The sequence below is a fragment of the Sarcophilus harrisii genome, chromosome 3, assembly GCF_902635505.1.
Source record: "Sarcophilus harrisii chromosome 3, mSarHar1.11, whole genome shotgun sequence".
Taxonomy (NCBI): domain Eukaryota; kingdom Metazoa; phylum Chordata; class Mammalia; order Dasyuromorphia; family Dasyuridae; genus Sarcophilus; species Sarcophilus harrisii.
In genome coordinates this window covers 228174738-228313309 of record NC_045428.1, presented here as the reverse complement: position 1 = coordinate 228313309, position 138572 = coordinate 228174738, and the positions used below count along the sequence as shown (strand labels likewise).

The 138572-nt window shown below is 35.0% G+C and overlaps 1 protein-coding gene across 4 annotated transcripts; it reads left to right on the top strand.

Annotated features, from left to right (window-relative positions):
* Positions 1-57855: 57855 nt before the first annotated feature.
* Positions 57856-138056, top strand: LONRF2 (LON peptidase N-terminal domain and ring finger 2). Of its 4 annotated transcripts, XM_031959140.1 has the most exons (12): positions 57856-58736; positions 105497-105615; positions 112674-112796; positions 114695-114856; positions 115642-115858; positions 117407-117506; positions 118042-118156; positions 120368-120489; positions 121753-121911; positions 129480-129642; positions 131607-131756; positions 135356-138056. In XM_031959140.1, the coding sequence occupies exons 1-12, from the start codon at positions 57953-57955 to the stop codon at positions 135512-135514; spliced, it is 2373 nt and encodes a 790-aa protein (XP_031815000.1). In that variant the 5' UTR covers positions 57856-57952; the 3' UTR covers positions 135515-138056. The 4 variants fall into 4 exon arrangements, with proteins under 4 accessions (XP_031815000.1, XP_031815001.1, XP_031815002.1 ...); XM_031959141.1 differs by lacking the exon at positions 112674-112796; XM_031959142.1 differs by lacking the exon at positions 114695-114856.
* The last annotated feature ends 516 nt before the right edge of the window (positions 138057-138572 follow it).

Here is a 138572-nt window from a genome sequence, read left to right as displayed (position 1 = left end):
GATGTTTTATGCATGAATGATTGGCAAGATGGTGGTGCAATCAACAGAAATAGACAAAATAGGAATTAGGGCATATTTGAGGAGAGAGGAATTTGGTTTTGGACTTTTTTGAAATAAAGATCTTGGCAGGATACCCAACAGTTAATTGAACATACAGGGCTGAACAATTTGGGATAGAAATCTAAACTTTAAGTAAAGAAAAATCAACAAGGGAAAGAGAATAAAAGAGAAATTTGATGAGGAGAGAAGACAGAACCTTGGGAGTGACCCTATATTTAAGTAGCAGGAGAGAAGTAGACAGGAGATCGGGAAAGATGATTGCCACAGAAATTAAGAAGGGGAAATCTCAGTAAGAAGGAAATGGTAGGCAGATCTGATCTTGCAGAAAAGGGGATGGGGGAAAGACATCTAATTTTGGAATTAAGAAATTTTCAATGACCTTGGACAGAGTAATCTTAATATAGTGACAGAGTTGGAAGCCAGATTGTGTGGGGTTGTATAGATTATCGATGAAAAGTAACTATTTGTTCTAGATGATTAACAATGAAGGTAAGAATGGATCTACACTTACTGAATTCTTGAAGACTAAATTTCAAGGAGTTTACTACAATTGATAAACAGAAAGGATTAACAGATTTAAACGCTAAAATACTAGAAGAAAAGTCCAAACAACATTAAAGAAGCAGGAAAAATAATACTAGATCTTTTGAAGACCCAATAAAATCCCGGTCCCTTGACTGCCAAAGTATGACATACCTCCCCATTGCTTAATATCTTTTTTTTGATTGACTAGCTTAATATACCTATTCTACCAGCAAACCAGGATGATCAAACAGATCTCTTGGGCTTGCCCTGGATAGGATGGTAAAGCTGTCAAGATTTGTTCTTGGGGCCCTGTACCCTTTTCTGCATCCCAATTTCTCCTTCCATGCTGCTCCTTCAATCCTTAGAATAACACACTATGGGACACTACCTGAACTTGACCTTCCCCAAGGTACCTATGTTAGCTACCTTTCCCTCTTTGCTGATTTCCATAGTTACCTTTCATCTATCCTATTCATCAGAACTTTGATTTTCCATTGAGATTTATTTGATATATTTATTCAAGCCAAGGTATAATTGCTGATAAATATCAGCTTTCTACATAATAATTGTGTTTTAGGAAGAATTTTCAGTACCTTAACTCAAAGAATTGAGTAAAATAATGTGGAATTTATGACATTACAGCAGCATCCATTCATCCATCCATTCATTCATTCAACAGACCAAACAATGGATAGAAAACTGGACCTCGAGTCAGACTCCTCTTCCTGAGTCCAAATCTGGTCTCAGACACTCAGATAGGTGTGTGACAATGGGCAAGTCACTTCCCCATTTGCTTCAGTTTCCTCATTTCTAAAATGAGCTGGAAAAAGAAATAGCAAACCACCCAATTATCTTTGCAAGAAAACCCTAAATGGGGTTACAAAGAGTTGGACACAACTGAAATGAATGGACACCATCTACTTTGCAAAAACAAAAACAAAAACAAAAAAACACGTAGATCAAATTTTGCAGCTGCAAACTCAAGAGAACTGCATTGGCTTCCTCTCACTTCTATATTGTTTCTTCTTTCCTTTTTTTAAATAGAATGAAGAGAGCTTAACATAGTAAGGAGGGAGAGCTAAAGGTGAGGAGAGCTGGATCTTTCTACACAGTTTTTACTTTTAACAACCTTTCCTCACACTAATTCTAGGGATGATGTGATGGACTTGGTTCTTTTTAACACCGAAATGATTCAGGCCAATTCCAATCAATGTGTGATGGAGAGAGCTGTCTACAACCAGAGAAAGGACTATGGGTGGCTGGATGTGGAGCACAACATAGTATTTTCAACTTTTTTTGTTGTTGTTTGCTGGGGTGTTTTTTCCTTTCATTTTTCCCCCTTTTTGATTTGATTTTTCTTGTGTGGCATGTTAAATGTGGTAATATATTTAGAAGAATTGCACATACTTAATGTACATTGAATTACTTGCTGTCTAAGAGAAAGTGGGGGAAGGAAGGAGAAAAATATGGAATACAAGATTTTGCAAAGGTGAATATTGAAAACTATCTTTGCATGTATTTTGAAAAATAAAAAGCTGTTATTAAAAAACAATTCTAGGCGGCAGCTAGTTGGTATAGTGGACAGAGCACCAGTCCTAAAGTCAGGAGGATCTGAGTTCAAATCTGGCCTCAGATAGTTAACACTTCCTGGTTGTGTGCCCTGGGCAAGTCACTCAATTCCAGTTGCCTCATAGGGGAAAAAAAAGCAACTCTAGGATTGAGATTGGTTGTTCTAATTATAAACTCACAAGGTTTGACCACTACATGTACAATAATAGAAGAAAAAGACAGCGCTCCAGGACTTAGGACAGAGTTCTGGGATATAGATTTAACATTTAATAATTTTTTTATTTGATTAGTTGTTTTGTTTTTTTTGAAAATTTTTCTCCTAACCCTTAGTTTGCCCCTATCTAACCCATAGAGTCAATAAAAATTATCTGCCACAGTTGGGGACTAGACTTCTTTTTATTTAACCTAGAGCAGTACAACAAACCTAACCAGAAAATAAAACCATTTACCCAAATTCTCTAAGTTCAAGCCCATAATATACATAAGTGAACATTCTCACAATGGAACCCACTCATCCTGTATGGTCTTATGCTAAACTAAATCTCTGTAACAGATTTTATCCATACTACTAAGTGAATACAAACCCTCTTCTTAGGGAAGTCAGGTGACCAATCTCAAAGTGGTTAGAGAATGGTATCATCAGGAGACCAAAAGATCAGGTAGTGGAAAATAGCTAATCCCCAATCTCTCCAGCTTATTAAAGTAAAAGTACAGATCACTGACAATGGCTTAAAGCAGAGTTTTTACCTGTTTGTGTATGTGATGCAGATTTCTTTTACAATCTAGTGAAGCCTATGAAATGCTACTCAGATAATTATTTTTAATGAATAAAATACACAGGATTACAAAGTAAATCAATTATGTTGAAATACCATCATAATTTTTTAAATCAAGTTCATAGACTATAGATTTTTTTTTTATTTAATAGCCTTTTATTTACAGGATTTATACATGGGTAACTTTACAACATTAACAATTGCCAAACCTCTTGTTCCAATTTTTCACCTCTTACCCCCCACCCCTCCCTAGATGGCAGGATGACCAGTAGATGTTAAATATATTAAAATATAACTTAGATACACAATAAGTATACATGACCAAAACATTATTTTGCTGTACAAAAAGAATCAGACTCTGAATTATTGTACAATTAGCTTGTGAAGGAAATCAAAAATGCATGTGTGCATAAATATAGGGATTGGGGATTTAATGTAATGGTTTTTAGTCATCTCCCAGAGTTATTTTTCTGGGCATAGCTAGCTCAGTTCATTACTGCTCCATTAGAAATGATTTGGTTGATCTCGTTGCTGAGGATGGCCTGATCCATCAGAACTGGTCATCATCTAGTATTGTTGTTGAAGTATATAATGATCCCCTGGTCCTGCTCATTTCACTCAGCATCAGTTCGTGTAAGTCTCATAGACTATAGATTAAGAAATGCTTGCTTGTAGAACTATCTTAACAGATAGCAACTTTGTTTTTGCTGATAATAGATTCTATGAGCTAAGTCTAGAGACTCAAAGAATTAACTGAAACAATTTAGTTGCAAGATAAAATAAACTCATATAAATCATTAAATAACCCCCTCTCAAAAAATACATAGTGGGAAGAAAAAGATAAATTTTATTCAAAATCACTGCTAAATGTATGACACATATGGAAATTATATATATATATATACATTATTTTATATATATATATTATATATAATTATATATTATTATAATTATATATATAATTATTATAATTAATATTATAATGTCAAATATTATATATATAATTATATATATATATATATATATATATAATTACAAAATACTCTTTACGGAAATAAAGACAGAGATTACTGAGGGACTTATGGGGCAAAGCCAAGATGGCAGAGAGGACATATGTTTCTTCCTGACCTTCTCCTACAACCCTCAGACTAATTAACAAATCCAGCCTCTGAATTAGCTCTGTACTGGCAGAATCCACAAATATTGGGAGTGCAACAAATTACCAGCAGAAGGTAATTTCGAAGATCACCAGAAAAGGTTTGTTTCAATTGTAAATGGAGGGAGGCAGCCAAGCACAAGCAGGCTGAGCACAAACGCCAGTGCAGACAGCACAAAGTCCCAGAGTGGTGTGGACTCCATGGGGCAGTGCAAACTCTGTGGGGCAGTACAGATTCCATGGGGTGGTGCAGACTCCACATGGCAGAGAATCTACAGGGAGAAATCTACAGCAATGTTGGCCACTCTACCTTGGTTGCAAGCTAGTAGATCAGCAGAGAAGTTAGAAAACATTAAACAGAAACCAAAAGGTAAATAGTGAACCGCATATAGGCAGAATCTCACAGGACCTGGCCAAGCCCACCCAGCACCGAGAGTGAGTCAGCACTGACCCAATGCACAGCCACAGCCACTTATAGAGGAAACCACTGCTTATAAGGGAAGCTTGGAAAACCTCCCCTGCCCTAAAAGTAGATCTTAATTTTTTTTTTAATGAGTAAAAAGGTACTGACAATAGACAACTTATGGTGAAAGAGAAGAACAGACTTCAAACCCTGAGGAGACTAAAGGCAGACTGTCTCCAGATGAAAACCCAAAAGGTGATATAATCTGATCCCCATCACACAAGGCTCTCCTAGAAGAAATTAAAAAGGATCTTAAAAGAGAGCTAGAGGAAAAATGGGGAAAGGAAATGAAAACTTTGCAAGAGGGTTTGAGACATATAACTCATTAAATGATAGATTTGATAAAATGGAAAGAATAAACAACTCCCAGAAAAACAGAATTTGTGAAAGAAAAAAAGAAAATAATGCCTTAAAAAACAGAATTTGTGAAATGGAAAAAGAAAATAACTTCTTACAAAACAGAATTTGTGAAATGGAAAAAAAATCCATAGAACAAAACAACTCATTTAAAAATTCAATTGGACAAATTCAAAAAGAAGTAAAAAAAAGTAAATAAAGAAAATTCACTAAAATTCAGAAATGAACAAATAGAAATGAAAGACTCGATGAGACAACAAGAATTAGTGAAGCAAAACCAAAAAAATAAAAAAATAGAAAAAAATGTAAAAAACTTAATCAGGAAAACAACTGTAAATTGTAAAACAACTGTAAAATGTAAAATACCTAATCAGGAAAACAACTGACCTGGAAAATAGATCTAGGAGAGACAATCTAAGGATTATTTGACTCCCTGAAATCCATGGTGGAAAAAAGAGCCTAGACACTGTTTTAAAGGAAATCATCAGAGAGAACTGCCGTGGTGTCATAGAATCAGAAGGTAAAATGACCATTGAAACAATTCACTGAACACCTCCTAAAAGAGACCCCCAAAATTAAAACTTCAAGGAATATCATGGCTAAATTTCAGAACTATTGGACCAAGGAAAAAAATATTATAAGAAGCCAGAAAGAGACCATTTAATTACTGAAGAGCCACAATAAAGATTACTGAAGACCTAGCAGCTTCCACTTTAAAGGATTGAAAGGCCTGGGATCTGATATTCCAAAAGACAAAGGAACTTGGAATGCAGCCAAGAATAAATTATCCTGCTAAACTGAGCATCTTCTTTCAGGGAAGAAGATGGACATTCAATAAAACTGGCAAATTCCATTTGTTTTTGATGAAAAGACCAGAACTAAACAAAAAATTTGACCTCCAAATATAGAACTTCTGAGAAGCATAAAAAGGTAAAAAGAAAAAAACCTCTTGAGATCTATATTTCTGTTATGTGTCCTCTCTGCCATCTTGGCTTTGCCCTCAGAAGTCCTTCAGTAATCTGTCTTTATTGCTGTAAAGAGTATTTTGTAATTATATATATACAATTTCTATATGTGCCATACATTTAGCAGTGATTTTGAATAAATGTATTTTTATTCATTTGAATAAATATGTTATATATACATAACCATATACTGTTATGTATATAGAGAGAGTACATGTATAATCTGATTTTACTGTTATAAAAAAAGAAACTAGTGGTGGAAAGATGATTGTAGCAGAAAAAAAATGGAAAGCAGAGGGAAAATGAGGGAAATTACATCTCAGGAAGGGGCAAAGAACACCTATTATATTTGAGGGAAAGAAGGGAGGGTGATCAATATTGTGTGAATCTTACTCTCATCAGATTTGGCTCAAAGAAAGAATATTAGATATATTTGGTTTCACCGAGAAACTTCTCTTACTTTATAGAAAAGTTGGAGAGGAAAGGGGGAAAGAAAAAGGGTAGGCTAAATAAAAAGGAAAACAGAAATGGTAAGGGAAAGGTATAAGAAAGGGGAAGGGTCTCGAAGGAGAACGTTTAAAGTAGTGCCTAAAAAATATGAGGAGGAAGGAAAGGGGTAAAGGAAAGAAAAAAGAGAATTTGTTAATAAGATGGCAGGAAATACAAATTAGTAGTTTTAATTAAATGGGAATGGGGTGAACCTCCCAAAAGCATAAGCAAAAGTGATAGATTAAAAGTCAAATTCTACAACATGGTTTAAAAGGGGTTTTATTTAAACAATGATAATACAGAGAAAGAAAAAGATTGGAGCGAATCAATATTTGGTGAAGAAAAAAAAAAGGGAGATCCATCCTGATCCGACGGCAAAAAAAAAATTGATTAATTAAAAAAAAGATAAGGAAGGAAAATATTTCAAAGGGTACCTAAAAATGAAGCAATATCAATATTAAACATATATGCACCAAGTGAGTAGCATCTAAATGAGGAGAAGTTAAGAGAATTAAGAAGAAATAGACAGCAAAACTATAATAGTGGGAGATCTCAACTTTGCTCTCAGAACTAGATAAACAAACCACAAAAAAAAAGAAAGAAGTTAAAGAAGTAAAAGAATACGAAAAGCAGATATGATAGATCTTTGAGAAATTGTGGACAGAAAAGGAGAACTTTCTTTCCCTCAGATTTTGAACCTATACAAAAATTGACCATAAAAATTGGGTCATAAAGAGCTGAAAATCAAATGCAGAAAGGTAGAATTAATCAATGCATTTTTCAGATGATGATGCAATAAAAATTACATTTAATAAAAGGTCAGGGGAAAATAAACCAAAAAGTAACTGGAAAATAATCTCATCCTAAAGAATGAATGGGTAAAACAGCAAATCATAGGCACAATCAATAATTTCATCCAAGAGAATCACAATTGGACAAAACATATCAAAAATTTAGGGATGCAGCCAAAGGGTAATATAAATTTTATATCTAAAACTTTGAAAAAAGAGAAAGAGAAGATTAATGAATTGGACTTGCAACTAAAAAATCTAGAAAAAATTAAAACCCCCCCAAACAAATACCAAGCTCAAAATTCTAAAAATAAAAGGAGAGATGAATAAAACTGAAAGTAAAAAGAAAAAAAACTAGTGAATTAATAAATAAAACTAAGAGTTGGTTTTATGAAAAAAAATACAACAAAATAGATAAACCTTTAGTTAATTTGATTAGAAAAAGGAAAGAGGAAAATCAAATTGTTAGTCTCAAAAATGAAAAGGGAGAACTATCCACCAATGAAGAGAAAATTAGAGCAATAATTAGGATTACGCCAACTTTACCAAAAATTTTGGACATCTAAAAATGGAGGGAATATTCAAAAAAAATATGGTTGCCCAATTAACAGAAGAGGAAAATAAATTTTAAATAACCCATTTTAGAAAAGAAATAGAACAAACTATTAATCAACTCCCAAGAAAAAAACCCCAGGACCAGATGGATTTAATGTAATTCTACCAGACATTTAAGAAAAATTAACTCAATACTATATAAACTATTTGAAAAAATAGGAATGGTCCTACCAAAATTCCATGACACAGACAGGCACTGATACCTAAACCAGGTAGGATGAAAACAGAGAAAGAAAATTATAGACAATCTCTCTAATGAATATTGATGTAAAAAACTTAAAACACTAGCAAAGAGATTACAAAAAAATCATCCCCAGCATAATACACTATGACCAAGTAAGATTTATATCAGGAATGCAGAGCTGGTTCAATATTAGGAAAACTATTGGCATAATTGACTATATCAATAATGAAATTAACAAAAACCATATGATTATCTCAATAGATGCAGAAAAAGTATTTGATAAAATCCAACACTCATTTCTATTAAAAACACGAGAGAGTATAGGAATAAATGAACTTTTCCTTAAAACAGTCAGTAGCATCTATTTAAAATCATCACTACAATTTATAAGAATTCAAGCCATTCTCCAATTGATAAATGGTTCTTTAAAGGATAAGAGCAGGCAATTTTCAGATGAAGAAATTGAAACCATTTCTAGTCATATGAAAACGTGCTCCAAATCACTATTGATTAGAGAAATGCACATTAAGACAATTCTGAGATACCACTACACACCTCTCAGGTTGGCTAAGATGACAGGAAAAGATAATGACAAATGTTGGAGGGGATGTGGGAAAACTGGAACACTAATACATTGTTGGTGGAACTGTGAATGGATCCAGCCATTCTGGAGAGCAATTTGGAACTATGCTCAAAAAATTATCAAATTGTGTTTTGACCCAGCAGTGTTACAACTGGGCTTATATCCCAAAGAGACCTTAAAGGAAGGAAAGGGACCCACATGTGCAAAAAATGTTTGTGGCAGCCTTGTTTATAGTGGCAAGAAACTGGAAACTAAGTGGATGCCCATCAGTTGGGGAATGACTGAATGAGTTATGGTATATAAATGTTATGGAATATTAATGTTTTTTAAGAAATGACTAGCAGGATGATTTCAGTGAGGCCTCGAGAGATTTCCATGAAGTGATGCTAAGTGAAATGAGCAGAACCAGGAGATCATTATAGATAGCAACAACAAAACTATACAATGATTAAATCTGATGGATGTGGCTCTCTTCAACAATGAAAAGATGAAAACCAGTTCCAATTGTTCAGTGATGAAGAGAGCCATCTACACCCAGAGAGAGGACTGTGGGAACAGAGTGTGGACCACAACATAGCATTTTCATTCTTTTCTGTTGTTTACTTGCATTTTGTTTTCTTTCTCTTTTTATTTTTCCTTCTTGATCTGATTTTTCTTGTGCAGCAAGATAACTGTATAACTATGTGTACATATATTGGATTTAACATATATTTTAACATATTTAACACGTATTAGACTACCTGCCATCTAAGGGAAGGATGGGAGGAAGGAGGGGAACATTTGGAACAAAAAGTTTTGCAAAGGTTAATATTGAAAAAATTACCCATGCATATGTTTTGTAAATAAAAAGTTTTATTAAAAAAAGACAGACTAAATAGTTGTAGACACATGAATTGTTCTAATTGTTCATGTATAACCTCTATTACATCACTATCTCAGGGAGAGGAAGAATTTGGAGCTCAAAAATTATTTAAATGAATGTTAAAAATTGTTTTTACATGTAATTGGGGAAAAATAAATATTGTTCCCAAAGCTATCCAAAAAAAGAGATGCCAATTGCTTGTGATTGGGCCATAGCAATCTAATAGATTATAATGTTATTTAAGTTAATTTATGATTCAGTATCACAACAATCAAAATAATAAAACATTACTTTATGGAGTCAGAAAAAAATAACATTCATCTGGAGGGGAAAAGGCCAGGATTCTCAAAGGATATAATGAGAATAAAGAAGAAGGAAAGGATCTGTCTAGTAGTATCAGATTTCAAGCATAATACAAAATAATAATTTTCCAAATATTTGGTACTGGTTAAAAAATAAGAAAGTCAGTGGAACAAATTAGATATAGAACACATAGAAGCAACAACAACAAAAAAAAATGTATTACCCTAGTGTTCAATAAACCCAAAGACTGAAGTACCACTTCACACTTCTCAGATTGGCTAAAATGACAGGAAAAAATAATGATAAATACTGAAGGGAATGTGGGAAGACTGGGACATTAATATATTGTTGGTGGAGCTGTGAACTGATCCAGCCATTCTGGAAAGCAGTTTAGAACTATTCGCAAAGCACTATCAAATTGTCTCTACTGAGTCTATATCCAAGAGAAATCATAAAAAAGGGAAAAGGACCCACATGCACAAAAAATTTGTAGCACCCTTTTTTACATGGCAAGGAATTGTAAACTGGGTGGATGCCCATCATTTGGGAAATGGCTGAATAAGTTGTGGTATGTGAATGTAATGGAATATTATTGTTCGATAAGAAACAATCAGCAGGAGGATTTCAGAAAGGCCTGGAGTGACTTATATGAACTGATGCTGAGTGAAATGAATAGAACCAAGAGATCATTTTACACAGCAACAAGATTATGTGATGATCAACGCTGATGGACTTGACTCTTTTCAACAATGAGGTGATTCAAGTCAGTTCCAAAAAACTTGTGATGGAGAGAGAGGACTATGGGGACAGAATGTGGATTACAACATAGTATTTTCACTTTTTGTGTTGTCGTTTGCTTGCTTTTTTTCTTTCTCATTTTTTTTTCCTTTCTGATTTGATTTTTCTTGTGTAGCATGATAAATGTGACAATATGTTTAGAAGAATTGTACATATTTAAACCTATATTGGATTACTTAATGTCTAGGGAAGGGAGGAGGGGAAACGGAGGGAGAAAAATTTGGAACACAAGGTTTTGCTAGAGTAAATGTTGAAAACTATCTTTGCATGCATGTATTTTGAAAAAGTAAAAGGCTATTCTAATTTTTTAAAATAACATTTAAAATAAAACAAAAAATAAATCCAAGGACCCCAGATACTGAATCAATTATATGTGCTAATTGATGGATTTCTGATAGATTTTTTTTGAAAAGTGGTTGCTTTCTTTTAGTTATACTTTGGACATTTCTCTCTTTTTAAAAATAGTATTTTATTTTTTCAAGTACATGCAAATAGTTTTCAACATTCACTTTTATAAAATCGTGAGTTCCAAATTTTTTCTCTCTCTCCTTTCCTCCCCCATCCCCAAGAAAGCAAGCAATCCAATATAGGTAAACATGTGCAATTCTTCTGATAAATTTTTATAACTGATCCATTAAAAACAGTATAATTTTCTGGAACTAAAATTGTTCCCTGGGGAAAGTTGTACATACTTTTTGGAAACTTTGTCTCCTTCACAAGGCTATGGAACATAGCAAGTTAACAGCACAAATACACTGTAGACTGAAGTTGCTTGTGAAAGCCTTTAATCCATACCTGGTGAGAGGCTGGACATGAGCTTTTTTAAGAGAGATGGGTTTTAGAAGATTCAACAAGGGCATGGGAAAAGAAGACAACAGTGGACATGGAACCAGGAAGCTGCTCCACCATGGTGTTCAACATTTGTCACTACTTAGCACTCTTCCATACTGAGAAGCAACAGCTGTAAATGTCCTCCCCATTCAGCTTTCACCCAGAGAAGCTATTTTTTTCAGAACTTCAATGATTCACACATCCAGTGCTGATATTTAATGACTGCCAGACCTTGAAGCTCTTGGGCTTAATTGCTGAGCAAGTTGCTAACTAACATCCCTTGAACTTCCCCATGTTACTATGGTGTGGTAATATACCATTTGTGAGGAATACAAAGAAAGATTAGCAAATCTTTTATCCCCTGTTCAAGTGGCTTACAATGCTAAGAATTTGAAAGGTTGTAGTTTGGGAAATGGTAGTAAAAGGGCTAAATTGAAATTCCTTGTTCTATACCTTACATCATATATTTGGAATATATCCTTTGAAGTATTGTGATGTCACATGACTAACATGATAGAGAAAGGTGAGGTTCAGGTTAAGAGGGAAAAAAGTGGCTGAATAGATGGCAAACAAACCTTCGTAGGTTCACTAGATAAGAACCTGCAGCTATGAGTTGCCAGAGGAAAGAATTTACTCACCAATCATTGGGAGTAGACTTTTTTAAAATCTCTAACAATATTTTCAGTGCAATTTCACTGTTTTGAGGTTTTTGCCCCTTGTTTAGCCATGATAGTTATTAAATTGTACATCTCAATGATCTGATAAATCTTGTGTTGGCTGTTTAGTGTGAGTGCTTTTTAATGTTTTATTAATGTTTTGTCATTTGTGAGCTGTGGCTTCATCCATGGCTGCTGCATTATGAATTGCATAACTGAATCTTTATTTGGCATATCCAAAAGGTCAAAAATGTGCTTGCAGTATTTTAAAAATTTGCTTTCTAAAAGATTGGAATCTGTAATTAAAAAAAAAAACCTCTATTTCTTTTTCTTTTTTCTTCTTCCCTTCTCTTCTTCCCTCTCTTCAAATTCAGTTTTTGAATATTCATTGCAGGTATGACTTCTTTATTTAAGATTTTATATATTTTTTCTCTGCATCAATGACTATCTTTTAAAAAATTATTATAGTTTTTTTTTATTTACAAAACATATGCATAGGTAATTTTTCAACATTGATCCTTGCAAAATCTTCTGTTCCAAATTTTTTCCTCCTTCCCCCCACCCCTCCCAGATGGCAGGTAGACCAATATATATTAAATGTGTATTTATCTAATATATTAATTTAATATATATTTAAATCCAATATATGTATACATATTTATACAGTTATCTTGCTGCACAAGAAAAATCAGATCTAGAAAGAAAGGAAAACAAAAATCCAAGCAAACAATAACAAAAAGAGTGAAAATACTATGTTGTGGTCCATGCTCAGTTCCCATAGTCCCCCCTTTGGGTGTAGATGGCTCTCTTCATTACTGAACAATTGGAACTGTTTTGAATCATCTCATTATTGAAGAGACCCACTAATGACTATCTTTTCAGTGAGAATACCTATATCAGAATGCACTTACTTTGAGGTAAATTGTGTCTGCTATGTCCAGATATGCCTTGAAATTTTGCAGGGGGTATGTGTGGGGGAATTAAATGAAGAGAGAAGAGGGAAATCTATTTTTTTATATACAAAAGAAAAAACATGAAGAGAAGACAAAGCGAAAAAAATATTTGGACACTAGAATTTGTAGAAAAGTAACTTGAAGGTCAAATTGGCTTTTTCTAAGCTGCTCACAGACAACATTCAATCTTCCAACTATATATCTTTGCACTGACTCTTCCCCCTGCTTAGAATGCATATTTTTCTCGTGTTTCAAATTCCTGTCTTCATTCAGTGTGCAGCTGAAGTACCACTTTCTACATGATCCCTTTTTCTGATATTTTTAATTGATAATGCATTACTTCTCAAAGTACCCTATACTTAACTATAACGTATTTATTTATATTTATCCTCTTGATTCAGTATGTGCTCATTTATCTACTTACTGTTTCCCTCTTAGAATATGTTTCTTTAGAAAAAAGGTAATTTCATTCTTTTTTCTTTTTAAAGAAATATGTATTGAAAAGACCTTCACCTGATCAGGAACATGCATAAGTGTTCTTTAACTATTTCCTGTTGATTTACTCTGTGTTGAAGAAAGCCTTTTTTTTTTTCTTTTTGACTTCTGAACTGAAACTGTATGAACATAAGACAATAGCAACAGACCACATCTCTTTTTTTTCTTGGTGACAGTCTTACAAAGACATACTATAAACTTCCAAGTGGGGAGAAAGTCCTTAGGTCATTACCTCCTCATCCATAAACATATGGCCCATGAACACATGGTTCCTATTTCTTTGCCTCCTTATTTCAATTCTTTCTGCTCTGTAGTGAAAGTGATAAAAATGGTAAGATTGAGCTACAGCCTCATTAGGGTCTAATGTTTAGAAGAACCACTAGAGGTTCAAGATATGTAACATCTGGAAGCGAATTTGTTGGAGTGCATGTTTGTAGTACCCACTTTTAAATTCAGGTTCATTTTCCAAAGGGGTCCATGGTAAAGGAGAGAGTATGCTCTCTTTTGAGGCATTATTGAATGTTGGCTCTTACTCTTATCTTTTTTAGTAAATAGCTCTTTGTTAAAGTTCATTGATAATTGGTTAGATGATATTGGATTGCTAATGAGTAGGGATTAACATTGGAGGGAACATACCAGACTTGTGACTTCAGACAGTAATGTGAGCAATACCCAACTGATCTTCAGGGAACCCTTAGAACCTTGAGACACATTGTAGTTGACTACACTCTGGAGACCCAATTTGCATGTATACATGTATAGGTTGGGAGTATAAGCCTAGAATCTTTCTAAATCTATATGGGGAAATATCAATTAAGGATATATTTGAGAAATAGAATAAGGATAATTAGAAAAAGAGGCTTTTTCCCCCTTGTGTCCTTCCAGATGCATCACTTAGAAAATTCCCTATTTCCACTGCCCTTGGTGATTATACCTTTGTATTGGTCCAAAATTGTCTATTATTTTTATTCCTATTGTCATTGCCATTTGTGACATAGGATAAAAGGTAGGATAAAAAAGATTGATAAAACTTTAGAAGTAGATGTACATTCCTTCTCACTGCTTCTGGGGGGTGTGTTTGTGAAGTGGAGAAGGAGGATTGGTTTTTCCTTGGTTTAATACCAGCTGTAGTCCTCAAACTTTTGTTCTTAATATTTTTATCCTATTAAAAATGATTGAGGATCTGTCCAAAGAGCTTTTGTTTATGTGGTTTATAATTATAGATATTGATCACATTAAAAATAAAAACTAATTATGAATTTGTAGACTCTCTGAAAGAATTTCAGAGATTCCCAGGATGCTCTGAACCAGACTTTGAGAACCACTGGTTTAGTGAATCAACTAGTGTAGTCCTAGCCTTGCTTACCCTAGCCTGGCCTAAGTCAAAGTAAATAACAATGCATAGAAAAATTTTTCTCCCTTTTTGCAAGGTCACAAAGTTACTATCCATAGCATAAAAGGTTAGACTTGGATCTCTTAAGTAGGATAAACTGAGGGTAAGATAGAATCTACAGCATTATTAAAAAGCATACTGTTTGCTCTTTTACAATCACTGCTGAAGTCACCAAATCTTGAGACAGGTATGATAAATTAACCCTGATGAGAGAAGACCCTGAGGGAAATGAATAAATGTTGTTATTCTTTTCTTTTGTTTTCCAAAGGGAAAAATGTATGTACTGGATTTGGTTGTTATTTTTCTTTGTCAATCAGTCAATAAATCTTTATTAAGCACCTAATAGGTAAAATCTTTTGATCTCTCCATGGGTTTCTCTTTTTAATATGTTTTACTTAATAGAAACTTAGTGTGGCAGTTATATTCAATGAGTAGCTTAAAAGTTCCAATGATGAGAGGTTTTGTTTCCATGACTTGAAAAGATTCTTGATTTTTGTTATTGTTTCCCGCCCCATCCCCTTGGGGATCATACATGAATCTTTGAAATTAAGAGTCCTAGATCTTCAGGATCCCTTCTTCTAAGAAGAGAGTGTTAGGTACCCCGAAACTCTCTGCCTTAGTTCTCTCTTGCCTGATCTGAGTGCTACTATATCTCCACTGCTACATTCAGGAGCTTCCTGACTTCTCTGGACCTTTCTTACCTCTCTGGGATTTTTTTTTTCAGACAGCCCTCAGTTCTGTTCCTTTTAGCTACAGGCAGGCCACATATGTTTCTATCCTATCTCTTATAGAGTAGGAAGGCTACTGGTTTGGTTGGTACTAGCACTGGCTCTGCTGATGACTTTTATTTTTTCCTATTGCTCATGTGCTAATTGCAATCTCTTTATGCAATTCTGAATAGAAGAAATCATTAACTATAGTTTTTTATTGGATTGCCTGATTATTATTGGGTCAGGCTTGAAAGTCAAGTTTTTGCTCAAGAATGAGCAATGAACAGTATCACCTCCATTTAGGCAATTATCTTGGCCAGAAGTCTGGATTAATTTGTTTTTACTTGTAATTTTATTGTCTTGTAATTGCAAATGTTAAAAGATTCTCAGTGAGGGCTGCCATTCCCTAAATGAACTGCCATCGCTTTTCTTTTTACATTTAACTCTTATTACAGTGCCTGGTACATAGTAGGCACTTAACATATATTTATTGACTTTTTTTTAACTAGAAATTGCTGCTAAAGGGGCATTAGTTGACAGTAACATGTAGTTCATTAATTCTGTTACTCAACTGCATTTAATTTTGAAAGTCATGACTTTTTCTTAATTCTGCCATTCTCCCAAGAGATAACATTTTGGCCCTGAGCCAATTCCAACCCTTATAGAAACTAACATGATTCAAAGCCCTTCCCTTTCTCAAAAATCCCTTTTTACTTGTAGTGGCAAGCCAACTGCAAATACAACTAGAAATGCCTGCTTCATTCCTTATTTAAAGACATCTTTTCTTACTAGAATATCAGAATACCTTTCCTTTAAAAAAATATTCATCAAAGATAATGCAAACTATGGTGTATTTATTTGTTACTGGTTCATTTGGTCAATAGATATGTTTATTAATGAATGAGGAAATAAAAAGCATTTTCAACAAAAATATATTGATCATACATTTAGGAAAACTGCTCATATGATCTTGTACAGGAAACAGAAATTTTAGCATGATCACAAAGTATATAGTGAGATTTCTAAGAATGCTCCAGCATTTGAAATATACTCCTAATTGGTCATTGATCAAAGATAAAAGTCATGGTAGTATAATAGAGTGGATAAGAACTTAACTGACAGGAAACTTAGGTTTTAGTTCATGCTTTGCTGTTATCTGAGTGACCCAGAACAATCCACTAAACTCTGGGTCTTTCTTTTCTCATTTGTAAAATGAGAGGGTGTGAAGGAATTATCTGACATAGGCTTATTGCAGGAAACAGAAATGCCAGTGACAGAGATAAGCATTTAGCTGGCTAGTAAATGGGTCACTTAACATCCATTTAACTTTATCCCAGTCTGGTATTAAAGAGTTCTATTTTGAGGATTAAAGGAGTGGATATGGAAATAAGAAAGAGATTTTTGCTTCCAAAACAGGAAGGATAAAATTCATTAGAGGAAAAAGGGAACACAATCATGGAAAAACTAGGAAGCTAAGAAACATTAAGATCTAGCTTCTTTTATATATTCATTGAAGGCCTGGGAGACTCCTGATTTCTTATAACTTTTCCTCTTTGCTTATTATTTTAAACTTCTATTATGTCTTCCTGCAGTTGCTGGCTGTAAACTAATTTCTCTACTGTTTCCTTAAAATTATAATTGTTTGATGCCAATGCCTCCTCATGTAATAAAGATGGCACTGGATTCTTGAAGGTTATGGTAGGTTCTACCAAGAGATAAACTGTAGCTTTTATTCAAGGACGATGCAAAGTTGATAGGTTATTGTTGTTCAATCACGTCCAATTCTTCATGACTCTGTGGACCAATGTCCAGGGGGATTTTTTGGGAAAAAAATCCTGGAGTGGCTTGCTATTTCTTTCTCCAGTTTTATGCACGTAGGGGTTATGACTTTCCCAGAGACAAATAGCTAGTAAGTAGTCAGATTTGAACTCTGGTATGATTCTAGAACTTGCACATTTTCCACTGTACTAATTAGCTATCACAAAGTTGATAGATAGAAGTTATTAAGCTCATTAATAGAAGATTGTAACCAAGTGACAGATATTTTTAGCCAAAGCAACTTATTAAATCCTCTACCAAGGCACATAAAGATAGAGAGAGAGAGAGAAAAAGAGAGAGAGAGAGAGAGAGAGAGAGAGAATGAATAGTGGAACCAGCCTCTAACCTGGATAGTGGCTAGAGGTAATCAGAGTAGGCTAGAAATAAGAGAGTGAGGGATCAAGTAGAAATTTAATTAATTTCAGAGTAAAGAAAATGTTTGTAAGCAGAAGCTTCTCCTCCTGAAAAGGAGGTCTTATCCTGCTGAGGCAGACAGGGCTTATATACATTAAAAAAACAAACCAACAACACAAATGACTAGACCATAACACAATAATTCTTGAGTTCTGAAGAGGAATTTCCACAGCAGACTCATGTATGGACAATGCAGGTAGCCCTGTTAGAATAGCCTCCAAATTAATTGTCTCAAGTCTTAAGGGCTGTTGAACTTTGTAATTGTTCAGTGAGACAGAGAACCAGAGTTAGCATAGTGGGAATAGAAATGCAATCAGTTAAAAGAAACAGGAATTGTGAACATGTCAAGAAATAGGATGGATGACTCCCCAAATCTTGGGAAATAGGGAGAGCTCCAACAAATCTAACCATTTATTAATATGAAAATCATAAATCCCTCAGTTAATACCTTGTGCTGATCAAAGCAATAAACTTTGCCAAAGTAGCGAGATCATACAGAACACATAAGGATTGTTGTTATACCAATCACTGGATTTTCCTGCTTGCTGGACCTTAATTCTGGCAAACAATGTCTCTAATTATGTTGACAATAGAAATAGAGCATTTATTAAGTGCTTACTATGTGCCAGATTCTATGCTAAGGATTAGAAATACAAATACAAGTAAAAAGAGAGTCCCTGCATACTAGTGGGATACATAATATACATAATATACACAATACATAAAAGGGAGCTGAAGATATATGAGGGGAGGTGAGGGAGGAAGGGAAGTAGGAGGGTCAAGTTGGTCTTTGGTCATCATAGCTTGGTTCAGATTTGAGAAGAGTATAATGGCTGTCATTTCCTTAGATGGAACTTAGATGGTTCAGGGAGGAACTCCCATGAGAGGATATAGAGGTAGTGACATTGCCAGATTGAGGAGGAGAGAAGGCCCTTAAAAGCAACCAATGTTCATACACTTCTTCCACATAACACAGTTAATAAATTAGTTTAAGACCAAGACTAGAAGCCAGATCAGTCATTTGCCAAACTAGAGAGAGGTCATATTTTTAAATTATTTTTTTACTTTGTTTTTAATTCAGATCTTACACACCAAAATAACAGATATTTCCATATATATATATATATGGGGATTAAAAAAAAAAGACAATTGTACATGAAATTACAAATCTCTATTATGTATAGCTTGCTTTTTTTATTAACTATATATAATATGCTCAACCCCGTCCTGTTTTTCGGAGTTTCTTTCTGGCATTCCTTCTGTTCTTCTGTCTGATAAAAACAAATAAACAAATAACAAACAAACAAAAACCTCTTTTCTTTTCTCTTCTTGCATTGCATCTTTTTCTTTTCTATTTGCTAACCTCTCCATGCTCTCCACTTCTTTGGGAGGAGGTAGGGGAGAAAAAAGAAAGCCCTTGTAATATATAATGCATAATTAATAAATATGCATAATTAAGCAAAGCCAATTGACCACAATGATTGTACCTGAAAATGTATGCTTTATTCTGCATCTTCAGTCCAATCCAGAGAAGAATAACACAAACATCTGAAATCATGGCTGATAATTGCAATGAGCAGTTTTTAAGTCATTCTTTTATTTTTTTAAAAATAACATTGTCATATAAATTGTTCTGAGTTTTGTTCACTTAATTCTGGATTCAGCTAATACAAATCTTCCAGGATTCACTGAAACCATCTCCTTCATGACTTTTCTTCTTTTTTTCCTTTGTCCTTCCTCAATATTAACCCTTGCTAAACCTTCTGTTCTATCTTTTCCCTTCTTTCCCCCCACCCCCACCCCTAGATGGCAGATAGACCCATACATGTTAAATATGTTAAAGTATATGTTAAATACAATATATGTATACATCGAATCTATAAAGAAGGTTAAAAAAAAAACCTGAGAAGGAAAACAAAAATGCAAGCAAACAATAACAGAAAGAGTGGAAATGCTATGTTGTGGTCCACACTCATTTCTCATGTTTATTTGATTTTTAAGGAAATTTTGAAAATAAGAGCATGTATGTATTATGTAAGAATAGATGTTATCAAATAATAACAGTGGAATATCCAGCACAGCATTTTATCTCTAATAGTGATGGGGAGAGATATTTTAATATAGGAAATGAGATGATAGTTTCCCTATATGATGTTAGCCTCAGAACATTAGAGATACAGCACAGTCCAACCTTTCCTTAAACCTGGCAATTCTAAAATAAAAAAAAAAAACTAGATGAGACCTTAGGGATCACTAATTTAATTCGTTTTTAAAAGCACTAATATTTTATTGATACCTTTTCTTTTTACATTACTGTCATTTCCAACTATACCCCAATTCTACAGTGAACTCTCCTTTGTAACCAAAAACATAAAAATTTAAAAAAAATAAAATCAACCAACTGTATTGGGATATCAAATTGTCATAGAGACATATAACCCTCATGGGCTCCCACATATTAAAGGTAAAAAGGAGTGCATTTCCCATCTCTTGGGTGGGCCTCAGAGTGGTCATTATGATTACTCAGCTTTCCTTAAGTGTTCTTTCTCTCCCTCTCTTCCATTCCCTCCCTTCCTCCCTCTCCCCCATTTCCTCTTTCCCTTCCACCCTCTCTCCTTCCTTCCTTCCGTCTCTGTCTCTGTCTGTCTCTGTCACTCTTTCTCTCTCTCAAAAGATAAGGAAACTGAAGTTTGAGAAGCAAGTTACCCAAGCATTAACAGTACATTATTGTCAAACCTGAATTAAAACACAGACTGACTCTCAGTATTGTTTATAACTTATTTAAATCTCTCTATAAAGTATTTCTGTGTTCAACTAGAAATATCCACTGGTATTTCTGGCCTTATGAGTTCTATAAATTTAATAACTATTTTTCAAACTAATATTTCCCTATACATTTATCCAAAAACCAACCCTTTCAAATTCTAAGGGGCATGCCTCATTTTAAGGTTCATTAATATGATATGGTTTTAAAAGCACTATATTAGGAGTTGGGAAGGGAAACTTCAGGTCTAGTTTTGTATCTAAACAGCCATATGCCTCCAAACAATTGTTAAATCTCTTAAATTCTCTGGGCCTAAGTTTCTTCATTTCTGAAATGATAAAGTTGGAGTAGGATGATCTTTGAGGTCCTTTACAATTCTTCTAATCTGCAAATTTATTATAAGATTTGATTAATAATTCTGTATTCAGTCTATCCCTTTCAAAATTTTGTAAATTTTGGTCTTGCTGCTTATAAATCATTTTTCTACAATGTTCTCCTTGCAAATGGCACATATTCTAATATTCTTTCAAAGGTTAAAAAATAACTAGATTACTAAAAAATGAAATGTATATGTATTATTTCAAATTATTAGAACATAATGTATTCTATAACTTCTATTACATTTCTAGCTGAAAATGAAATAACCCATTGTTGAGTTAAAACTCACTTAGGAACATGTAGTTGAATTTCAAATTCTAACAACTTACACATTAAATCATAAAGATTTAAATAATTATTTTTCATTTTACAATAACCAAATGGCAATCCCTATGAAAGTGATTGCCAAATGCAAAGGGAGAATTATGCAAATATTATCAGAAATGAGTCTGTGTCCAGTTTTTTTCTTTTTGGTAAATGGAAAGATTAAAGGAGTTGAGTATAAAGATGATCATGAAATTAGGAATAAAACAAGGATATATAATAAAAAATATAGCCCCTAAGTCCCTCTCATTAAGCCCTAGGGAAGAACATATCCCAAGGCCATTCCTATATAAAATCATATAGAAATCTGAGTTCTAATGTGAAGGGAGAAAGAAACTGGAGATCTGCAACCCAGCTTTCTATCTGCCTTGATGAGACAATTGCCAGGTAAGTTATGTCACATGTTGGGAAAGCATCTTTAGGTTTCTCCTATATATTAAAGGGAAAGAGACAATTAAATGGTTGTGTGGATAGCAAGAAGTAGAATTGTAACTAAGTGGAAGTAAAACCAAACTACATTATATCTAGGTTTCTCCAAGGTCCTGCACCTTGCAACAATAAATAGTTATGTGACATCTATGAATTAAAAGTTTTATGGGAAAACTTTGCCTCTTCCCTGCTGGAAGTTGCAGACAATTGAATTTGCAGTCATTTTTATGATTGTCCTGCCTTCTATCTTGGGGGAACTAGATGGGTTTCAACCTAGAACTACTTGGTGATTGATGGTCTTGCAACTGTGTTTTGCCACCCCATATGGGGTCTCATAATGTAGTAGGCGCAAAATTTTGATTTCTTATCAGTAAATGTTTGATTTGTATACCTACTTTATATACCTATATGCCTGGGGTAACATAAAAATTTCTTGGGTGAAAAGAGGTCTCAAGTGAAAAAGCTTACAAAACCTTGATCTACTTCACCACTGTTACTAAAAATAAGCTAGGCTTTCTAAGACCCAAATCAGTGGAAAACATGATATGGGTGAAATAGATGGTAAAAACGAGGGTGGTGGAGCTGAGTGATGTAACTGGTAAAAATACAAATCCATTCTCCTACATAGATAATGCAACTAGTGACCAAAGATCCACTCACACAAGGGGAGAATTAATAGGTAATTGTTGGTCAACTTTTTAGAGGTTCTGACATGAAGGACAAGCAAGTTTTCTAACAGTCACAGGCCATCTGACATTGGCTAGACCAGATTTTAAAATTATGATTGTAGACATTGATATGAAGCCCAAGTGTTCCCTGCTTTCTAATGAATCAAACACTTAGAAGGCAAAGCAAAAACTTAGGCATATAGTCTGATGGGAAGGAAAAAAAGGATCCACGCTACTATTAATTCTTCCCTCAAAAATTCAATCATATTTCACATGTAGAATTGATATCATATTGCTTGCCTTCTCAATTTGTGGGGGAAGGGTGGAGGAAGAGAATTTGGAACTCAAAAAAAATGTTTTAAAAGAATGTTAAAAATAACCAACCAATCAAAAAAAAACACATGAGTTTAGTCATGAAACATATGAATGTCTCATGATTATGCCCCCACTTAGAGAAACTCTCTAACAACAAGCTGGGGGTTGGGATCCCAGTCATCAGCTAAAATAAAAAGACACAATGTTCTATGTCTCTCCTAAAGCTGTTCCTATACCCTTATGCCAGAAACAAAAGGACATAAGGAAATACTCATTTGGGTCAGCCATAGGAACTTATGAGAAGTATGATTAAGCAAGTGTAATTCAACCTTTTGCGGAGTTAAAAAAACAATCTTAGATCTGGCTACTAGTCATATCAGATGAAATAAGTCAGGAAGGAGTAGATATGGACCAACAGTTCCTCTATACATGGGATAAAACATCTGCTTTTCACTAAAGCACCAGTTATTTAACCAAGTGGTTTTGATAAAAAGAATTCTTATGCACTGACCCTTTATCTTTACCTCTTCTTCTGAGCTTGGGGAGAGAGATTCACTGCTATACAATTCCCTTTATCTGCTTTCATCTACGTTTATGTGATTAACTGTTGCCTAGTGAGATAAGTGTCTCTATTCGCTCTTCCCTCAAAAATTTTTTTCTTCATATTTTGAGGATTCTTTTAAATTCTGTCCCAAAGCCTTGCAATATTTCCTTGCCTCGTGAGATAAAGGAAAACTCAAAATCCCAGCAGGTTATGTGAGTCCAAGTCATTCCTACCGCTTGCAGAGAACATGCTATGTAGTGACAAGAATATTTCCAAAATTGGTATCTTTCCTCCTGAATAGTGGATAGTGTGTTGGAAGTCAGCAGGGATCTTCTCTACTGTAGTTTGAAGGTGCTGCCCTCAATTTACCATTACCTGCCCACTTAGTTACATATGATTCCTTGTGTTGGTATTTGCATATCAGAATGACATACATGGGTATGCTAGTAACATTTAACAACCAGTTTCTTCAGGGAAAAGTAATTGTACCCACTTTTAAATTAAGTTTATAATATTAAGATGTTTTCCAACATTTTCTTAAGCCTAGACAATCAAGGAGCTCTCATCTGTAACAAATGCAGATTTCCAAGGTGAAATTGCTCACTATTTTAACAAGTTGGTAAGAGTTAATTCTAGTGTACCCTTGAGTCTAAGAAGCATATCTGGGTAAAAATGAACCCCCTTAAAAAGTGCCAAAGAGACTACCTAAAAACAATAAGTCCTGTGATATTAGCACCATCTCTAATCGTCCAAGACAATCAAACACTTGACACTTGGCTATAGCACAATTTGTTATTGCCAAGTCTCAAGTCACAATTAGGGCATAGTTTGAGGCCACATTCTTATGAGAGGTCTTTACTCAGTTCATTCCATTCACTAGTACACTTGTATATTCTATGGTGCTCACTCACAAAAAAAAAATGTTGATTTTTTTTTTATAACTATGGAAAGTCAAGTCAATATTTTCATATACTTTATACAATATAATTACTAAGACTATACAAACATAGAATCACAGAATTTTACAAGTTGGCAGGGGACCTGAGAAAGTACCTCATTAAGTCTGTGTTCAAATAGGAATCTCTTCTTATATTTTAACATGAAATGGTTATCTAGCACTTCTATATTAGGATCTCTAATTTCTTCTGAGATAGCCCATTCCACACGGAACTATCTAATATCAGAAAGTTTTTCCTAGAATCAGGAAATGTGATGTTCAGTTAAAATTGTCTCCTTGTAAACATACCCATTGCTCCAAATTTTGTAACCAGACTAAGTCTGACATCTTTTCCAGGAAATTCAATTATTATTATATCTTCTAATTCTTTCAAATAATCTATATCACAAATTTGATTCCCTTTACTATCTTTCTGTTTACCCTCTTCTAAATGCACTCCCACTTATGATCCTTTTTAAAACATGGTACCTAGAATTCAGCAAAATGCCCCAGGTATGGTCTGATCAGAGCAGAATACAATAGGATAATCAAATCTCTAGTTACTATGCCTTTCCTAATATTGCCTAAGATTACATCAGATTTCTTGGCTACCATACCAGGCAAGTCACTTACCCTATTTACCTCAATTTTTAGGAAATGACAGACCACTTTGCCAAGAAACCTTTAAGTGGGGTCATGAAGAGTCAGATATTACTGAAACAAGTCAACAATAACAAAAGTAGACATTGTAGTCTTGCCAAATCTATGTCCAGATTGGGGCAACTGTAAAATAGCTTTTCAGATTAGAGTGGCATAGCAGTTTTAAAGATGGCCTTCCAAATTTCCCTTTTTATGTCCCCATCTAAAATAGGCAATATTAGAAGGGCTATAGAAACACAATGCATTGTTGGTAGAGCTGTGCATCTAACATAACTATTCTGGAAAGCTAGGAATGTGTGTGTGTGTGTGTGTGTGTATGTGTGTGTGTGTGTGTGTGAGTGAGAGAGAGAGAGAGAGAGAGAGAGAGAGAGAGAGAGAGAGAGGCAGGGAAGAAGGAGGAGAACAAGCAAGAGAGAGCAAAGTATTACTTTTGTTTCTACGAGAAACAAAATAGATGTCCATTCATTGGGGAATAGGTTAAAAAAAAACAAAAACAAAAACATGGTGTATTAACATCCCTGTGCTACAAGAAACAATGAATATAAAAAAGCATGAAAAGACCCACAAAGTTAAGCAAAATAAAAGGAGAAACAGAAAACATTGTATATAATGATCACTGTTACAATACACGGGAGCTGTTGGAATATATGGGAGCCATCTGAAATAAGTGGCTGCTGGAGATCCAACCCAAACCTGCAGAATGGATCTCATCTTGTGAGAGGATAATACAAGGAAACTGAGAGGCAGTTGCTGTTCTCTGATCTCTCTGAGAGGCCGTTGGATTGTCTGACCTCTCTCTCCTCTTCCCTCTGCCTTCAATTTATCTCATTCCCAGTCCACAACACCTGTGTCAGCAAAGACTCCCTTGCATCTCCTTCAGATGTTCTGATCCACAACTGTGGAGGCTTTCAGAGAATTGACCTGTCTCTTAACAGATCACAATCATGTAAAGAGTAAGACAGGAGACAAACAATTAAAAAAATTAATGTTGCATAATTACAAAGAACAATCTTAGCCCTAAAAGAAGAGATTTTTAAAAAGATATCTCCCCCTCTTCTTTGCAGAGCTGGAGGGATATTCCCACAAATTTGGAACATTGCACTAAATGCTAGATTTAGGGAGGCTGGTTTTAATTTCACTCTGATTTTGCTGAATTTTAATTCTCTTCTTTTTCTTCCTTCTTCCCCCCTCCTCCTCTCCCCCACCCCCAGGAGGAATCTTTCTTTAATCTTAAATCCTAACACTAAATAATGAATTCATCTTTCTCCTTATTAATTTACCTAATAATTAGTAAAACTTTGTAATCTGTGATGGATGACTTGTCATGGTTATTTCATGTTAGGAACTGAATTTCTATTATGCTATTTTAATATAATATTATTTTTATAATTTATTGCTCTCCAGAAACCAATTCTATTTACTACTCCTGGTGTGCCAATATTGTACTTTATCACTAGCAAGGCAGGATTTAACTGTACCCATTTTCTGAATACAGGTTGACAGAGAATACAAGGAAACCAAGACAAAGCAGGCTCCCTTGAGAAGGCAGTGAGGTAAAGAGAGAGCAAATCAGTTTTCCCAACTTTACTTCATATAAAAATAGGAAAAAGCAGGCTTTAGATAGACTCTTGCCCTATCCCTCACTCTAGTAAGAGAAAATTCCACAAAGTTAGGAGAAAAGCTAGATGAGGTTGTCTCCAGGTTTGGGCCCCCAGATCAATTATGTAAAGAAAGAAGGGGCTGAGACTTACAAAAAAGGATCATGAATGCTCCTTCCCTATTCCCCATATAGACAAGGCAGAATTCACAGACAGAAACCATAAATATTTTCAGATAAGGACCAAAGCTGCCCACTAAACACAAAGATGGGGTGGCCTACCATTCATAAACAGAATGCCTCTCAGATATAAAAACAGGGACCATTCACTCTCACAAATACATACATTCTTCCTCCAACCCCCTCTTTAATTGTATTTTTTCCAATTATATTTAAAAACAATCTTTAACAATCATTTTTTATAAAATTTTGCATTCCAAATTTTCTCCCTTCTCCCCTCCTCTCTCTGCTCCTTAACATGATAAGTAATTTAATATAGGTTATACATATGTAATCATGTAAAACATATTTCCTTATTAATCATAACACATACACTCTTGTTGTTGTTAGTTTTATTTTTTAAGGCAATTGGAGCTAAGTGACTTGCCAGGGTTATATAGCTAGTAAATATCAAGTGTCAAGTATCTGAGCCACATTTGCAGGTCCTCCTCACTTCAGAGCTAGTGTCTAACCACTGCACCATTTAGCTGCCTCTACACGCAGACAACTCTTTAAAAACAAAATTTGGGGCATGAGGGACTATAAGATAAGGTGTTAGCCTCCACTGCTTCCAGGGTCTGTTTCTTTTCTAAGTGATCCAAAGATGATAATCCCCATCCTGAGTGATAATTCTAATTCTTCTCAAAGATCATCATGAATCGAAACTGAATCCCAGAGATGTGAAATCAAGTATCTCAGATTTAACATTAGAGGTAAGAGATTGGTTCTTGTAATGTCCAGGCTAGCTTTCTTGAGGATCTCTCTGAAGTTTGGAGTCTGAGATAGAGCTCCAGCACTTTCACTTGAGTCTCTTTCTCTAGTCTGCTTATTTCAAGCCCTCTCAGCCCTTATATACCTTAGTACAATTACATCATTACAACACACTGAACATGTGCCAACTGTAGAACCATTACATCACCATACTAAGTACTAAGAACATGTAAACTAGAGAACCATTATCTCATCAATAACACTGAGTTACAACACTGTTGTAAGTATCGTTGTTTCAAGTATACTTTTCCAGAGTTCAGGCCCTCTACATCTCCCGGCACTAAGATTCTAACAAAAGAACTTATAGATCTTAGTTATTAATATAGATGCATGTGTGCATGTATTTGTATTCTAAAGCAAGCAATATTGATTCATTTACATTTCTCCTTGTGAAGAAGTTACAAAATATCTAGAAAGCAAAATAATTTTCTTTCAAAATTGTTAGGAGTATAGAACTACAGAGACCAGATATTATGGAAAGGACTTATCCATTGAAGAATTGTTGGTCCTGCTACAAGAGTAGTGAGAAATTCCAGGTATGTAAAAAAAATAAAAACAAAATCGGGGGCAGCTAGATGGTGCAGTGGATAGAGCATCAGCCTTTTAGTTAGGAGGATCTGAGTTCAAATCCGACCTCAGACGAACACTTCCTAGCTGTGTGACCCTGGGCAAGTCACTTAACCCCAATTGCCTCAGCAAAATAAATTGAAAAATCAAAAACTTTAAAAAATTGAATATATGTATATATGTGTATATATCTATGTGTACACATATATGTATAGGTATACACATATATACATGTGTGTGTATATTCCAATCAAACTGTGTTGTAAAATCACAATTCACCAGCAGAGGTTGCAATCTAACCATTATATATACTAGCTCAATTATTTCAATTAGAATATTCTGGTTTATCTTTTTGTCAATTTCATAAATTGTGCAGGATTCTTTTTGCAATATCAAAGCAATGAGGCAAAATGAACACTTTTGCTCTCTAGTGCTACAATTTATACAAATAAGGAAATATGATTAAATCAAGGATACTCCCCAGAAATTTATATATCAGCTTGCCAGTGGCTGGTTGATATGCAACTTCCCGGTTTTTCTTAGTCCAAAACTATATAGGAGACCTGTATCTCAGTAGAGTATCTTACATAAGTTAGCCTCTTATTAAGCCAAGGAACCCAGTTAGGACTTCGTACAAAGGCCTTTTATAATTTTTCATTATTTTTCCCTAACCAAGCCTAACTGTCTAGATATATCTGTTGTTAACAGGGCAGGCTACATATTTTGTGGTTTTTGACCATTCTGGAGCGATTCCTAGAATGCTTGCATATGCAAATTTAATGCCAAGAAGACAGGGTTGTTTGATGGGGTTAGCCAGCAGACATCTTCTAGAATAACTCCATACCTGCTTTGTTACATAATTTTTTTGTGTGTATTCTTTTTATACTTCTATGAATCTAAAAACATTATTACACAAGAAAAATTTGGGTGGGGGGATCACAAATAGAAAAAAAGACAAAACTATATTGGAACAGTGCTCCAGATGATGAATGATGGGGGGGAGGGGGGGAAACTTATTTCATGCAGAATTTACCACCTTAGCAATTGCTATGGTGAGGAAGCACTTAAGATAAAATTGAATAGTGTTTGAAACTGATCAGATATAGAAGAAATGTGAGAAGTAACACAATTCTAAAGAACTTCAAAATGTTTCAAAAGGAAGTTTCAAGTGGAATTCCTCAAGTATATGTCCTTGGTGCTGTGTTAACATTTTTAGCAATGATTTATATGAAGGCATAGATAGCACATGCAAATTTATACATTATACAAAGTCGGGAGAGCTTGCTAACTTGCTAATGTCAGTCATGACACCAAAAGTTAGAATTTTGGGCCAAATAAGATCAAATTTAGAGGGATAAATATATAATCCTAAACTTGATTCATAGAATCAAGTGCACAAATAGAGGAAAAGGAAACATGACTAGGAAATTTTTCATATTTTTAAAATAGAAATAATGATTATAAATTTAATATAACTGACAGGGAAGGGAAGGGAAGGGAAGAGAAAGGAAAGGAAGGTGTGGTGTTCTTTTTCCAAAACACAGCCAGGTGATAAAAGTTCAGATCTTTTATTGTGTCCTTCAATATAGCCTGGTTAGCTCAGAGGCTTATCTCTCCCCTTGGGTCTAAGAGCTCCGCCCGAATGTCTCCAAATCCAAAGGTTTGTCCTTTCGACTCCAGCCAGGACCAAGGTGGAAGATGCAATGAATCTCTTGCTTGGAAGATAGGGCTTGTAGGCTTCCTCCCAGAGTGCTCCTCTCCGACTCCTGGGAATGTTCCCAAGTAAACTCTCTCCAGCTCTAAGAGCTTCCTGTATATATATGATCTCCCAAAGGTTAACTCCTCCTTCTGGAGAGAGAGGATTCTGGGTTATCTCCCAGAGTGCTCTCTGGCCCTAAGGGAGGTGTGAATTCGGATATCTCATACTAATCCCCGAATTCTCCCAAATGTGTGAACTCCATTGAGTACTTAGATACTTAAGAGCTCTTTAAAGGTGTGAACACAAGCATCCTTTCTATCAATTGTTCTTAGTACCTTGTTTCAAGTTGTGGCCCAAAATATCTCCTTTTAAGATCAAATCAATCATATTGAACTATGCTAAATTAGATAATTATTGTCTCTATCAACTCTAATGGCTTAACACTTTGTAAAGATTCCAACAGAAGGGAAGGGAAGGGGAAGAGAGGGAGGGAAGAAGGAAAGAAGAAAGGGATGGAGAGAGGAAGGAAAGAAGGGAAGAAGGAAGGAAGGACGGACAGAAGGAAGGACGAAAGGGAGGGAGGGAGGAAAGAAGGAAGGAAGGAAGGAAGGAAGGAAGGAAGGAAGGGAAGGAAGGAAGGAAGAGAGAATGGTAAGGAAGGAAGGAAGAAGGGAAGGGAGGAAGGCAAGGAAGGAAGGAAGAAGGGAAGGGAATAAAAGAGGGAGGGAAGAAGAGAGGGAAAAAGAGAAGAAGAGAAAAGAAGGAGGAGGGAGGAGACACAAAGAGTGCTTACTATTATCAACAGCTAACATTTGTATGGCACTTATGTGCCAGGCACTATGCTAATGACATTACAAGTATTATGGCCTCTGATATTGACAATAATCCTAGGAAGCTGGTGTTTTTATTATCCCCATTTTACAAATGAAATGAGTCAGAGGTTAAATGACTTGCCCAGGTTCACACAGCTACTAATTGTCTCAAATTGTCTCAGCAGCATCTATTTAAAACCATCAGTAAGCATCATATGTAATGGAGACAAACTGCAACCATTCCCAATAAGATCTGGAGTGAAACAAGGTTGCCCACTATCACAGTTACTATTTAATATTGTACTAGAAACGCTAGCTTTGGCAATAAGAGCTGAGAAAGAGATTAAAGGAATAGAATAAGACAATGAAGAAACCAAATTATCACTCTTTGCTGATGATATGATGGTATACTTGGAGAAACCCAAATTCTACTAAAAAGTTATTAAAATAATCCACAACTTTAAAAGTTGCTGGTTATAAATAAACCCAATAAGTCAAGCAGCATTCTTATATATCACTAACAAATCCAACAGTCAGAGTTACAAAAGAAATTCCATTTAAAGTAACTACTGATAATATAAAATATTTAGGAATCTATCTGCCAAGGGAAAATCAGAAACTTTAGGCAAATTACAGACCACTTTTCACACAATTAATCCTGATCAACCAATTGGAAAATATTAAATGCTCTTGGATAGGCGAGCAAATATAATAAAGATGACAATTACCTAAACTAATATTTATTTAGCACTATACCAATCAGACTCTCAAAAACTATTTTAATGACCTAGAAAAATAACAACAAAATTCATATGGAAAACAAAGGTCAAGAATTTCAAGGAATTAATGAAAAAAAATCAAATGAAGGTGGCAGCTGTACCAGATCTAAATTTATTATAGAACAGTATTACTAAAACATTTGGTATTGGCTAAGGAATAGATTAGTTGATCAGTGGAATAGGTTGGTTCAAGGGACAAACGTCAACAACTATAACAACCTAGTCTTTGAAACCAAAGATCCAACTTTTGGGATAAGAACTTACTATTTGATAAAAATTGCTGGGAAAATTGGAAACTAATATGGCAGAAACTAGGCATTGATCCACACTTAACACCGTACACCAAGATAAGGTCAAAATGGGTTCATGACCTTGGCATAAAGAATGAAATTATTAATAAATTAGAGGAACACAGGATAGTTTACCTCTCAGACATGTGGAAGGGGAAGGATTTATGACCAAAGAAGACCCTAGAATCATTACTGATCACAAAATAGAAGATTTATTATACCAAACTGAAAAGTTTTGTACAAACAAAATTAATGCAGAAAAGATTGAAGGAAGCAATAAACTGGGAAAATATTTTTAAGTCAAAGGTTCTGATAAGGCCTCATTTCCAAAATATATGAAATTAACTCTAATTTATAAAAATCAGCCATTCTCCAATTGAAAAATGGTCAAGGATATGAACAGAAAATTCTCAGATGAAGAAATTGAAACTATTTCTAGTCATATGAAAAGATGCTCCAAGTCATTATTAATCGAAATGCAAATTAAGACAACTCTAAGATACCCTACACCCTGTCAGATTGGCTAAGATGACAGGAAAAATAATGATGATTGCTGGAGGGATGCTGGAAACTGGGACATTGATGCATTGTTGGTGGAGTTGTGACAATCCAACCATTCGAGAGCAATTTGGAACTATGCTCAAAAGTTATCAAACTGTGTATACCCTTGATTCAGCAGTGTTACTACTGGGCTTATATCCCAAAGAGATCATAAAAGGAAAGGACCTGTATGTGCACGAATGTTTTGGCAGCCCTCTTTTAGTGGCTAGAAACTGGAAAGTGAGTGGATGCCATCAGTTGGAGAATGGCTGAATAAATTGTGGTATATGAATATTATGGAATATTATTGTTCTGAAATGACCAACAGGATGATTTCAGAAGGCCTGGAGAGACTTAACAACTGATGCTGAGTGAAATGGCAGGGACCAGGAGATCATTATATACTTCAACAACAATACTAATGATGACCAGTTCTAAGTGGACACTGCATCCTCAGCAATGGATCAACCAAATCATTTCAATGGAGCAGTAATGAACTGAACCAGCTCATGAGAGAAAGAACTCTGGGTGATGACTAAAACCACATTGAATTCCAATCCCTATATTTATGCCCACCTGCATTTTTTGATTTCCTTTACAAGCTAATTGTACAATATTTCAGAGTCTGATTCTTTTGTACAACAAAATAACAGTTTGGTCATGTATACTTATTGTGTATCTAATTTATATTTTAATATATTTAACATCTACTGGACATCCTGCCATCTGGGGAGGGGTGAGGGTTAGAGGTGAAAATTGAAAACAAGAGGTTTGGCATTATTAACTGTAAAGTTACTCATACATATAACCTCTAAATAAAAGGCTATTAAATAAAAAATAATAATAAAAAAAAAAAAATAAACTTTGGTCTTCCTGACTGCAGGTAGATTCCATTCACTTACACCATCTGCTCGAAATTAGGTCAACTCTTTTTTGAGTTAATAGACTTCTCATTTGGGAGCTTTTCAATGTCCCAGGGCTTGATATAATTTGCATAATATAATTTGCAAGCAGTAATACCTGGAGGATTTAATTTCTTATAGGGAAACCCTCTTCACTTTGGATTCAGTGTTGGATTTCTTCCATGATAGTAACATATCTGTGGGAAGCATATGGCTTTCTGTTTTATACCTTGTTATTAGTAATCAGAGAGAAGCTTTCCCCCCCACCCCCCAAAAGCTCATCTTAGCTGTTGCACACTTCATGACTCGTGTGATCTCAACAAATTAATAAAAGACATCTTGATAGAGAAGAACTTTTAAGGCAATCAAAAGTTGTTTTGTTTTTTGTAGGTAATAGACATGAAGTGAGATCACATTTTCTCAGTATCAGTCAGTGTGACTTTAAAAAGATGGTGGGTTATAGACCAATGTAAAAGAAAGCTTAACTGTTTACTACTCATTCTATCACCAATTTTGCATTTCTAGATCTCGGAATTGGTAGGAATGAGCAAATACTATTTTCTCTTAAAGCCTTTTTTGGTAATAAAGTTTGTGCTTCCTCTCTCCAAAACAAACAAATACATTTTTTAAAAAAAGAGATATAGTGGGAAATATTAGGGAGGCTATAGGATTACTATGGTCCTTCTGAATCAGAACACATCTAGAGTATTGTGCTCAGTTCTGGGTTCCACATTTTAGGAAAGATGTAAAATATCCAGAGGAGGGCAACCAGCATGGTAAAGAGCCTTGAGTTCATGTTATATAAGGATGAGTTGAAGGAACTAGACATGTTTAACCTGAAAAATAGAAAATCTAGGAGAAACATGACATGTTTTCAGAAATTTGAAGTGATGAATGGTGGAATAGGTACTAAATTTCTCTTGCTTAGCCCCCAAATTCAGAACTAGAAGTAACTGGTAGTAGTTGCAAAGATTTAAATTTAATATAAGGAAAAACTTCCTAGCATGTGGGAGTTTAATTAGATAACCTATTAGGTCTCTTTTTTCACTAAAGCTTGTGAATCAAAAGGAGAATGTACAAGACTGTGGAACTTTTTGTATTTTATGTCTTTTGTCAATTTCCATGGCTAAAAAAAAATCATCTTCTAATGGCCAACCTACTGATAATAAGCCTCATATAGTTAGGTAGTCTGGTTCTTAGAAAAGTTGACCCAATTTGAAACACCAAGACCATACTCTTCCTTCTCAAAATATTTCTTCCAAGATGTTTTTGGTTTATTAGACTTCCTAATTTGATCAACTTCCTTCTCTTTATTGCTCTGAAGAATGCAACAGTTCTATATTTCTAGCATTCAGAATTTAATTTAAAAATTCTGAAAATGACATTTGCCCCTAAATTCTTTGGACTAGATTTCAAAAATAAGTGGTCTTCTTTATACTAAGAATGTCATAGCCAGCAGTTTAAGGTTTTTTTTTTTTTTTAAGTTTCTGGATGAGATAATAGTCAGAATTCCAGTAACTGAAATTTACTTATTGCTGGCCATTTCTTAAAGATAGTGAGAGAGCCAAAATGTATTTACATTGCTTTTTGTTGCCAGATTCTCTCCCTAATTGTCAGAATAAAACATTTTTATTTCTAGGTAACAAAGATTAATTTACATATAATTTATGAATTCTTAAATTGTTTCTTTAGGCAATTATCTCTAGTTATGTGGATATTCTCATACAATCCTTCAAAAATGTTGCTAGTGCTACATACACTGATGAAATACTGTACAGTAGCAAAGATGACTTAACCTCTAATCCACATCCAGGCAGCTTTCCCAGTTCCATTTTATGAAACAGGTCAGGAGACTAGATCTCTAATTTTGTGTACCCAAGAGAATGGAATGGGAAATTCTCCAGGCCCATACTGAATTCACAGTGGTAAAGCTTTTAACTTCCACAATAGCAATAGTGGGGGTTTCCTTCAGTAATAAATTTCAAAGCTGCGTATCATAGGATTAAAGATTTAGAGCTGGAAAGGATCTCAGAAGCCATCTAGTCCAACTCCTTAATTTTCTAGATTAGGAAACTGAGGTCCAGAGAAAATAAATGACTTTACCAAGTTTACCAAATACATTTACAAGTTGATAAACTTTACAAGTTTACCAAGTGAAAGAAGTAGAATGTGAATCCTGATTCTCCCAATGTTAAAGCTCTTTCTAACATGCCATACTGCATGTTTTTTTGGACTTATCTTAGTTTTTGGTCCTAGTTAATAGAAATTTTACTGATCTTGCCTCTTAACATATCTAAATGTTGCCTGAAGAAAACTGATTGAAGCATATTTCTCATTAATCATTTTAATACTTAATCATTAATGTATTCCTGTATAAGCAGATAAAAGAGTTGAGAAAAAGCCTCCTTTCCCAATACTCCTCCTAGCAGATAACTTCTTTTTGAGTTGCTGTGTTCACCTGTTAGCCAGACATCTGATGATTAACAATTCTGAACTTATCTATGCTGGACCTGGAATAATAAACACACAGTCCATTAGTGGCTCCAATACTTCTTCAATGTTTCAATAGCTCTGTTAGATCTTCAATGTGAGTACTCTCTCCAATAGAATATATCACAATCGATTCAGACCTTCTTGTGTGCCTCTTGTCCATCTCCTACCATAAATGTTCCATGGGAGATCCATCCAATATGATAGGGACCTTCTTTTAGATCTCTTGACATTGCATGGAAAAAAATGGAGCATTTTATTGATTTTTTTCCTCTCCCTCCAGCTACCTTATTTTTGCTGGTTGTACTTTTTTAAATGATGTATTTCATGCTTCAGTGGCAAAGAACCAAAAACTAAGTGGTTGGCTATCAGCTGAGAGATGGCTGAAAAAATTATAGTATTTTGATGTTACAAATTATTTGTGTTGTAAAAAATGATGAAGGGTGGGGGAAGAAAAGGCAGAACTGAGATGGTGGAGAAAAGGCAGGGACTCACCTGATCTTTCCCCCAAACCCTTCCACGCAACTTTAATGCCTCAAAACAAATTCTATAATGGCAGAACCCACAAAATGACAGGATGAAACCGTTTTCCAGCCCAAGATGACTTAGAAAGTAGGCAGAAAAGGTCTGTTGCACTGGGATGAGAGTGTAGTGCAGTGCAGGCCATGCCCCAGCAAATTAGCAATTTAGTAGGCCTTTAGACCTACTAAGTCAATGGTGGCATTGGCAGTTTCCAGACTTCTCACTTCACAAATAGTATGGGGATCAGGTAACTGGTCAGATTATAGTGATCCCTTTGCTGGCAGCAGAGGCAAGACCCTGTTGCATTATCTATATTTGGATCTGGGTCTTGGTCTTGAGTCTCAGTCCCAGAGTAAAGAGAAACACTAGCATGCCAGATCCTTCGTGTGCAATGAAATTGGGACCCTGGTCACAGTTCTGAGGGGGGAAAGAATGCTTGTGGACACTAACAGACCAGAGAATAGACCAAAAGGGTAACAAACAAACTTTTCCCTAGGTCTTTCCATCTTGGAAGATCCAAATACTTAGAGGTCCCCAGAATTATCACTGATAACAGTTATACAAAAAACCTTATATGTGAGATAGTGTTTTTCCATCACTCATTTCTCTAATCAATTTTTCCTCTATTACTTGATTTTTAAAATCCTTTTTGAGCTCCTCCATGGCCTCAAACTAATTAATATTTTACTTTGAAGTTTTAGATATAGAAATTTTAATTTTGTTGTCTCCTGAGTTTAAGTTTTGATCTTCCCTGTTATTCTCTTTTCCTGCTGTTTGTTCATTTTCCCAGTCTACTTCTTGGCTTTTAATTCTTTGCTAAAATGGGGTTCCTCTTCTGGAGTAGCAGTGACACTATCTCACATTTAAGGTTTTTTGTGTAACTGTTTTCAGTGATAATTCTGGGGACCTCTAAGTATTTGGATGAAAAAATCATGAAGAAATGAGAAAAAGAATAATTTCAATGGAAACAGAAGAATTTTAGAAATGATACAGAGTGATCAAAACAAAAATGATTTATATAATAACAGTGTAAAAACAAATAACTTTGAAACCCTTAGAAATTAGAAAATCTAATTATGATAAATGATCAACTATGATTCTAAAGGACCAATGATATAATCAGCTATTCATCTTCTGATGGAAATGTGATGGATTCAAGGTGCAGAATGAGGTTTTGTTTTTTTTTTTTTTTTTTTTTGGACATGGCCAGTGTGACTATTTATTTTGTTTAATGTTCACATTTGCTTTTCTCTTCTTTTTCTCTTTTCAAAAATGAAAGAGAATTTTGTAATAACTGAGAAATTAAGGCTATGAGAAAGTATTTTGTTCAATTATATGCCCAGAAAACTGATAACTTAGATGGAATGGATACACATTTGGAAAAATATAAAATACTCAGGTTAACAAAATAGTTAACTAGGTTATTTAAATAACTTCATATCAGAAAAAAATCTGAACGTCATAAATGAACTTCAAAAGAAAAACATTCCAGAACCAGATGGATTTGCAAGTTAATGTTATCAAACTTTCAAAAAACAATTTAAAAATTGGTGTTATTGAAACTCCTAGAATTTACAGAATTCTAGTAATGAGTTATACAAGTAGGGAAACCCATGTGCTTGAAGCAAATTGCAACACTGTACTAAAGGTTTCTTTTTTTTATTGTAGAAGTTAATACCATGTGTCATCTACTGGAGGAAAAAAATCATTCCTCTCTTATGATTTTCCACTCTTACTGTTCAAAGCTGCTTTTTTGCTACTCTCAGGTTGCTGAAGCAGTGTAAAGTATTTTTTTTTAGGCAAATAGTAACTATAACCCTGAAATATGCAAAGCTTTCCAAGTCTATTCATTTGATTTGGCACTGGGACATCATTACACTCTTTTGGTGAAAAATAGTTCCCTTAGGCCTTGGAATTCAAAAACTATTCATTGAAGTCTGTTATCTAGAATTTGAGAGGATTCTTCCACTTGAGCCATTGAGGGTAGTAAAGGGCATAATAGGCAATTTTCTGAAGTGTTTTTCCTTCTCTCAAGCTATATATGATGACAGAATGCAAGGCCTTTCTCCAACTAGATCTTCACCCAGTAGATTCTGTTTTCTCTAATCAGATTCCCAAAACCAAATATTTTCTCCAATCAAATTGGCTCCCTATATCAACTGCAAAATCTCTCTGTCCCTAATCATCTGGTCTCACTGAACTTTCCTTCTGTTGTTTCCTTAGTTCCATTGACTTTTGGTTTCCATGTTCTTTGTTATGATACTTTTGATTTATGATATCCTGATGCTTATGACACATTGTAAACAGCTTCTTTGTTTATTTCTTCTATTGGGATTTCATATTAATCCTCTTGCTTGAAAATCAGAGCTTTCTCTATCTTAGGTTGAGAAACACAAAGTCCCTATTTCTGTCATATATGAAAAACCAGTTAATATGTAATTTTCCATAGATCCCAGTTTTTTTCTTATTAGAGTTTCCCAACAATAAAGTTCAATGTATTGACAACAGTCATATTTAAATTAAACTACTAGGGATTGTGATGGAATGCCATTATGCTATAAGACATGAACAACAGGATAGTTTCAGAAAAAACAGGGAGGGTATATGAACTGATGCAACCAAGAAAACATTGTACACAGTTTAATAACTTAGCTATTCTCATCAATACAGTGATCCAAGATACTTATGAAAACTTATGATGAAAAAAGAGAACTAATATATTCTAAATGCATATTGAAATATAATTTTTTCACTTTATTTTTCTTGATTTTCCCTCCCAATATGGCTATCATAGAAATTTTTTTAAGGTGAATGTATATTTATTGGAAACATAACAGTGAGGGAGTAAAAATTAGATCAGATAATTTTTGATGTCTCATCCAATTGAGCTCCTCTGATCAAGCTTATTTATCGAACTACTTTTCATCTCTCACATGTCTAAGAGATTCTGAATATACCATCATTCCTAGGACTTGGAAAATATTTGGTTCTATCCCATTATCCATCTCAGGAAAATACAGGGAGTCCCAGAAGCCTTAGAAAAGTTTTTTTAATCCTATCTGAAAAGTTTTATGAGGTAGTGAGAACATCTGCCTCTTTTTTTTTTTTTTAAGACTAGATCTTTGTTTATTGGTGTAGGGCAAAAGTGTCAAGTTTAGAGAAGCAGTGGTTCTTGTTTGCCTTTCATTCTCTCTTTTTTTATCATCGAAATTTTTTACATTATTTCACATGTATAATTGATATTCTATTTCTTGTCTTCTCAATGGATGGAAGAAGGTAAGGGAAGGAATCTGGAATTCAAAAAGTTTTTTAAATGAATGTTAAAAAATAAGTAAATAATATTTTAAATGAATATTCCTGATAAAACAATAAAATTGTTAATTAAAAAAAAATAAAATAACTACTGGGAGCAATGCACTATAGCCAGCTCTCCTAATAGTTAGTGCACTCCTCCCTCTGAAAAAAAAAAGTGTTCTCTTTCAGAATTTCTCATAACTGTCGATATTTTCCCCTCACATTGCATTTTTCTGTTTCTCACATAAATTTTCTTTGCCCCTTTAAATAATGAAAATGTCCATTTAAAATAGGATCTTACCCAATCCTACACTATCTTACACAAAGATACAACCATATTTCAATCAGAAGACAGGTGTTGTTGAACCCTGGTGTGATCAATTTGGGGCCATAATGGGAAGAGGAAAAAAATCAATCATCTTTTGAAAAGCCACTCTTTGGACTTAATAAACCAGACTCTCACTACCTCTAATTTGGAACAAAAACACTTAGGTTTCATTCTTCATATATTAAAATAAATCAATTATATGGATGAGAATTTTGAGTTTCATAAAAATGGATGGGGTCTTTAGTAGGTACAGATGAGGGATTTTATACCTCTGATATCATAGGCAGGGTAGACAGGGACTTTCTAGGAGTCCATGCTGTAAATGTTTCTTGGATAGAAGAGTCAACCATGATAAGATTCCAGATATGGAGTGTTTCAGAAAAGGGCATAGGGAAGAATACCAAGCACCAAAACTAGACATATCTAAAAGAGAGGCAGCCTGACTTCATGAGCTTCAAAGATTTTGAAGACCCTGTTTTCACCTTTCTTTTTCACATAAACTTAGAATATTTGATAAATTTTATTTTATGCAACTTTATAGGAACACATTTATTATAAAACAGATGGAGGTATTACTTATTTAATTATAATATTGACACCAGTTATCCTATTCTGAGATGTAAATTTCTTGGAAAGCCATAGTAGTTTTTAAGGGGGCAGAGCCAAGATACTAGAGAACAGACATGACTTTGTGACTCCTCTAACCTTCTCTAAGCCAACAGTAGATTGAGCCTTTAAACTGGTTTTTGAAGTGACACAACCCACAAATGTTTGGAGTACAACACATTTCCAGGGAAGATAGGAACTTGGAAGAACTTCAGAATAGGTCTGTTTCAAACAGGCAGGGGGACAGTCTGCAAGCCCAGACTGCAACAGAGGGAGCATGGGGCAGGGAGTCAGAGTTATGTTTCTTGTCCAGGGGAATTTTCTGAGAACTTCTTAGGCTACTTTGTCCTGATTGCAAGCAGGTGGTTTGGCAGATTTGCCACAAAAGGCAAATTGTAAACCACTGAGCCTGGAAGAACATGGGACCTGGCCAGAATTATCCAGCACCAGAAGTCAATCAGCAGAACTGCCCAAGGGCACACTAAAGCAGCTATCACTCCTTTGCATTAAGAGCAGACTTCAGCTCTTAAAAACTGATGAACTGTTATGGGCCAGAACATTGAAACAACGATTCTTACAAGATGTTAAGTCAGTAGAATTGATAAATACAATGGTTATCTAATTTAGCATGGTGATTAATAATTCTCTAAATTCAGTATGATTGATTTAATCTTACAACAAATAATGGTTTCCTAGTGATATGATTGGTTTATACTCAGTGTAGAGCAGATAAGCTGAGACAAACTCAGCCAAGAAAAACAGAGACAGACTCATTCTATTGTCTACCTTTGTGGTGGCTAGAGGCTGAAGCACAAACCCTTGGACTAAGACTCACTTCACCTCACACCACCGTGGGGGCCTATCCTCCTGCATTTTCTCCATTGACACCAAGTCCCCTGTGAAGGCCATGAGAAAGCCAACTGAGCACCAGGCAGAGACAATAAAGACTTTTGGACTTTAACACCTGGCTATTTTTGTGGTAATTAATCTGCTGACATGAAGGCTGCTCCCAAGACCTCCAGAAGACCACCAAGAACATTACAATGAACAAGAAAAACCAAAAAGAATTCTCACCATTGACAGCTTTTATGGAGAGAAATATGAACAGACCTCAAATCTTGAGGTTCCTAACAGCAAATCAAATCCAGATGAAGCCCCAAAGGATGATTTGAGTTGGTCCCCATTTCACAAGGTTTTCTTAGAAGATTTCAAAAAGAATCTTAAAAAAGAGTGAGAAAAAAAATGGGAAAAGGAATGAGATATTTGCAAGAGGGTGTGGAAAAGGAAAAACAAAAAATTTTTAAAGAAAACACTTTAAAAAAAATAGGTTTGATGAAATGAAAAAAGCATATACTCCCTACAAAATAGATTTAATGAAATGGAAAAATCATATAAAAGCATATACTCCTTACAAAATAGATATGAAAAAGATAACAACTTGTTGAAAAATAGAATTTGTGAAATGGAAAGAAAGAGCAATGAACAAAACAACTCATTTAAAAATTCAATTGGCCAAGTGCAAAAGGAGCAAAAAAAGGTAATTGCAGAAAATAATACACTAAAAATTAGAATTGAACAAATGGAAGTGAATGACTCAATAAGACTTCAAGAATTAGTCAAACAAAACCAAAAAAAAAAAAAAAAGAAAGAAAAATATTAGAAAATATGAAATACCTCCTAGGAAAAACAATTGAGCTTGAAAATAGATCTAGGAGAGACAATCTAAGGATTATTTGACTTCCTGAAAGCTATGATGAAAAAAAAAACCTAGACATTATCTTACAAGAAATCAAAAAGGAAAACTGCCCTGATGTCCTAGAATCAGAAGGCAAAATAGCTACTGAAAGATTCCTAATCACCTCCTCAAAGAGACCTCAAAATGAAAATGCCAAGGAATATTGTGGCTAAATTTCAGAATTATTCGAACAAGGAAAAAATATTACAGCAGCCAGAAAGAAACAATTTAAATACTTTGGAGCTACAATCAGGATTACCTAGGATCTAGCTGTAAAGTCTGGACTAGTTCCCTGGAGGCCTCAGGAACAGCTGGAATCAGAATAAGTAAAAGTCCTTGGTCATCAGAGGGAAAAGTGAAGGAGACAGACAAACTGCTACAAGCTCGCCATCAACCTCTCTTCTGTTCCTGCTACAAAGTGAAGTTCTTTGGACTCTCTCATCCCACCCCTTAATCCTTACCTACAATTATCTATATAGACAAAACATCTAGCCAGCACAGAACAGTGGGAAGGGCCATTTTTCAAAACATATGTTAATAGAATCATTGTCCAATAGGTAATTACCCTTAACTGCTCAGTTGTCTGATTCAAGCACACCTTTTAAGAGTTTCAACTCTTTACACCTAGCAGCTTTTACCTTAAAGGATTGAAGGGGAGCAGCTAGGTGATGCAATGATTACAGCACCAATTCTGAAGTCAGGAGGACCTGAGTTCAACTCTGGTCTCAGACACTTAACACTTCCTAAATGTGTGACCATAGGCAAGTCACTCAACCCCAACTGCCTGGGGGGTGAGGGGGTGGGAAGGATTGAAGGACCTGGAATCTGATATTCCAAAAGACAAAGTAACTTGGATTACAGCCAAGAATGAGCTATCCAGCTAAAATGACCATTATCTTTCAGGGAAGAAGATGGACATTCAATGATACAGGTGAATTCCATCTATTTCTGATGAAAAGACCAGACCAGAACAAAAACAAACAAACAAACAAACAAAAACTGATCTCCAAACACAGAACTCAAGAGAAGCATAAAAAGGTAAAAAGGAAAGAACTCTTGAGAACTATATTTCTGTTATGGGTACACTTAGAGAGTGAGGTTATAATTTGATCTTATTATGATAAAATAAAAAAAAAAAACTAGAGGTGGAAAGAGGACTGCACTGGAAAAAGAGGGAAAAGGAGGTAAAATAAGGAAAATTACATCTCATGAATAGGCAAAGAAGACCTATTATAATAGAGAGAGAGAAGGGTGAGAGACGAGCTTTGTGTGAATCTTACTTTCAGCAGATCTGGTTCAAAGAGAAAATATCAGACAAATTTCGTTCCACAAAGAAACTTGTCTCAACTTATAGGGAAAGGGGAAAAGAAAGGGGAAGGCTAAGAGAAGGGAAGACAGAAGTAGTAGAAGAAAGGTGTAAGAAAGGGGGAGAGGCTCTAAAGGGGAAGGGCTGTTTGAGAGAAGTGTGATCAGAAGCAAAATACTAGGAAGGAGAGAAAGGGGAAAAGGAAAAAGAAGTATAATGGGGTAAATAAGATGGCAGGAAATACAGAATTAGTTATTTTAATTTTAAATGTGAATGGGATGAACTCTCCCATAAAACAGAAGTGGATAGCAGACTAGATTAAAAGCCAGAATCCTACAATATGTTGTTTACAAGAAACACATTTAAAGCATAGTGATACATACAGAGTGAAGATGAAGGGTTGGAGGAGAATTTATTATGCTTCAGGTAAAACAAAAAAAGCTGAGGTAACAAATCCTGATCTCAGATCAAGTAAAAGCAAAGATAGATCTAATTAAAAGAGATAAGGAGGGAAACTATATCTTGCTAAAGGGTACCATAGATCATGAAGCAATATCAATACTAAACATATATGTACCAAGTGGTATAGCTTCTAAATTCCTAATGGAGAAGTTAAGAGAGAGACAAGGAGAAATAACAAAACTATAGTGGTCAGGGATCTCAACCTTGCTCTCTCAGAACTAGATAAATCGAACCACAAAATAAACAAGAAAGAAATTAAGGAGGTAAATAGAATGTTAGAAAAGTTAGGTATGATAGATCTTTGGAGAAAACTGAATGGAGACAAAAAGGAGTTTACTTTTTTCTCAGCAGTTCATGGAATCTATACAAAAATTGACCAGTATTAGGGCATAAAAACCTCAAAATCAAATACAGAGAGGCAGAAATAGTAAATGCATTTTTTTTCAGCTCACAATGCAATGAAAATCACATGCAATATAAGGCCAAGGGAAAAATAGACCAAAAATTAATTGGAAACTAAATAATCTAATTATAAAGAAGGAATGGGTAAAACAGCAAATCGTAACTTCAAATAATAATAACTTCATCCAAGAGGATGACAATAATGAGAGAACATACCAAAATTTGTGGGATGCAGCCAAAGTGGTTAGTAGGGGAAATTTTACCTCTCTATATGCTTACTTGCATAAAATAGAGAAAGAAAAGCTCAATGAATTGGGCTTACACCTAAAAAAGCTAGAAAAGGAACAAATTAAAAACCTCAATTAAATACCAAATTTGAAATTCTGAAAATAAAAGGCAAGAATAATAAAATTGAAAATAAGAAAACTATTGAATTAATAAATAATACTGAATTGGTTTTATGAAAAAAACAACAAGAGATAAACCTTTAGTTAAATTGATTAGAAAAAGGAAAGGAAATCAAATTATTAGCCTCAAAAATGAAAAGGGAAAACTTTCCACCAATAAAGAGGAAATTAGAGCAATAATTTGGAAAACTATAGTATATAGTCTCTTGATTTCTAGGATGAGTTGAATAATTAGAGTTCTCTATCTCACAACAATTCACTTAGCCACTATTATTTATGACAAGATACAGCTTTCAAAAACTAGAGATTTTTAAAATTCATTTTCAGTGGTGTCTGATTCTTCATGGCCCCTTTTTGGGTTTTCTTGGCAAAGACACTGAAATAGTTTGTCATTTTCTTCTCCAGCTCATTTTATAGATGAAGAAACTCATAATAGGAGCCAAAATTCATGACTTCAAATATGGTTAGTAGAAAATGAAAATAAAAAATACAAGATATATATATATATATAGATATAGATATATAGATAAAGGAAACAAAAGAACAATTTTCCTGATTTTTAAAGGATTCAGAACAATTCTAAAGTAGTCTATATGTTTTTTTTTTAATTATTTGTAGTTCACGCATTGGGTTTGATTCTCATAGGTTTTTGTCATCTCTTCCCCCCCCCCCCCCCCAAGTATTTATAAAAAAAAAAAAAAAAAAAAAAAAAAAAAAAGCATTATCAGAATAGAAATGTTGAGCTATTTAAAAGGAAAAGGCACCTGGCAATAGATTATAATGATGTTATTTCTATGATTAAAATGTAATCCAATAATGGACATTAGTGAAGCTGAGAGTATTTCAGTTATAAAAATGCTTTGTATAGGAAAGGATGGATGTTGAGTGAAATTTCAAATTATATCTTCTTCCTATTTCTGGCATAGAACAATAGTGTCTGGTCATCCTGCAAAGAGGTAACACATTTTCCCCCTTTATAATTACTAGAGAATATATAGGAAAGATAGTAAGTAAGTGAGAATATGGAGAAACTAAATGATAGTGTGTTATTTTAGATCAGGAAATAAAAATACTGGTCTTGAGAGAAAAATTCTCAGTGAAGGAAGTAGAGAAGATGAACATTTTTTTAAAAAAGAAAACTTTTACTATTTTACCAAATAAAACAAAAAATTTTATTGGATGTTGGAATCTATCCCTGTGGATGTTCAGGATGTTCCCTGACCAGACTTATATATTTTCAGGGATAGTTTCAGGGATAGATTCTGAACATCCACTTTGGAACCTAGAAAACCTAGGAATATGGTGAGGAACATATCTCAGGCCAGTCTTTGAGATTCAAGAAACACTCAAAGAGCAAAGTAAGCTTCTGAGTCTACCAAGAAGTTCCAATTAAAATTGAAATCATATGGATAAACTCTTCTGGTCTAATTACTTTTCAATATTCACAAACAATATTTATTGAAGTTTCTGACATTTGAGGCATGTCATTGTAAAGTATTGCCCATTTTGTAAGTGAACAGTTTGATTGCTAAAAAGGGGGGAAATATTGTGTAAAGAAATGAAATAAATATATAAAGAATGTAAAGTGCTGCTTCTTTCCTGTTTGAATAGTTTGCTGAAAAGGATAGAAAAAGGACTTCTGTTTATAAAACAACAACAACAACAACAACAAACCCATTAAAACGACCAGGAAAGAAACATGTTTTTTTCAGATAAATTGAGAAGAGACAGAGTATCCAGAGAACCAGTTGGAGAATTGCCCCTCTGATAAATGTACTAAGGAGATTTGTTTGATGGTACAGAAAATACTGACATAATGATGGCTGCAGGGCAATTTAGTTCTTTATCTTATTTGCATTAATTTTTTAATAGAGTTTTAAAAAAATTTAATTGACAGGATGTAAATTGCTTAAATATGTGGAGACTATGAAAAAATTAAATAAGGGCTTTGGGTTTCACACATGACAGAGAGGTGAGTTTACTTAGAAGGTGAGAGACAATCACTCTAGGAAGCTCTGACTTGAGGCAATGGAAACAAAGAAAAAAGCTAGGTGTGAAAAAAGTGGAGAGTCGATTAAGAGAAAGGCTTCAATTACTATGATGAAATTTTGTTGACTGAAAAATTGGCATTGCTTTGATTAGCTAAAGAAAAGACTAGAGCAGCTGCTCATTGGAAGAGATACGAATGCTAAGGTAATTTGAAGTACAATTTTAAAAAATTTTAACTTGAAACCTCTCAGAGGTGACTAATTTTCTTCTGTTGCTCCCCTCCTCCAAACATAAAATAAAGAATTATAGGGGGAAAAATGGGATTTGTATCTGTTTTACCATGAGAAGAACTGACTGGACAGAACAGAATGCTGTTGAATGAGGGGCTTTCTGAGTTTGAATTTCCCAAAAAGCCAAACTAAGCAACTATGCAGTTCTCTAGCTTAAAAGAACTACACAAGTCACTAATCTTTTTCAGTGCCTAATGAAAGGTGATTGTGAGTTAAGAATTTTTCACTACTTCACTAAACTACAATATGAATGGAGCAAGAAGGACTTTATCCCAAGTTCCAATGAATCTAAAGGTTTCTAAACTTAGAGGTAGTAAATCAGTGCCACTGAATTCATTGGTTGGCAAGTTTAGCTTACTGGATCACTCATATGAAAAAATAATCCCATCTGCAATAGGGGTTGCTGGAGAATAACAGAAGGAAGAGAACTATCAACATGCCTGACTCTTTAACAAACTTGATTCACTTACCACATGATCAGTGTTTTTAAGGTCTGCCATCAAGAATCTATCCCTTAAATTTCTCCCCCTCCATAAGGTTTATAGAAATCAGAATAAATTATTTTCTTTCCCCTACAGGATGTCAGTGTCTCTAAAACCTAGATATGTTCAATCCAAGCCAGAAGGATTATATGATGATGGGAATATTAGGTAGCCCCTCAATTTTTAAATCGAAGTAACAGTATGCATTGAGAACTTCATATAGAAACAAAATATTAGGATTTTTAATTTTAGATAAATAAAATTAAATAAGTACATACAGCTTAGCTAACGTTTACTATGATTCTTCTCTTAGAAGGTACTTGGAAAAATTTTTATAAAGCTTTTTATTTTCAAAACATATGCATGAATAATTTGACAAGTTGCATAGCCTTTTGTTTCAGATTTTCTCCTCCTCCCCCCACTCCCTCCCCTAAATGGCAAGCAATTCGATATATTTTAAACATGTTAAAATACATGTTAAATCCAATATGTACAAACACATTTATTAAACTCTCTTCCTGCACAAGAGAAACCAGATTAAAAAAAAAAGTAAAAAAGTAAGAAAACAAAATGCAAGCAAACAACAACAAAAAGAGTGATAATGTTATGTTGTGATCCACATTCGATTTCTACAATCCTTTCTTTGGGTGTAGATGGTTCTCTTCATCACAAGATCATTGGAATTGACATCAGTCATCTCATTGTTGGAAAGTCATATTCATCAGAATTGAAATTTAATGTTCCAAAATGTAACTGATTATTTTCTCTTTCCACTTGGAAATTCTTTTTCCACTTAGAATTTCCATTGTGTAAGCTATAATTTAACAGTTTCAATTGATCAAGGATGGACAGAAGCAGCTACACCCAAAGAAAGAACACTAGGAAATGAATGTAAACTGTTTGCATTTTTGTTCTTCTTCCCAGGTTATTTATATCTTCTAAATCCAATTCTCTCTGAGTAACAAGAGAACTGTTCGGTTCTGCACACATATATTGTATCCAAGATCTACTGTAATCTATTTAACATGTATAAGACTGCTTGCCATCTTTGGGGAGAGGGTGGAGGGAGGGAGGGGAAAAATCGGAACAGAAGTGAGTGCAAGGGATAATGTTGTAAAAAATTACCCTGGCATAGGTTCTGTCAATAAAAAGTTATTTAATTTAAAAAAAAAAAAAAAACTCTATAGTAGGAGGTAATTTCCCTGAAAATTTCCACAAGAATATATATCAGTCAAACTTATGTTTTAACTAGGAAATTATTTGATAGGATTTTTATTTGACAACCATGTTTTTCACAACTATTTAAAATTTTAAATTATATCATCTAATAAAATTTTGTTTCTAAGAGATCTGATCACCAAATACAATGAAGAATAAATCAGTTAATTTGCTTTGGTGCTGGCTATAGGAACAGTGAACAGTGTCAGGGTGTTCCATCATTAAGGATTCAACTGAGCTCTGTGTGCTATAGCTCCTGGCTCCGGATAGGGGTGAGAAGTAAACCTTAACCTGGAAATAGGGTAGTGTACTCTGCTGTCTGACTACTGTGGTACATGGATTAAGAAACTTATCAGCATTATAAAATCATAAATGTAGAGCTAGGAAAGTCTTCAGGCCTCCTCATTTTATGGACAAAGTCACTGAGATCAAGGTAGGCTAAGTCATTTGCCTTATATCACACAAGTAGTAAGTATAAGGAAGGATTTGAACACAGACTCTAGAGTCAGTGCTCTTTTCAAAGTACCATGCTATAGAGGCACAACTGCCATACGTTCATACCACTGCCAGTCCCTTGAGGATACTAGCTCTTTCCCTAGGTTAATTCACCTCCACAAATAGGAAAGTATAAGTTAGATGGTTAGATTCACATTTGAGAGAGGATATAGTTTTTTCTATTACTACCTCCTTAGATACAGTTGTGGGTAAAAACAATTAGGACAGCCATTTCCTTAGTTCAGGTTAACCCCTAACACTATGAGCTTTATTTCCATTGACTTTTGATTTTAGTTGAGGGTACTGGTCTTTGTCACCCTATAAGGCCACTTTTCACTTACCATCAACCATCAAGATTTTTTGTGATCACAAAAGGTGGTAGTAGAGGGAAGAGACTTGTAAACAGAAAAGGTGCTGAGCCTTTTTCTCCACCACTAAGGCCATCCACCTACAGGAATCCTACTTTTGGCCTAACTAGCTCCTAGTTAGCAAAATTGCTTTGTAGGAATGAGCTTTCCCTATCCCTTCATCATGACTTCATTTTCTCCAGTCTTCGCTCCCCCCATGTGAATATTTCAGCTGAAAATGGAAGAAAATCTAAAAAGTTGTCAAAAAATAGTAATAAACAGCTCTCAAAAGAAGAATTGAAAGCTTTTAACAACTCTGTGCAAGATTGTTCCAAATTACCAATTAAGAGAAACGCAGAACTCTCACATTTCAGAAAAAAAGTTAGATAACAAGAGATGAATAGTCAATATTAAAGAAGCTACAGGAGAAGAGGAATATTAATAAGCCTATTGTATGGCAACTAGTCTGACTATTCTGGAAATCAATTTGATATTTTATTAAGAAAGTAAAATTTCCAATTCTGACTCATAAATCTCACTACTTAGGGAAGTAAGATTCCCCTAAAGAATTTAAAGAGAAAAGAAAGAAACTATATATAGTAAAATATTCATAGCAATACTTTTGGAGGGAGAACTGAAAAGAAAGATGTATTGATTAAGTAGGACAAAACAAATTATTGTTCATGAATGTAACATGATATGACTATTTGATAAGAAATGACAAATATGAAGAATTCTAGCAAACATAAGATGACCTATATGAACTGATACATAACAAAGTAAGCAGAACCAGGAAAGCAAAACATATGATGATTGTAACTCTGTAAATGGAAAGAATAATAAATTAAAACTAATTACTTTTTGCTTATAATTATCAAGCTTGATCCCAGAGAAGAGTTGAGAAACTATGCCTTCCTCCGTTCACTGAAGAACTAGAAGATTGTAAGTGAGAAATATTATATGTACTCTTGGATGTAGCCAATGTGTACTAAATTGCACCAAACTCTATTTTTTTCTCTTTCTTTTCTAATCTTTGCTACAAGGGATGGTTTCTTAGAAAGGACATAAGATATGTTCAGATATGAATTGGATGTAAAAATTAAAAGGCATCCATTAAACAAACTGTTGCATTTACATATAAAGGTAACAACAAAGGAAAGCATTTTGATTTTGACAACAAAGAAAAGACAGTAATTTTCCCAATTAGTTTCATAATTTTATGAACAAGAACCAATGTGAGTGTTTCTTTAGCCAAAGTTAATTTCAATTCTTGATGTTACTAAATTCTCTACTTTTGGCCAAAATTTGACATAGTAAGATGAGGGCAGAAGGAGGTAAGTACTATGGAAGAAGTAAGGAGACTGCTAGGGAATGGAATACCTTCTTTAACCAGGCAACCCAGTGTCAAAAAAGGCCTGTGGTTAGCCATGGTACATGTTTCAGAGCAATCAATACAGCCTATGTATGGGGCTGCTGATAAATTATTATGATTACTTTCATATGAAAGTGTCTGGTTACCTGAAGAAACCACTTTTGAATCCTGAATAGAATATGTCATAGAAATGATGCAGAAGTTTCCAGAGCTTGGGGCAGAGGCATCTGAGGGATTACAAGAGAACTGGGGCGTTTAACTTTGACTATGATTGCACATTGAAGACGGAACACACTGGGGTTAACGTTTAAATGTTTAGAAGAATTGGATAGCTAGTTTGTCAGCACTGAGGGAACAGAAGAAATAGCTATCTCCCAATAGGAGAAATGGTAGGGGCAAAAAATATGATGGCTATAGAGTACATAAACCACATTAGGCTTAATCAAGTAATAAATGAATGAAATAAAATGAAAAATATTTACAAAATACTTACTATATGCTGGATAAAGGCATGAAATGTTACTGTGGCTATTATAGCAGCTTGAGCAGGGGAAGCAGTTTCTTATTACTTAGATCTAATGAATTTGATATGAGAAGGCAGAGCATGTGAATAAAAGGAATAGACTAAGGCTCTGAATGTTGGTCTCCTAAGTTCCCAAGTGATCCACTTAAGCATGGGATATTCAAACCAAAATAAAGACCCCACCAGCAGCAGCAACAACAAAACCCCAAACCCAATAACAACAAAGAACCCAAATCTCAAAACAAAGGCTAACCCAAACATGATTAGGCCATGATTAAAATGATTAGTTCAAAAGTCATGTCTATCAGATATGTCCAGTAATTTCATATCATTGGGCCAAGGAGGTTTAGGTTAAGAGATTAAAGTCATTGGTTTTAGAATTGCTAATGTGAGCAACTTATAAAATTGTATTTCCATATAAGGACAAAGACAGAAAGAGGTCACATCAACTCAAGTTAATTATACAAAATAAGATACTGAGTCACTAAACTGATAACTGATAAAATCACCCCAAAACAAAAAGTGTAAGGTCAATTGCAAGAACTGAATAAGCATGCTTAATGAGTTAAGTAATATGAATTTCTCCTCCCCAAAATAAGAGTTTTCTGCTATTTTTGAATATGGTTTGTATGACAAGGGTGCGGGAACATATGGAGAAACATGCAATGGGAGGACCAGGAAGTCTGTTAACTTTGTCATCCCTAGCCAATGGGCAACAAGGAAGGGATCTTGCACTTCAGGAGAGGAAACAAACTTCCTTTTAACAATAACAAAGGAATGCATTACAAGAAGTCAAGTGGTGTGGATGAAATGGATGCATGTCTCTGGAAAGGAAAATTGGGCACTATTTTTCCAGAAATTAAGGTCTAGCATTAGGAAACAGGGAAGGGATCAGGGATAAGAACTAAACTAGATTCTTAAGAAATTAAGTCACTACCTCTGCAATCTACCCTGGGTTCTTTATATCTAGATTCATAATATCTTGTGTAGAAATGACAGTAAGGCAAAGTGGAATGCCACGCTTGATCCCAAATAGATGCATTCCATTCATTTTATAAAGGAAACCTTGGACATAAACTTCTAGAATCTATGTGAGGGCTGAGCCTCTGTGACTTGAGCAAGAAGGAATATACATGTCAGACTTTTAACATATATTTGAAGTTTTCCAGTGAAATTATGGTTGTCAGCAAGAAAATAGACAGTACAAGTATGTTCAAATACAGTCAACATTTCTGGGTTTGCTATGTTGACTGAAATTAACTGTAGCCTATACAGAACATTATTTATGAATTACAAGCAGAGGTGGAGCCAAGTTGGCAGAGAGTAGACAGGACTTTGCCTGAACTCTTCTACTGTCTTCCCTCAGAATCAACACTATCAAACTTCTGAACAGATTTTGGAGTGTCAGAATCCACAAATATTTGGAATGTAACAAATTTCCAGCATAAGATATCTTAAAAGGATTTCAGGAAAGGCCTGTCTCGATTGGTTAAGGGTGGGGGAAGGAGGGGGCAGAAGCGGTCCAGTACAAGTGCTTCCAAAAGGCCCTGTCCAGGGAATCTAGCTTGAAGCTCTCAGCCAGAATACAGCAGCGTTGGCTACTCTGTTCTGGTTCAGAAGGCCAGTGGATCAGCAGACTAGCTGTGAGACCTCCAACGAAACTACAGAAAGCAACTAGTGAGTCCCTGAACCCCAGCATAATAGGCAAGATTTGGACAGGCCAGAGGGAAGCCTACAAGCACCATCAGCCCCAGGGCAGTGTCACATTGTATCTCAGCAGAAAATGAGTACTGATCCCGAGAAAATAGAAATGCTCATCAACTGGTCATGTCCAAAGGATTATTAGGATCTGAAATCATTTCCAGGGTTTAGCTGATACTTTTGGAGATTTATAAATATCTATATCACCATTAGGTAGCTAGGTGGTACAGTGAATAGAGTTCTGGGTCTGGACTCAGAAAGTCTCATATTCCTGAGTTCAAACCTGACCTCAGATGCTTCAGGACAAATCTGAGATAATATGCCATATTATTTAGGTGGCCAGAGGGTAATTTGTAGCAGGACAATTATGGGTATCAGAAATATATTGTATCTGCCAGTTACAGACCTATTATCTCATGCATAAAGTATAGTACTTGGCCTAACTAAAATAAGCTGTTTCTGATTTAGTGTGTTGAGATTATATATCTAGCAAGTAGTAAGTTGGATGTTACCAGAGATGTTTCTGGCCAACTCTTAAGTTCAGTGTGTACTACTAGCTAAGGAAGGAAGACCAATATGGATGAAAATGCCATATCCTATATGATATCATAGTAAAGTCAATAGAGGGAGGAAAGGTAAACTGTGACATAAAGGAAAATGTATGCAAGAGTGTATGTGGGACTTTAATAATATATTACTGCTAAAATGAAGCTGTGTAAAAAAGATATTGAGACTGAGTAACCTATAGATTTGTATTTCCATGTAGGGGAAGGATTTAGAAAAAGATCATGCTTAACTGAGTTGTACAAAACAAAATACTGATATATGCTAAACTGATAATATGATAAAAAAAAATCATCCCTAAATAAGTGGGTGAAAGGTAACTGAAAACACTGAGTGAGCATGTTTAATGAATTAATTAATATTAACATCCCCTCCCCAAAGGAAGAGTTTTCTGCCATTTTTGAAATGGGTTGTATGACAAGGGAGGAGGAAGATATTAAGGAAGAACATGCAATGACAGGATAAGAAGTCTTTTAACTTTGTCATCCCCAGCCAATGGGGTCAATAAGGGACCTTGTGTTTTGGGATAGGAATTTTATAAATGGCTCATTCTGGTATCTATAAGTGCAGATGGATCCCCTGTTTCTTGCAACAATTGTAAATAAATCAACTTCATACACTCCTGAGTTGTTGTTGCTTTTTTTTTTTTTTTTTTTTTTTTAATCTTTGAGGCCTATTTATAAGACCACCTAAGATTTGGTTGGCTCAGGGGCTAAATGCTCAGGTTGTTGACACCTAAGTGATGAAACAGTCTGGCCATCTAAATATATAAATCCCTGCTCAAATTTGTGTTTGCTCTTTTGGAAGACAAGATCCAATTACAGAAAAAGAATGGGAGTAAGTTTCCTGAATTCAAACCCTCTACTTCATATGGATCAGTGTTGTACTGTAGGGCAAGGGAGAAGAAGATAGGGTGCCTACTGGACTTTGAATTACTTAGATCTGGACTCAAATTCTACTTCAGACACTTGTTAGCTATGTGACTCTGGGCACAATTTCCTCATTTGTTAAAAGAGGAGGTTGGACTTGATGACTTCTTAGGTTCTTTCCACTTCTCAATCTAAGATTCTATGAGACAATGGAGCGCTTTGATTCTCTCTCCCATCTAACATGCAATAGTGCTACTTCCTGATTAAAATGAGGAAATGGCAGTACTTTTGCCATCACTTCTCACTTCCTTTCAGGTCTCTCAACATTTACTTCCTTTCCCCTCTAATTGATCCCTAACTTTGCTGTAAATTGTATTTTCCGCTTCTAACCTTCTTTCCTATCAATTTAATAGCTTCTAAACTTACTGTAGAACTCCACTTTGAGAAACACTATTTTCAGACGTTTTTGTTTTTCCCATATATTAAAGCATAGCATACAAACCAATTTCCATACTAATACAAAATTTTACTGCTTATATTTATTTCCTGTTTTGAAAGAAGACTAGGGGGTGGGGGTGGGGAACTAGATGGCATAGTAGATAGAGTACTGGCTCCGGTGTCAGGAGGACCAGAGTTCAATTACAGCCTTGAGACACTTAACACTTACTAGCTCTGTGACCCTGAACAAGTCACTTAATTCTAATTGCCCTGCAAAAACAAAACTTCTTTCGCTTTTCTCCTTTAAAAAAAAAATTTGTAATGGGGGGGGGGGAGGGGGGAAAGACACAAGAAGTATGAAACTTGCCTACTCTGCCTGAAGGCCTTCCTTCAAATCCCATCTCTGAATTTAAGAACCTGAGCAAATCACTTAATCTGGAAGTGTTATATGCACAAAAATTTCTAAGCCAGGGGTTTTTAACTTCCATCAAAAATCCTTTTTTTTTAAATGATTTTTATAACAGTGTTTCAGCATTATTGATTTCCTTTGTAATACATTGTATTTTATTCTATGAATCAAAAAACATAATTCTGAGATTTTATCAGCGTCAAAGAGTCAGTGACGTACAAATAGTTTAAGAACTCTTCATTTAACCCTATAAATTCAGAGACAAGTGTTGATTTGTATCGGTAGTAGGAATTTCCTCAATTGGGAGTTCCCTACCCCAGTGAAATCACGAGTTCAGTCCTCACCAATCCATCTGTTCAGGGGTGTGCTGGTCTATGTATAACAACAGGCTCTTGGGAAAACATATGCACACGTCTAATCTGCATTAATATTTCCTCTCTCACTTTTTAAGTCGAGACATCCTACAAAATCAATTCAAGCCCTCATTTGCCCATTTCTGAGTGTGTAAATGCTCACCCTGAAAAAGCAAGGATCTCACAACCCAATAAGAACTAGCCGGCTTTCTGTCACACCCGTTTTTCATCGCGGTTTGCCGGTGGTCTCCTCCATCCCGTTGGAGCTTCTGTCCGATAGGCGCTCTGGTTATTTTCCCTTTCTTTGTGCTCGGTGTGTATACACACATATACGTGCATGTATGTATAGAGGGAGAGATTTATATGAACGCGTATAAGTATGCATATCTATATGTCTATTATATGTGCACGTGCATATTGCATAATCGCAATGTACCGCTATACAAAGACGAACACGTGGGCGCGCAGATGCCTTTGTGTTTCTATTTCGCTATCTGTACACCCCAGCATCTCCCACGCTGGCCGAGCCTGAGGGCAGACGGCCCAGCTGTGCGGTAACTTTTCCCCATTGCTCAGACTTTCCCTCTAGCCAGAAGCCCCAACAATGAAAGGCGAAGTGCAATTCCCGCCAGGAGAACCTTTCTCTTCTTCCGGACTTCTTGCTGCGGACCCGCTGCGGTTTGGGAAGGGGGGGGGGGAGCCTTGGAAGCGTGTTTGCGTGTATGAAAGAGAAAGATGAATGTTTGTGTACGCTCGCCCCGTAGGAAAGGTGCCCAAAAAAGTCGCTAGCTAAGGTTCCGGGGGTGCGCTGCCGAGGCCAGGGTGAGGCCCCCCCCCCCACCTGCCCAGCCACGGTCGGGTCCACGAGTGACCCGGGGACTATTAGGGCGCCCACGCCCGCCCTACCCCACAGCCCAGCGCGGCGAGGACCGATCCAAGAGGGACTAGTCCGATAATATATATGTGTGTGTGCGTGTGAATACATATATCATCTATACATACACACATATGTGCATATGTGCACATATGTGTGCGTGCGCGCGTGCTTAAGGGGAGGTGGAAGCCCACGCTCGCCGATTCAGGCATTGCTCAATTGACTTCGGCGGCGGCGGCGGCGGCTCGGAGCCGCTGCCAGGGCCGCCGGCCCGGGAGGAGAAAGGAAAGGAGTTGGCGGAGACGCCAAGGGGGGGGAGGGTCGCCACAGTTACACAACTGACTCCGATTACATAAGCGGGTCGGGGTGGGGAGGAGGAGGGGGGAGAAGAGTGGCGCGCGCCAATAACCGCCGCCGCCTTCGGTCTCACGTGGCTCCCGAGCTCGGTGCCAGAGCCTGCGGCGCGGGGGAGGGGCAGGGGGAGAGAGCTTTGGTGGGAGTGGATGAGGGGGGGTGTGTTTGGGGTTACCTGGCGCCTGGGAAGTGGGGCTCCCGGACGCGAGAAGAGAAAGGGGAGTTAGAAAAGGGGGGACGCTGTAAGTGGAGGTCGAAAGCAAGCTTGGCATTGGCCCCCGCTTGACCCCTCGGGGAGAGCGGCAGGAGGCCGTGGGGACTCCTCCGGCATCCCCGCCTGGCGGGGGCAGCGACGCGCCTGCGTGTTGAGAGACCTGGGTGTGTGTGTGTGTGTGTGTGTGTGTGTGTGTGTGTGCTGCGCCCGCCGGCCCGCGCGTCAGTCGGTCCGCGCGCCCCCGCTCGCGCTGCGCGGCTAGCCCCGACTTCGGGGTGGGGGAAGGGGGCTCCGCGCGCGCGGGGTGGGGGTGGGGTCTCCGCCGGCGGCCGCGCGGGCGGAGCGGGAGTCGGAGCGGCAGCAGAACGAGGGTGCGTGCGTGACGGCGAGGGTGCTCGGCTCGGCTCGGCTCTAGTCCCCTAGCCCAGCCCGCACACACCTCGGGCATTCTCGGGGCTTGGGGGTGCGCCCGGCGCCCTAAGTTAGAGGGTCTCCGGGAGAGGGGGCGCTCTCACTCCCGACCCAAACCTTTTCCATCTCTCCCCGGTCCCACTCCTCTGGACCGGGTGGACGATGCAGCCCCGCCGGGGAGCCCCGCCGCCCTCCCAGCTCTGATGGCCGGGCCCAGCTGCTGCGGGCGCCGCCGGCTGTCGTTGCCGCAGCTCGGGGCGCCGCGCTGCCGCCGGGACCCCTAACTGGCGGCGGCGGCGGCGGCGGCGGCAGCGGCAGCTCCTCTCCTCGCCGGTAGCCCCGCCGCCGCTGCTGCCGCCGCCCGGGGACTGGGAGCGGAGCATCTTCCCCGTCCTCCTCCCTCTCTCCATCCTCGTTCTCCCTCCTTGCTCCGCTCCTTTCTTTCTTCTTTCTGCACCCCACCCCCATCCCCACCCTTCTCCTAGTCTTCCCGGCGCGCGTGGCCATGGCGTGAGGGGCGCCCCTGCCCCGCGGGGATGGGCACTAAGCCGGGCCGGACCGAGCCGGTCTCGCCGCCGCCGGGCCCGGACTCCAGGACCCCGTGTCCCGAGCTTCTGGCGGTGGCGGAAGAGGCCTTTCGCGGCGGCAACTACGAACTGGCGGCCGAGATCTACGGCTCGCAGCTGGCCGAGCTGCCCCAACCCGAGCGCAGCCTCTGCCTGCGGCGAGGGGACGCGCTGGCCCGAGCCGGCCGCGCCGCCGAGGCGCTGGACGCTTACACCGTGGCCGCCCGCCTTGGCGGCCTGCGGCCCGAGGAGCTGAAGGAGTTGGTGGAGAGCTGCGCCCTGGCCATCCGCGAGGAGCTGCGCTTGCCCCCTTGGGAGCCAGCCCTCGGTGGCGGCGCCGGCGGCGGAGAGTCCAGCGCTGGAGATGAGCCGGCTGCGGGCCCCGGCCCTTTCTCTCCCGCCGCCGCCGCCTCTTCCTCCACCCTCTCCGCTGCCTGGGACTTGTTCCGCTGCCCACGGTGCCGGCTTCTGCTTTGCGACCCAGTGACCCTGCACTGCGGACACACTCTGTGCAAGCGCTGCACCGACACGGACCCCGGGCTCCCCGCCGGCCCCTGTTGCCCATCCGCCAAATCCCCGCCCAGTCGAAGGGACAGCTGCCCCTCTCGGGTCAACGTGGTCCTGGGCAACCTGCTGGAGAAGTGCTTTCAGACGGAGAGTCGGGTGCGGAGGCTAGCCAGCCAGGCGGAGAGTTTGCGGCATCAGCACGAGCTGGACGCAGCCTTGCACAAGTACGACCAGGCTTTGGATCTGGGTGAGTGAGAGAGAACCCCTCCTCCTTTCCCACGCTAGCTTCAGGCCACCGGGTGGAACCTCGGGTTACCCGGAGCTTCCTCAGAAGCAGGTGAAAAGATAAATAAGCCCAGGGCTTGGCCAGTGTTTTCTTCCTTTCAAAACACACAACTCCCGATCTACCTTGGTTTAAAAATAAAAGTGTAGTGTGTAACTTTTAGCAGCAAAGTAGCTCTAGGGAGAGGCTACTTGTACTGTGTGGGTGACGGGCGCGCATGTCCTCCCCATCTCTGCCTCCCCCCAAACTCATGCCTGACGGAGGTGCGTTTTTCAGGGTCTCTCCCTCTGCTCCTTTGGGCCGCTATGTTTATTATAGCCAAGTCTTCCCTGGAGCTCTTGCTGAAGTATAACTTTTCCTCATGTATCAGCTGTTGCCTCAGGAGGGGGAGGGTGTTGCTGTGACCTAGTTTTTGTAATCGGAGTGCTTTACGAGTCGTGCAGGAAAATGCAAATAACACACTGCCTTCTGCCCTAGACTTGCTGAGTGTGACTTACAGACTTTGAGATAGCTAGGGTTTTGTTTCCTTTGTCTCTTTGTTAAACTCCTTTCTTTCCTCACTACCTCTTTGAATGCTTTGAATAATTTACATCTTCCTGGGCTCATTACTAAAAAAAAAATTTTTTTTGGTGGTTTTAGAATTATTTATACTGGGGAGAGACTAAGAGAATAACGCTTTGAAAGCTTTCCATCCTCATCTTCCCTTCCCACCTTTAGACCTCCCCCACCCCCGTTTCTATTAGTGACTGACACTACCCTCCCATTCTGGAGTAACTACTTTGAAGCATTGCCAAACTTCTACTATTTTATCCGATCTTTGACAGTTTTAGTCTACTGGCAGTTGTGGTGGGTCTAAAGGTGTGAGCTTTCTTCTACAAATGTGCTCTTTGGTGACAAGGTTTTGAGTGTTGTTTTTGGTAAATGTATTTAAATGGAGAGTTAAGACAAACTTTCTTGAGTGCATTCTTCAATTCAGCAAGCATTTATTGAACTTTTGTTTCTTGCTTGACTTTGTGTTAGGTGCATTGGATACAAAGGAAACAATTCCTGTCTTCAAGAAGCTTAAATTCTTTTGTTATATACCCTTAATGAAGATTTTTAATAATTCATACACTATAGATTTTTAGTTGCAGAAAGTTTATGCTATTAAAAGCAACAGTTTAGCTGGCCTTTGAGTCTGAGAGATCTGAATTCAAATTCTGTTAATTTGTACGAGCTCTGCTAACCATGAGACACTTATCCTGAGTTGCAGAGCAGTAGGTGCTGCTCTTCATTACTAGAGGAATATCAATGAATTCATGAGTCCAATAAAAATGCATTAAATATTGTTTATCAAATTTAATTAGGAAAAACTCTGGGTCAAAAAGTTATATATGGATATTTTTGTTAATTTTATTTAAAAAGATCATGACTTATTACAGACTTTCAGAGTTTGAGATCTTAATAACCATCTGGTCTTAAATATGTGTATATATATATATATATATATTCATTATCTACTATGTGGTAGCTACTATGCTGAGTGCTAATGACTGAAAGACCATGAAAAATGAAAAGGAAGACCTAGAAAAAATGGACCAGTCATGGTTTTTCAGAGGGAAGGAGACAAGAAAAGGAGTAAGATACATAAATTCTTATAAGATAATTTCAGGGCTGAAAGGAGACATTAACAGTTGGGGGGGGGGGGGTGAAGAAAAACCTCCTTTATGAAGTAGCCCTTGAACTGAGGTTTGAAAGAACCTGAGAATTGAAAGGTAAAAGTAAGGAGGAAGTCCATTTGAGATGTGGATTGTGCAAAAGCAGAAAGTCAGGAGCTAGCATGCTCACTTGTCTTGAATGAGGAATAATACATAGTCCTATTTGGCAGGAGTATAAGGTGAAAGAGCATTTTGAAGTCTGGAAAAAGACAGAAACCAGGAAGCACTTTGGATACTAAACAAGATTTTTAAAACTTTTTTTTTTTTTTTTTTTTTTTTTAATCTTAGAGTCAGTAGGAAGTCAGTGGAGCAGAGCAGTGGCAGGATCAGACCTGTGTTTTAGGAATATTATTTTGGCAACTGTGTGGAGAAGAGGTCAGAGAGGAGAGAGACAGAGAGACAGAGACAGACAGACAGACAGACAGACTTGAAGCAGAGACCAGTTAGGAAGCTATTAAAATAGAAAAGTAGTGAGGGCCTGAACTCAGTCATGACCATAAGATTGGAGAGAAGATAAAGATGTTGGAGAGAGAGAATTGTTGAGACTTGGGTGTGATGGAAAAAAGTGAAGAATGAAGGATGACTTGGAGGTTGTGACAAGGGGAGTACCCTTGCCACAGTTCTGCATTTTCACTTAAACCTCTTTAATGGCAGACCTCAGTCAGAATGTTCTGCTTTGGAATTGGTTTAAATGCTTAGGTTCCTCTCCTTACTTGGAGCCCACATCTGCCACTATATAACTTCTGTTCTTTGCTTCAATTGGCCTGCACTTGACAGTTCATCAGATGTTTGAATAAAAATGTTTTGGTTTCTCTCCCACCTAAACAGGCTAAACATTCTCTCTTTAACTTCCTATAACATGGTTTTGGGCAGCCAGGTGGCACAGTGGATATAGTACCAGACCTGGAGTCAGGAATTCCTGATTTCAAATCTGATCTCATATACCTACTAGTTGTGTTGACCCTAGGCAAGTCAGTTTACTCTCTTTGTCTCACTTTCCTCATTTGTAGGAAAAGAAATAGCAAACTCTTCAATATCTTTGCCAGGAAACCCCCAAATGGGGTGACAGAGAATTGGATATGACTGAAATGACTTTAAAACAAAAAGCATGGTTTTGAGATCGATATCTTTAAAATAACCCTTCTCCTGAAAGTCTCCTCCTTAAAATTCAGAATTAAACACCGTACTTCACATGTTTCCACATCAGAGGACCAACTACTATGCTATCACCTCTTCTATACCAGATAACATGCAGCTGAAATCAGAACATTTTTGAGCTTCCAAGTTGTGTTGTTGACTTATACTTTAGCTTTTTTCACTTGAAATATCACATTTTTACACAATATTTTTTCAGTGTATTTTTCTACAGCAAAATCACAGTTATTCTTTTTAAAACTTAATTATACTTATGACATACAGAAGTTTTTTAAAGCAAAAATTAGCGGTGCTTCTTTCATCTACGTCATGATGAGAAACTTGAACTATCAAAAGATATAGTATACAAGTTCTTTTGGAAAAGAAAAATGAACTTTATTCTTTCTCCCACCCACCCCTCTCCTATTCTCAAAAAAATTTCCCAATTTAGGGCAAATTAGTCAAAAGGAAGAGAACCATCTTTCTACTTTGTAAAGAAGTTATTACAATTTGTGTAAGGGCTCAATGGTCACTTCAGTAGTATCATGAATTTACATGACTTTGATCAATATCATTAAGCCAGCATATTCTTAGCCATTAAATTTATTATGAAGATTATTATTATGGAAGGATGACAGCTAAATGTCTATGCTCTGGGCAACTCTAAAAGAAGGCAGTTACATTCTGGCCCCAACTTACTTCCTTCACAAAACATATTTGTGACAAAATACACTGACTTTGATATTATTTCTTCTTTGCTAATCATTTTTCCCTCACTTCATTTGGGTTGTACTTCTTTCTCTTTCTCTCCATTTGTTTAAAACTCTTACATGGTTGTACAATAGGGAGCCCACATCCTACCTCCTCAACACCTTTCCTGATCATCTAGTCAAAATAGTCTTTTCTTCTGCATTTTGAAAGAGACTCATTTGGCATTTATGTAAAAATATACTCTTTTATATTGTAGTTATTTTGTCATCTGTAAATGTCTTAAACTTCTGGAGGATAGGATTATGGCTTTGACCTTATTATCACCATAGCAGTTAACATAGCATCTTGTACATATAAAATGATTTAGTTAATTTTTGATTATTAAAGTGCTAACCTGAAAGCACAGTGATGCAGTATAAAGAGTTTTGGATTTGGAATCAGAAGTTCTTGGTTCTGATTGTGAGTACTTATTTCCTCTAGAATTATGTTATAGCTTCCTCTTACAGTTCTCTAAATCTTCTAGATTTTTTTTTTTTACATGAAATATCACAATTTTTACATCATCTTTTTTTCTGTATATTTTTCTACAGGAAAATCACAATTATATTTTCTAATATTTGATTTCTTTTATTTCTTTTGTAGCACTGAGCAAGTTAATGAATCTCTTAGCTTTACCCTGTAGTACCACATTTACATAATAACCATGGTTATATAATGTTTTAAGGTTTATGCAATAATTATATACATTCTTCTTTGAATCTCACAGGAATCCTATGAAGTAGGTAGTATTATTCCCCATTTCGCAGATGAGAAAACTAATCTTGTTGAATCTAGATGATTTTTAACTGTGATCACATAAAAACATCCGAAGTATTTGAATGCAGGTCTTCTGACCCCAAATAGAGTATTAAAAAAGAAATAGAAAATTTCAGTTAAAGAGAACTTTACATAGTACTCTCCTTTGTAAGAGGAAGAGTTGTTGAGATTTCTTCCATTTTTAAATCCTATGTTTTTGGCATTATGATAGTTGTGAAGAAGTGGAAGAGACTATAGAAAATTGGCTTAATATACAGTCTTTACTCCCTAGGGAGCTTAGAATCTTGTTGCCTGCACATAATGTAATGTGTTTATGGAAGCATTTATTATTATTATTTTTTAATGCTTTTTATGGAAGCTCAGTAAAAAGTTTCTGCTTAAGAGTATGGGAAGGCAATGTGAAGGGGTCAGAATTTAGTTTTGAAGATTAGAATTGGATATGAATTTACAAGAATTGGATAAAATTGAATTGGATATATAGGATATGAATTGTGGTGAGCTTTTCAGGCCAGTAATAGGAACAGTATAAATAGAGAAGGGAAAAAAAATGATACTCAGAAGCAAGTATTAGAAAAGTGACTGCACCAGATCCTCTCTTGCTCTAAGTAATAAGAAAGTTTGGGTAGGTAAGACCAAGTCATAATGAATCTGAATAACCATTTTGGATTTGACCCATTACAGGTAAGAACCCACTAAAACTTTTTTTTTTTTTTTTTTTTTTTTTTTGCCTAGGCAGTTGGGGTCAAGTGACTTGCCCCAGGGTCAAAGAGCTAGGAAGTTAAGTGTCTGAGATCAGATTTGAACTTGGGTCCTGTTTAGTTCAGGGCTGATGCTCTATCCACTTTGCCACCTAGCTGCTCCCTCTACCCCCACTAAGATTTTTTAATCGGTGATGAATGATAGGGTGAAAATGGTAGTTTAGGAAGAGTATAGGGGACAGACAGATCAATTAGGAAAGTTCTGCAGTAATCTGTAGTGATGAGCTCTTGAATCCATTGTAAGAGTAGGAAGAAAGTGGAAAAAATGAAGATGAATTTTGAAGGAAGAATCGGCAGATTTGGTGATTAGCATCTGGATACAGGGTTTGAAGGATATAGTGATAAATCAATAATAACAAGTTTTTTCAATTTGAGATTTTTTTTTTTTTAATAGCCTTTAATTTACAGGATATATACATGGGTAACTTTACAGCATTAACAATTGCCAAACCTCTTGTTCCAATTTTTCACCTCTTGCCCCCACCCTCCCTAAATGGCAGGATGACCAGTAGATGTTAAATATATTAAAATATAACTTAGATACACAATAAGTATACATGACCAAAACATTATTTTGCTGTACAAAAAGAATCAGACTCTGAATTATTGTACAATTAGCTTGTGAAGGAAATCAAAGATGCAGGTGTGCATAAATATAGGGACTGGGAATTCAATGTAATGGTTTTTAGTCATCTCCCAGAGTTCTTTTCTGGGTATAGCTAGTTCAGTTCATTACTGCTCCATTAGAAATGATTTGGTTGATCTCGTTGCTGAGGATGGCCTGATCCATCAGGACTGGTCATCATCTAGTATTGTTGTTGAAGTATATAATGATCTCCTGGTCCTGCTCATTTCACTTAGCATCAGTTCGTGTAAGTCTCTCCAGGCCTTTCTGAAATCATCCTGTTGGTCATTTCTTACAGAACAGTAATATTCCATAATTTTCATATACCACAATTTATTCAGCCATTCTCCAACTGATGGACATCCATTCAGTTTCCAGTTTCTAGCCACTACAAAAGGGCTGCCACAAACATTCGTGCACATACAGGTCCCTTTCCTTCTTTATAATCTCTTTGGGATATAATCCCAGTAGTAACACTGCTGGATCAAAGGGTATGCACAGTTTGATAACTTTTGAGCATAGTTCCAAACTACTCTCCAAAATGGTTGGATTGCTTCACAACTCCACCAACAATGAATCAATGTCCCAGTTTTCCCACATCCCTCCAACAATCATCATTATTTTTTCCTGTCATCTTAGCCAATCTGACAGGTGTGTAGTGGTATCTTAGAGTTCAATTTGAGATTTTAATACTCTTCAAATAGAAAAATCCAATATACAGTTGGAGAGATAGGAGACTAGATAGGAGATAGATAGACAATAGATTACCCCAAGTTCAAGTGTCTGGGCTAAGTACTAGAAATGCCAGGATAGAAAAAGTACAAAAGTGTCTAACCTCAAGAAGATGACCATATTCAGGAATCATTCACACTGAGCTGATTTGATAGCACTGTGAGTTCTAAAGGAGAATAGATATAGAGAGAAGAGCAAAAGTCTTGTGCTCACAATTAGGAGAACAGGCCCCTTCTAATTAGCAGGCAGGCAGTAGAACTATATGGCTAGTATAATATGGAATCTTAAGAGAGGAGGCAGCTTTGAGAATGAAGGGGTGGCCAACTATGTCAAATACTGCACACTAGAAAATAAAAGTTGAGAAGACACTGTTGAATTTGGCAAGAAGGAAGTAAGGTTGCTGATCTTGAAGATAGCGGTGCCACAAAAGTGCTGAATGAAGGAGGTTAGACGAACAGTTGGTCAAACTAATTTTTTGTTTTGCTCATTTTTTTAAAACAATAATTGTGATGATCCTTTGCTCTAAACATTTTTACAATTTCTTTTAGCCTCTCATGGCATTTGGGAACAAATACAAAAGAATTTAGAACAGCTTTTTGTTTTGTTTTGTTGTCAGAGATCCACAAACATAGCCTAAGGCAGTAATAGATAGTAGGTAAGTACCATGTTCTCTTGAACTATTTTTTTGTATTACTGTTAAGTGCTACTCATATGTGCCTGTCTAATAACCTCTTTGTCAGAATGACTTAAAATAGAAGTAAATTTGGCTCTGTATATAATTTCTTGGTATACAATTAAATTACTCTTTGACGGGGGCATACATGGGGAGAAAAGCTTGGATTAGATCTGCTGAAAATCTTTTTGACCACATTTGTAACTTTTGAACAAAGTTGATATGCAGTGGCCATGATTTATAAATACAAAGAATTTGGTGTTTTCTCACTCCAAGGATCTTAAAATAGCAATCATATTTTAACTGGTTGAAGTATTTCTTGTCCCACACCTATTTTGAGTCTGAGGACAAAATAAGCTATTTTATCTTTGGTAAATGACTATATTAATTAATACTAAGGTCAAACTTAGTTGAATATTTTGGATTTTTGATTGGTATGTGCATTTTAATATAATATTTGCTTTAAAAAGTCAGGTTTTATAATTTAACATTGCTCTTTTCCCTATCTATATTGTTTTCATTATGGGGAGCAGAGAGTGAAGAGAGAGAGGAATGGGAAAAGAAAAACTAGCCTTATTAAAGGGTAACGAAACAGTTATTTGTTCTCTATTCCCATTGCTGCCCCACTAGTACAGACCTCACTGCCCTCCTGGACTGTTGAAATAGCCTCTTAACGTGTCTTTGGTGAAAATTATTTCTCTTCCCCTTTCAGTCTCTTTTTCTTTATATGATGAACTAATCTTCCACATAGACAGATCTAATTCGTGTCATTCCTCTGCCTCAAACCCATATGGTTCCCTATTGCCTTCTGAAGAAAGTTCCTCTCTACTATAGTATCTTTCTAACCTTACATAACACTGTTACCTACATGAATCCTATATGCTCTAACCAAACAGTACTCTATGGGTACAGTGTTTTTCTAAATTGTTATATAGAATTTAAAGCTTGAAGGAAGTTTAGCCACCTCATCCAACTTCTCACTCCCCCTAATTTTTGATAAAAAGAAACAGAGAAGTCATCACTTCTCTTCTCTGGAATACTCAAAGGTGGTAAAGCGATAAAATAGAGCCTCAGTTTGAAACCAAGCCCTCTGACTACATTGTTGTTTGTCTTAACATTGTCCTCACCAATTTGCTTGTTTTCCTCAGCAAGAAAATCATACTCTCCTTCTCCCTCCCCTCCCCCCCCATTTGAATATTCTATTTGAAATCCTCTCCATCTTTTTCTAAGTCTAATTCAAAATCTGATTAAGCTAAAAAACTTGCTGTGTATAAATTTTAAACTATGGCAAGGGTACATTTTTGTACCCTTAAAAATGAGGACCAACAGCAACTATTGCAGTAGCATTTGGACCATACTATTTAGTAATTTCAGTAACCAGTGCAACCAGGTTGCTAGTTTCTGTTGTGCTTGCTTTAGTGCTTCTAGTCTCTTTTTGTGCTCCAAATCACCTTCATCCATCTGATCTAGTTTTTGAATCTCAGTGTCCAACTGCTTGTCCACCACTTTGGTTGTCTAAAGCAACTGATTTTCCAGGACTTTTGTAGACATGTTAATAACTTTATGAGGTTCCAAATCAAAAATTATACCTTCTTTGAAGCCTTTCTGATCCTTCTCAGATTGTAATATTCTCAATGTTACTTCCTTAGGCTGATCATAATACTTGCTTTATATTTTTCATGTATTTTCTTTATTACGTTGTAGTGTGTGTGTGTGTGTGTGTGTGGTGTCATTCCTGTATTATTGAGGTCAGGGATTGTAATAATAATTGCAGTATCTATTACATAAGGTGGCTGTGAGTAAAGCACTTTTTTATATAGGTTATAAAGTGCCATATTTAACATGTGCTAATAATAAATGTTACTGAGTTAATTTTATAGATGAAGAAACTGAAGCTTAGAGAGGTTAAGTAAATTGCCCCACTAGCTAAAGTTAAATGTAGAACTAAGACTTAAGAACCATTTTTCTTTCCATTCATGATTTCAAGTGATTTCAGATTCATTTAACCTTTTTTTTTTCCCCATCATTAAGCCTCAGTTCTTGGCTACCTAATGTTCCCTACTAGTATCTTATTGCTTGTAACCCTCTTTACAAACTGGTTTCCCATCAGACTATATTGCACGTGGAAGATAACAGATCTTTACTTGCCTTGTCCTGTTACCTCAAATGGCATACTTGAGATATTTTTAAGTTTTCTACAAAGTGCTGCAGAAAAAAGAAGGGAACAATAATCGAAAAGATTTAAAAGTAAAAAAGGTCTTATTAGTTCTGTTTCCTACCTATAAATTACGGAGAACTGAAGTCTCACTCATTCTTAGTTTTGTCTTTCTGACTGACTTCACCTTCTTCTACCAGGTCTTGTCCACAGTATTTGCTAGATTCCTTCTGCTAGCCTAACCTGATTTTAAAGCAATTCTGGCTTTATTATTTTTAGGGAATTGATTGACTTAGCAAAATTATATTTTAGCCCTTCACAATCTATTTTTTTGGTTCTTAGCTGTAGATTTAGAATATACTCTCCTCCTAACTCCTGTCTTTCTAAGATGAATTGATATTTTCAGTCTTTTTCATGTTTGACTACTCTGGTCCATTAGTGTATGGAGAAGTAATGCTGACCTCTGGCTTTGTGAATAAGCAATATCCTTCCCTCTATGGCCTCTCCATTTCATTCTCCATATGGCTTGCCAAATCATGTTCCTAAGGCACAGACTTGATCCATGTTATTCTACTGCTCAAAACCTAGTGGCTCCCTATTGACTCTAATAAAACACAAACTTCCCAGCCTAATGTATGAGCCCCTCCAAGGTTAGCTCTGTCCTACCTTTTGAGCCTTGTTTCATGTTACTCACCCCACAAATTTCATATTCTAGCCAAGATTCACTATAAGATAAACCCTGTGTTTCAGCAAACCATCTAAAAAGACCTGTAATCTACTCCCTTTTCAACTCAAATGTTTGAGGTGGGGAGAGTGACCTTCTGTCTTAGGGAAATGAGACATTTAGCATCTATGTAGGAGCTAGATTGGAGGAAAGAGGGACTTGATGCTGGGAGATCAATCAAGCTATTGCAGTAGTCCAAGTGAGATTATGTTTCCTCCTCCAAGGAACCTCAATTCAGTTCTATCAACATTATTAATTGCCTACTCTAAACATTGCATTACATGCTAGGGATACAAAAAAAAGGCAAAAGATGGTCTTTGCACTCAAAGACTTAGAATCCTAATGAGGAAGACAATATGCAAACAAATACATACTAAGCAAGCTTTATGTAGAAAAAAACAGGAAATCATTTTAAAAAGGAAAGTACTCAAATTAAGTAGGGTCTGGTAATATTTCCTGTAGAAGATTGGGATTTTAGTTAGTTCTTAAAGGAAGTCAAGGAGATAAGTAGAGCAGAGGAGGAAGTGTTCCAGGAATCGGGGATAACCAGGAAAAAAGCCCAGGATGGAGAGAATGTCTTGTTCATGAGCCTGTTGTCACTGGATTGGAGAGTAAGATAAAAGGAAACTAAAATAAGGTAATTTATGGACTTGGAATGCAAAAAAGAACATTTTGTAGTTCATATAGGCCCAAGGTTAACTAAGCTTTTTCTATTTGAGACCCTTTTGGCTGAGATTTTTTTTTTTTTTTTTTTTTTTTTTTTTTTCAGAATTCTGTCTTGATTCTGAGCTGAGATGTTTCTGGCAGCATTTATGCAAACGCAGTGCAGCATGGACATGTGCTGCCAGAAACATCTCAGATTCATTGCACATTTGATTTTGAATTAATCTTTGGTTGCTGCATTCAGAAACCTTTTACTGTTGCCAAATTTTTCTGAACCCCCACATTCAATTATGTGATCCCTTATGGAGTAATCCACAGTTTAAGAAGTTTTGCTGTAAGCAATAGGAAGTCACTGGAGTTTATTGAGTAGGGAGGTGACAAGATCAGACCTAAGTTTTAAGAAAATCATTTTGGTGGCTTAAATGGAGGAAGGGGAAGTGGGGAGAGACTTGAACAAGCAAACCCACCGGCAGGCTATTGCAGTTATCAGTGTGTAAGGTGATGAGTCTGCACCAGAGGTAACAGGAAAGAGGAAAAAGTTGTATTGGAGAGATGTTGCAAAAGTGAAATCTAAAGGCTTTGGCATCAGCTTGGATATGCTGGGTGAGAGACAGTGAGGAGGAGCTCAATGTCTACGTTGGTAGCCTGAAGCACGAGTTGGAGAATGATGTTACCCTCTACAGTAAGGGGATGGTTTGGGGGGAAATAATGAATTCTCTTTCAGACAAGAAAATAAGTTTGTTTTGCATTTAAGGTGTCCTCCAGATATGCAGTTTGAGAATGTGTGAAAGGTAGAAGTGAGATTGGAGATCAGCAGAGAGATTGAAGCAGGATAGGTAGATTATAAAGATGGTGTTTACCATAAGAATTGATGAGAACATCAAGAGAAATAGCATAGAGGGAGAAAAGGAGGACCCAGCACAGATGTCTGAGAGACACTTATTGTTGAAGGAAATGATTTGGAGGAGGATCTAGCAAAGGAGACAGGTGTGATCAGATAGGTAACAATGAGAATCAGTAAAGTCCCAGAAACCTTTGTAAAAGCCCTAATTTGGTTTTTGAAAACTACCATGTTTTTCAAAACATGATATTTAATCCAAATGCCAATTAAATTAGATATCTTACATCTAAAAACAGAGAACAGTTTATAATTTTGATGTATACATATATATGTATATAGTTTTAGCTATAAAAAGTTTTTTTATTAAGCTTAATTCCTAATAACAAACTAATTTTTTTAAAACACATGTTCTTTGTCCTAAGACATTAAGAAATGAGAATATTAAGAAATATTTAAGAAAAAGAGAATGTTAAGGGGAAGAGAGTGATCAACAGTGTCAAAAACTGCCGAGAAGGCAAAGGAAAGAAGGATGGAGAACAAACCATTGAATCTGGCAACTTTGGAGAAAGAACTTTGGGTAGGACATCTTTGTAGTTGATCTTTTCAGTAGTTTAGCCACAAAGGGCAGAAGAAAAATGGGATTAGTAGGGTTGGAAGCATCAAGTGAAGTTTTTTTGTTTTTTTCAGGATAGGGCAAAATATGGGCATATTTATAGGCAGTAGGAAATGGATTCAGTAGAGAGGGAGAGATTAAAAATAAGTGAAAGAGTAGGACTGACAGAGAAGACAATATTTGTTGGAGGACATAGGGTAGAATGGGATTGCTTGAAAAAAGTCTCCATAATGAGAAAGGCCACCTTACCAGATGAAAGTGGCAGAAGGTTCTTAGCTGAGAAAGTGGGGGGAAGAAGAGTCAGGGGAGATTTGAGATCCAGAGATTGTCAATTCCCACCTTTCTAACTACTAGAAGCCCAGGATCACCATAAATACCTATTCATGCAGTGTCTTACTTAGAAACTTTCCTTCTGGCTCCCATGAATATAAAACCATAGTATCATTTATTTATATCATACTAAGTTTGGTTGTTTTTTTTATATACATACATCATTTGAGAGGAGAAATTACCTATTCCTTTTAGGAAATAGAAAATAGTTGTTCCTGAAAATGTATCCCCATGAAAATACAGTCTTTTTGTAAGAAGAGGGTGGTTTTTGGTTTCTCTTTACAGCTCTGAGATCTAAGTCTAGCACTGCACCTTGCATGTAAGATAGGAAAGCTTAGTAAATCTGTGGATGATTAGAATATATGACACTGAACTAAGATAGATTTGCTATAGACCCCAACTTCTTGAACTGTGGGTCATGATCCTATATGGGAGTCTTGCACCTGTATAGGAGTAACAAAATTATGATGTATTATCAGTAAAAGTTTGATTTGTGTCCCTATATACCAAATTCATGTAAAAATTTCTTAGGGGTTGTGAATAGGAAAAGTTCTTAAACTTAAACATTGTTATAGACCATATTTTCTATTCTCCTACTCCAAGATTGCTAGCATCATCTTCTAACAGATTACAGTGTAGCTAATATATAAAATTTAAATCATTAATAATTTAATACTAATACTTGGGATATCCTTTATGAAAAACACTTATAGGCTTGTAGGGGGAGATCTCATAAAGATAATTAAGCTGTGTCTCCATAGTGTTCAAAATCAAGTACTAGGCATGTTGCATATACAAATATTTAATACTATTTAACAAATGTATGTTAATTAATAGTGTTAATATCATAATCAATATTATGAAGGTAATGGGAAAGGCACAGTATAGTATGTGAAGCCACAGGAAGGAAAGATCATTTTCAACTGGGTGAATCAGGGATTACTTCTTGAAGAAGATACTGTTTGGCTAGGCCTGGAAGGATTTCTTTTTTTATTTTTTTATTAAAGCTTTTTATTTTCAAAACATATGGATGGATGGATGGATAATTTTTCAACACTGACTCTTGCAAAACCTTGTGTTCCAAATTTTCCCCTTCTTCTCCCCAACCCCTCCTCCAGATGGCAAGTAATCCAATATATGTTATACATGTTAAAATATATGTTAAATCCAACATATGTAAACATATTTATACAATTATCTTGCTGCACAAGAAAAATCTGATCAAAAAAGAAGCAAAATGCAAATGAACAGCAACAAAGAGAGTGAAAATGCCATGTTGTGGTCCACACTCAGTTCCCACTGTTCTCTCTCTGGGTGTAGATGGTTCTCTTCCTTACAAGATTATTGGAACTGGCCTCAATCATTTCATTATTGGAAAGAATCCAAAGTCCAAAAAAGAGTCCAATTTTAAGAGTCACTGGACGTGACTCAGAATTGATCATCATATAATCTTACTATTGCTGTGTATAATGATCTCCTGGTTCTGCTCATTTTACTTGGCATCAGTTCCTGTAAGTCTCTCCAGGCCTCTCTGAAATCATCCTGATGGTCGTTTCTTACCAGAACAATAATATTCCATAACATTCATATACCATAAATTATTCAGCCATTCTCCACTGAAGGGTATCCACTCAGTTTCCATTTCTTGCCACTACAAAAAGGGCTACTAGAAACGTTTTTGAACATATGTGGGTCCCTTTCCCTTTAAGATTTCTTTGGGATATAAACCCAGTAGTAGCACTGCTGGATCAAAGGGGGTACGCACAGTTTGATAACTTTTTGAGCATAGTTCCAAATTGCTCTCCAGAATGTTTGGATCTGTTCACAATTCTACCAACAATGTATCTGTCCAGTTTTCCCGCATCTCCTCCAATATTCATCATTATCTTTTCCTGTCATCTTAGCCAATCTGAGAGATTTGTAGTAGTATCTCAGAGTTGCCTTAATTTGCATTTCTCTGATCAATAGTGATTTGGAACACCTTTTCATATGACTAGAAATTTCTTCTGAAAATTGTTCATATCCTTTGACCGTTTATCAATTGGAGAATGGCTTGAACTATTATAAATTTGAGTCAATTCTCTATGTATTTTAGAAATGAGTACTTTATTAGAACCTTTGAATGTAAAAATGTTTTCTCAATTTATTGCTTCCTTTCTAATCTTGTTCGCATTAGTTTTGTTTGTACAAAACCTTTTTAACAATATAATCAGTTATCTATTTTGTGATCAGTAATGAGTTCCAGTTTTGTTTTGTTTTTTTGGTCACAAATTCCTTCCTTCTCCATAGATCTGAGAGAGAGAACTATCCTATGTTCTTCTAATTTATTTATAATATCATTCTTTATGTCTATATCATGAACCCATTTCGACCTTATCTTGGTATACAGTGTTAGGTGTGGGTCACTGCCTAGTTTCTGTTGTACTAGTTTCTAATTTTCCCATCAATTCTCATCAAATAATGAGTTTTTATCCCAAAAGGTAGGGTCTTTGGGTTTGTCAAACACTAGATTAGTATAGTCATTGACTATTTTGTCCTATGAACCTAATCTATTCCACTAATCCTTCTCTTTTTAATATTTAGCCAGTACCAAATGGTTTTTGATGATTGCTGCTTTATAACATAGTTTTAGGTCAGGCATAGCTAGGCCACCTCTGAAAGGATTTCTTATAATAGAAATGGATAGGAGACAAGGTGAGTAAAATACAAACAATAACTATATATAAGGGGCAAAAGGTTGTTTTTCTGATTTATCTGTAGTATTTCAAATAATCATTTGGATTGGTTTGGGCTGGATAAGTTTGTAGAGGTGCTTTTGAATGCCAAACTCAGAACCTTAGGCTTTATTCATTTTGCATTAGGGAGACATTTGAAGGTTATGAATAGAAGAATGACAGCAGATTTGGGAGTAAGGGATATTACTGTGGCAGTGGTATGAAGGATTAGACTGGAGTCAAGAAGGTATGTTAGGAGGCTTTCTCTTAGGAGTTCAGGTGTTTTGTACTAAAGGTGTTTCTGTACTAGGATGAAGAAAGAACACAATTAATTCAAAGTAAATTGTGAGGCACATACACAAGATTTAGTAACTTAATCTCAGAAATTATGGGAAATGAAGGCAAGGGAAGAATCAAAGCTAACAATGAAATTTTTAAGTATGAGTGACTGAAATTGATGCCATTAATGGAAACTGGGAGGTATTGGAGGCACAGTAATAGGTACTATCTTGAATAGATAAAATAAGAAGCTTAAGTAAAAATAGGATACTTAGGAATAGAAATTACCAAAGTGGACTCTTTCTCTAAATAAATATAAATTTATTGCATGATTTAGGAGATATACATTCTTTTAGTAACTTGAAAAAATATATTATTAGTAAAGCTAAGACTATTGAAACCATATAAGCCATGGTTTTCTCCGATGTAATTCTTTCCTTTAGTACTTTGAAAATATTAGAATTTTTTATTTTTTAAGCCATTCTTAAAGCAATTTTTAATTTAATTAATTATTTTTTTTGCTGAGGCAATCAATTAGGCTTAAGTGACTTGTCCCCAAATCACACAGCCAGGAAGTGTTAAGTGTCTGAACTCCTATTTGCACTCAGGTCCTTTTGACTAAAGGGCTGGTGCTCTATCCACTGCACTACTTAGCTGCGCCCTCCCCCTCAAAAAAAAAAAAATTATTTTAAGAATTTTTGATACCTAAGGTTTTTGTAAAAATAATTTTGTGTGTTTTGAATTTTCACATTTTTTTTTAAAGAAAAGCCAAATATGGTAATCAAGTATGTTTTTAAAAATTAATTTGTTATTAGGAATTAAATTGAGCACATGATAACTGTTTTATCATGATAGGATAAGAAGATAGTGAGGGACAAATATGAAAAATCAAAATTAAATGTAAGATATACAATTTGGCATATAGATGTCAGTCATTAATCTATAGATAAGAAATATGGTAATCTTCAAAAAAACAGATTAGAATTTTTATGAAGTCCTACTTCTACAACTTTTACCAAGACCAGGCAAATTTCTATAATGTTAAAGATCCCTGAGTACAGACTCTGAGAGCAGTAGATTTTCTGTCTGTCTAGAAAATGGGGGGAGGGAAAATTCTTATTCCCAGCAAATGCTAAAATAGTAGTGGTTTAACTGTTTGAGTCCATCTTATTCTGCGAATACAATTTCCAATTATTTCACAGTTTAATTTTTTTCAAAGCATCTTTTTACTTATCATTGCAACCAAAATCTAACAGGACTTAAATCTAAACTTCAATATTACTTAGATCTTATATTCACATTTAGAAGTTTTGTATAATCCAACCTTTCAAGGCTTTTTTCATGGAACTTACTGGCTGGATTCTAAGTAGATGGTAGGAATACCCATGTAATACTCTCTCTTTTTCTTAGTTGTTCAAGTTACAGACCTTAAATCATTTGCTCCAAATACTCTGAAGGAAAAGCATATATTGTTCAATTTGAAAACTTTAAAATGGGTACATAATTTTTTATGTCCTCATATAGTGGTCCTGAAGAGGACAGTGTTCATGCATGAGATTTTTAATCTCCAATGTTATTTTAAGTACTAATGTTATTTTTACTTGAGCCTTTTGGCAAATTCTGGGACCATTTAAAAACTTTTATTCTTTTATGACTATCAGTTCTCCCATACCCAAGTTCTTTATATATAATCGTTAAAAACAAAAACAAAACACCCCAAACCCCAATTATTTGGTCTTATCTTGGAAGCATTTTTGTAGTTTATTTTATCTAAGAGTTAAAGAATTGGCTCTTTTTAGTGAATTTTCCCACATTCTTTATAGTTCTTTGATATTTGATCTCACTTTACAGTTTTTGTTTACAAGATTTCAAAGCAATATTTCCTTTCCTTCTAGGTACAGTTTGGGCAGTTACCTTTAGGTGAGTGGCTCTTAATCTGTTTTGCAAAAACTCTGATCTATAAGTTTCAGGTGGCCCATGAACTTGGATGGGGGAAAAAAATTACTTTTTTTATTTTCACTAATGTCTACTTGGAATTTAGCATTTCTTCTAATTGTTGAGTGTAGGCAACAAATTCTGGTAGGAGTAGTATCTATGACTTTTTTACAATAGAAATCGAATATTTCTATATCGCATTCCAATTGTAGCATTCTTAATATTGTTTATGCTTATTACTACTAAAATTATTATAGTTATTAAGCTTGCTGATAGACTGTACATGATCAATGCTAGCTACAGACTTTATTGTAATCAAATTGCTTTTCTTTGTAATCCTTTGTATTTTATGCACTTAACATTCAGTGGTCAACAGATACCAAATTTGGTCTTGTCTTTCAAAAAAGTTAATAATCCCTGCTCTAGTGAATTGTAAAGGAACAATAGATTTGAAGTTTAAATGACTAGTCTAATCCAGAGTTTCAATTCATCAACAACATAGATTAACTTGCTTTGATATTCAATTATGCTTTTTCTATAAAAACAAATTCTTAAATCGGCTAAAGAGAAGCAATTAGCTAGTTCCAGCAGAATATTATTTAAAAGGGCAACTGTATTTTAGAGCAATCATTAAAGAAACAATACAGATATCGAGGAATATTATTCTATCAACTTGACTTATTCTTACAAATTTGAAGCTGTTATCAATGCTTAATAAAACCTTTCTAACTCAGCTTGAGTCTATTTATACACACACACACACACCATTCTGACTTAGTAATTAAGGGCAATAAAAGCAGCTTGGTGTCTAAAGCCTTTGTTAGGTGGCTTATATTTATTTAGTTTTGCTTTTCTCTGTTAAGAGCTACATTTTTACAATTTATTACAGCAATGTTATTAGTTGTCTCTAATATCCTAAGATCTTCTTTTTGAGGGGTTTCTGCATAAAACCCCTATGTTATCTATCGTCTTTTTCAGGTCAAGGTCTTCTTGGCATCCAGCTTTTATGTCACTAGTGGAAAAAACACTAGTGGAAGCAGACCTGAGGAATAATCTTAACGCTGAAACTATTTTTGTGACATTTGGGATGTTATACCATCTTTCTGGGAGCCTCACACAGAAGAAATAACAGGATTAAATGAAATGACTTCTGAGGTCTTTTCTTCCATCATATAATTAGAAATGAGCATTCCCTTGGTTTTCTTATTGACAGGTCTGTAGTTTTGCAACCTGGCTTTCTATAAGAGATTTCTGAAAGAGATCAAACCTCTGTTCAGGCTATATAATTTAAAGACTTTTAAGGAGTAGGTATTTAAAATAGAAAAAGAAAATATTTTCCTTATGATTAGAATTGCCATCTACTTTCTTTGTTCCTGATAGGTGCATCTGTACAGGTGTATGGGAAATCCCATCTTGTTACTGAGATAATATTACTAGCTTTGTCAACAAGAATTGTTGTCTGATCCTGAGGAAGGGACAAAATATTTTTCTATCCAGATCAGGGATTGTTAACCTTTCTTGTGTTGTGGCTACCCTTTGGCATTTTGGAAAAAGCTATGGATTACTTCTCAAAATAATTTTTTAAATGAATAAAAATACATAATATTACAAAGAATGCCAATTATATTGAAGTACACTTACCAAAATATTTTAAAGAAAACAAATTCTTGGGTTCTAGATTAGGAACCATTCATCTAGATATGTATTCCCTAACTCTCTCTGTTTCCAAAATTCTCAGGCTATTTTTTATTATTGGATATATTGTATATATACCAAATAAAATGTCTAAATCAACTTTAAAAACATAAATGGAGGCAAAGCTAATTTTATTTAGAACCTGGTATGTATGATATGAAAGAAGAGGCAGTCTAGTATAGTGAGAAGAAAGCTGTCTTGGGACTCAGGAATATCTAGGTTTAAATTGGATCTCTAATAAATCCTGATCAGTGACCCTGGGCCGTCAGTTAACCTCTCTGTGTTCCTATAAACAATTCTCTAAGGCTAAAATGTGAAGAGATGGTTACTGTTAAGGGAAATTTCTCATTGGAAGCTTCCTAGCTTTTTGACTTCCTTCCCTCCCTTCCTTCCCTGCCCTCCCTCCATTCACTTTCCCCCTCTCCTTTCTTTCCTTCCTCTCTCTCCCTTCCCCTTCCCTCTGCCTTTACCTTTCTTCCCTCCCTGCCTCCTTTACTTCTCTCCCTCCCTGTCTTCCTCCTTCCTTTCCTTCACTCCTTCCCTCCTGACAGCTCAAGGTAAGGAATTTCCTCCTTCAGTGCACATCAGCACCTTCAGAGTCCGTTGTTCATTAAGTAGTTCTGTCTCTCATAATATGTATATGTGTACGTGCACATACATAGTATAAATTCTGGCTTTAGATCTGAATTTCTAGGTTTGTGAACTTCGTTTTTATATTTATTTGAAAAGATTCATAAAAGATCCCTGTATTGCCATAGCTCATTCACTGTACAGGTCATTCCTTGACTTAAGAAACACTGACTCAAAGAGCTGTTGTCCCTCCCTTTCCCTGCCAGAGCCTGTACTGCCATGGTAGCTGCCATGAAAACAAACAAAACAAAACAAAACTTGGAACTTTTAGATAGTCTGTTGTTTCAGAAATGGAGAATGAGAAGAAACTGAAAGGCAGACAGCTTAGTGAAGAGAAACTGAGAGCAAAATACTATGTAGGGTCAACCTGCTTCTAAAATTTCTTGATCCATTGTTACTTGATTTCATTCTCTTTGAATCCTGTCCGTGATTTCACTAATTAAAAATTAATTTGTTTTTTATAGGCCCCTTTAAAAGATACAAAAACTTGAGAAATTTTTTGGAATCTAATTTTTTAATGCCGTATTTTAAATTTAAGTAGCTTTCCTTCCAACACTTAGCTGAGATAAACTGCTATGGAAATAATAGCCTTCATTTGTCTATCTGTTATATCTATTCATTGGTGAAGGCAACATAGAGTGAAATACAGTTGAAAAATCTGGAGAATTTTGTCTGTGAGAACAGGCCTAAGTCTAATGGTATTGATTGGTGTTTAGAATTGGGTTTATTAAGTCAGTCTGAAGCTGTTGAGTCTGACAAAAGAATTAGGAGGTAAAAGAAAAGGAGCTGGAAGCATATAGGCAAAATTTGTCTTTTAACATCCCCGTCTCAGAATGTTGTCTTGCACAGACTTTTTGCCCTCTCACCTAAGAAAAAAGGGCAGAAATTGTCTTCTTCTTGGTACTCCTGCCTGGCATTTTGTCAGCCAAAATTAGTTTGTCTTTTTTTTTTTTTTTTTTTTTTTTTTTTTTGTGGACCAACCTGGAAACCTTTCAAAAAAAAAAAATACAAACTTCTGGGATATGACTTCCTGATACATGATGCCTGAATTAGATTCATAGTGAAAAGGATGATTCCAATAAATATAGTTCTTGTTGAAAATGGGCTTTGATATATGAGTTTGGCTAAAATGGAATATATCAGTGTGCATTACCATTGAAGAATTCAAAACAGGCTAAATAGGTAAATATTTTGGATAAATAGTGTTTATTCCAAGCTTCTTTTCCCTTTCTGTCACTTGTTATCTCAAAGGAAGGCAGAGAAAAGAAAAATGCATCTTATTCTTAGTTCTGTAATGAATCTCCTGCTATGTGACAAATTATTTGAACGAGTTCCTGTACCTCTCCTGATATGCTTCCTCCTCTGCCAAATATGGTGATTGGGCCAGTGACTAAGCTGTATTTATCTGGAGGTCTAGGATTCTAAGATTACATAGGAAAACATTTCCTTTATTGATGCTATATCTAAGGATGAAGATCTTAAAGATGATTCAAAAGAATCTTCAAAATGTTTATTTTGTTTTTAGTGTTAAATCCAAGAGAAATCTTTCTTGTTGGTCAGGTTATTGAAGGATCCCTTTGAGAAGAGAATATATATAGTCTATAGGATTACTATAGATTTAAAGTGGGAGATTGGTATTTTCTAGTTCATGTGTTCTTAATATTTTTTATTTTTTACTTAGAGACTCCTTTACTTTGTTTGTCCATGATAAGACCTATGGACCCTTTCACAGACCTATGGACCCTTTCACAGAATAACGTTTTTAGAAAATTGAAGGAAATGGTAATTTTCAATTTATCAAACTAGTGAAAAATATTTTTGTTTTCTCGTTCAAATTGATGGACCTATGAAATCCATCCACAGTGGATCCTCCTTAAGAACTCTTATTTCAGATACAAAGACAAGCCCAATCACAGAAAGCTTAAACAAATGTCCAAGATGAATGGGTTTTAGGGTAGCTGGGATCCAAACTTAAGTCTTCTGTGCACTCTGTATCATGATTAAATCACATGGAAAGGAGAAAACTTTGAGCAAAGGGATTCTGTTTGAAAATTAATTCGTAAATCAAGATTTGGAATTCTGATCTTCTTTCTCCTTAGAAAATAATGTTGCATATATTTGATAGTGTTAATAAGGAAGCTAGACTTAAGCTTTCTTGCTTAAAGGCAGAGAATAATAGAGAAATGACAGGAAATGGTAGAGACAGCCTCAAAGTATTTAGAGGATATTTGTAAATCAGCTATTTGTAAGTTGAAGGCTGTGTGATATTAGAAAAATTATTCAATTTCTTTTATATTTTGAAATCTTTATTATTAAATAGGTTGGAAATGAAAGAAAAATGTGTTGACGCCTCCTTTTTCATTCAGTTAGGAACATCTATTGAAACTATTCATAATTTCCAGTCTTTCCTCTCTTTTTAGAATTTCCCCCTTTTTATGATAGACACATACAATTTTTGTATTTGTCAGCTAATTGAGAGAACTTCAAAATGAGCCCCCAAAATATATAGTACAATTATCCTTTACACATCATGACTTTGTTTTTTGTGGTTTCAGTATATTATGGGTTGACAATTAAATTAAATGGAAATATTTGGGAATTTTGTGGAAGACATGATACATAAAAGTCAGCAGATAACACAAAAAGTTTACAAAATCAGAAATGCATAAAACATGTATGGTATTGCATAATATACCTACTTTTATCTTTTAATACCATAATTCACATTTATTCTCTGATATGAAGGGAGGGCCAAACAGTTCTATATGAATTTTCCAGATTATGGGGGAATCCATGCCCCTTACCCTCTTGATGTGGAAGAGGATAACTGTAGTAGCCCACAAAGAAGGGTGTGGTAATGTTTTGATTGAATATAAAAAGCTAGCTTTGGCTTTGGTTTTATCACTCACAAGCAAAGCTTAAAGCCTAGAAGTCTTTGTTAGCATCTGAAAATAATTCAAGAATTTAAAAAAGCTTATTTAGAGATTTCCCTTAATTTTTATTAGACAACTATTATTGTTGCTATGGTGTAATTTTCTCAAATGTTAAGTCTCTTTCTTTATAGGAGAAGCAAACATTGCATTTTAAATTATTAGCTTTATGTTATTTGCAGTCTTAGCATGGCAATTTCAGTAAAGATTGTTGAATAAAGATATTCAAAGATTTAATTTATTGTGGATGAACTGTATTTCACAGAGCTTTAAATTATTATGCTTTTGGTTTTTTAAAAATTATATTTAAAAAATCAAACAGTAGTTCAATTTATTCTTTGACTATCTATTTAATTGTATTTATAGGTGCTGAGTAGTAGTTTTGCCAAACATTCTAAAGAAATTTTTATTTATAATTTTATTTTTTAAGGAATTTTATGTTCTTAGAATGCTCCTTTCTCTTGTCTCAGATCTCTACTAAAAGGTAATAAAAGAATTTGTTTAAAGCAGAAGTTCTTAACCTTTTTTTTTTGTATGTCATATAACTTCTCAGAATAATCTTTTTAAATGCTTAAAATACATAGAATTGCAAAGGACACAAAATATGTTGAAATAGTTATCAATATATTTTTAAAAATAAATTCCTAGATACCAGGTTAAAAACCTCAAGTTTAAAGGAGCATTTAACTTTTCTATATATAGGGTTCAGTGAGCCCTTGAATTTTTTTTCTTGGAAAAACTAAAAAGTGTGTTAAGAGGAAGAATGCTAGGAAAGAATGATTAGACCAAAGATTGTTTTTCGTTTTTAATTTTTGCTTAATGAGAGGCATCATGGTATCTTGAAATGAACATTGAGCTTTGAGTGAGGGGTAACCTAGGTTTTCAAATACTATTCCTGACCCTAGCTGTGTAATCTGTTCATCACTGTGAGTCTCAGTTTCCTTATCTGTAAAATGGAGAAAATAATATAGGTAATACCTACCTCAGAAGATTGTTATAAAGATCAAATGAGATCATGTCTGTAAAATGCTTTGCAGTCCTTATTCCTGTGCAAATGTCAGCTGCTATTAATATCAAGAAGGGAAATGAGCTCATCATGTTCCCAGCTGGTGAATAGGCCTATGTTGCAGAACTCTTGAGACTCATAGTTAGGTCTGATGCACAGCTTCTGTGGGATTGAATTGAATTCTGACGTGTAGGTACACATTAGGTTTTTTCTCTCTGATCCCATTCCCATAGGATCTCTGGGTTATAGAATCATGGACAATTCCTAAAATATGCACAGAAGCACAGTGGTTATGGGGGGAATGCATGGGTCCCAGAAACATCCTAAGGATGGAGATACTGTTCTATCCCAGATAAAGTACTTCATCATTTCTACCTATTAAATGATTATTTTTTATCTATTTCTGTCTATTAATTGATCATCTATATCATTGTGCTAAGAAGTTGTGACAAATTAAAAAAAATTAAGATGCCATCTACCTTCCAAAATTATTATTATGGTTGGAGAGATGTTTGTAAGTGTGCCTTATATATGTGAAGTAACTTACAATTTTAAAATGTTGACACATTTTTCTATTTTATCTGAATGCATGGAGAAAGAACTACAATGCTAGGCTAACTGGGACAGTAAATTCTATAGAAGTTCATTTTGAAGGAGAGAACATTTCCAATGAAGTGTTAATGAGAATATTCACAGAAGAAGTAGAGTTTGAGCTGAGCCCTATAAGATAAGTGGTATTTAAACAATTGGGAAACAAAAGTTGAAGGGGAAAGTGGAGAAAATTGGGAAAGTATAAGGCATGTCTACTCAGAGCCAAACAATTATGCCTTCCATGCTTCCCCCACCCCCCCATCCTAATCCAGATTTTTCGTATTTTACATTTGGACAACTATAAAGTAATTTTATCTCCCTCTATTTTCTCCAGTCCTTAAATCTGTCTTAGATTATTCTTTATAAAACACATTACAGAATTTTATTTCACTCTCCACAGTCAAAATATATTCAAAGATTCCCTTGTGGCTATTCTTTTGTGAAGTCATTCAATTGTGTCTGACTCTTCCTGATCCCCTGTGGACTATACATAGCATGGCAGACTCTTCTAGCTGTTTCTCAAAATCTTCATCCATGACATTCTCTGCTGTATTTTTTTCATATGATTTTAGATGGTTTTTAATTTGTTCTGAAAATTGTATGTTCAAATCCTTTTACCATTTATCAATTGAGGACTGTCTTATATTCTTAATATACATTTTAGAAATTCTCTATATTTTAGGAATGAGACTTTTGTCAGAAACACTGACTAAAAAAATTTTTTTTGCATTCATACTTCCTTCTGCATTCAGTGTACTTTTCTTTCTCATCCCTTTATTATATTTATGACATTTCCTTAAATTCCTGTCTATGCATTATTCCTTCTAGCTGTCCTTTTAGTGATAGAATTCTAAGAATTACAAGTATCATTTTCCCTTGTAGTTATGTAAATAGTTTTATCTCTATTGAAGAACCTTTTGTTTTCTTTTCCCTTTTAAAAATCTTTTAATGCTTCTCTTGGATCTTGATATTTGGAGATCAAATTTTGTGTTTTATTCTGGTCTTCTCCTTATGAAAGCTTAAAAGCCTTCTATTTCATTAAGTGATTGTTTTTCCCTTGATGTATTGTGCTTCATTTTGCCAGGTAAGTAATTCTTGTTTTTAGTGTTAGCTCCTTTTCCTTTTGTAATACTACGTTCCATGATCTTTGATCTTTCAATGTTGTAGCTGCCAAGTCCTGTGTAATCCTGATTGTGACTTCTCGATATTTGAATTGTTTCTTTCTAGTCTCTTACAGTATTTTTTTAACCTGACTTAATAGTCCTGAAATTTGACTATAATGCTCCTTGGAGTTTTTATTTTGGGATCTTTTTCCTGATGTGATCTTGAGGGATACTTTCAGTGCCTATTTTAACCTCCCATTCCAGGATATCAAGGTAATTTTCCTTGACATTTTCTTGAAAGGCGTTGTCCAGGTCCCCCTTTTAATTATGGCTTTCATGTAGTCCAATAATTATTGACAGTCCATCTCCCACTAGTTTGCTAAGATGGACTTGCTAGAATATTTATGTTCTGCACTGTGCTCCTGTTTTACCCAAGTGAGACAGTTATTTTCTTGCCGGTCTTCCAGGTTTCTTGGGCTCAAAGATTGTTTCTCACCATCTTTTTTGTTGGTGTGCCATCTTATAGATGTTTGGAGATGAATATTGGAAAGTTATGGCAGTTTACTGCTTAGATTGCCATATTGGCTCCTGTAAGAATGGCAATATAGATTTCTATGCTTAATGGAATATGTCTTATCTGTTATGAACTGATGGACTCTTAAGTGCAGATTGAAGCATGTTTTCACTTTCTTAATTTTTCATGCTTTTCTTTTTAAGTAACAGCTAGTAGGAAAATATTTTGTGTGACTTCACATGTATGAGTATCATATTTCTTGATTTCTCAATGGATCAAGTAGGATCTAGAAGGAGGAAAGAATTTAGAACTCAAAAATAAAAAGAAAAGATTTAAAAAAATCTTAGGTGCATCCTCAAGGCTATCTTTTTGTCTCCATCATTAAGACACTATTCCATTTATAACAGCTTTTCCATACTTCTTCATTCCTCAAACATTCTATATCTCTTCCTCCTTCCACTATCATCTAAGAAACTCTTTGCCTCATATTGCTCTGAAAAAAGAGGCCATTCAGTAAAGTTCCTCTTTTCTCTTTCTCCTCGATTCACATCTCTCAGGTGTTTTCTGTTAGTATTTCCTCCTTCATCTCTGTCTCACATGAAGAAATAGCTTTTCTCCTTGTCAATGTAAACTTCTACTTGCCAAAGGTTTCTTTTCCAATAGATTCTCCCTCCATCATCCCCACTCTCTTTCTTCAGTCTCCTTGTTAAATATGCTTGTGCTTCCCCCTTCCTCCAGCTGCCCTTAATTGATCCATGCATCTCTTAAGCTCATCACATGTCTCTCCTTCTTTTTATGGCTAAACTCTAAAAAGGTTATTTACATTATTCAGTGCCTCCATTTCCTTTCCTCTCACTTGTGTCTACAGGCTCCTTCTGACCTCATCACTGAACTTAAAACTTTTCTCCAAAGGTATTAAAAGTTGGCCAGATCTAATGACCTTATCTTAATTCTTATCCTTGAAGTACTTGACACTTTTGATCACTTTCTTCTTTCTAGATTTTTGAGATAGTATTCCTTCCTGGTTCTGCTTTTACCTCCTCAGGGTCCTTTGCTGGATCTCCAGGTTGGTCGCCTTGTTTTAGCCAGTGGTGTCCTACAAGCTCTATAAGCCCTCTTGTCTCTCCCTCTACTATTTCACTTGTTGATCTTATGGCTTCACTATGTTGATCTGCTGGCTTCAGTTATTATCTCTGTGCTAATGAATTTTAGATCTGGTTATTCAGCCCCAATCTCTCTGTTGACCTTCAGCCATGTATCTCCAGTTTACCTTTCAGACATCTTGATTTGGATGTCCTAAGATGTCTTAAAACTCAACACATCAAAAAATGTACTCCTCTATCCCTAATTCCCTGTTGTTATGGCAGACAGTACCATCCTCCTAATCATCCAGGCTCCCAACCTGGCTATTTTCTTTGACTCCTCCCTGCTGCATTCCCATGCTTTGTTGCTAAGACCTGGCAGTTTTTGCCAGCAGATGTTGCAACCTCTGACCCAGCCACCACCCTAAAGGCACCTTGCCCTTGGGCAAGCCTTCTAGCTGGTTCTTTGCTACAAGCCTCTCCCCACTTTAGCCCTTCCTCCTCTCAGTAACCAGCACAACTCTGACCACACCACATTCCAATTCAATTAACTCCCTATCACCTCCAGAATCAAATATAAAATTCTCTGTCATTCAAAGCCCTCTATAACATCCTTCCTGTATCCCTCTCTTTCTAGTATTCTTACATATTACACCCCTCCTATGATCCAGTGACATTGTCCTCTTTTTTTATTTGCATACAACCATCTGTCTCCTGACAGGCTATTTTCTCTTGCTTGTCTTCCCACTTTGTCCTTATCAATGCTTCTTGCCTTTCCTAGCTTCTGTTAAGTCTCAGTTAAAATCCTTCTTTCTTCCCTTAATTCTAGTGCCTTCCTTTGGCTAAATAATTTATTCAGTTTGTAGCTTGTTTGTACCTAGCTGTATGTTGTTTTCCTTATTGGACCGCAAACTCATTGAAAGACATTTTGTAAAAGTTGTGAAATACAAGTTTTGCTAGAGAAGTTTAGTTGTTAAGCATTGTATACAAATTAGTATTCTATGGGTTACGGACAACTAGATTGTTCTTTACTTTTTAAAAAATATATTTTCTTATTCTACCAATGACATGTTCACTGTTTTTTGTTTATTTTTAAAGTTTTGAGTTCCAAATTCTATCCCTTTTTTCCTCTCCCCATGATGATAAGCAGTCATGACGGGGTAGAGCCAAGTTTGCGGAGAAGCCAGAAAGTTGTCTGAACTCTTCCTACTTCCCTCAAAAACAACGCTAAATCAAAAAACTCTTGATGTGTGTGACAATCCCCCAAAATTTGGAATGAAACAATTTTTCAGCTTTAGATATCTTGGAAGGACTTCAAGGAAAGTATTACTGGGTAAAAGAGGACCATGACCCAGTGCAGGCAATTTAGGAGGAAGACTCTTAGCCAGAGTACTGACCAGCAGCAGAAGCTCCTCTTCCCTGGCTCAGCAGGGCAGTGACTTAGCAGGCCAACTGTGAGCCCCAGAAGTCCCAGGCATAACAGGCAGGATTGGGCCAGACCAATCCAGCTCATTGCAAAAAATGGCAGCACCTCCGACCCAATTAAAGATCCCTGTCCACCTGCAAAAGTAGTCTCCCCTATGTCCTAGGACATTTTAAAAATGAGCAAAAAATCAAAAAGAGCCCTGAAATCATAGAAAGCTACTGTGGTGACAGGAAGATCAGAATTATGTGTGCCATCATGTAAAACATTTCTTATTTTAGTCATTTTGTATAAGAAGACAAAGAAAAAAAGAATGAAAGAAAAAGTGAAAAAGCATGCTTCATTCAATCTGTATTCAAAAATATCAGTTCTTTCTTTGGAGGCAGATAGTATGCTTCATCATTAGATTAGTCTTTTGGGATTATCTTGTATCATTGTATCATTCAGAATAGCTAAGTCATTCACAATTCTATATTATACAGTATTGCTTTTACTGTGTATGTACTCCTAATTCTGCTTACTTCACTTTGCATTGATATATGTAAGCCTTTTCAGATTTTTCTGAAATAATTCTGCTTGTCATTTTTTAATAGCACAATATTCTATCAAAATCATAGATCCCAATCTTTCAATCATTTGCCAATTGGTGGGTATCCCCTGATTTCCAATTCTTAGTCACTCCCCTAAATGAGCTGCTGTAAATATTTTTGAACATGTCTTTCCCCTTTATTTGGATGTCTTTGGGATATAGACCTAGACATGACTATTACTGAATCAAAGTATACACACTTCATAAACCTTTGGACATAATTCCAAATTGCTCTTCAGAATGTACCTCCGGCAAAAGTGTCCCACTTTTCCTATATCCCCTCCAATATCTGTCATTTTCCTTTTGCCATTCTGATAGATAAGAAATATCTCAGAGTTGTTTTACTTTGCATTTTTATAATCAATAGTGATTTAAAACATTTTTTTCAAAAAACTAGATAGCTTTAATTTCTTTGTTTGAAAACTGGCTGCTCATATGATTTTTATCAGTTGGGGAATGACTTGTATTTTTATAAATTAGTCTTAGTTATCTATTTATTTGAGTAATTAGGCCTTTATCAACTCCCCCCCCCCTTTTTTTTTCTGCTTTCCTTATATTTTTTTGGTTATATCAGTTCACTCTCTTGTTTGACCATAAATTCTAATCTTATCCAACATCTGACATACTACTATATGCTCTTTTAATTTGTTTATGGTATCACTCTTTAAATGTAAATTATGTACCAATTTTGACCTTATCTTGGTATGTGATCTGAAATGTTGCTCTATATCTAGTTTTCTGCCATATTCTTTTCCAGTTTTCCCAGCCGTTTTTGTCAAATAATAAATAATGAGTTTTTGTATCAAAAGCTTGGATCTTTGGATTTATTATACACTGGATTACTGTGGTCATTTACTATGACTTAATTTGTACCTAATTATTTCATTGATCCCACCACTGCTTCTTAGCCAGTACCACATTATTTTTGCTAATTACTGCTTTTTAATACAGTTTGATATCTGGTTATGACTAGACTGCCTTCTTTTCTTTTTTTTACCCCCCCATTCATTCCCTTTGATAATCCTTGACCTTTTCGTCTTCCAGATGAATTTTCTTACTGTTTTTTTCTAGATCTATAAAATAATTTTTGGTTGTTATTTGATTGATATGACACCAAATAGATTAATTTAAGTAGAATATATGGACTTAGCTTACCCAGAAACAATTGTTATTTTCCCATTTGTTTAGATTTGACTTGCTTTATTAGTCCTGTTTATATAGTCTGGGTTTGTCTTGGCAGGTAGACTCCCTATTTTTTATATAGTTTACAGTTTTTTTAAAAATGAAATTTCTCCATCTTTCCCTGCTGGGATTTGTTGATATTACATAGAAATGCTAACAATTTCTGTGAATTTATTTTGTGTCTTGCTACTTTGTTAAATTAATAAATAATTTCAAATAGTTTTCAGTTGATTCTTTTAAGTATACCACCCTATCATCTGCAGAGATATTTTTTGTTTCCTCATTGCCTATTCTGATTACTTCATTTTCTTTTTCTTATTACTGTAGCTAACATTTCTAGTCGCAATATTAAATAGTAGAGGTGATAATGGGCATCATTGCTTCACCTCTGACTGTATTGTTCCCATTACAGATAATGCTTGCGGATGGTTTTAAATAAATATTACTTATCATTTTAAGCTATTTCACTTATTCCTATGTTCTTTATTCTTTTTTTTTTTAATAGAATGGGTATTATATTTTTTCAAAGGCTTCTGCATTTTTGAGATAATCATTTAGTTTCTTTGGGTTTTGTTATTCAGTAATGCTGATAGTTTTCTTAACATTGAAGAAATTACTGAAACAGTTAATTTTCTACCTTAATTCTAATAAACTGTTGAACTGTGAATTCATCCAACTATTCTGAAAAACAATTTGGAATTATGAAGGGGGAAAAGGTGACTAAAATAACCATCATTCTCATTGCTCCAAAGAGAGGTCAAAGATAGAAAAGTTCTATACAACTAAATATACCAAATAATCAGAGTAATAAAGATCTGGAAATAAAACGAGTATACAGTAATTAGAGAATGGCTAAAGGAGATGTGGTTAAGAAATCACTGTGCCATAAGAGAGACAAAATAAATGTGACAAAATGTTTATTAATGGATGTAGAGTGATGGAAGCAGAACCAGAAAAAAAAGTACACTAACTGCAACAAAATAAATGTATGGTAAAATAAACAAAACAAAATTGAATTCTATAATTTTAATGACCAAATTTGGTCCTAGAGAAAAGATGAGGAAATTTGAACCTGTCTTCATTTTAGGGGGTGAAAAAAATAAAAAATTGTGGGTGTGAAATGTTGTTTATGTGTGGGATAGGAATATGTATTTGACACCTCTGATGAACTATTTCATTTTAATCTTTGTAACAAAGGATGACCTGAGAAAAGGAGGTGTGGGGCATTTTTGAAAATTAACTATGATGCGAAAATGAAGAGTAGGTAAAATATAAATTCTGTATGGAATTTAAACAGAAACAATGACTGGTCTTGCAAAGTGTTATACATTTGGTTTGAAACCAAACACTCCCTGTTCCCACAAAAAAGAAGGAAGGGGCAAAAGATTAAAGAAAATACTTTATCCTAAATAGTAAACTTGACTTTTGAAAGAACTCTCTAGAACTTCTCTTGTCAGAATGTAAGAGTGTAGAAGGAACCTTCATGAAACTTTCACAAATTCCTCTCCAAACAACTTGTAAATCACCTCAGAACTCATTTGGGAACATAGATAGAAACAGCTTTTCAGCACAGGAGCAAAGATTTATCTCTCTAGGGTGGAAGGGTAGTGAGGTCTGAGAGTAGCTGGAGGCCAGCATGGTAGGGCTCTAAACCTAGGGCAGTCCCACCAGGAAGGCCCCTGGTCCACAAACCTGCAGCCTTCTAGGCAGGTCAGCAGTCAGTGCAGCACAGCAAAGACCCACCCCTGGGCCCTAGCCCTAGTATGAGGCACTAGCCATTGCTGACTGGTAAAAAAAACCTTGTGCCCAGAGCCCTTCCTTAGAGAAGCCCTGTTTCCATGACAACCCAGCAGCAGGGTCTCAGCAACATGATACCTCCACCTGGAATAACCTATAGAAAGACTTTTCCATAGCAATTCATCTGTGAGAACATGCCAGGGTGCAGGTCAACTGAGAAGGAGCCCTACCTACAAAAATGGTTGCTGAAACCCAAAACAGAAAGAAAATTAAAGAATATTTTTCCTAATGAATATTGATGAAAATTTTTTTAAATGAAATACTAGTAAAGAGATTACAGTAATATATCACAGGCAGAGTGTTGTTACTCAGTTAGCATAAGTATGCTTAATTTCTTTGCTACTTTCAAGTTTACTGAATATTTCTTTCAAAACAACTCTAAAAGACATTATTATCTGTAGAGGGCTACAGATAGTGGGGGAACTCTGGGTAAGGTCTAAGACCCTTCTGCCCAGAGGGAACCTGCTGACAATGTCTGCTTTGGCTTCCCATCTCCCCTAAGGGTTCTCGGCCTTCCTGAGAAGTCAGGGAGGGTATGATCCACCTCCCTTTGGTGTTCTCCTTCTTCCTGAGAAGTCAAGGGAGGTCAGGACCACCTGTGTTCTACTTGAAGCAAGGGATACTTCCAAGTAAAGAGAGGTATTTACATATCAGTAGCAGAGTGTTTATAGTTAGCACTTGGATAGTGTGATATGGTGTTGTAATGGGTTTACAGTTGGCACATGCTCAGTGTGCTGTAGTGATGTAATGGTGCTAAGGTATTTAAGGGCTGAGAGGACTTAAAATAAATGGACTCCATCTTTGACCAAGGACTTGGGCTGGTCCTGAGGTCCTCCAGAGATCTAGTCCAGACGTTATCTTTTGGCACCCCAGCATGTGGGGGCTCTAGAAAGGATACTACAATTGTCTCTCAATTTAGCTTTGTCTCCAACTAATGATATTATGCCCATTTTTTGGATGAAGAAATGGAGGCTTAGTGAGATTATATTTTGCTTTTTGCAGGTGTTCTTTGGAGAGGAGAAGAAATAGATAAAAGCCAACAATCTTAGCATTTATACCTTAATATTAAAGACAGCTAAAAGATCTAAGAAAAAGTTGTGATGTAATTTTATTTTGTTATTTCATCAAGAATACCTCTTGAGTGAAGAGCACCCAGAAAATGCTGTAACTAAATCCAGAGTAAAAATTATTTATATAATAACAAAAGAGAAAACTCATTTATTTTTCCATTTTCTAGGATGTTAGGACCTAGGACTTTTGTTTTCTAGGATGTTTTGAGATGTAACCAGCTTGTTCACCTTTCCTCTCCTAATTCAATGCATGTTTATTTAGTTTTATCTCTTGCCCAGTTGATGTTGAAAAATGAGTTGTAAAGCGAACAACCTGATTCAGCAATAACTCTCAGCTTTAGTTTAGGGAAAAATAATATGAAACTCAAGCTAAGTTTTGATCTTTGTCACTAATTGCTTATGTGACTTTGGGTAAGACACTTAATCTTGTTACTCTTTATTTGCAAGATGGGAAAGGAGGAATCAGCTGTTTATTCATCATGTTTTTCAGAGTTGTGAGTCTAGAAGGAAATCTTAAAGCCATCTAAGTATGAGACTCTCATGTGGAACTATGAAATAATAGGTCCCAACAGTAAATGAACATATCTGAATTTCAGTAGGACTTTTCTTTCAAGTTGACATTCAGACCATTAATAGCTACTCTTTGGGTCTGAACATACAATCTATTTGAAATCCATCTTATTGTATACGCTCATCTGTCTCACATATTAAACTTTTCCATAAGAATGTCATGAGAAGAGACCCTAAGATTTACAGCCGAGTACAACTAAAACATCAACAACGAATCTCCAAACAATTTCTCCTTTACATTACATAGTCGTCTTGTTTTGATGTTTACCTTAAAGAGATTTGCAAATTCAGGACATTATTTAAAACAGAATTTGCTTTATGATTTCACAAATAATTTTTAGATTTAGCAAAAAAGTTTTCAATATGTCTTAATTGTTCTTCCTTTCTGATTCCTTATTAGATATTTTAATAGATATAGCTTAATTTTCTCTTCACATTTAGACATTAGTTGTATTTTTGTATAAGTATGAACAACATACTTGCTTTGTCTGAATTGTAGAATATTGTGGTAAAGGGAGTAATGTATATAATAAAGCTAGAAAGGTAGATTGGGACCAGATTGTGAAGGGCTTTAAATACTAAACAGAGTCTGTATTTGATCTCTGAAGTAATGGGAAATAATTGGAGTCTGAAAATTAATGGGAGTGTGGTTATGGGTATGTGTAATAGACTTGCATTTTAGGAAAAATACTTTGGCTAGGAGTGGGGGAAAGACTTGAGAGGTAGGGAAATCAATTAGAGAGAAAAGACTATTTCAGTATTCCAAATAAGAAATTATTTAAGACTTACAATAATATAGTGACTTTATGAGTGGAGAGAAAAGGATAATTGTGAGATTCTGTGAAGGTAGAATAAACAAGATTTGTCAACTGCTTAGATATATGGGGAAAGGGAAGAATTGACATTAATTGAGATTGCAAAACTGGCTGGGGAAAAGGGTGATAACACCTTGGATAGAACTAGGAAAATTCAGAAGAAGATCTATCTGTGGGTATGGGAAGATTATATGAAATCCGCAGTATAGATTGAAATATATCTATACTTGCTCATTGAATGGCACTTAGCCTGTCCCATTTAAAACAAAAAGGAGAGAATTAGCCTCTTAATGCAGTGAACATTGCCCAAGGACCTGAGATGAAAAGGATGTCCCTGTGGAGTGGAAGAGAATACTGGGGAGCTGGATGGAGTTTTCCCAATGCTGCTGCTCTTAATGTCACAGCAAAGTTATAATTGCCTTGAGGGTCTGAAACCTCCAAAAGAGAGAAGAATATGACTATGCAGGGTGATAGGAGCAGGTCAAGGAGAAGGCAGAATGTTGAGCTGTAATTATCTACTTTGTGCTAGATACCACGTTGCTGTATTGCAGACAGAGCCTATTTGGGGAGAGTAAAATGAAACTCACCTCAGTCTGTTTGGTTATATACTTCTTGGGGTCTTAACTTTGGGAACTCCTAGTCTAACTGATTTTGATAATAGTTGTTCATAAGATACATTCTTCATAAGCCTGCTTCAAAGTAATCCTCGATTCTTCTCTTTTCCTCATCTTTGATAGTCATTTCGTTGCTAGAACCTATTGATTCTGTTGCCATAGCAACTTTCATCTGTCTACTTTTTTTTTAACTTTTAAGTTTACTTAAAATTCCCTCCAACCTGTGCTATTATAATAGTCCTCTAGTTGCTCTTCCTACTTTCATACTCTCCACTCTATTGCTTACACATAAAGTTGTCCAAAAAGTTGTCCAAATAATCTGCTTAATAAGATGCAAGTCTAACCAGGTCATTCTCCTTGAAAGCCTTTAGTAATGTTCTATTAGTTTTATACTAAAATACAAATTCCTTGGCTCATGTTGAAAAATATACTATAAACTGGCAGCATTTTTTCCAGTTCTCTTTTTATCTATAGTATCTAGAATAATTTCTTGTTTGATTAAATTGAAATTTGAAAGTTCTTTCAGTGTTCTTGGATATAATCTGTCTAGTTGGGATGACTTGTCTCATTGAAAGATGCCTTTTTTTAAAAAAAAATCATTTTAAATTTCAGGTCCTTATTAAGTATTGATGGTGTAACCTTGAGTCTTAAGGTAATTTTCCTTGTAAGAGATAACAAAAGTAAAGTAAAAATTGAGTAGTTCTGCCTTCTTTCTGACATGTTATCTATCACCCCTTCTTTTTTCCTTCACATTATAATATTTTATTTTTTCCAATTATGTGTAAAGATAATTTTCAACATTCACTTTTGTAAGATTTTGAGTTCATTTTTTTTCTTCCTCCTTTCCTTCTCCCCTCTCTCCAGATAGCAAACTAGCTGGTGTGGGTTATATATGTGCCAATAATTTTTATTTTTTTATTTTTATTTTTATTTTTTTTATTATAGTAACTTTTTATTGACAGAATCCATGCCTGGGTAATTTTTTTTTACAACATTATCCCTTGCACTCACTTCTGTTCCGATTTTTCCCTCCACCCTCCACCCCTCCCTAGATGGCAAGCAGTCCTATATTGTTGAATATGTCCTAGTATATCCTAGATACAATGTAGTGTGCAGATCCAAACAGTTTTCTTGTTGCACAGGGAGAATTGGATTCAGAAGGTAAAGTCCGGAAGAAAAACAAAAATGCAAACAGTTTACATTCATTTCCCAGTGTTTTTGTTTTCCTTTAGTGTAGTCTTCTTCCATCATTGATCAATTGAAACTGAATTAGGTCTCTTTGTCAAAAATCCACTTCCATCAGATTACATCTTCATACAGTATCGTTGTTGGCGTATATAATGATCTTGGTTCTGCTCATTTCATTAGCATCAGTTCATAATTCTCTCCAAGCTTCTCTGTATTCATATTGCTGTTCATTTGGTACAGAACAATAATATTCCATAACATTCATATACCACAATTTACCCAACCATTCTCCAATTGATGGGCAGCCACTAAGTTTCCAGCTTCTAGCCACTACAAACAGGGCTGCCACAAACATTTTGCACATACAGGTCCCATTCCTCTTTAGTATCTCCTTGGGGGCATAAGCCCAGTAGAAACACTGCTGGGTCAAAGGGTATGCACAGTTTGATAACTTTTGGGCATAATTCCATATTGCTCTCCAGAATGGTTGGATTGTTCACAGCTCCCGCTCCACCAACAATGTATCAGTGTCCCAGTTTTCCCATCCCTTCAACACTCATCATTATTTTTCCTGTCATCTTAGCGAATCTGACAGGTGTTGGTGGTATCTCAGGTTGTCTAATTTGCATTTCTCTGATTAATAATGATTTGGAACACTCTTTCATATGAGTGTAATGATTTTAATTTCATCATCTGAAATTGTTGTTCATATCCTTTGACCATTTATCAATTGGAGAATGGCTTGGTTTCTTATAAAATTAGAGTCAGCTGTCTATATATTTTGGAAATGAGGCCTTTATCAGAACCTTAACTGTGAAGATGTTTTCCCAGTTTGTTCTTCCTTCTAATCTTGTTTACATTAGTTTTGTTTGTACAGAAGCTTTTAATTTGATGTAATCAGAATTTTCTATTTTGTGATCAATAATGGTCTCTAGTTGTCTTTAGTCACAAATTTCTTCCTCTTCCACAAGTCTGGCGATAAACTATCCTTTGTTCCTCCAATTTGTTTATAATCTCGTTCTTTATGCTAAATCATGGACCCATTTTGATCTTATTCTTGGTATATGGTTGTTAAGTGTGGGTCCATGCCTAATTTCTGATACTAATTTCCAGTTATCCCAGCAGTTTTGTCAAATAATGAATTCTTATCCCAAAGTGAGGATCTTGGGTTTGTCAAACACTAAATTGCTATGTTGACTATTCTGTCTTGTGAACCTAACCTGTTCCCATCAACTAATCTATTTCTTAGCCAATCCAAATGGTTTTGGTGACTGCTGCTATAATATAGTTTTAGGTCAGGTACAGCTAGGCCACCTTCATTTGATTATTTTTCATTAATTCTTTTGAGATTCTTGACCTTTTATTATTCCATATGAATTTTGTTATTTTTCTAGATCATTAAAATATTTTCTTGAAGTCTGATTGGTATAGCACTGGAATAAATAGATTAGTTTAGGATTATTGTCATCTTTATTATATTTTGCCTATCCAGGAGCATTGATATTTTCAATTGTTTAAGTCTGACTTTATTTGTGTGGAAAGTTTTTGTAATTTAGCTCATATAATTCTGACTTTCCTTTGGTAGATAGATTCCCAAATATTTTATGCTGTACTGTTATTCTGAATAAATTTCTCTTTATCTCTTGCTGTTGGATTTTTGTTGGTGATGTATAAAAATGCTGAGGATTTATGGGGATTTATTTTATAATCTGCAACTTTGCTAAAGTTATGGATTATTTCTAATAGCTTTGTAGCATCTCTAGGGTTCTCGTATACCATCTATCATCTGCAAAGGTGATGGTTTGGTTTCCTCACTGCCTATTCAGTTCCTTTAATCTCTTTCTAGACTCTTATTGCCGAGGCTAGTGTTTCTAATACAATATTGAATAGTAATGGGCAGTGGGCAACCTTTTCCACTCCAGATCTTACGGGAAAGATTCCAGTTTTAGCCATTGCATATGATGCTTACTGATGGTTTTAAATATATGCTCCTGACTATTTTAGAAAAGTCCATTTTTCCTATACTCTCAAGTGTTTTTATTAGGGAATGGATGTTGGATTTTATCAAATGCTTTTCTGCATCTATTGAGATGATCATATGGTTTTTTGGTTTGCTTATTGATATGTCAATTATGCTTAGTTTTCTAATATTGAACCAGCCCTGCATTCCTGCATAAATCCTACTTGATCATGTTTATCCTGTGGATGATTTTCTGTAATCTTTTGCTAATATTTTATTTAAGATTTTAGCATCGATGTTCATTAAAGTTTCTATAATTTTCTTTCTCTGTTTTCCAGCTACCTGGTTTGGGTATCATACCATGTTGTTCGTAAAAGGAGTTTGGTAGAATCCTTCAGTCCCTATTTTTCAAATGTTTATATAGCATTAGGGGTTAATGTTCTTTAAATGTTTGGTGAATTCACATTAATCCATTTGGTCCTGGGGATTTTTACTTAGGGAGTTGGTTAATGCTTGTTCTTTTCTTTTTCTAGGATGGGACTGTTTGGATATTTACTTCTTCCTCTGTTAATCTGGCAAGCTATATTTTTGAAGATATTCTTCCATTTCATTTGTTGTCAATTTATTGCCATAAAAGTTAAAAAGTAATTCTAATTGCTCTAATTTCCTCTTCATCAGTGGTAGGTTCTCCTTTTCATTTTAAGACTCAATTTGATTTTCCTCTTTCCTTTTTTAATCAGATTTTAGGTTTGTCTATTTTGTTGGTTTTCATAGACCAACTCTTGGTTTATTAATTAATTCAATAGTTTTTTACTTTCAATTTATTGATCTCTCCTTTATTTTAAATTTCAAGTTTAGTGTTTGACTGGGGTTTAATTTGTTCCTTTTCTAGCATTTTAGTTGTAAGGCCAATTCGTTGACCTTCTCTTTCTCTGCTTTATGCGTAAGCCTCTAGAGATTGAAATTTCCCTTATTACCGATTTCGCATCCCACACATTTTGATATGATGTCTCATTGTCATTTTCTTGGGTTGAGTTATAATTATGTCTATGTTTGCTGTTTCACCCAATCTTCTTTTATGAGATTATTTAGTTTCAATTATTTTTGGTCTATTTTCCCCTCTTTTTATTTGAGTTAATTTTTTATTGCATTGTGGTTAGAAAAGGATGCATTCACTATTTCTGTTACTGCATTTGAGCTTAGGGTTTTTATGTCTAATTATGGTCTATTTTGTATGGTTCCATGAACTGCTGAAAGAAAGTTGTACTCCTTTCTGTCTCCATTTCATTTCTCAGAGGTCTATCATATCTAACTTTTCTAATTTATTTACCTCTTTGATTCTTTCTTATTTATTTTGTGATTTGATTTATCTAATTCGAGAGTGCAAGGTTGAGATCTCCCACTATTATAGTTTGCTATCTATTTTTCTTGCAGCTCTCTTAATTTCTCTTTAGTTAGATCTACCACTTGGTGCATATATGTTTAATATTGATTTGCTTTCATTATTTATGCTACCCTTTAGCAAGATTGTGCCTTTCTTATCTCTTTTAATTAGATCAATTTTGTTTTGCTTGATCTGAGATCAGGATGCTACCCTGCTTTTGACTTCACCTGAAGCATAGTAGATTTCCCATCCTTTTACCTTATTCTGCATGTATCTCCCTGCTTCAATTGTGTTTCCTTAAACCAATATTTGGGATTCCTTTAATCCATTCTTGCTAATCGCTTCCTCTTTATGGGGATTTACCCGTTCCATTTATGGTTAAAATTACCAATTCTGGTTTACTTGCCATCTTGTTAACCCTATTTAGTTTTTCTCCCTTTCCCATTACCCCCTTCTATTAAACATGAGACCATGGCTTCTCACAGCCTCTTTTTAAGGTATCCTCCTCCCCACCTTGGTTCCTCCTATCTTCTCCTTTCCTCTCGGTTTCTGTTCCCTTCTGCTAGCTTATTCCTTTCCTTTTCACTTTTCCTTCTCACTTTTCAATGAGATGGGAAGTTTCAATTTGAATTGTCTTTTTTTTCTCTTAAAAAGTCAATTCTTATGGCGTAAAATACCCTAATCATCCCTCCATTCTTTCTCTCAGATATAAAGAGTTTCCTTTGCCTCTTTGGAGATATGTACCCCCAGTTTCCTTTCGTCAATTCTTTCACCCTGATTTTAGAACAAAATCATGTATTTTTACATCTTTCAAATATAGTTCCAAATTTTTTACCTTTGGTTTTCTTGAGTTTATATTTGCAGATCCTTCTTTTAGTTCTGTTTTTCAAAAAATAGGTGAATTCATTTTTGTTAATGACATTTTTCCCTGAAAAGATGCTCATTCTGCTGGATAGTTATTTTGGTTGCATCCGGTTTTGCCTTTGGAATATCATATTCCAGCCTTGATCTTTAATGTGGATGCTGCTAATCTTGGGTGATCTTATGTGACTCCTTATATTTGAATTGGTTTTTCCTTGGTAATTTTCCTTGTTTGAGGTTCTGGCATTTGCTATTTTCTTGGTGTTTTGATTTTGGGATCCTTTCTGGGGATCGGAATCTTTCAATGTCTTTTACCCTCTGTTTCTTGACTTCTGGGCGTTCTTGATAATTTCCTGGAAAATAGTGTCAGGCTCTTTTTTTCATCGTATTTTTCTGGGGTCCAATGATTCTCAGATTGTCTCTCCTAGACCTGTTTCCAGGTCTGTTGTTTTCCCAGAAGTATTTCACATTTTCTCCATTGTTTGGTTTTGGTCTTGCTGTGATTCTTTCTTGTCTCCTCAGTCATTCAGTTCCATTTGTTCTATTTTATTTTCAGTGAAGTGTTTTCTTCACTCACTTTTTATATCTTTTCTAATTGTCCAATTTGTTTCTATGGAATGTTTTTCCATTTTAGCCATTTTATTCTTTAGAGCTATTTTCTGTTTCCAGTTCACTAATCCTATTTTTTCAAGGATTTGATTTCTTTATCCACTCTGTCTTAAATAGTGGAATGACTTCTCAACTCTCTTGCCAAGCCTCCCTCTCCTTTTCCCATTTTTCTTGTAACTCTCTTGTGAGAGCCTTTTAATTTCTTCTATGAGATTCATCTGTGCTGAGGACAGATGATCTCCTCCTATGAGATTCACCTGAAGATAATCTGTTTTTAGTCTCCTCAGGGTTTTGGGGTCTGTCTCTCTCCTATAAAAGCTTTCAATGGTTAAAGTCCTTTTCAAATTTTTGCTCATTTTGTCGAGAAGAATCAGAGCAAACTAGCAAAGAAAAAAAGGAAAAAAACACAAATGGAATCTGCTTTTTTTGGGGGGGGCTGGGTGGCGCGACCCTCACAGACTGCGGGGCAGGAGGCACCTAGCAGGATGTGCTCGCCTGCGCTCTGAGACTCTGAGGCTGGGCGCTGTGGGGAGGGGTGGCTGGTCCCAAGGAACTCCAGCTGTTTGGGGTTGTATTCTTCACCCCTCAGTGTTTTAGCTTCTCTGCTGGGCTACTGACTTGGTGCCAGAGCAAAGTATCCAATCCTGTGGTGAAGCTCTCCCCGCAGAGACGGCTGAGATCACACCCAACCCCTCCGGTCTGCTTGGCTGTGAGCTGCCTGCTGAGCTCCCTGCTGCTGCTGCCCTCAGCCTGTGCCCGATCTAAAACCATCCGCCTCGGGCAAAACAGACCTTTGCTGGCGAATCTCAAGGATGTCTTCTCTTGTAACTGTTGTGGGGTTTTTTCAGTCAGGCATTAATTCAGAGGCTTGTCATGAGATGGATTCTGAGAGAAAACGCGGAGCTTACACAGCTGTGTGTCTCCTCGCCATCATCTTGGCCGGAAGTCGTGCCAATAATTTTTAACATTTCCATAGTAATCATGTTGTATCACTTTTTCTTGGTCTTACCTCTAACATAGCCAAGCACTAGGTTTCAAAGAAAACTCTAACTCATTCAAGGCTTTAGCATTTCTGACATTTTTATAAAATTACAAGTCCCTATGTTAGATTTATCTTAACTTGCCATTTTTCCCCTGTCTTTGGTACATATCATAAAAATTTAAGTTCATCAGTAAGTAATCTATGGAGGTGCACATCTTGATGGAGATAGCCCAAGAGCTTGAATGAAAGAGCTGTGAGAGTGGCAGTCCTTCTAGCTCATGACTATCATCATAGAAAACAAAACCTATGGCAATGTAGCCTAGCAGCTACATCTACTGAAAACTCAGGAAGCAAAGTTCTTAGCATGTTCAAATGATTCAACATCAGAAATGATATTGTGTCAATGGAAATGACAGTAAAAAAGAGGTTATTACTATCTATCTGCTTTATGCTGCCCTTTAAGGACAATGGAATATTTTCATCTGACCTTACATTTGGGTTGCTTCACTAGACTGAGCTCTATAAGAGCTGGGACTCTTTTTTTTTTTTTTTTTTTTTTCCACCGCAGCACTTAGCAAATGTTTCACACAAAGTAAGCACTTAATAAATGCTTCCTTCATTAATTCATTTAGATAACTCTCTCATTTTCACTTAGAATCATTTAAATGTATCACAGTAGTTTTTTTTTTTTTAATTATTTACTTAAAACTAAATGCAAAATAAGAAAATAATAGAAAAAGGAAAAATAAAAAATGTCATGTGCTCAGCAGAATGACAGGAAGAATTTGAAAATATGTAACTATATTTACATTTCAAGAAAACATGAGTGAGTTGTCCTTAGTTTTTGAAAAGGACCAAATGACATCATTGTGTTAGAATCGAGTTACAGTGTATCTGACTGTGGCTAATCAGATTAATACATGTTTGGAAAGTCCAAATGAACATTTGGGATAACTTCTCTAATTTTGCATATTTCACATTTCCTTTGGGCTAATAAATTCTGCGTTGCTCATAGAACACAGCACCTTCTCTGATGAGGACATGCCATGTGGATCCTGTACTAGTGCCTCCCATGTCATACATTTGATTCTAAAGTTCTTAAGATGCCTTGAGAGTGTCTTTGTATCACTTTTTCTGATCACCTTATGAGTGCCTGCCCTGTGTGAGTTCTCCATTAAAAATATTCAAGAAAATATATAATAGTAAAAGATATTGTATTCATAACTGTCCATCTTTTCTTTGCTTCCTTGTAGATTATTCTTCTGTTCTCTGCTGTGTACTTTTTATTTTACTCCTTTTTCCCTTTTCATTCTTCCCACCTCTCCTAAGTAGACTATTGTTAAACATGGAGATGTGTGTGTGTGTATACATACATATATACAGTATACAAAGCAGTATATGTCTTTTATATAAAAGACATATACTGCTTTGCATACTTATACACATTCACATATAAGCATTTAAACACACATAGACATGGACTAGAAAAGACAATGTAGTTGATATATAATGTAGATTTCTCTCTTGATTGAGTCTTTAAATTTGATTTTATCTGAGATCACTAGCCCTACTTTTTTTTCTAATAAATTCTATTCCTGATTCTTGTTATTGTATTTGTGTATATCTCTTATTTCCTATCCCTATTAACTCTTCTGTTTTAGTTCTAATCCTTAACTTCCCCCACCCATGAATCCCTCCTTCATCTTCTCCCCTGACCCCTTTCCTCTCCCTTTATCCCATCCCTATTAATCTGCATAAGTTATCCCACTCATTAACATAACATTCTGGTTTTCTTGCATGTCCACATTCCTTTCTATCTTGCAGGCTGAGGGCTCTTTATCAGGGCCTAGCTGACATCTCTTAATATAACACTTAGTCTCTGAATATGGCCTTAGTTAATTTATGAGGTAGTTTTAGTAAGTGACCTCTATGTTTTCTTTATATACTCTTAATTCCTATTTTCTAATTATTATTTTACATTGAGTACTTAGATAATTTCTTATGACACTACTGATAGGGTGGTCATGGTGACCATAACAAGATAAAATTTTAACACAAGCTGCTATTCTCTAAAATGGTTCATCAGATTTTTAAAAATAGAACTATTACTTTGGAGAATATGTGTGTGTACATGTACATACATGTATATATGTGTGTATATATATATATAATATACATACACACCCTATCTATTCACCAAATATATAAAATATATCTATTTGTCCTATAAACATATATCTATTATATACACGTGTGTGTGTATGTATTACTATTTGAATTTGCATGTAATTGAATACATTAATACTGGGCATGATCCCCATGTAAATCCAAGGTTGGCAAACTATGACCGTCATACCAAGTCTGGCCCAATTCTGTTTTTGTATGACCTTTGAGAGAAGATTGATTTTTAGACTTTTTTTAATGATTGAAGATAATCAATAGAAAAATAAAATTAACATTTCATTTTCAATAAATGAAGATTTATTAAAACATAATTTCATTTGTTCCTTTACTATTGTGACTCTCTGCTTTCATCTGCAGTGGGAGAATTGAGTAGTTGTAAGTCCATATGTGGTACTCTGATTGTTTCCCATTGCTGTTTGTTGTATTACAAATTCCACTGATGCAGTTATAGCTCCAGTCTTTCAAGTGCCAGATGTAGCATTGTTACTTTTTTTTTTATTACCAGTACATACCCATCATGTTAAAAATATTTTTATTATTTCTCATATTTTTATTTATAATTTTAAAAGGTCAATGCCAATTTGAAATTTTTTTGAATAAAAAATTGCCTCAGCCACTATTATCAAGCATCAAACACTGAATAGCTTTGGAAATTAGCTTTTGCTTGAAGATTTGAGAATGTTTCTAAATAAGTTCAACATAAAAATTGCAAGGCAAAATGGTGCTTATATGTGAAGTTTATATTTTTTAAAGTAACTTAGTATGACAGCTAATGTTGTTTGAATCATAAATAATGTCATTGTGTTTTTTGTTTGTTTGTTTGTCTTAATGAAATTTCCATTGCCAGATTGCCATTCCCACACAAATTGGCAGCATATATATTTGCTGAGCTCAAACTACAATTCCACTAGCATTTCTCGGACCTTTACGCATTCAAAAGAAATTTCCATATTTCAAAATTCATTTAATTGTGCAGTTGAGGAGCTTCTACTTAACATTCAACATAAAATAATTATTTTGCAACATAATGACATGCCAAAAAACAAATATCAAGAGAAGAATCTAATAAAACCCTATAAATGCCTTCCAAGTGATTAATTTGCTTAATTAAAATCATATGCTCATATATTAATATTTGGCAGTATCTATCTTGTGTAAATCTTTAATATTGATGATGAGACATTGGAGACGCTGCACAGGTTTGCCCACTGTAGTGTGCTTATATCTAAGAAGGGGCTATACTCTTATGAACAAAGCAGAAGCAAAGTAGCACAAAGGAAAGGTAAGATGTGCAAATCCAGAGACATCTTCATCCTGATGTTCAGAAGGACTATTTGTGCCCAACTTGTGGTAGAGTCTTCTGAGCTCATAGAGATTTATTTGATCATCCATAGTCAGACATACTGTATCTTATGCCAACATTATGATGTCCTTATTCTTCCTCTGTGTGAAGATATTTCAAATATATAAAATTTCATTACAAATCAACATTAACAGATAAACATTTGCAATTGATTTTAAGGATAGGGAGTCCTAACTTTGAAGCTGTAGTAAGGGAAATATCCTAAAAGAATGAATTTCATTCTTATAGTATATACCTGTGTTACAAAGAATTATACATAGTTATCATTATATATTGAATTTCATTTAAAAAGTTATGGAAATGTGTTGTCTTTCGATTTATGTGTCTTTTCAAGTTTTAATTCTTTGTTGCTAAGTTTAATCAAATTACATTCCCAGATAAAGAGGCATAGTCCTCATTTCAGTTTTAAAAGTTGGCATACATATTACAGTGAGAAAAAAGTAGAGTTATTAAGGAGAGTCCATATAATGACGGATTTACCATATAATGTCTTGGTTTTTGCTACTTTTCTTTAATAATTATCTAACTAATTAAAACACTTTTTGAATGTTGTCAGTACACAGAAAAAAAGGCTTTGTATCACTGCCATTGTTACCATTGTGAGAGTATGTCTGTAGTAGTAGATGAGCAATTCTTAGTAACATCCCCATCTTCCTACCCATTTGAAGGACAAGTAGAGGAAGGGAAATTTTTTTTTCCCACTCTCATGTGGAAGAATTTTCTGTTTTATTTTCTGTTTGCAAGAGAAAATCAGGTTTATTCTATGTAGGGAAACAAATTAAGTCATCAATGCTATGAATATCTCAGATATACTTTTTGACAATCTCTTGCGAGTTATTTTGTCTATATTGATTTAAACTATTTCATAGTTTAAATTGTTTTAGCTAAGGTATCTGTAGTGGAAAATTCACTTTGGCCACTGAGCTGAAGTCTTGAATATTTGTGTGTGTTTATAGTATATACTTTCTGATATCTTAAGTCTGTTTATGGATATCTGAAAAAAAATTGATATAAAAACTTCCTAATTACACTGCCCAAATGCTCACTAAGGGAATATGTACAATTGACGATGGATAGCAAGAATTCTTTTCTTAATGTTTATTTTCTAGATTTTGTAGAAGATTTTCAGGTACTTTAGAATAAACATTTAAATCTTTTCTTTTCTTTTTTTTTAAATTACAGCTCCTGGTGACAGTTTGTTAATAGTACAACGAGCAGAATTATTCACAGTCATGAAGAAATATAATCAAGCCCTTCATGATGCAGATGCAGTTTGCAGAAGTAAACCTCTATGGCCAAAGGTAATCTTTCTTATTTTTGAATGAAAAGTAATAGGTTTATCTGCAAGAGAAACAGTACTTTTGTCTAGGGAAACTTTTTAAAAAGAGACATAAGTGTTATTAAGTATATATGGACACTAGCAATTTCAGTATAATTACACAAGTATCTTCATGAATAATTATGCTTTTACTAATGAAGTTAAAATATATAGTCTTGGCCTTCCTAGGAACTTTAATATGTCACTAATTTGGACAGATACTAAATAACGTACGGATAAGTGGATAAATATTAGTCAACTATAATCTCTAAACAAAGTAAGTGTTTTTTGTGGAATGGTAAGTGAAGAAGTATAGTAGGAATTTTATGTTTAAGTAGAGTAGCTGCTTTTATAAGTTTAAGTGTAAAGGTTAATAATTTTGAAGTATGACATTTATAGATTGTACATCTGCATTGTAGACAGGTTTAAATAAAGGAAAAAATGATTAAGAAAAACAAAATAGAGAAAGTGTTAATGAAAATGTTTGATTTTGGTCCCCAGATCTTATAAGTAAGGAAATTAGAATTTTCCCCACACTGGCACAAAAAGGAACATAATCATAAATAATAGTCTAACAATAGTAATTTAAATTAGGCTCAATAGATTTAAGTAAGCTAAAGATGGAAATGCATAGAAACTTTCTGAACTTATTATTTAGAGGTTCTCTAATATCTGTCTATATTTTGATTCTTAAACTAAAAAAGTTACTGTTCTCCTGTCATTTAAGAAATACCAACTGGTATTGTAAAAAGAAGCCTGGATTTGTGGTCATAGGCCTACCTAGATTCAAATCCTGCCTCAAATAATTAGTACCGCTGTGATGGATCACAGGAGATAAATCACTTAACTTTTCTGGTCCTCCATTTCTTTACTATAAAATGAGATTGAACTAGATGGCCATCGATATTTCTTACAGATCAGTCTATGATCTTGTTAATTTAACCAAATACTTTTTCTCTCTTTTATTTTCTATTCTTGGGAATTGTGCATATCAATCACATGGACTAAGGCAAACAAATTGAGATGTAGCAATTGTTTTCAGAACCCAATAGCACATAGCTAGTAAGTGGTAGGCTAGAATTTGAACTCAGATGACTTCTAAGTACAGTGCTTGTTCCAGTGTGCCATGTGGCCTTCCTTCTTACTTTCCTTTAATTGCATTTCTATTTAAATAAAATTGTCTCTTGTTTTAGGCTTGAAAGACTCAGGTGACAAATGTGGACTTAGAAGTGTATCTAATGATAAATTCAAATTCTCCTCTATGCTTTCATTTCATGATTTAATGAAGTTGAAGAAGCCATGTTCAGAAGAGAATGTGGAACTATCTATAATTAGAGATATAGGCTCAGGGGGATTAGATTTAACTATCAAATAATCAGATCAGTTCATGGAGGTAGCAATTGAATCTTTAGTTAGGGTCAATTTGGTAATATATGATGTTCTGTCATGATAACTTGCTTTCTTTGGGGTTCATCTTACGATTCATAGCTAGTAAAGAAAAGGAACAGATATGGCTCCCAGGAAGTCACTAGGATGATATATGTAAAGAAAGGAAATGTGTTGTTTCTTTTACCATAGTCATTCTAGAGAGGCTCTGGAATCTGCTGCTCTCATAGAATGAAAGCATCTTGGAACTGGAGTAGACTTCAGGTATCATCTAACAGTTTCTCCATCTGAACTTTGAAGATATTTTTATAATATTTGTAGAATGAAGACACTGGATTATATCTCTAAATTTCTTTCTACTTATATTATAATTCCTATAATCCTAACAGATGGTCTTGTCAGAAAGATTTATGATCGTGGAGAATTCCTTTTTTTTTTTTTTTTTAATAAAGTAATTCATTCTATTTTAGAGCAATTTTAATTGTTAGAAAGTTTTCCTTGTTTGAAACTAAAGTTTTCCTTCTTATACTTCTGTACATCGATCCTATTGCTATTCCAAGTGTCCAGGTGAAACAAATTTAATATCAATTTTGGACCTTATTTCTAAATAAGGTCCTATATCCCATGGGAAAATGTCATTAGAGCTACTCTAGCAATTTCTTTTTTCTTTCTTTCTTTTCTTTTTTTTTTTTTTTAATAATTTTTTGGTATATATGTTCCAATTCAAAAAATGATTATCTGTTAACATGCCTATTTTGTGTTAGGTGTTGAGGATATAAAAATAAAAATAAACAGATTTTACCTGAAATGACATAATGACAATAAAATTCAATTAGATATTCCGGTTTCAATTTGGAACTGTGCTCTAAGAACTATAAAAATGAGTATGCCCCTTGACCAAGCAGTAGTGGTACTGTCCCAAAGAGGTTGGGACCTCTTAAAAAGAAAAGGACCAAAAATATTTATAGAAGTTCTTTTAATGGTGGCAAAGAATTGGAAATTGAGGGGATGGCCATCATTTGGGGAATGACTGTAATGGGCTGAAGCTCGAGTTGATGCACTGAGGTCCCAAGCACGTGAGGCTAAATAGCAATTGGATGATACTCTATTAATATATGCTTGGAGAAAGAATGGCTCCCCCCCACTCTCTGCAGGTTTTGATGTGTTGTATAGCAAATGTCGTAGAGATGATTTTGGTGGGTGGAGAGAGAGGCAGAGAAGAGACTGCTGATCGGATTTGTGTTGCCACTGCTCTCACTTCCTATCGCAATCCCCCTTCACCTCTGCAAAGAATAAAGATGAGGATTTTTCCCTTAACCTGACTCCGGCTGATTTTAAAATACGCAGTCATCACAAATGACTGAACGAATTGTTGTGATGGAATATTGTTATATTATAAATGATGACCAAAATGCTCTCAAAAAAACTTGGAAACACTTACATGAACTGATAGAAGTGAAATGAACAGAATCAGGAGAACTTTGTACACTAACAACAATATTGTGTGATGATCTACTATGAATAAACTTTTCTATTCTCAGCAATACAATGATTAAACAATTCTGAGGGTCTTTTGATGAAATATGTAATCTATTTCTAGAAAAAGAACTGGTAGACCCTGAATGCATATCAAAAATACTTTTACTTTTTTTTTTTCTTTATTTTTCTTGGATTTTTTGTATATGTTTTCTTTCACAGAATGACTTACAGGGAAATGTGTTTTGCCTGACTACACATCTATAAGCTGTGTCAAATTGCTTGCCTTCTCAATGAGGGTAAAAGTAGAAGGAAAGAATTTGGAACTTAAAATGTTTTTAAAAAGGGGGAGGGAGAGGAATGTTAAAACTGGTTTTGTATGTAACTGGGGAAAAATAAAACTTAAATTAAAAAAAAAAATTCCGGTTCCGTGCAACTACCTACATAATATCCATCTATCTGGTCTTTCTCAGATAATGGCAATTGTAAACTATTCTGAAAGTAACAAAAAGTTTAATTTTAAGGGGAAAAAACTGTTACCCTTCCTGAATTATCAATTAATAACATTTCTTTTTTAAAAAAAAAATACTTATTTTTAACATTTAGAAAAAAAAAACAACTTTAGAGTTCTATATTCTTTTCTTCCCTCCAGTTCTTCTGCCCATTGAGAAGGAAAGCATTATGATATCCATTATGTATGTGAAATCATGCAAAGCATGTTTCCATATTAATCATGTGGCAAAAGAAAAGCAAGGGAAAAAAAAAGAAAGGAGAAAAAAATTATACCCCAGTCTGCATTTAGACTTCATGAGTTCTCTCTTGGAGGTGTATAGCAATTTTCATAATGAGTCTTTTGAAATTTTCTTGCATCATTGTATTAATCATAGTAACTAAGTTTTTCTGATCTCCCTTAAAATATTGCTGTTATTGTGCATAGTATTTTGGTTCTTATTTTACATCAGTTCACCTAAATCTTCCCAAGTTTGGGGTATAATTTTTTTCTCCTTTCTTTTTTTTTCCCTTGCTTTTCTTTTGCCACATGATTAATATGGAAACATGCTTTGCATAGCTTATTCAACCCATTCCCCAGTTGATGGACATCCCTTTAGCATGGAATTTCTTAGAAAAAAAGAGAAGAGAGATATCCAAGTAATTGATTTTATAACCTTTAGAACCCAGATTTCTTCATTCATAGTCCATTTCTCTTTTATATATCTAATGAAGCCATTCACTGGGAGCGCCTTCTTTTCCCTCTTCTTTATCTCACATTACTCAAATACCTTCCCCCACTATTTCCTCCTTCACTCTTGTATTACATGAAGGAGTAGCCCATTTCTCTGCCAAGCAAAGTTCTTTACATGAACAAGTGATCCTGTTCTAGTCTGTCTTCTCCAGCAGATTGCCTCCACTATCATCCCCACTCTAAAGAATCTTCAGTCTACCTATCCACTCTGACTGCTTCCCTACTGCCTACAAACACACTCAGGTCTTTCCCATCAATCCAAAATACTCCATCCATGCCTACTAGATATCATTTTCTATCTTGTTTCCTGTTCATGGCTAACCTCCTTCACAGAGCTGTCCGTAATCCATGCCTCCCCTTCCTTTCTTTTACCTTCTACAATCTGATTTCTGAACTTATAATTCAAATGAACCTACTCTCTCCAGTTATCTGTCATCAAGGCTTAACTCCTGAGTCTATCAGGTATTTATTTATTCACCCTTACCTTTTCTGCCCACCTTGTAGCAATTAACACAGTCGATCATCTTCCTTTCCTTATTCCTCTCCTCTAAGCTCTCGACTCTATTCTTTCCTGGTTCTCCTTCTGCCTGTATGACCACTCCTCTTCCTACTCTGGATCTTTATCCATTAATAGGTGTCCCATATGGTTCTATCCTGTGCCCTCTTTTCTTCCCTGTGCCCTCTATACTATTTTGTTTGGTGATCTCAACAGCTCCTTTATATTCAGTGATCATCTCTGTGTAGAAATATATTCAACTGCAACTTCTCTCCTGAATGTCAACGTTAAATCTCCAACTGCCTATTGGACCTCTCTTATTGGATGTTCTATAACTATCTTAAACATGATATGTCCAAAACTTAATTCATTTTCTTTTCAATTCAATATAAGTTTAGTTAGCACTTCTGTGTGCAAGACACTGTGCTCAACAATAGGGAACAGGATAAGAAAAAGACAGTCCTTTCCCTCAAAAAGTGTCTCATCTTAATGGGGGAGGTCAGCTCACCAGAAGAAGTTAGAATAGGAGGAAGGGGATCGAAGGGGTACCTGGAGGTCGGGCATCTTGTTCCAGAAAGCCCAAAAGGGGTATGCATTGTTCATTATTTCCCTTTAGCTCTTAGTCCCCTAAACTGATCATCTAACTGTCATCCTCAGCTTCTCTTCTCCCATTTCCAGTCTGTTACCAAATCCTGTCAATTTTACATTTGTAATTTTCCCTTTAGACATTCCTTTTTCTCTTACTTTGTACTTTTATCACCTTATGCCTGAACTACTACAGTAGCCTTTTGATTGCTCTGCCACAAGTTTGTCTCCATTCTAGTCCATCTTCCTGCCAAATGATCTTCATAAAGCATATGTCTGACCATGTTACCTTCCACTCCCCTCAGTAAGCTCCAGCAGTCCCTGACCACTTCCAGAATGAAATAGAAATTTCTCTTTTGGTTTTCAGAATCAGTCAATAAGCATTTATTAAATGCCAGATACTGTGCTAAGTGTTGGGAATTCCAAAAAAAAGTAAAAAGATGATCCTTGCCCTCAAGGAGCTCACAGTCTAATGGGGTGGGGGAGGGGGAAGAAGCAAACAGATATGTATAAATAAGATTTATAAAATAAATATGGAATAATTAAAAGAGAAAGGCAATAGAATTAAGAGGAGTTGAGAAAGGCTTCTTGTAGAAAGTGGAATTTTAATTGAGACTTAAAGGAAACCAAGAGGCAGAGATAATAAACCCTTTACAATATGCCCTCTTACTTTTCCATTCTTCTTAGTCCTTAGACCTTAATCCTCCTCCACATCTTCTATAATACAATGACACTGTCCTCCCTGCTCTTCTTTGCACATAACACCCTACATCCCGACTTGGTACATTTTTTACTGAATAAGTCTTCAGTGCTTCAAGTTCTTTTCATTTCTGCCTCATGGCTTTCATGGCTTCCTTCAAGGCTCAGTTAAAAGTTTGCTTTTTAAAAGAAGCTTGTCCTAGTCCTTCTGCATGCTAGTAACTTCTTCAGTGATTGTCTCCAGTTTATCATCTGTGCATTGTACATGTTTATAATGCAAATAGTTACTTCTGATTTAAAATTAAAATAAGCAAATGAGTTAAGTCTACATGTTCTAAGGTAAATTGACAAAATAAATCACTAGAAAAAATGAGTTGTATTTCATAACAGCAGAGACTTTAAAAAATACAGGGATAAAATTGAGAGACCATTGCTAATCTGTGTGACCTGCTCTTATAGCTTACATGCCTAAAGCACAGAGATAGGTGATTGCAAATATGGCAATCATTTTTTTTTTTTACATGAAAATCTCTTAGATTGAAACAGTAAGGAATTATAGGGTGATTTTAATTTTCATTTTGGTAAATCTATTTGAACATATAATAAATTATACACTTAAACTAGAAGACTCCATCAAGGCTGGGAAAAGGTTGACATAGTTTCTGTAAGGAATTAAACTTGATGATGGTGAAAGTTTGGTGAAAAACAACACAGTTTGAAACTCAAATGAGGTAAATTTATGGTGAATGAAAGAAATTACTGCTTCTCTTTAAGTGGACACTGATGAAACATGTAAATGAATTTTTAAAAATGTATAACATAGCTATGAACACCTCTTAGCAAAAGCTGAGCTATCAGATTGACCTTAGAAAGAACAGTCAAGCCTCCTATATGTAGCTTATCTCTTCTGGCTATAAAATACTAGAAGTTCCTTTGTAATTTAGTAGGTAGATAGCTTGAAGATATTTAGATTTTAATAATTTGGCATTAACTCTGGCAAAGGAATATAAAAAATAATTCAAGCATGTTTCATTTATTTTAAAATTTGCTTAACAAATTAATTGCAATGATTATTCTTTAAGCTTATTATTCTTGAAATAGGATGAATTACATGCATGTTGCATTTTAAGTATTTTTTTTTATTTGCTACATATAGGGACATTATGTGAAAGCTCAGGCTCTTTCTGGATTGGGAAGAACTGAGGAGGCATTGAAGGAGTTTCTCTATTGTGTTGCCTTAAATCCTGGACGAGGAATAATAAAGAAAGAAGCCCAAAAGGTAGAGTGATTATTTGAATTTTTTTTCCTTTAAATTGGGCTACTTTTTTTTTCTTTAAAAAAAAGTTTTAGTGTATTTTATTTATTTTGTTACACATTTCCCAGTTGCATTTTTTGATAAATATTTTTTAAATTTTAAGTTTCAAATTCTCCTCTCCTTGCTGTCTCTCCCTCATCCATTGAGAAGGCAAACAATGTGATATTAATTAATTGTACATGTGAAGTCATGCACAACATATTTCCATATTAGTCATGTTGCAAAAAAAAGTGAAAAAAGGATACTTCAGTCTGGAGATTGATAATCTTTCTCATCATGGGTCCTTTGGAATTATTTTGGATCACATCTTGAATCAGAATAGCTAAGTCTTTTCAGTTTTATCTTTGTTACAATATTGCTCGTTACTATGTACGGCATTCTCCTGGCTCTGCTCAATTCATTTTTCATCAGTTCATAAAAGTCTTTCCAGGTTTTTCCAAAACCATCCTGCTTGTCATTTCTTTCACCTTTGTAGTATCCATACAACAACTTGTTCAGCCATTCCCCCAATTGATTCTTCCCCCCACTTTGATTTCCAATTCTTTGCCATTAGGGATACATTTATAAGTTCTACATTTTTCTTTAAATTAGCTATTAAGCACTTTCTCTACATTTTATGAATTTAAGAATTTTGCTATTCTGGTATCTAAGTTGGATACCATTTTCTCCTTCTGTGGCCATATATAGTGCTTTCTAGTAGTAAATATCCACTATCCAATTCTGTATGAAATAATATTGTATTAGTGGAAATAGCGATCTTTTGCACTTGACCTTGTGCATGTGATCCAGTAGACTTGGGTAGATAGACCATTTTCCCCTTAAATGAATAACTAAAATAGTTGGGAATAAAAATTCAATTTTCAGTAAATTTTTGATTATATCATATATTGTTCTCAAAAAAACAAAATCACTCGGTGGCCATCTTTTCTGGTACTGTCTTTTTGCATTTAAGTTGATTCTAAGACCAAAGAAAATAAGTTTATTGTTGGATTTTTTTTCTCAAAGCCTCCCCAATTTGGTATAGCCTTCCAGAGTTCAGATTTCACTGACATAGCCTTCAAAGCTTGCCTCCATGCCTTCATCAGTATGATCTTAGTGGAAATTGGACTTGAGCATAAAGGACATAAAATATGTTATTGAGGATTTTTATTTATGACCATGTGGCCAGTAATGAGAATGAGAAAGGATAAATAAATAGCCCCAATATACTAAAAGAACAAGAAAAAAGCCTTAACACATTGATTAGATCTTTCATGTGAAAACATGGACAAGATAAAAATGTTGAGATAATTCATAGAATGAGATGATATGTGGGAGTGATAATCTGCATCAGTGGAAAATGTACACCAAAGAAATGATAGGTACATTAAAATATCTTAGTATTGCAGTATATTGATGCAGTATAAATGAATTTGCCTGAATTTTTTCTTAATTATTTAGATTTTCACTTTCAAGCATAGTACAGGCCAACTTTTTTTTGTTAAGAATTTTTTCCTGTAACTTTCTGGTACTTCAGAGAGAAATAATTGTTTCTTATTTATAAAAATATTTTAGGAAACTTTTGTCATATGAATCCAGTAACATTTTAAGCATCAGAGAGTATTAGCTTAACAACCAGGTAGTGTAACTACTCAAAGTTGAACTTCTAAATATTTCCTATGGGAAAATCAATCCCTGGGTTATTGGGGAAGATCTTTTTAAACTTTTAAAAGATTTTGTGTGTGTTTTTTATTTACACAATGTAGATTGTTCTTTTAGGAATTCTTTACACTTCATAATCTGTAAGCTTCCTGTAGTATGTTGTCTCTGAAAATAAGGTGGCCCCAAATATTTTCTTTTTTTTTTTTTTTATAATTATTTAGATAATGTGTGAAGTGTTTTTCTCAGCTTTGGAAAATATACATGAAAATTTAACATCTTCCTTCCGAAGTCGAACACCTTATACCAGATTGAAATCTAAATTTATGAGTAATGTAAATACCCAGACTGAACTAGAAGATGATTCTAGTGCAGGATGTTCTAAGGTAGGAAGTGCATACATTTTTTGGTATAGTTTTGATTTAGTAGTGCTATAATGTTCTAAAAAGTATTTAGCAAAATAGTTAAGATGTTAAATACAACATGAAAAATACACAAATAATCCTTGAGCTATGCTTAGCTTTAGTTTGTCTTTTTCAGTGCCAATAAAAAGTACTCCATTTTGCAAATACCTCAGTTGTAAAAATTGGTCATTTAGAAGATGTCAAGAAGAATGATGAAAATAATACTTGTGCTCATTTATATGACATTTTGAGGTTTTGTATGCATTGGGTATCTTGTACTCAAAATAACTCTGTGAGGCAGCTACTGTAAGTGTTATTACTCCTATATTATAAAAGAAGAAACTAAGGTTTGGAAAGTTTAAGTAACTGCTCTGTGGTAACCAAATTGTTAAGTGTCAGAGGTAGAATTTCAATTCAAGAATCCTCTAACTTTTAAGTTCTGAATCTTTTGTGCTATATCACATAAATAACTCAAAAAAGGGTTAGAAGAAATGCTCTTTAGGGAAAAAAGATGAATCTCTTATTTTGCCTTTTTGAAGAGGAATTGGAGGGATTATTCTGATATTTGAGATTTTTTTGTGTAGAAAAATGAAGCAGGTTCTCAAGAGAGTCTCACCATGAAAATACTCCATTTTAAGATTTAATACCAATTGCAACAGTTGTAGAAGAAAATCGGACACTCTTGTTTCTTTAAAGATCATTAAGCTTTTTTTTTTTTTTTTTCCCTGATGTTTCCCCCTTAAATTGTTTATATCTTTCATTCCCAGGATTCTTTGTTCCAATTCAACAAAACTCTGTCCCAGGAGTCTGATGTTTATCAAAATTCTGATTCTTCACCTTCACATCATGTACTTGATCTACATTTTGAAGATAAAAAAACTACTTTTAAAACCGCCCTTTCTAATATTAATTTAAAGAGAGAACTTCCCACCGATTTAGAAGATGTACAGAATCTGAACATCCCTAACAAAATTTCCAAGGAAGGTTAGTGGCCTATAAATAGTTCACTAGAAGATGTGACTTCAAAGCATTGAGTGCTGAGTTATGTTGTGTATCTAAAAAAAGGTGGTAAGTGGGATGCATGCTATCATATTTGTCGGTATATAAAACAAATTAAGTAAAATGTATACAAATTTGTGATTCAGTCCCCTGGGACTGGGAAATCCCTCACTCTGGGAAAATCACTCAAACAAAAAACTTTGAAAAAATCATTGCATTTTTTGAATTCAGAAAAGTATAGTCCAGTATTGTGAAGTGAGAGAAAAAAGAAATGGAAACTTCATCAGTGATAATAGCAGAAGTGCTATTAGGTTCTTAGTTTGAACATAAATTTAATGATTTCCCTAAGTGTGGTTTTCCAATACTTCACATACAACTAAACTTCCTAGGCATATTTTTTGCTGCAGATTACAAACTACTAAGTGTTACATAATTACTCGAGTAATAAAGACCTCCAAACATTGGCATTTTCTTCAGTTGTTTGGTGAAAGAAATGCTTGTGTGTTGTTTTCTTTCACATATAATTATTTATTGCCATTTATTTTAAATATTTGTTGTGCTTTACATCATAATAGCATAAATTACACATTCCATTATTAGTGCAGATGATTTATTTATCTCTCTTAAAGAAGGTATAGAATAAATCTATATGTATTTATTAAATCAGAAATAGTGATATCTATACCATAACCATTCTTCATCAAACCAGTTAAATTTTTAGAAATAGAGTCCAGAAAGCAGAATTCTTTGATCTAGTCACATTAGGTCCCAGCTACTTCAGCCCAATTAAAATTGGGGGAAGATCAATTCCTGATAGTAATGTATAGGGGAGCTTTTGGAAGTAGACCTTTTTGTCTGATGTAACAAAAGTAATGATTATTAAGATTTTTTTCAGTTACATAAAGTTTTACTTAATTTTAAACTTTAAATATAAACTATGGTAAATTAAATTTAATCTGTGTTAAATCATTATGTAATTTTCAATACAAACATATTAATAAATATCTGTAGTGAAAAGAGATAGTAATATAGTAATATGATAGGTTGAAATCTACATTGGACAAAAAATTTTTAAGTCATTAGTTTCAAAATTCTATTCCTAAGTAAATCTAAAACTATCACAACAACAACATCATTACTTAGAGTAAGTAAATTAACTTATTCAGGTCCTTTTCTTTCTCATGCCCATACTTTAAAGGCATTAATTATCATTGACAAGAACAAGTAGTTACTAGTAATAGATATCATTAGTTGTCATGTTAAGTAAGATTAATTTTTAAGTCAAAGATAGCTCATAAATAATTTTCAGGATTAGTTTAACTTACATGATTGCCTATATAAGAACATAATTTGTATATGCTTTCTAATTAAAAGACAAACAGTGTACTTAACTTGGTATCTTTCTAATTCTATAAAACTTGTTATATTAAATTTATATACTGCTTTTCTTCCCAAGAAAGGGTACACAGTGCATTTTGTCATTGAAATGCACTTGACTGAATCTTATTAATATTTGTCAATTCTTTTTCTTAGATGGAGAGACCTTACCTCAGATTGTTCCAAATACTAAAGTGGGAGAGAGTCCAGTAATCTTGGTAGATGCATCAGACTTTGAATGTTCTCTTTGTATGAGGTATAGTAGAACAGAACTATAGAACCAGAAAATAAAAATCATTTAATTTTTGTGCCTGATAGGAAAGTATTTTATTCTTTATTATAAAGCTCCTTAACCTAGGGTTCATGAATTTGTGGTCCTCTTTTATAACTGTTTTTATGCAATTAGATTTGTTTGTATTTTTTTGTAATATAGTGATTTTATTTTATACCTTTAAAATCATTATTCTAAGAAGAGGTCGATAAGCCTCACTATGCCTTCAAAGGGGGTTTGTGACACACAAAACAGTCTGAGAACCCTGGTTGTAGTAGGTAATTACATAATTATGAACTACTTCATAAAATGTTATAATTATTAAAAAAAATTTTGAGGAAATATTTCTCTATTTTCTATTGATAAGAAGTTGAAATAAAAATGAAATTGCTCCTGCAACAGTAGTAGAAGTACTGGATAAAGTTAAGATGAATAAAAATTAAGTTGTGAAGTCTTTTCTGAATATTTTCATGTTTTTGTTGAGAACAAATAATAGATTTTGTTTTCTTCCCTTAATCAGGTTATTCTATGAACCTGTTACCACTCCATGTGGACATACTTTCTGCCTAAAATGTCTTGAACGCTGCCTTGATCATACACCAGACTGTCCATTGTGCAAAGAGAAGCTATCTGAAGTAAGCGTATTTATTTATAGATATTATACTATGTCTCATCTCTGGTAGATAATTTCTACCCACCTTTTGGCCTTGTCATTGGGCAGGACTGTTTCTTCTCTCTGACTTTTTTCCTCTTTAATTGCACACACGTAATTTATTTTTAGGGTCATATAATTTAAAGGTACAAAGGATATATACTCAATAAAACAGATTCAAGTCCCAAATATATATAGCGTGTAATCACTTTTCAGTTAGTCAGAAACCAGAACCATTAAAACTCATGTTTCCTTGGGAAATCAGATGTTTCTTTATCTCTCTTTATAGTAATTATTTGTATCTTGTGAAAATAAATATAATAATGTAGAAACGGACCTCTAACTCATAATTTTTTTAATCATCCTCTTGATTTAAGTATATATATATGTGTGTGTGTGTGTGTATATATTTATTTATTTATTCTATTTAGATGAACTTCACTAGACAAGAAGTAAGGAGACCTGGGCTTCAGGCCCAGTGTTGTCATTAACTTAGGGTTTGATCTTGGACAAGTCACAACCAGTCAGGATTTGGTTACTTCCTCTATAACATAGGGATATACCATACCACATTTTAAACCCTACCAATGATTAAATTAGACACTTGATATAAAAGCACTTTGAAAAGTTTTTAAAGTGCTAAACAAATGTAAATTACTAACAATAATACTTTATATAAAATCTAGGGTTCCATTTAAAAAAGATTTGGCACCAATCATAGAAAAATCATTTATTTTAACCATTTTTTTTTTTGCTGGAAATAATCTATAATACACATTTTCAAGTTTTCTAAAACTATATCCTGAACATGTTTTTAATGTTTCTTTAAACACTTATCCATTATACATATTTGCTATTGTAAAGTGTTGCTTTTAGTAGGGACATTGAGTTCTGTAGGATTCTCTGTCTCTACATTGAGTAGCCTGAGGTTTTTTGCTTTTGTATTGATAATGATTTTATTTCTCCTTTGGCTCTCAGCTGTTACCTTTGTCATCAGAATGAGCCTGCTTGTAATGTGCTGTTTTGTTAAACCATTATCTGCTGTTGAAGGCCATAGATTTTTGTGACAGTTATTTGTATCTGTTCCTTTACCCTCCTATCCCCCCAAGGTCCCAGCAGTGGTACAAATGGCTGAGGCTTCTAGCAGTCAGATTCATAAAAGTGGAGCATTATTGTATTTATATTGTCATATGTGATGGAGTATTAAATCTCCTGGTACATAGAAAATCATGTATGCCATATGTGAACTACCAAGTTTTTTAAGAATTTAAAAATAAAATATATAAATACATAAAGAACATAATTAAATAAATACCGTAATTTCCAAGGTACTTTATGATCTTATAGTGTCCCCAGAACAGTTAGTTTGCAAATTCAGCTATCAATTATTGTAGATATGCAGAAGTCCCACTTAATGGTATATAAATAAATCAGCTTTTATTGTGCTTACATTTCCTATCTGGCCTTTGCCATATTTATAAATTTATAAAACTCCTTAGGAAGAAGATAAAGCATGTGGACAAAGACTGAGGGTAACAGTAAAACGAGGGTTGGTCTAACCAATGAGACAGCCTCCTGGAAAGTTACAAGAGTGGTGCTCAATATTGAATCCAGTGATTCCTTCCCTTCCTCCTCCTCCCCCCCCCAAAAAAAAAAAAATTTACTTAACTTATCTAGCCTAGTTTGTGTGCCTGAGCTAACCCTAAGAAAACAAAACGTTTGGAATTCAATATAATACTTCAATCCTTCCTTGAAAATACATAGCTTGGCATATGTTGAGAATAAATTTCATCATGTCATATTTCCATATTGGGAACTTGTACATGATATAAGACCAAGACATGCCATTTTGAATTTATTTTCTTTTCAGTCTGAGTTTTAGTTAGAGAATTATAAGGAAGGTTAAATTATAACAAATAATGTTCTTCATACTAGTTAGAGCATCTGTATAAACAGAAAAGTTTCAAAACAACTTTATATATTTGCAAGGTACTAGATATTTCTCTTTTTTTTTTTTCTGTAGTGTCCTACATTACCATATAAATCTTCCATACTTTTTTTTTCTATATCCCTTTTTTGTATCTTAAGACTTACAGATAGGAGTTTTATAGTCAAAATTAAAATTACTGTGTTGAATGTCTTTGGATTTGCTACATGACAATATGATTGTTGTTTAACATTTATTTTATTTCAGTTTTTGGCAAGCAGAAGTTATAAAAAAACCACATTGACTGAAGAATTAATACTTCATTATTTACCAGAAGAGTTATCTGATAGAAAAAAGGTTTATGATGATGAAATGAAGGAGTTATCAAAGTAAGTACAAATCAGTATCTAATTGAGATGTCAGAAAATACATTTTTGTTAATCTTGTCGTCTTATAGACATATTTTTTAAATGTAGCAAGGAAAATGAAATTGTAATTTGGAGATATAGTTATAAATGTAATAAAGCAGATTTGTGTTATAATTGAATATGAAAGAACTCTAATGATGTTGGTTTAGCTTTAATATGAGGTATTATATTACCTCTGAAATCTCAGAACTTTTCCATTTTTTCTAAGTATTATTGTAAACTACTACATAGTATTAATAAAGTCATTAAAAAAAAACAAACCGTTTTCCTATCTGTATCCTCAAACTTTTTAAATCAACAAACTAATGTTTTATATAGTCAGGAAATTGTTTCTCATCACCACTCAAAAATGGGGGAAGGAAGGCCCAGATGAGCAGAGGACCTTACTTTTCACTAAGGCTTAGGATTTTGACCTTGCTCACTGAATCAACCATGAAATTGTCAGTGTTTTAAAAAATCTTATATTATTTCAATTGCCAACATATATACACATTTTAATATCTAAAAAATAAAAGAAACTATGAACTGGTATCTTTTAAAAAATATTTATTAAACTTAACAAGAGTATAACAAAATTACCCATTTGTCTATGTTCCCTTCTGAACTTTGTTTTATTCTGTGTATTTTAAAATATTTTAACAATGCTTTTTAAAAATATCTTTCTTTCTTTTTTTTTTTTTTTTAACTATTTTTTCCTTCCTTTTCTTTCAACCCATAAGTATAGGCAAGCAGTACAAATCAATATTAACTATAGCTAAAATCATATTTCATCCTCATTTTACCCAGAGTAAGAGACTTCATCATCATTTTTCTGAAGCAATTTATCAATGCTTTCATCAAAATTCAGCACTCATTGTTTTGTTTTACACTATGGTAGTCATATTGTAAATTGTTCTCTTGGTCCTATTTCATTAGTGAATCACATCATTTCATATTAGTCTTCAGATCTCTCTGATCTGCCATATTTATAATTTCTTATGATATAGTAATATTCCATTTTCTTTATATCACCCCAGCTTTCTCAAATGTTTCTTGTGGTCATGTATTTCATTTCCAGTTCTTTGCTACAGCAACAAAATGTGCTATCAGAAGCCAGATTTCATTATTTAAATGAAAGTTCTAGTTTGTTTTATATCTGTTTTATATCCTTCCAGTTATTCTCATCTGATCTGAGTAGTTCAGCTTAAGTGTGTAAATAAGTTAAAATTTTTCATTGTTTTACAGTTTGACTAAAGATGTTCCCATCTTTGTGTGCACCATGGCCTTTCCTACAATCCCTTGTCCACTACATGTCTTTGAACCTCGATATAGGCTTATGATAAGAAGATGCATGGAAACTGGCACCAAACGATTTGGCATGTGTTTAGCTGATGAGCTTAAAGGGTAAGAAATTAGATAATTAAGATTTTAAAAGGTCCTAAGGATAAATGTACAATTTCAAATTTTTTAAAAAGAAACAGTTCTATCTTTTGAGTTTTATTGCTCTGTATTTGCAAATGCAGTCAATCATTAGTCTTTCATCTTATGTGTTACATTATTTTGTGTGTTATTATTTGAATGAGGCAAAGTGAGGAGAATAAGAGGGTATGGGTAAAATAAAGTGATAGGGATCAGGAGCTAATGATATACTTAACTATTTCAGCATCAGTGTGGTGAAATTTAGCTTTTTGCACTAAATTGCCATTAAATAAAATTGCCTAGGGAGTTTCCCCCCCCTAAACATGTTATTAAGAGAAAGCAATAAAGATGATTTAAAAAATCTGAGAAGATATGAGTTCAAATTGTGAAATAGATTGTATTTGACATACCTAATTGCCAAACATAGTCTCAGTGTTTATTAAATCACTAGGACTTATCTTCAATTTTAGGGTTTGTCACTTAGAGAAATGTTTTATGTCATAAGGAATTTTTGTCTCTTAGAATATTTCTTTAATATTATAAGATTAATCTTTTCAAAATAAAATTAAAATTTGTATAATTTACCATACTAGTTTTATAAATTTTTATATTTTATATAATATATCATATTATATAAAATATAAAAATATATATAATTATAATTTTATAAATTACAAAGGCATCATTCTTTTTCCACATGGCCCAATGTAATATACAGAAGATTCTGCTCTCATGAATTGATGTTACTTTTTTATTATTCTTGCCTCCAATCCTATCCACGAAGTCATAGACTTCTAGACTGTTAGGACTGGGAAGGACTTTGGTGATTGATATATAAGGGGAGAAGCACTAGCTTTGATATTAGATTCATCTACTACCTCTGCCCCACCAGCCCTTCTTCCCCTGCCCAATATGATTTGGTAAATTATTGACCTTTTCTGGAACTTTTCTCATCTGTAAAATGGCTGGGGGTAGGGAGGGATGAGGGGGATGGTGGTGGAGGAGGGTGCATGGGGGAGAGGGCAGTGCAGGAGATGACTTCTGAAGCTTCTTTCAGCTCTGGGCATATTTTATCTAAAAACACACCAGGACACAGTTTATAGATAGCTTAGTCAGTCCGGTCAGTCTGACCACCTGTCAGTCCTGACCACCAGGTGCTATCTGGATGGAGAATTTCATCTCTTTGGTATGTGTATCCTACAGCTTGGCCCTGTGCTTGCTGTTTGTTTAACTGAGCTTTCTCATAAGGGAGAAGAGTAAACTCTTCTGGTAGGCACTTGCCTCAGCCATTCCATGCTTCCCTATCTTAACTTACCCAATAGATCACTAAGGGATTTGTGTAGCTTTTTCTTTCATGTCTTCCTATAGATAGGCTCTTGATAGAATCTTCCCTTAGAGCCTTTCTTGAGAGAGCAGCCAAAAAAAGATGGTGGTAGTTAATATCTGGATTCCATTTGCATACCTTGATATAAATAGAGTCATTGGAACTTTCCTGAGAGACTCTGAACCTCTCTTGTTCTATGGAGCAAGTCACCCCACGGAATCTCTTAGACATCTGACTACCTTCTCCTTCCTCTCCTCTTATAGTCTCATTCTGGCTTCCTTACTAGCTTCCAGGTGGGTCTCTTAGAAGGCAGGGAAAAGTGGGAGACTTCCACACTGAAATGGTATATGCCAATCATATTCAATACCAATAACACTCAGTGCCACACACAACTCTGTCCATCGTTTTCTTGGTTCCTCCAAACCAAGAAGACTCCTGTCACTATCCTCACAAGTCTCTTAGTTTCTTCTTCTAGGACTTGTTTAACAATATAAAATGTGGTAGCTAGCAACGGAAATCCAGAGAATTTGAGATGTCCAGATTTTTTTTTTAACTAAATGAAACCTAGGAAATCAACCTAAAAAGTCGGCAAAATTAAAAAGTGTTTAGGGTTAACGTTATTATATCTTATACCCAGAAAGGATCATAGATGTATCATCTATTTCACAAATTTTATAAATGAGAAAATTTATGCCATAAAGATTAAGTGATTATCCAGAACCACACTGATGATTAAAAAATAAAGCCAACACTATACTGTACTCCTTGTCTCCTGAGTATTTATGCTTTTGTCAGTCTACTAGCACAGTGTTTACCATGTATCAAGTATTGTGCTATGTGCTAGGAACATAAATACAAGAGAATTTATGGAATATTATTGTTCTGTAAGAAATGACCAGCAGGATGATTTCAGAAAGGCCTGGAGAGACTCACATGAACTGATGCTGAGTGAAATGAGCAGGACTAGAAGATTATTATATCTTCAACAATAATACTATATGATGATCAATTCTGATGGACGTGGCCCTCTTCAACAATGAGATGAACCAAATCAGTTCCAATAGAGCAGTAATGAACTGAACCAGCTACACCCAGCGAAAGAACTCTAGGAGATGACTATGAACCACTACATAGAATTCCCAATCCCTCTATTTTTGTCCGCCTGCATTTTTAATTTCCTTCACAGGCTAATTGTACACTATTTCAAAGTCCGACTCTTTTTATACAGCAAAATAACTATATGGACATGTATACATATATTGTATTTAACTTATACTTTAACATATTTAACATGTATTGGTCAACCTGCCATTTGGGGGAAGGGGTGGGGGGGAAGGAGGGAAAAAGTTGGAACAAAAGGATTTGCAACTGTCAATGCTGAAAAATTACCCATGCATATATCTTGTAAATAAAAAGCTATAATAATAAAAAAAATTAAAAATTAAAAAAAAAAACCTTATTTTCTAATGAGGGAAGATAACACATAAATGGAAGCTAAAAAGTTGGGGAAGAGCGAAGGCAAAATAGACAAAGTCCTGGAGGCAACCTGAAGTGGAAAGAGGCATTGCTGCCCTGGGCTCACCCCTTAGATAGAGATTCTGACGTAGCTTTCCCATCAGAGGCACAGGAATAGGTGTTGCTTTTAGAACATGAATTTCGTGGCTGAATAAGACAGTGAAACTAAAGTAATTTCAAGGAAGAATCATGCTTTTAAGTTGGTCTAGTGTAGTAGTGAAAAGAACTCTCAGGTCAAATTTGTATGACCTTGTGCAGCTCACTTAGCTTTCTGGATTTTGCTCTTCTCTTCCTTGAAATGAAGCTCAGGAGTATGTTGACCTGCTTATCCCAACTCTGAAAATAGGATCCTTTAAGTGGACTGCATTTATCTGAAATTGATTTCGGGAGTACATCTCTATTTTAAAATTAAAACAGTCCTTTTTATGTCAGCATGTAATCTGACTCTTGAGTTTGGTCAAATTAATCAAGCAAAGGGATATAGTGCTATTTTTATAAAGTTTACTCACCCACAAGCATTAATTTCATTAAAAAATTATTGAAAATATTCAAAAATAAAAAAAATTGCTTGTGTATTTTCTTAAAAAAAATATACATATTTACTGCCTGTATGTATACTTTGTCTTTAATGCTGCTAATTAAGGACTTCTGTTTGGATTTGCTATGTTTTAATTCAAGAATATCAGGGTGGACAGTTTTACTCTGGCAGCATCTGGTTTGAATGAAACAGGAGATAGAGAAGCCATTCATATCTGAATGCATAAATTCTATGGAAAAGAGGAGGGAGAGTATACATTAAAAATTCATTTAGGGATCTTTGGTAGTTCACAAAAAAGTCTGGAATATATATGCCTTCCGTTGAACAATTGTAATGAATTCTTCATTAAAATTAAAACTTTGCACAAACTAGATGAGAATTTTTTAAAAATGTACATAAAAATCCTAATAATATTTGCAAGACAGTTGAAATTCTCCACATCATTTGTAAGATGAAGAATAGAATCTGCAGATCACAAGTCTAATGAAGATAGCATCATTAACATCAAAGATCTCTTGACACCCAGCTCAAAAAGATATTTGGCAAAGAATCAAGACTGTCCCCAAATATGTACTTACAAGTTTAGATTCATGTGGTGAAGACTGATAAAGAAGAATACTTTATTGAAAAAAAGAAAAGATACAAGCTTTCTCTGCTAACTCTTCATATGAATTGACGAGTAGATTGGGTTTCATCTTCCATAGTCAGGTCAGAGAGAACTAAATGCTGTACTATTAGACACATTGGCTCCTGATGTCCTGATGACTTCTGTAGGGTCAGAGTCCATAACAAGCTATTTAATAAGGTCAAGTGAGAGATAGCAGAGCTGCCATGGCAAATGAAGAAAGATATGATTGGTCACTTGCAGTATTGATGTTTTATAGACGTAAAATATGTATATACTGCTCTCCAAACTTACATGTACTTATGTGTCTGTAGAATTGTAGCTGTATAAAATGTATGTAGAACTTTAACTACCAATACATATGCCAGAAGGATTATTATACATACACACATACTATATATACACATGCCAAAGGAATTAGTACCTTTTCTCCAAAGTATTTTACTTATATTCAGCAAAAGTATAAAGGAAAAGTTTTCATTATACATACCATGAGCAGATTTTAAATAATTATTGTCCTTTAATACATACCACTAATGGATGAATTTATTACATTATAACGATTGCTAGTATGTTTCATCAATATTAAGTTATATACCGATATCTATTTTTTTTTGTTCTCTTAAATGTCTGTTAAAACTTTATAATTTGGTCTCTTCAAAACTCCCATACTCTCAAAGAAAAAAAAAAATAATGGAGATGATAATTAAATAAAGTTTCCCTAGGAAGTTTGCTAGAAGTTTTAGAAATTTCAGTACTTCTGATAGGTCTTGGTAATAATTGTTTGGCAAGCTGAATGCATTAATAATCCCAGTTGAAGTTCTGAACAAAAATAAAAGTGAATTGTAAAAGAGAATTCATCTCATAAGTTGTTATTTTTAATTCATATATACTATAAATCCCAGGTGTGCAATTTTTGCCTTTGGTGTTAAAACAACAACTAACTAAAAACCTATTTGGGGAGACTATCTTTACTCTGAACCAGTCTGTTCCTCTTGCCTTTATATTTATTTCTCCTCTTTTTTGGGGGAAACTCCATGCCTCATTTTAGAAATACATGTTCCATACTTGTACAATTGAAATCTCCACTAGTCAGTCCTTGAGATCCTTCTTTCTGCATGTGATGTCAAGGCAGGAAGTAAATCTTACTTAGCTGACTCACCTCCCTTCCTAAATATATGACTCTTGCCAAGGCTAATTTAGTGGGGAGGAAATGAGGCCATAGCCATTTAATGCATTGAGTAGAAGAACTGTTGGAGAACTGGTAATGTTGGGTGAGCTAAATCCAAGGTTAATATCTCAACAGAACCATTATTATTCTCCTTTGTCTTTCAGCTGCCTGAAGACCTTAGTTCCCTTGCTTGCAGTTCCCATTTTTCATTTTCATTTTGGGTCTTGGGCTTCCCTCTTATATCTCCCTCTAAAGATTCCCTGTTTCTCTCATATCTACTCTCATTGGAGTTCTCTGACTTAACCTCAATATAATAAAGCCTGTTATTTTTACCTATTTCCCTGACATACTTGTGGAAAAACTTTCTGGGGCAGACTAGAACAAGTCATTCAACCACATATTAGCTTTTAAATACTAATTTTCTTTGGCTAATGACAAGCAGTCAGAAAATTAGAAATAATTGGGGAATGGTAAAAGAGTTGTCCTTTCACTTATTTTAAGGATCTGTAATTTTATCAGTATGAATATTCTTTTCACTGATGCAGATCACAGTGCCTCTATAATTTGGTAGGTGGTCTTTGAAAACTGTTCTGGCCAGAAAAAACTCATCATGGGTGGCTAATTTGGTGTGATAAGTGTCTCTAAACTTAAGACATTCTGGTCTTTGATCATTTAGGCAGTCCTTAGCTAAGCCTATCCTTGAAGCTTTTCTTATTTGATAGGACTTAGCACAGTTTAACCTCTACTAGAATAGCCCTTGAGAATCTAGGATGACCTCCACACCATGATTAGTGAAATTAAATCAACAAGTATTTATTAAGGGAGATAGTAAACCATTGACATTATCTTTGTCAAGAAAACCCCAAACGGAGTTATGAAGAGTAAGAGTAACCTGAAACCACTGAACAGTAATATACTAGGCACGTGGGATACAAAGAAAGGCAAAAGACATTCCCTGCTTTCAAGAAACTCCTAGTCTAATGGAGGAGACAACAATCAAAGAGCTAGCTGCAAACAAAATATATGCAGGATAAATTAGATGAGATACCAAAAAGAGTACTTGAGTACATTTTTTTTTTTTTAATTTGGCCCTTATTTATTAGGGAATCATGAAGCTGAGGAATCCCAAATGTATTCTCTTTTTGGAACAATGCTTTCATCTAGTTAAATTTTATTTAGGAAATCTTAACATCTTGCTTAGTGTGTACGGTCAGCATATTCTTGATATAATAAAAGTTGTGACACAATCTCATATTGTCTGGCTCTACAGTTAATTTCTTGTATAATCCTGAGTAAGTCATTTTACCTCTTTGGCTTGAGTTTCCCTAAACTTTGCCACCAATCTCCATATCTACCTGTAAAATTCTATGATTGTTTCTGTTACCTGAGAGCTGAGCAAACTTCCTGGGGTGAAGAGTGGACACTTACCTTTAGAAGTAGGTTAGACTGGCAAAAACACTGTGCTAAGACTACATTTTCCCCGTGCAAGGAGATCATAGAATTGTATCTCCCAAGAATATACTCTCTAGAAGAATGTTTTCTTGTGGTAAGGTGTCATTTGGTAAGAAACATAGACATCTTGCTCAGGCCAAACGTTGTATATAATCAGAGGAGTATATAGACCATAGTAGAAATTGGAATTGACTCCCAAGCTGCCTGTCTCTCTTGCTAAGAATTACAGTTGAAGTAGTCTGACCAGTCCCAAAAAGACTATTGGTAGTGATAAAGAGGCTACTTGATTTGGGGGAAGTGAGTAAGAAATAGGTATATTGGTATGTAGTCTTAAGGGGAAAAAAAGGAAAGGTTTAAATGTTTAGAATTTGTTTGAGGTGTTCATGGTGGATTCTTCTTTTCCCTACCTTCTCTAGGAGATTTGTATGAATCCAGCAGCATGTGGAAGAAGAATGGAAACATTTCAGTCAAGTTTAGTACTTTGAGAGAAGAAATGGAGAACAGAGTGGGAAGTTTTTGTACCCTATATGGGCAGGGACAATAATCAGTAGTGTTAGGAAGGTAGTTGGAGAAACAATAAAGCCTGGCTTTCCTGTCCTAATTTCCTGTCTGTAAACATTTCTCTTGTTTGAAAGTGATGATGCATCTCCACTGTTTAACCTCTGGCTCTTACTTTTCACTTTTAGAGTTCAGTAAACATCTGTGTGCTAATCTCAGATAAAATTCTTGCCCTTGTATATAGTAAATGTATTTCCAAGAGGCATGCATACTACTATCCTTAACAGTGAGGTAATTTTTTTTTTCTTCAAGACTCAATAACCAAATTCATCATAAAAGGACAGAAAAACACTTGACCATCATCCCTACTTCCAAATGATATGATTTTTGTTTGTTTTTTTACCCCCCCCATCCCCAATTGTCTCTCTAGATTTGCTGATTATGGATGCATGTTGGAAATTAGGGATGTCAGATTTTTTCCTGATGGAAGTTCAGTCGTTGATACAGTTGGCATTAGTCGCTTCAGGGTCTTAAGCCATGGTCTGAGAGATGGGTATAACACTGCAAACATTGAATACCTTGAAGATAAAAAGGTAATGTATTATTTAACCTGTATAGGTATGTGTAATAAGGGATTCGTACACCATTTTCCTCTTATAAGTGAACTGTTTTACAAACCTTTTAAATTTTTGTGCACATTCACTATTTAATTAATACCCAATTATTTGACTGAATTTAATTATTTTCATTATTCTAGATGAGTAGAAGCTAGTGGAGGAGGTATTTTAAGATAAAACAATTAGCTTGCTGCTTCTAAGGAATTATTTTACAGATTTTCAGTGTGAGCTGAATGTACACATATACATTTTTTCTGTGGTATAGCTTTTTGTTTTGTTGGAAATAGTCTTGATACCTTGAACACCAGACACAGTTGTCTTTAAATAGAATTACCAAAATAACTTCCAATGTCAAATATTAAAAGATTTTTGGATCATCTGCTCTATATGGTCGAGGACAGCTTAGGTGGCCCAATCAATGTAACACTTGACTTGGAATCAGGAAGACTTACCTTCATGAGTTTAAATCTAATCTCAAACACTTACTAGGTCTGTGACCCTGGGCAAGTCACTTAACTCAGTTTGCCAAGAAAACCCCAAATGGGGTGATGTAGAGTTGGGTATGGTTAAAATGACTGAACAACAACATGCCCCTCTATCAATCAATGAGATATTAGGAGTTCCACACAGGCTTCAAACTTTTTAACTTATTATTGCCATTTTAAATATCTTTTAGGTTTTGTTTGGCATTAGTTCTTTGGTCCACAATTGGAAATTTTTCACATGACAGAACTCAGCCATCAGGATCTTTGGTCTTGGCATTGCAATTGGCTTTAGGTGTACATGATAATTATTTGTGGTTCATGCTAATAAAATCACATCTAAGGACACTTTCTTCCACAGAAATTATATAATTAATAAGTAGAAACATCTCATCTGAATTAGACTTTAGATTTCTAATTTGGTGTTGATGAATTAATACCTTAGGAATATATAAGGACAGTTCAGTTTGAAAGACATCACAACAGGCCTTGCAAGTCTCCTATGTTGTCAAAATGATTTGAAACCTTAACCTTTTATCTTTTGATTTATATCAACAATTCTCAAAGGTACTTTTGTCAAAACATGATTTTAATTAAGATTGAGTTTAAATATCCATAGTCTTTAAAAATGTAGGTCTTTTCTTGCCATTGAAAAATACTATAAGCATCTAGATTGATTGGGAGATGGGATTGGGGATGGATTATTGCATTACCAAAGGATTCTTCAATTTACAAAACTCCATATGATCAAAAATTGGTTTTTTTACATATAATTTAGTCCACCCTATTCATTTATAAATCTGGCATAAAATTAGAGTTTATGACCCAGACCACAAATGTAATTAGTGGCAAAGCTGGTAACTCAACTTTCAGGCTAGCTTTCTTTCCACTCCAATATTACTCCTTTAAGTTGGACCTCCTTTAATATTTATAAAACTTTTTAGGTTATTAATTTCTTGGGGAAAGGTTGAGAGAAAAACTCAGAACTAAAGTTAAAAACTATTTCCAATCAACATCAATCAAAATATAGATAATGTTATATGTGGTAAGACTAATAACATATTTGGAGTCACAAGACTGGGTTTTTCATATTCTAGTTCTACCACTTATCAAGCTAGACAAGCGCCTTAGCTTCCTCATTTGTTAAATGGGAATAAAAGTAGCTGCCCAGCCAACTTCATATTGTTGTGAGAATCAAATGACATTATGTTTCTGAAAACTCTTACATAATATAAAAGTTGAAAAATGCTGTACAGCTTCCAAGTAGTATACTTATTCCTTATATTTATGTAATTGGCCATTAGAAAAGGTCAGTATTTGTGCCATCTCTGGGTGTTTTAGTGGGTTTTAAGATTGCATTGAAGATACCATTTAATTAACTTTGCATGTATTTGTAGGTTTTTTTTTAGTCTAGTACATGAATTGATCAAGTTATGTGTTCTCTTATTCATGGATAAGGTGGAGGGACCAGACTATGAAGAACTTGTTCATCTTCATGATTCTGTATATGATCAAGCTGTTTCCTGGTTCACTTCTCTTAAGGAGAACATGAAAGCACAAATTTTAAATCATTTTGGATCAATGCCAAGCAAGGAATCTGAACCACAGGTATGCTTTACTTTGTACTTTTGTTTCTATGATCTATGTTTACATGGTAAGATAAATTTTCCAATGTAGTTTTGTTGTATTTGGCAGAAATAATCTATTGATTCTTCTTATGACTATAATCAATTATGTCACATGTTTTAAAATTTGATAAAACATCTAGTAGAGCATCTTTTTTATTGGACATTTACTCTTGGGGCAGAAAGCAATATAGAATCCTTTTCTTTTATTTAAAAGGATTATTCTGATCAAGTTAACCACAGGAGCAGCTTCATTTGTCTCATAAGCACTGTAAGATTTAGAGACTTAACGACAAGAAACTTCATACTAGCGTATGAAGTAATCATCAATAAAGAACAAATCTCTTTTGTGTATTGTATATAACAGTATCTTATGTATCAAGCTCTAAATAAATATTTGTTGGATGAATGATAATATTCTAAAATACTGTAACTGTTTCTATTAAATTAGAAATATTTGTTTTTTTCTTTAATAATGTCATTCTATCCATTATAAGTAAGTGTTTACTTTCCTTAGTATTCTCTAGAAATTCTTTCTATGTAATTGGTTTTTTAAGTGATGTATCTTAATGGATTTGCCTTTTATGAGATTGTCTGTGATCGAATATAGTTTCTTTCACATCTGGTGAGAGAAGTTTTTGGTGGTTCAGAGCCAAGACCTGAAGCATAGCTTCTTGCTCAGCTCCTCATTTACCTTCTGTTTGTCCAGCATAATCTTCAGTCTTGAGCTATGGAACTACCTTATTTGTAATAGCTCCTGCCACCTGGGTGTATCTCTAATAAGTATTGGAAAAGGAAGATAATTAAATTCAGGTGAACTCTTCAAAACTTTTCATGGAATTTTTGTTACTAACCCAAATTGTAGTTCTCCTCCATCCCCTTTTTTTTAATCCTTTAAAAATTCTTTATTTCTTTTTCATATCTTTTAAAATTTTAAATTCCAAATTCTCTTACCTCCTCACCTAGTGAGAAGACAAGCAAAATGTTGCCAATTAGTTATACATGTGACATCATGCAAAACACTTTCATATTAGTTATATCACAAAAAAAAAGAGAAAAAAATTTAATTTCAATTTGCACTCAAGAGTCAGAGTTTAATTCTTTCTGGAAGTAGTTAAGCATTGTTTCATCCTGAGCCATTTGAAAATGGCTCAAATCATTGGTTAGAGTAGCTAGCCAGTTGATAATCATAATAACATTGTTCTTACTGAGTGCAAGGATCCTTCTGGTTTTTCTCAGCTCAGTTTACATCAGTTCCTGTTGCCATGCTTTGTTTGTTTTTCTGAAGCCAGCTCCTTATAATTTCTTATATCACTGTAGTACTCCATCATGTAGTTTTTTTGTTTGTTTTTGCCTCTTTTAACGCTGCTATGCCATGTGTGCTCCTTGTGGGTTCCCATTTTCATATCACAGATCAGTCTTGACCACGTCCTGAGTGGTATTAGACTGGAAAATGACTCACTCCAACATTTGTTGACTTTTACCATTTCAGAATTACATTTGAACAAAATTATTTGGAAGGGAACCTTGAAAGAATTCAGCTGGGTTGCTGCCTATACTCCACATTCTTGGTTCCTGACCCCAAATTAATTTCTAATTAGTAGAAATTGAAAGTGGAAGGCTAATTTTGGGACTCAGGATCTTCCAACTGAACCGGCCCTGAGAAGGTAGTAGCAGAGGAATTTGTGGTGCTAAACTCTCCTACAGTAGGAAAGCGAGACCTAAGGAAAATAGAATGTCACAAATTACCCTCATCTCTGTCACACTGTCTCAAACTTTTCTTCTGTTGGAGGGAATCATCATTACCTCCTATCCTTGATTCTGCAGAACCTTCCCCAGGTGCTCTCTCTAATGCAGAAAAGATTATCCTCAAACCTAGATAAAACCTGGAGACTATTCCATCAATTCTTTGACTCACAGTGAAGAAAGATCAATTTTTAATGAAGAAGGGACATAGTTGCTAAATTTTAAGTTAAATATAACTCAGTGTCCTAATTATTAGTATTTGGGGGCGGCGAGCACACATATCAAGTGCTCTCAGGCTAGTGTTCTATGGGCAGCCTCTGCAGAGAAAATGACCAAATTCTGTTACCTGAGATTTTCAGAGAGGTCTCAGAACATCTTTTTTCTGAGCCTATTCCTTCTACTTTCCTCTCTTTGCCCTTTACAAACTGATCTTCAAAATCAAATCATTTACACATTATAGCCATCTTTGATTGGTATATATATATATAGCCACCTTCATCAGAGATTTGTGAAGCAAAGTTCCCCTCCCCCCCAATTGACTGCTACTCTTCTTGTTCTAGTTACATTGATTTTGTAATGGCATAAGTTTTTAAGTTTTGTGTAATCAAAATTATTTAATGTTTTGTAGTTGCCTTAGATCTTTTGTATGCTTTTTGTGTCTCAGGCATTTGTATGTCAGGCATTCATTGTGTTAAGTTCTGGGAATATAAAGAAGGGCAAAAACAGCCCCTAATCTCAAGGTACTCACAGTCTAATGCAGACAGCAACAAGCAAACAACCATGTGCAAAGAAAAATGGTGTATGTGGATGTGTGTAATTTATATGTATGCATATATGTACATACAGATAAATACTTATTTTGTTAATAAGACTAATATGTATATAATAAATTAGAGGAGGAATCTACTAATATTAAAGGTGTTATGATTGGGAAAGGCTCCTTGTAGAAATAGGATTTTAGCTGACATTTGAAACCAGAAGTTAGAAAGGGAAGGAGAGACTTTTAGGCATTAGAAACAGCCAGTAAAAATGTTGGAGATATAAGAAGAAGCAATGAACTCAATATCACTGGATATTAAAATAAATGGAAGGGGGCAGGGAATAAGGTTTAAGAAAACTGAAAAGGTAAGTGAGAATCAGATTATGACATGCTTTAAAAGCCAAGCAGGATTTTATATTTGATCCTGGAGATGATAGGGAGTCACTAGAGTTTATTGAATGGAAGGATCACAAAGATCTTCATTTTAGGAAGATCATTTTGGCATCTGGGTGAGTGAAGGATGGACTAGTAAAATGTAGTAGATTGAATTTCTACTTGAGAGTCCTATTAAGAGTCTCAGTAGGATAAAGTGATCTCTAGAGCCAGCTGATTGATAGAATTTTCTCTTAGAAGGAGTCACACATACACACCCTACACTCCCTTTGTCTTCTCTGTCTCTCTCCCTCCTCTCTCCCTCTCTTTCTTACTTCCCCTACATTGATTGTTTCAGTTTTAACCTGCATATATTGTATTTGTACATGATTGATTGCATATTTTCTTCCCTGTGAAAGGGACTGTTAACTCCTTTCTATTTATAGCACTTGGCACAATACCCGGCACATAGTAGGAGCTTAATTAAATGTTTGTTCACTGACTCAGTGTGTAGCATCCAATATCTCTGGATGATTGTCTAAACTGGGCATTTTGAAGATAGGATGAAAAATGAACTTGGTCTATAATAGAGATAGACTATATGCTTTGTGATAAACAAGAGGCTGGTTTGAGGGGAAGAGTAGGGATGATATCACCATTCTTTGTATAGTAACTTTTGTTTTTTGTCTTTATTTCTTCCTTAGAGTAATCCTAGTGGTCCAGCATGGTATTGGTGGCTCCTGGCTGTGTTGCCATTAGAAAACCGGGCTCAGCTTGCTATACTTGGTATGACATCCCTTAAAGATCGTCTAATTGCCATCAGGCGTGTATTAATATTTGTAACACGTAAAAGACCCAGATGACAAGGGCTAATTTATAACCAGACAGAGGACAAATTGAGATTTTCTTGTCTTTCTCTCAAGATTGTTGGAAACCCTTATGCTTTTAAGTGTCAAGCACAGATGAATAGCCATCCATTTTGGTGTGTGAGACACACTAATTATAGGGTCACAAAATGGACAATTTATTAAACTTTGAACCCTACTCAGAAGTGAAACACTGTGCCTGCCATCCTGGTGGAACCTGAGCCTCTATAATGTAATTCTACAATTATAATGGAGTCCATAGATGTGGAAACAATTTAAGAAAAAACTCTTCATAGTAAATGCTTCTAGCCTGCAATACACTGTGCTCAAAGCACTGGAACACCACAAGTGGCTTATGTGCAGTTTGAATTTGGTAGGGAAAAAGAACTCCCTTGACAGTAAAATCTCTTGCTAAATTAGGTGTATTTGCCAGAGGGAAACTAAATTTTCATATGGAAGTAGTTTTCCCAGAGCACATTGCTGATACACAATGTTGCCACCCTTTTTTGTGTTTACGAAATATTCTTGTCTGTGAAGTTGAGTAGTTAAGGCATTGTCCAATGAAAGCTATGTGATGTCTACATAAGTGATAGCTACTAAATAGAACTGTATTTGGTAGCCTGTAGTAGTCCCTAGTGTTGTAATTTGCATGTTGTCATCAAATGAATGTCAGAATACATCTGAAAGAGGTGTACTTTGAAAATAGAAAAACCTAAAAGTAGTGCATCTGGTCAGAAGCTAGCTACTCGGTAAGAAATCAACAAGACCAAGGTAGTTCGCTACATTAATAGAGATGTCAAATGTACAGCCTATAGGCTGGAGTTGGCCCACTGAATATTTAAAAAATATAAATAACCTTGTCTTATTAATTCAATGGATGATGTGTTTTGTGAAATATTAGTATAGTCCACCATTATATTCATAAACATAAAGTTAGCCCATCAACATATTTGAGTTTGACACCCCTTCACTACTACATGAAGATGTTAAAGGCTGCTATGAAATAGTTTTCTGTTTCAATTCAGATACATGAAAAGTTTATGATTGTGTGTGATTGGTGTGGGTGTGTAAGCATTCCGCAAGTTTCCCTATAACACCAGCTTAAAAATCTTAACTCTTGTTTTTAGAAGCAGATGGCCTGCAATGATCAGAACAGGTATTGTCTATTAAAGAAGGATGCCTGTATGTGCCAACCTAATACATATTATGTATGGAACAGTATTGGTTAAAAGGATAATTTTAACCTGTACTGGTTACTGTTCTGATTTACATATCAGTTGGTGCATGTGGACAGATTCTTGTCCATGATGCTGATGTTATCAGTATGAAAGAAGGCATGGACTTTATGTAAATGAAAGGCAAATCTCAATTCAAGTTTTGTTATCCTCATTCAATGTATATGGTATTTGGTTTTTTTTTTTAAATATATTTCATAATACCAAATGTTTCTGGTTTGTCAGTCCGTTAATCAGATAATTAGGAATTTAGTAAAATGACAGTATTACTTTAGTTCAAGTTTTATGGGTTTCCAATACATAACACTACTTATACAAGCAGAAGATTGGGGGTGGGATAAATTTGATTTTTCCAAGAGAAATGGAGGGTTCCTGTGCCATGTAATACTTTTAAGAAAAGGAATTTTGAAAATATTTCATGATCAAATGTTTAAAGTGCCTCACTTGCTTATTTTGAATTTATCTCAGTACAGATGTAGTTTAAAATCAATTTGCCCAAATCAATTCTAAAATATTTCATCAATAAAAACATTTAACAACTTTAACAGTATTCAACTTTTTGGGGCATTGAAGTCTTTGGTCTTCTAACAAAAACAAAAACCAAGTGTGTGATGTTCCAGAAAGCTTTTATTATAAGTGGTTCATAAAAATTGTTAATATGCACTGAATATTCTGTATTTTTTCCATATGGAAAACATTTTTTATCTTAACTCCGTATACTTGTGAATGTTTTTTAAAAATTTAGGCATATAATTTATCACCAGTGGCATAACAACTCCGATAGTCTTTGTGAAAATTAAATTTCTATAGTCAGAGTAAGAAAAGGTTTACCTGCATTAGTGCTCTTTCCACTAACATTTAGAAGCTGTCGTAGTGTCTTCTGCACTGTTGGAATGTAGCTCACAATTCTCAGAGAAAAACTTTTACAAGTGAGCTAGCATCATTATTGTTATTTTCTTTTTCTCTTCATTTATTTCGATTTGAGTCTTGCCAAATCTATTAGTTTCTGTCTTCCTTCCTTTCTTTAAAAGTTGGTACGAGCTACATAACAATGCTGCTGCATAACAGAACAACATGCATGTTTTTGCTACCAAAGGAAATAAGTAATGATCTTAGCAACCTATTAAATGTTCCACAGTTTTAGTACTGTTGCAAAATACCAAGTCCAGTATTCAGCAGAAGCTGAATACTTGAAGTGCAACTAGATGACAGGTGACTTAAGTTACTAGAAAATCAGTTTTATATTTGTCACCATTATTCTTTGAAGTTAACCTTCAAGTTGAAAAGCAAAAGCAAAAACAAAACAAAACAAAAAAAAAAACACCATTCAAACTTAAATTCACTGAAATTGTCCAAAACTTGGAGACATTAAAAGTAGTTTGGGAGAATCTCAGAATTAATAGCAGATCAAGCCGGTTTATTAACTAACATTAGAGACAGCACAGTTTCTGAGAATTCCTTGAAAATTAATATAATCTGTTACTCAAAGCCAGGGCCTTTTAATTTCATTTTGGAGTGAGGTTTCTTAAACAGTATTGTTTTAGTCATATCAGCTTAACAATTTCTGCTTTGTCTTTTTTTTTTTAATGAGTATTTTTAACTTATACTAATTTAGTAATATTAATATCAATTCTTAGGGTAATTTTTTTTCTTCCTTGAATACAGCTAAGCTCCCTGTTATTTAACATCCTTCAAACTGGAGTTGACAGTGTGGTGGTAATATCAGAGCACTGCATTTGGAATCACAAGAAGGGCCAGGATCAGATCCTGCCTCCACCAGTACCTGTGTAACCTTGTTGTAAAGTAAGGGGAGCTGCATT

Coding starts and splice junctions, on each gene's coding strand:
- LONRF2 (XM_031959140.1), top strand. CDS start 57,953: ATGGGCACTAAGCCGGGCCGGACCGAGCCGGTCTCGCCGCCGCCGGGC. Junction 58,737..105,496: donor CGACCAGGCTTTGGATCTGG/GTGAGTGAGAGA, acceptor TTTAAATTACAG/CTCCTGGTGACAGTTTGTTA. Junction 118,157..120,367: donor GCAAAGAGAAGCTATCTGAA/GTAAGCGTATTT, acceptor ATTTTATTTCAG/TTTTTGGCAAGCAGAAGTTA.